Here is a 144,179-nt window from a genome sequence, read left to right as displayed (position 1 = left end):
TACCTTGCCTCTGCATGTGCTGTTGACTTTTGTGTTGCTAACGTCAGCTTATGTGTGTTGCCTTTTGAATTTCAAATTTTCATAACTTTTTTATATGATCTCTAAATTAAACAAATGATATATCCATTTTGACTATCTCAACGAGCTCTTTACAATGGTAAACTCTATTTTAGCATTTGAGATTGTTTTATAGTAATGAATATTTGAATTACTATTAGATCTTTTTTGTACTAATTAATAAGTGTTCCATATACTATGTTTCTATGGGTATATTTTGGCATATCCTATAAAAAAAACTCTATAATACCAAAAAATTTGTGGACTTGTGGCTAGATTTGTTGGAAGTTGGTTATATAATTGTGTTTTTATCATCTTATCGGTATATATGTGACCAACTATATATTGCTAATTATATGTTGTATATCATTATGTTGTACCGGTTCAAAGTATTTGTGGGCGGTCCAATTCATCCGGTCCAAAACAATTGAACCGGCGGTTCAACCGGTTCCTAACGGTTGGACCAGTGAACCAGTGAACCGACAGCCTCACCGGTTTGATGTCCGGTCCGGTCCTAATAACTGTGAATCAGACAAGAAATCACGAAGGCAATTAAAAGAAAAGAAAAGCTCAAAACAGCATCTCACCAAGCAAGCAGCAAAGCCGAGCAATGACAAAGAAAGCGGCGGCAATGTTTGTGGCGCCGGCCGGAGCAGAGAGCGACTAGATGCCGCCCGGAGCAGAGCTGCCTTTGGGTTGGCCTGATCGGCTGATCCGAGTTGACTGACATGCCGCTGGTGTGGCCGGCTAGAAGCGGCAGTGCGCCTTGCAGTTGGCGTCGCAGTCGTAGAAGCAGGGTCCGTCGCAGTGCATCGGGCACAGCAGCCGCATGCCACTGCACCGCGCGGGCGCCGTGCACCGCGCGTACTCCCCAACGCGGTACAGGGTCGAGCTGTAGCTCGGCCGGTGCCGACGCGCCATCCTTCCGCCGCGCGATGCCGTCGTCCCACGGCCGTCGTGTCCGTGCTGCTCTGCCCTTGTCCCACCGCCGCCCGCCGCTGCCGCCACGACTACCACCACCACCACCACCTCTCCCTCCTCCGCCACCACCACCTCCACCGCCGCCGCCGCCATCAGTGCCCCAGCCCCATCCCCACCCATAGCTCCACGAGGTGCCCCGCTGCTGCCCCATCCTCCTCCACCGCCACCGCCTCCATCCTTCCGGCCGGTGACGCTGCTGGCATTGTAGCTGCCTTTGTGGTTTGCCGCATCTACGCTCTGCACCTGAGCCACGGGCCCTGCTGCTTCGGGCAAGGCTCCACCTGCAGGCATGGGCACCGCCACCAACACAATGAACGCCAAGAAAAGCACACCCGCGCAGCCCATGGCAGGCACGCGCCGAGTACGCATCCCCTGTGAAATGAGCATGCCTATGCTGCCTCTGCGAAGCAAACCAACAAGCTGCTCGAGAGGAATGGATACACTGAGCTAGCTAGCTACCGTTTATATAGTATATATATGGCATTATGGCTACATGACAAAGTGGCATGGCCATATCCATGGTCCATGGAGTGGTGGCTAAATGATGCCGACAGTTAAGCATGGCACTACTACAAGAAAACGAGGTGGTCGAGAGAGAGAAGGGCCAGAGGGGCCAGTTGACAAAGACAGGAGATGACTTCATGTGCACTTCTTCTTCCACAACACCACCAAGGCCAACACATGCAGCTATCATGCTACAGCATATGTGAAGTGCGACGGCTCACCAGGAGAATGCGTGCTCGCTCTAAAGTCTCTATAGCTATATTCTAGTAGTACCACACATATGTGACCTACACATTGATCTCTGTCTTACTGCTGGGCCTGATAAATACGCCCATGCCGGCTTTTGTTCGTTATGGTGGCCAGCCAATCATATCATATCTTCTCCTCTTATAGTCTTCCTATACTACTATCAGTCATTCAGTCCCCACAGATCCACTAATTAAGGTGGGCACAGGGCACACACTACTGGAATCTCTCTTTTTTCTGTGTGTGCGAAAACCCACAGAAAAATTCGAATACCGTCAGAAAATAACCCACAGAAATAGAATGACAGAAAAATCGACTTTTTCTGTGGGTTCACCGTCAGAAATAATTTTTCTGTGGGTCTCACACGCACAGAAAAATTGTGTTCACCCAGATTAAAACTAATTTTTCTGTGTGTTAGTCCACACAGAAAAAAAGAAATAAACGCACAGAAAAACACATGTTTTTTTTCTGTCGGTCTAGTGAACTCACAGAAAAATTCATTTCGCCCAGATTAAAAATAATATTTCTGTGTAGCTAGCCTCATAGAAAAATACATACAGTAATGAAGTCTACAAGCACGGCTCATAACTAATGACTATCATCATATTTCATCATACATGAATAGTATCATTTAGCCATGCATCAACATGTTACATTCAGCAATCTCGATACATATAATCAGCATGAAAGTTGTTACATATCATTGTTGTTCATAACAATGCACTCAATGTTTCAATGTCATTATACAGTTACAAAACACAATGTTATTGAAACCATATTAACAAAGCACGGCTACTGATCAACATATCTACAATCTGTTCTCAAACTAAGAAATTTCCAAAGCCTCCTACAAAAGACCATTTTTCATTAATTAGAGTAATCTTTTGAATAGGAAAAAATATTTAGAGGTGAAGAGAAAACTAATTTCTAATAGACATTGAACTGAATTAACCATAACTCAAGATAGTGTTTAGACACTAGTCCACAAATTTCAGTAAGTTTATGAACTAGTTAATTTCAGTAAGATCTTATAGCTTAGATGATACTAGCTAATATTTGGTTTCATCAACAAAACTGAAAGACCTAATATTTTTCTCCACTAACTCTAATTAGAAAATCAGAGGCACATCATTTTGGAGATGAAATAAGAAATATGCCTATTGTCAACATCAAGAATAAATAAAAATAATTATAAAAAAACTAGTTCAAATGAGAATACCTAAAGACAGCCAGCCATCAGTATATTTGTCAGTCAAATTGTACGGATCATTGCAAACTAAGACTAAGTGAGAATACCTGAAGACAGCAGCAAAGCACTAGGAACAACCAGACATGAGAATGATGACACCCTGCAAATATGAGCACATAACACCATCAGCATCCGGAAAATTACAACTAACAGCAGTAGCAGTCGGGTAACAGACAGAGAGCTAGAATTACCAGGACGACGAGGGCAAAGGTGAGCACGGGAGGCGAGCGTGACTTGGGGAGGCTTTGCTTGGAATGCTGGAGATGGAATTGGAAGACCAAATGCCAAGTCTAATGCAGGATCTAGTTGGGGTGAGAAAGATAAGATGGAATGCTGTGCCTGCTGAGAACTCACAAGGTACTGCTCAATGGAAAGAGACAGCTGATTCTAGTAACAAGGACTGGAAAGCAGATGGATGGGGTGCCAAATCTGGTAACATGAGCAGCCAAAGAAAGTATTACCTAAGTTTCACCGGAGCAAAAGAATAAGAGCAAAAGAACTCGAGAAATGGCTCAGATTTACCCATTATCAGCATGACAACTGCAACTTAATTTCACCTAGAGCTTAATTTAATTCTCTCTCTCTAATGGGAATTGAACTGGCCACAGAATTGGTTGCTTGTACTGGTACAAGCCATCCTAGTTAAGCAGCAAACAGAACAAAATAGAGAGAATTATTTATTTGGCATCGAAACAAATCAGTGTTTCGTATTTGGCACTCAAAAATTTAAACTTTCTTATCTGGCATCAAGTTGAAATTTCCTTTCGTAAATGGCACTGCCATCCATTTAGGACCGTAACGGTGTCAAGTGGCTGATAAAAAGACATAAATACCCTTATTTTACAGCAGAAATCCACGGCGCCAAATAGGGAAGTTCAAGTATTTTAGTATGGACGATATTGACGGAGCTCTTGCGCAGCCCCGTGCCATCGCCCTGGCGACCCGACGCATAGACCCCGTAGCAACGTCCCCGCATCGCCGCCCTACCGACTGAAGGAGGCAGGACGATGGCGTGTCGCTGCCCCCACGGGAGCGCCTAGCTCGCTTTGCCGCAACCTCGCTAGTGCCGCGCGCTGGTCATCGCGGTCTCCGCGTGCCGCTCGCCGCTGTCCGTGCGAGGTCTGCCGGCACCACAGCGCCTCACCATGCACCGGCGCCGCTGTCGTGGCCCCACACGCGAGCTCCCAGCTCGCTGCCGACGTTACTTTCCAAGTTGCCGGCGAGTCATTCAGCGCTCACAGGTTTCTGCTTGCGGCCCGGTCGCGAGTCTTCAAAGCAGAGCTGTGGGGCGCCATGAAGGAGAGCACAGCCACAGAGGACTGCATCCGGATTGATGACATGTTACCTCAGGTGTTCAAGGCCCTGCTCCATTTCATCTACACTGACTCGCTGCCACAGATGGAGGAACAAGAGGAGGCCGCGATGGCCCAGCATCTGCTGGAAGCGACGGACAGGTATGACATGCAGAGGCTCAAGCTAATTTGTGAGGAGAAGCTATACAGGCACCTAGACGTCGGCACGGCCGCAACCACGTTGGTGTTGGCTGAACAGCACTCCTGCCGTGGTCTCAAGCAGGCTTGCATTGAGTTTCTCAAATCTCCTGATGCACTGGAAGCAGTCATGGAAACTGATGGCTTTGAGCATCTGACTAAAAGCTGCCCTGTTCTTGTGAAGGAGTTGATGTCCGAGCTTTACCTGTTCAAGCAATGCAAGAGAAGGAAATTGAAGACATGAGCCTAAGATTTCATCATTTGGTAATGACGATTGGGACTATCCTAGAAGAAATTAGTGGTTAAGCCCTCTGGAAACAATGAACAAAACGCAAAGCTACGCTTCAGCGGCATGAACAGGTGGTCGTAGCTCACCTTCAGCACCGGCAGTACCAGATTCTTCACCTCATTGTCAGCCCACAAGTCGTTATTCAGGACTTCATCCCAGTGCTTCCAGCTGGTTGAAGCACCCAGGGCACTACCAACTGCCTCTGCCGCCAATGGCAAGCCCTGACATTTCTTCGCGATCTTCTCACCGATCTCTACAAGTTCTTGGTCGACGTTGGCATCACTATTCGGCAGTGCCCGTCGCTGACATACACGCCATCAGTCTTTAGCTGACAAGCATTTGAGATGATACACCTTGGTGCTCACCATCCTGGTAACCTTGTTGCTCCTCGTCGTCACGGCAACCGCGCTCCCCGGAGCGCAGCGGCTCAGCGGGGCCGTCAGGCTGTTCCAGTGGCTGGGATTGTCATCCCACACGTCGTCGAGAACGATCAAGCACCTCATCCCCGCAAGGTGCTCGACTATGAGCTCATGAAGCATGCTCAGCTCACCGCACTCCGGGCGCGATCTGGTGACCGCCTCGACGATCTTGCGGGTCACGCTGACGACGTCAAACTCATAGGATACCCAAATCCAGTGTGTCAGTTCGAAGCACGACTTCATAGCCTCCATGCCACAGACGTGCTGCATCAGAGCTTTCTTGCCGACGCCGGCCATCCCGACGATGGGCACGACAGCGTAGGTCCTCCCGTCGTCCGGCTCCCCGCGTACCAACACGACGACCCTCTCGATGTCGCGCTGCCGCCCGTGGAGACGCTCGGGACGGGGAAGCGTGCTGCTTGGCACAAGCGGGCTCGCCGCCGGCCGGGGCGCGTCGTCGTCGGGCCGCAGCCAGAGCTTCTTCCTGTCCGACGCGATCTCCTCGTACCTCGCCCAGATGCCGTCGATCTTGCGGCGGAGCCGCCTCGCGATGTCCTCGTACCACGCCCCCCCCCCCCCCGCCCCACGAGATGGGGCCAACGTCGGCCGGTGAGCCCGCCCCACCGCCGCGTCCCCTGCCAGAAGCTCGGCCCGCCCCGCTTCCACGACCCTGCTGGACCCGCTCGTCGATCTGCCATCATGGGGAGACCTCGGCTGAGGGACCGGCGCCTCTAGCTGAAGGAAGGGCGCCGGTGGCCGACGGCTCCTCCGCCCCGTCCTCATCTCCTTCGGCTTCGGTTTTGTTTTTTTTTCACAGGAAGAGAAGACTGACGGGGAAGAAGGGACCGAGCAGGTGTGTGCGACCAAATTAAGAGGGCTATTTTGGTACTTATTAAAAAAACTGACATGGTCAACAAAGTCAACAAACGGTTGGATGGCCAAAATGGACGAAAGTGCCATATCCGGAAGAAATTTTCAAGTTGATGCTAGATAAGAAAGTTCAAAATTTCTAGTGCCAAATACGAAAGAGTGATTTGTTTCGGTGCCAAATACAGAATTCTCCCAACAAAATATCCCAAGTACTAGCTCATAAGGTGCTAAAGTGCAGAAGTTCTCTAATGGAAACTTGATTCATCACAGCCACTCAAGAGTAGTACAAAACAAAAAAAGTCACAAGGCATAGTTAGGAAAGGGAAGAGCAGCGCGGCACGAGACTGTCAAAATATCCCAAGTTACTTTCCCCACTCGCTTATCTGTTCGATGATTAAAGGACTGCATCAATCAGTGAAGCCTAACAGTTGTGCATACTTAACAAGAAATGTACACTACAAACAGTTTTCGAAGCCAGATTAGTATGGAACTTGAAATAAGCATACTCCTGAAACTCTAAAGCATATCTATAGTGTTGTGCAAACCACTAAAATGGTCCTAAAGACATGTGTAAACAATGAATTAAGATTCATGTGCAGCTCTAAAGACATGTGTAAACAATATGATGGGATAATTGCCAATTTTGACAGTGATCTTAGCCTTCAATACGAATTTGACACTAAAAAACTTCAAACTACATGGAGTCGATATCTTACCATTGGAGCACACAACAAGCCTATATCCAGAATGTGATCAACCGGATTGGAAATGAGTGTAATCAGATCTATAATAAGGATATTGCACTATAATCAGGTTAAAGGAACTAGACAAAACTGTAATAAGGAAAGAACTATATGACAATGACCAAACTGTAATTAGATAGATATTGCACTATAATTAGGTCAAAGGAAAGAACCATTGGAGCACATCAATTAAATCAGATAGATATTGCACTATAATCAGGTTAAAGGAACTAGACAAAACTGTAATAAGGAAAGAACTATGTGACAATGACCAAACTGTAATCAGATAGATATTGCACTATAATCAGGTTAAAGGAAAGAACCATTGGAGCACATCAATTAAATCAGATAGATATTGCATTATAATCAGGTTAAAGGAACTAGACAAAACTGTAATAAGGAAAGAACTATATGACAATGACCAAACTAAGACTAAGTGTCAGGCTTCATAGGCATAGGATTGCAATGAAGTGTACAAAATTATAGGCACAATACATTATCTTTTACACTTTCAGGAGTAGAGGACCTAAGTACATTACCTTCCATTTGGCCGTTGGCAATCCTATGTATTGGGTGCAGAAGCATGACTACTGAACAACGGCCTAGCTTTGCAGGTAAAAAAATCCTAGAGAAGCTAGGTGGCTATTATAGAAGCATGACTGAAATACGGCCTAGCTTTGAAAGTTGTCATAAAACATAGTTTTGCAATTCAGTTAACCAAATCAACTTGGATTATAATTCCTGGCCGATAAAAACATGCTTTAAAATGTTGGTATTTGGTAAAAAAAATGTATTAGTCAAATACTGAAAATAGGATAGTACAAATTTTTCAACATGTATTGCTCTGGTAAAAAAATCAGTACTAGTTATATTAACAAAATTCAATCCACATCCTACAGCATACACATGGGATTAGATCAGATTTGTTCTGAATATACATAACCAAATAGCTTAAATTAGGGTTCATTCTCAAATTTGCACAAAAGGGAAGAGAAGGAACATGCATACCTGGCTTGTGTTGTGGGTGCTTGTCATTGGCAAAGGGCTCACCTCGGCCACTGGAAGGAGGCTGCACTCGGAGCTGCAACTGCCCTGATGTGGTTGCGCTTGGAGCTGCAGATCTGGACGTCGGGCTGAGAAGGGGCTCCAGATCCACCATGCTCGGGAGGGCCCGCACGCCGTGAGGGCTATGCTCGGGAGGGGCGGCGCACCGTGAGGGATGCGCCCAGGAGAGCCGTGTCCGAGAGGGGCGGTGCGCTGGGGGGAGGCACCCAGAGAGCCATGCCTGGGAGGGGCCGCACGCTGAGAGAGCCACGCCTGGGAGAGGGACGGCGCGCCTGGATCCGGGAGAGGGAGGGCCGGATCCGGCCGGGTGAAGAAGGGGGAGGGGAGGGGCGCCGGCGGGGGAGAAGAAGGGGGAGGGCGCGGATCTGCTCGGTCGTCGGCGGCGGCGACGGATCCGGATGCGGCCCCGCCTCGTCCTCGCGCCACCGGTGACGTCGGATCTAGCCGCCCGGGGGCGCGCCTGCCATGGATTTGGCCGGATCCGAGGGTGAAGGAGAGGGGCTGCGCCGGCCGCGTCGATGAAGAGGGAGAGGGAGGAGAGGGAGTGGCGGCGCTGCTCGGGGAGGGGCGCGGCGCTGAGTCGCAGAGGGAGGGGCGCGTTGAAAGGAGAGAGTGAGGGAGGGGGCGCGGTCTAGTGCGTGAGAGGGTGTTTGGGGGTGCGGCGGCCGGTGGGTTAGGGTTAGGATTTTTCTGTGCGTGTACATATTTTTTCGTGTGTTTTTAAAGAACTGACAGAATAAATTGCATTTTTCTGTGAGTGCTGAATTTTTCCGTGTGTGTATTGTCACGCATAGAAAAATTATACGATTTTTCTGTGGGTTTTAGTATTTTTCTGTCGGGATATTTTGAAACCGACAGAAAAAATCGTAATTTTTCTGTGCGTACCGAAAAAAACGCACAGAAAAATTTATCACCCACAGAAAAATGCGAGATTCCAGTAGTGACACTACTAGTCCTTGAAGATGAAGTTAGCTTCTGCGATTAGCGGGTATTTTTTAGTCTTCTCAACCTCGGCCAAGATCTATTCATATGCCCGTATATATATCCATACATAGGCCTGTCAACCTGCGCTTTGTGGCTGAATACAGTTAACCAAGTTGAGTAGCATATGTATTTAGCCAGTAAAGTCGAGTAAACATATGTACTCGGCCAATCAAATTAAGTGAATTAAGCATTCAGCCACACCAACTAGAGTGACCATATGTATTCGAACAAACTGTAAAATAGAGAACCAAGCGCACTAACTCATCATCCTCATAAGACAGCCACGGACCAGTTGATACAGCACTTGGATTGGCAACACGTGCTAATTGATCGGCAGTCTGCTGATGATATATAGTCATTCAAGGAATGTAAATGGATTTTATTTTTACGGTCAGTAAAAGGGGATAGAAATTAAGTTTGTAGCAAGAGGCCATATTTCAATTAACCGATTTCACGGAACTGTGGATGCCAGTGTTTGCTACAGAGGTACCGACGTACACGTACCGTCTGCATACAAGTCTGCTACTAGTAATCGGTTCAGAGAGTCAGAAAAATCATGCAGCAACGAGTAATAAGCACGTAGGTTCTTCAGAACAGCTGCAGTGCGCGCGGCCTGCGCCTTCCCCAGGCCGCCTTGGACCTGGGCTTGCCCGTGGCCTGGCTGTCACGGGCCTGGGGCAGCTGTGCGGTGGCCGGCTAAGGCCTGGGAAGCCTGGATGGCACTATGGGTGCTTAGCTGCTGGTCGGCCGGGGCCTAGCCAGGGCACGGCATGTTTGGATAAAAGATCTAGACTGAAATGCCTGGACTGGACACCTGCCGGTAATCTCCCTGTGATTCATTTGGTGGCATCCTGAGAAATCTGCCTGCTACGAGTTGCCTGTGACAGTTGCATGTGAGCAGACGTAGGAAATCGACTGCCTGTGCTCCAATCCAACTTGCCGGGACCTAATCACCCTACAGGAAGCCATGTGAGACATCAACCAAATGCTGCCCCGTCCCTCTACCTACTTCCAGGACGTCAACCAAACAAGATATGAAAAACAGACTTGCCTGACCAGACAGTTTTGCTATTGGGTCACAGGCAAGTCACAGGCAGCTCAAAAGCCCAGGCAACACATCCAGGGTCCTATCCAAACATGCCTAGAGAGCGTGGCTATGTAGGGCGACCACTCAGCTAGGTCAGGCCATCTTTGGAGGGTGGACAATAATTACGACAACTGGGGACCCATGCCATGAAAGGGCCCATAAGTATATGTATATACATAGTATTTAGGGCCTCTTTGGCACGGCTTATGCCGGCTTCGGCTTCATCTATTTTGCGCAAATCGAGGCACTGTAGCGTGAAGCCATTTTGTAAGCCGGGGTTAAAATGAACTAGAAGCTAAGAAAAGCCAGTTTTTCTGACTTCACCGGCTTTGGCTTCACCGGTGAAGCCGTTTTGGATGAGCCGTGCCAAAGGGGGCTTTAGTATATGTATCTGGTCTATTGAAACGGAAATTTAAAGGCTATTAGCTTACCGTCGCTTCCTATTCCGATATTTGGCTATTTCCACTCGCTTCAACATATGCTGCAATTTAACGGTTATTTAGCAGTACTATGTACTCTATTTAATCATCATATTAAGGGCTTTTTCGCATAGCTTTGACTCCTTTACTGTTCATCAGAAAACAACTTCTCCTCCTAAAGTGTTTGGTATGGCTCCTCTGATTTCCCCGAGGAAACTGATGCCGAAGCCAGAGCCGAAACCGTAGCCATATCAAATAGGCGCTAAAAAAATTAGATTGCTAGGCCCTCACCGCTTCCGTGCCCAAGGGCCTTGAAATTTTTGAGACGGTCCTATAGGGGGAGCCCCAACCTTGGCAAAGGCGATGAACTTCCTCCATAAACCAAGGCGGCGATTTGAGCTTTGTTGGTAGACAAAAGGGAGCAGATTTTGGGGGTCAAAGTCTGATGAGGACATCCTAGCTCAACATGTGTTGAAACATGAAGAAAGCTCATTATCTAGCACAAGTGATTATATTCATGGGCCACCTACACGAAGTCGTGCCAAGAAACTACAAGAGCAGGTGAATTCATTCCTAACTAATTGTAATTTTGACACTTCTAAGAATGTTATACTACCTAAATGTTCTATTTTGATATTGCTTAGGTTTACACATGAAGACATGGAAGGCACATGGCCAAAGGATCAAGACACGGTGCTACCAAAATAGCTTCGCCAGAAAAGTAACACGGACGGACGACCGGACCCAGGAAAAAGTGACGCGGATGGCCGACCGAACCAGCTGAAAGAAACATTCATAAGTCTCGATTTCGTAAAGTTTTGGAGGCCCATGAGGACATTTTGGAAAGCTTATCAAGTCTAGTTTCCAATGGCGTAAGTTCCAAGTACTTTGGACTTCCCAATGTTGAGATATGAGTATATTAGTGAAGACTTCTTAGAAGGTCAACACTCTTCCCAGAGCAAAATATTGGTACAACTTCCCGTGCAAAACTGTACCAATCTACCAAGTTTCATGATGCATGATGCACATGGCTGGAAAACCCTTCGAGTCTAGTTTCACATCCAATAAACCATTCATCATTTGGACTTTCCAATAAGGAGTTATGGCCAGATTAGTGGAGACTGCTCTGAAGGCCAACAGTCACACGAGACCACTTCGGGGATCCATCTCGTGGTGACCTTTCACATAGCCTATCTTTAGAAACTCTATTTTGTTTTCACACCTAACCAGGAGGGTTGTTCCTAGTATAAATATCCCCTTCCTCTAAGCTATTAGGGACTTTTGATGATTTGATAAACTACATGATATTGCAGCTGAGCTACCGAGTGCCTTACTCAAACCTTTGTTCTTTCTTGTTCTTCTTGGACCAGTAAAGAGATCCCTCTGGGTTTCCCTAGTTTGTGCTCTATGGTTTTCAGTATGGCTACATTGTTTTCGTGAATTAGTTTTGGATTGTGGTTCTATGGTCGTTCGGAGATCGAGTCGAAGTCTTCGCGGTTTCGGTGCCTCTCTCCCCGTCGCTTGATGACATCCAACCTTTGTTAGGTATAAAGCTAGTTATCCCGCTATTCGCAGCAAGTTATCTTTGGTTCATCGACCTACTGTCGTGAAGATCGGGCTACCCTCAAGGATGTTCCTTATCAACTGGTATCAAAGCTTTCATTATCATGGTAGGTCTCACCATCATCCACATATTTATCTTTGATTTATCCACCATTTGTTACTGTTTTTGTTCATCTCCTAAGGTCCACTGAAAAAGCCATAAAAAATCCTATAGCCTTCTGGCGGTACTACTACCTTTGTGTTGTTTTTTTCATCAAGTTGCTAGTCACCATCTTCATATATATTGCGTTGTGTTTCATTTGTTATCCGCACCCCTGTTAGTATAAAAATCTCTGAAAAAAAGAGAGAAGAAAGAAGAAAGAAAGATTCAAAAAAACAGAAGTGAAAAGAATTGAAAGTAAGGGATGTGTTGCGGGTTGTTTAATTGCAAATTTCAGTTTACATATTCAAGTTGGTGGTAATCTTCATAGCAGCAACTTCATATCTTTTGAACACATCAAACCACTTGGGTTGCAGTACAGTAGCCTCCCTTGATTAGCCACTTATAGCTCCACCAAAATTTGAAACTGGGACGTTCGACTCGTAGTCCTTATGACCTCTCAATCACTTCCGTTGAATTGCTACACTAGCACACTCACTGTCCTTGAGAACAAGCAAGTGCATTGGTAAGTAAGAGGTGAGGTTGTGTGATTCCATAAATTTACCTATTCCAATTTTCTTGCATAAGTGCTAATATGACAGGATCTCATTCGAGTGTTCGTGGTGGTCAACATGGAAAAGAAGAACGATTGATATCATGAGCTGAGTTACGTCAATTCAAAAACTCACTGTTGCACGCCATGATGTTCAATGAACATCTTCCTACAGTGGGTGGTCGGGCTCCAAAACAACATAGCTCGACCAACTCTCGTGGTGGTCTCCTTGGCCATAGTGGACAGCATGGGGGAGGCGCCCGTGGGCGTAGTTTTCGCCCCCGTGTGCACATTGAAGATGAAGATTATTGTACGTCCACTAAAAGAAAAATTCAGCAAGTGGCACGTGGAAGGTCCTATGGACAGCAAAACCCATGTGAGAAAGAGTGCCACCAACCAAAATTGAGTGCGAGAGTTCAAAATGAAAAGATGAGAGATTCCACCATATGTGAGAAAGAGTGCTACCAACCAAAATTGAGTGTGGGAGTTTGAAATAAAAAGATGAGAGATTCCACCATATGTGAGGAGGAGAGCCACAAAATTATGTGTGAGAGAGATACACAAAAATTGAGCGAAAAAGAAGATGAATCATGTGAGGAATTATTTACTACTAACATGATAATACCTTCTTCTAGTCTTGTTCATTGTGTGACACAGGCTCATGAAGGAAAAGATGTGGTGGATTATGACCGGCCCCCAATATTCGATGAGGAAGATCAAGTGATGGCCATGGACAACGATACGTATGCATATGTTGCTTCACAAGATGTTGAAGTGACTGTGCATCAAAACCATGTGAGAATGAGAGCCACATAGCCCAATTGAGAGAGAGTGAAAACAAAAGTGAGTTGTGTGATTCCACCCACTGTGACGTTGAGAGTATCAACAATGCGAGTGTGAGGGATACAACAAACAAAAATAAAGAGTTAGAATGCAAGTCATGTGAGGATATTTTTGAAACTAACACTCTCATTTCTACTTCTAGTGTTGTCTTTCCAAATGTGCAGGTTTGTAATGAGAATCAAGAAGAGATGGCTGCTCATGACGACTCCATACTTGTTGAGAGAAGTGAGAAGGTTGCCATTCATCCGAACCAATTGTGTGCTGCCTAAAACATGAACCATGACGAGGAAAATGGTAAGATTTCAGAAGCGTCATCCATGATACTTGCACTGCCACAAAGTCTAAAAGGTAATAACAATAATTCAGATCTAAGTTTGAAAAATAAAATGGTGAGCAATTATGATGAAACACATGGTTCAAATATAATTGACCCAACACAAATTTTTCATGTTGATTTGTTAGATTCACAAGTTCATTCATGTGCTGAAATTTTGCAAGTTGATAAACAATGTTCAATCATACATGATCTTTTCTGCTTTGATATGGTTCATATACATGATACTTTGCACTCATATATATGATACTTTGTGTGTAAATAAATTTGATAATGTGCAAATGAACACTCATGACGAATTCTTTGCAAAAATATCCCATCCTTCATGTGTGCGCTATGTCATATTTGATAAATGTGTTGAGATCAATAATATACTTGAGAATGTTTTTCAAATATCATCCATGAAATATTTGAATACTACCTATAGTTGTAAGTTTACATTCGATTTGATTGGACATCAAGCTGCAAGTAAATTCTATATTTGTGCTATTTGTATAACATGTGACAAGCTTGCTGATTTGAAGTTAAAAAGACTTTGTTACAATTTTTGTGAGCCATATTTTTCTGAATTTGAGATAAAAAGATTGTTTAGTGATTTCTATTCAGAACCAAAAATGTTGTTCCCTTGTTCACATGTTCTATTGAAAGAAAGAAATCTTCTGAAAACATGCTCCATTAATTCACCCAAAACTTTTCCATCCTCATTTGGAACCACTGAGTTTGACAGGTACATCTCTGAATCATGCGATATAACTATCTCATTCATGTCTTTTGATATATTTGATCTTGTGAAAATAAAACACGATAATATGAATCAAATGATTGGTTTGAAAGAAATTTTTGTACTCCCATCTTCTAAGATATTTGCAGGTTCACCAAAGTTGATAGAATGTTTCTTACTTGGAAGAGGAAATAATGAGAATATGAATCATAAAGGAACAAATAAACAAATCAAAATAAAAGATTATTAGAATTGCCATGTACATCCACCCTCTATTTTGTTTAGACTATTTTCAGGTAAACAAAAGTCGTGGATGACTTTTCTTAAAGGGAGGGAGGAGGATGAGATCATGCCAAGGACATCAACACTCACCAACAGTTCTAAGCATCGATGCAAGGTGAAAGCTATACTTAATTTCAGATCATTTAGGTTTCTACCTACAAGGCTACTACTTGGTTTATATGATTATAGATTCAAACACCTTACTGTGATGGAAGAAGAAGATCGTGATGTTATCACAACACTACAAGTTGAATGTCTGGCACAGTTCTTTGGACCATAAGAGTCAGAGTCGAGGACTATCCTTTTCAAGAGGGGGAGGATGATGAGCACATCCTAGCTCAACATGTGTTGAAACATGAAGAAAGCTCACTATCTAGCACAAGTGATTATATTCATGGGCCACCTACACGAAATCGTGCCAAGAAACTACAAGAGCAGGTGAATTCATTCCTAACTGATTGTAATTTTGACACTTTAAAGAATGTTATAGTACCTAAATGTTCTATCTTGATGTTGCTTAGGTTTACACATGAAGACGTGGAAGGCACTTGGCCAAAGGGTCAAGACACGGTGCTACCAAAACCGCTTCACCGGAAAAGTAACACGGACGAACGACCGGACCCAGGAAAAAGTGACGCGGATGGCCGACCGGACCAACTGAAAGAAACATTCATAACTCTCGATTCCATGAAGCTTTGGAGGTCCATGAGGACATTTTGGAAATCTTATCAAGTCTAGTTTCCAATGGCGTAAGTTCCAAGTACTTTGGACTTCCCAATGTTGAGATATGAGTATATTAGTCAAGACTGCTTAGAAGGTCAACAGTCTTCCCAGAGCAGAATGTTAGTACAACTTCTCGTGCAAAACTGTACCAATCTACAAAGTTTCGTGGTGCATGATATACATGGGTGTAAAGCTCTTCGAATCTAGTTTCACACCCATCAAACCGTTCGTCATTTGGACCTCCCAATAAGGAGTTATGGCCAGATTAGTGGAGACTGCTCTGGAGGCCAACAGTCACATGAGACCACTTCATGAATCCATCTCATGGTGACCTTTCACATAGCCTATCTTCATAAACTCTATTTTGTTTTCACACCTAACTAGGAGAGTTGTTCCTAGTATAAATATCCCCTGCCTCTAAGCTATTAGAGACCTTTTGATGATTTGATAAACTACATAATATTGCAACCGAGCTGCCAAGTGCCTTACTCAAACCTTTGTTCTTCCTTGTTCTTCTTGGACCAGTGAAGAGATCCCTCTGGGTTCCCCTAGTTCTCTACGGTTTCTAGTACGGTTGCACCGTTTTGTGTGGATTAGTTATGGATTGTGGTTCTGCGGTCGTTTGGAGATCGAGTCGAAGTCTTTGCGGTTTCGGTGCCTCTCTCCCCGTCGCTTGGTCGCATCCAACCTTTATCAGGTATAAAGCTAGTTATCCCGCTGTTCATGGCAAGTTATCTTCGGTTCATCGACTTACTGTCGTGAAGATCGGGCCACCCTCAAAGATGTTCCTTATCAAAGTTAGCTTCATCCGGTAGAGCTCCATTAGATCTATCTATTCCATATATCATCTCGTGCGGAGTATAGTGCCTGTGGTGGTCAGAATTAGTGGCGGCAGCAATAGGGTTCTTTGAGTTGGGGTAGCAGCGCGCATCACAGGTCGAGGCTTGAGTGCTAATGTTTTTTGAAAGATCCGAGAACATATTGTTCCGACATATATTAATAAGAAGAAAATTGACCCATTTTATAAGGGAAACCAAGCCTAAAAACCATAAACATACAACCACTATTTAAAGACTGTGGCTACACCCTGCATACAACAATGACAAGCAACCTACCTCATCAAGCACTGAAAGTTAGGGCTACACCCTCCTAATGTTACGGAGAAACATAAAGAGAGTTGTATATGTGTAATTAGTGGTAGTAATGGGTAATTTTTCCATATTGGAAACTTCAGCTTCTATGATATCCTTTGAGAAGCTGCATAAAAAAACGTGAAGTTTGCCCCAACTTCATCTTTTCTTTTCTAGAGCCAAGTTTATGGAGCTGACCTATTTGATAAGTGAAATTGAGAACAGAGATACAATACAACAACTAGATTAGAGCAGTCCCAAACAAAAGCTATGTCCTTCCTCTATGTCTCGTATATGATCTGGTCTCATAACCCAAGCAGTTAGAACCCCGCACTAGCGATGGTACAGTATGATTTTTAATAAATTTTTTGAGCCACAAATATATTTATCTAATCATGCAAAAAGTTATATATCTTGTTGCAACATACAGATATGTTTGCTGGTTAGTATTATAAACACAGTAAATTGTTTGGATGACTGCTGCGCCAAAAGTAAATAAAATCCTATAAAATAATATTTTAGATATCTCCAGTAAGGAGGTAACCGGAAAAAAATGCGGTGGCCATGCTCGCGAATGCACAACCAAACAGCCAGCTAGGATGCATATATGTCTGCGCTGCGGCCACTACGAGCGAGGGGCGCACATTTTTAGATCAAAGGCATTGCCCGGCTTTATTGAAAGCTTAGCGAGCCCAAGATCCAACGCTGAGGATACCAGCTTTATAGACACGTCCCAGATGCAAAACGCTAGCCAGTTCCAAAACGTACCAGATTATCTCTACACCTCTACATAAAAGAGACCGAACTCGACAGATACATCAAAAAACAGAACCAATGGCCAAGGATATGCCCCTGCGCACAACAGCATTACATAGCAGACGCATTTGCAGCTAACAACTGAATCATCTCCTCAGCAACCAGCTTCAGTTTAGGCTTCAACAGCGGGCTCCACGTCTTAACCAGCGAGATCATCTTGTAACTTAGCGCCATCAGAGAAGAAAGTGTCTTCTTGTTGAACACAACGTCATTGCGAGTCTTCCAAATAGACCATAGAGCGCCTGCACATAAGACCATAGTCACCACTTGCTTCCTACCTCTACATTTCTCCACAATCTCAGAGAACAGGGAATAGCAACTGATGGGGGATGACAACCACCCCAAGCAGTCCCGCATGAAGGACTAGAGGAACACTGCTAAGGCGCATTGAAAAAGCACATGATTAGAAGTTTCAAGATGGCCACACACAAAGCATTCCTCTAGACCTGACCATTTTTTTCTTCTTTAACTAGACACCACATTGAATCCTATCACGTGTGGCCATCCACAAGAAGATTTTAACCTTCAAAGGGATAGGGCATTCCCAAATTATCATCATTTGGCGATCAATGACCCCCCTAAAAGTCAATAGTCTATATAGGGAACTTGTTGAATATTTCTTGGGCTTTTCTAAGAGCCAAAACACCTCATCATGGCCTTCAGTTAACTCAATAGTCGCCAACAAATCCTTGAGCTGTGACCATTCTCTAGCCAACCTCTCGTTAAGCTGTCTTCTGAACTCAATCCTCCACACACCATTTACAACAGCCTTAGTGTAAGGAAAATGGACCCTAGGCCCATATACTTTGGATTTTGGTGTTTGATGACCAACACAACCAAATTAGACTAATGAATTTGCAAGTAATTGTTTTGTAGTTCAATAGGGTGCAAGCCGTGACTTGGACGAAGGCGACATGATGATCCCATGATCAACACCATAAGTAAGACCCTAGAAGCACAAGAGAAGACCCAATATATCAAGCAAACTCCAAGCACGAAGATGGGAACCAAGACGAACGTAAGATCACGAAGAAACGAGCTCGACAGAGGTGACCGGACGCGGCCCTATGAGGACCGGATGCGTCTGATCAGTTACTCAGCAATAGTAGGCGTTAGCAGCTGTGACCGGACGCTAGGCGAAGCAGTGACCGGACGCACCGATGACACTATTCTTCATCACGTCAATGTTTTCAGCATGACCGGACGCAGTGGCACTGGATGACCAGACGCACAAAGTGCAGCGTCCGATCATGTCTAGAGAGGTCTAGAGCGGCGGAATTGCGATCGGACGTGTCCGTTTGATGATGACCGGACTCGGCAATGCGTCCGATCTCTACGCGTGCGCTCAACGGTCAGGACAACCGGACGCATCCGGTCAGGACAACAGCAGCGTCTGGTTAGTAGCAGAAAGCTAGATTTTCGCCCCCAAAGGCTACTTTCTCCATGGGGCTTATAAATAAACCCCCCCAATCGGCCATTTGAGTAGTGGAGAGCTGAGAAAACATACCAAGGGTGTTGATACACCATTTTAGTGATCTTCACTTGCATAGTGCTTAGTGATTCATTAGGTAATTAGCATAGGTGCTTTGCGAAGTGCTTAGGTTGATTACACCACCGCTTATGCGCTTGCTCTAGGTTTATGCCTAGTGTTTACTAAGGTTAGAATACCTCTCATATCTCGATGCTTGCGCGCACCAATGGTTGTACATTGGAGGGGCTTGTAGTCTTGTGAGACCACACCAACCGTGTTTGTGGTGTGGCCGGCACCATATACCAAAGGGAACAAGGCCCGTGGCGTTTTGGCCAAAAGCTTGATAGTGAAGACGGCGGGGAGCATCCGGGAGAGGCTTTGCCACGAGTGGCTTAATAGGAGACCCGCTTCCACGTGGGGATGGCCCAAAGCTATCCACAAAGTTACCCGACCGGAAGCTTGGCCCTTGCAAGGGATTCCTTGCGAGGGGCTCCAACGAGGACTAGGGGGAAGCTTGTGCGCTTCTCGAGACCTCGGTAAAAATACCAGAGTTGTCGATGGGAGTTTGCATATCTCTACCTTACTCTTTAGCTTCCACATTTACACTGTTTGCATAACTCCTTTTGTGGTAGAGATAGCAACACACTAGAAAAATCATAGTTGCACATTTAGATAGTTTATCTTTTGCATATGTTTTGCTAAGAATAGAAAAAGGGGTCATAGTTTAGAGTTAGAGTTTTAAGTTGCCTAATTCACCCCCCCCCCCTTAGGCATGACGGTCCTTTCAATTGGTATCAAAGCCAGTTGGCTCAATTTGGACCTTTGGCTTCACCGTCGTAGAGCTGATGCTATTTAGAGTGGTTGGGATGGATACCTCTAGACCTCCGCACTTTGATGGCACTAACTTTCCCTACTATAAAGCTAGAATGGTTTGTCACCTTGAGGTGGTAGATTTGGGTGTTTGGGGAGTCACTCGTGATGGGATGAAACCCATTAAGAATCCCGATAAACCCACAAAAAGTGAAGAAAAAGAAATTCATTTCAATGCAAGAGCTAAAAATTGCTTGTTTGAATCTTTTAGCATGGATGTGTTTAACCAAGTGTTCACTTTAAATACGGCACATGAAATTTGGTTAAAACTCCAAGAGCTCCATGACGGCACAACTAATGTCCGTGAGAAAAAATATTGTCTAGCTAAACAAAATTATGATTTCTTTAAAATAAATGATGATGAGCTTGTTCATGATATGTATTCTCGTTTGAATCTAATTATCAATGAGCTCCATTCAATAGGATTAACTAAGCTAGATGATGTGGACATTGTGAGGAAGATCATATCCGTGCTACCACAAAAGAAATATGCAAGCATCATCACCATCCTTCACAACATGGAGGACTTGAGCATCATGACCCCGGCCATAGTCATTGGCAAGATAGTGGCATTTGAAATGTCACAGAAGATGGGTCAAGAAGAAGCCTCGTCATCAAGCAAAGGCAAAGCTCTCGCATATAGTGAGAAAAAGAAGATGAAGGGCAAGCAAGTTGAGACAAGCTCAAGCTTAAGCTCCTCAAGTGAAGATGATGATGATGATGATGAAGAAGAAGAAGAAGAAGAAGAAGAAGACGACGACGACGACGATGATGATGATGATGATGATGATGATGATGATGATGAAGAAGAAGAATCAAGTGATGATGATTGTAACACCCTCGGTGTTACCTTGTACCATTTTTGCTAAAACACTGCATGAGCATCATACCTGTGTGTAAATGTGTCTATGATAGAGTATAAATCAATGTACGGAACTTGAAACGTTCATCTAAAACAAGAAACAAATGGTACATTTCATGTCGCTTTATATCATTTAGTATTCTAAGTGAATTTTTATCGAACAAAAATGCTATAGAATGCTTATGCGAAACTTTGATAAAGTCATAATATAAACTTCATAGGTGATGATAAAATACGTGCGGTCGAGGATGGGGTTCGCTAGCTAGTGTATCAAGTAGCTTGGAAAAGGAATTCGACGCGAAACCGTTTGAATCTTAGTCATTTTGCGTAAGTTTGAAAATAGGTCGACGAAGCCATGTTCGACAATTTTTGTAGAACGGTCGGGTTAAGAAGTGGCAAGATGTCTTGGCTTAGTTCTATAGCCCTATGTACCCTCTTGAGGATAGAATGACTAGTTTGGCTTTCGGATCATCGAATTGGTTGTTGTTGCAGCTTTAAAAAGCATGCATGACATGTTTTCCACCTCCGGGCGCGGTCACCGCCTCTGTTTAGCCTAGCACCACTGCTCTGGCTTGCCCAACGCACGCTACCATGCCAGTCATGTTGCCACCGCAGTGCCTGTGCAAGCGTCTGCGCATGTGGCCCCTACGCTGCTGGCCACGGCCTTCTACCGCCACGCTCTGGCGCAGCTCGCGCGCGCCTAGTCACGCTGGCCGCTTGGCCTTCACTGCCGCTCGGTCCACACGGCTATTGCACGCCTGGCTCACGACTCATGCACACACGTGCGCACTGGGGTCCAGCAGGCCTAGATGCTCTACCTCCTCCATCACGTCCACCTATGTCATGGCCGCCGTCATGTCTGTCTGCGTGTTTGGCTCATTCGAACCGATGTCGCTGCTTGCCCAAGCGCGCTCACATGCACCGCCTGCACAGCCACTGCTGCAATTGACATTACGGCTACACACGCATGGGTTGGTCCTGCCGGCCCTTGTCTTCATGATTGCGCACACGGACAGGCCATGTTTTCCCGCCGCATCGTCTGGAGAGTCACCGGCCAGCCACGCCATACCAAGGCCTAACTCACTGAGCCAGTCCCCTCTTGCTTTTGCCCACATTCGGAGGATGAGTGGGTGTACAGCGTCGGGCCTAGCGTGCCTTGGGCAGTACTATGTTGTCAGGCGCCAATTTAAGCTTTCGCCGTCGCTGTCGTCACCATTAAGCCGAACGTCATCGGCCTCAAATTGGACATGTGTAATCCCTCCCTTTCCAATTCACCGTGTGCCCAAATAGCTAGAGTAGTTAGCCTCCAATTGGAGTCAACTCGATGGGCTTCTTTCCTACAGTGAGGTAATGGGGAGAATTTTCCCCTCGACGGTCTGCAATGGCCGATGAGGCGAGCGCTCGGCCAGGGCGATGCTCCTTGCTCTTGTGTCTCATTCGAGCAGGGTTGTTGCCTATCCTTGACTCATTTGCCTCACCTGTACAGTGGTCCCCCCAACGGTGTAGCAGGACGCCAAGAATGCCTTCACCATGGTCGGTGCGAACCGAACCAACCCCGCACATGTGGCCAGCCCATTGCCGTTCCTCGTGTCTTCGCCCAGCCCATCCATCATGTCTTTGGTGAGGCCCTCTTGCTCCTAGGATAGGCGATTGAGCCAATTAGTGGCTAGGTAGCTCGGAGCGCGTTGGTGGCCACCGGTGACCTGGCTTAGATGTCGTTCCTGTGGCTAGCTCGGTTGGGCGCGGTAGTGATTCAATTAGGGCTTCAAGGTGGTTACTCTTGGCTTGTAGGTGGTTACCGGGTAGTAGTAGAGGCATGCGGTTAGGTCATTTTGCTGGCATCGGGCTACCGCGGCCAGACCCCACCACGGTGAGTTGCCACGTCTGTGTGGTGCGCCATTCTTGGCGTTTGTTACCTCAATCTATTGCATGTGGCATGTAGAAGCTCATGGGGGTGTAGGTGGGTAACGGAGAGGTCTATGCTCGCCGGTGAGGCCACGGCCCTTGTTAGTCCAGCCAGGGACTTTGTAAAGCGTGAATTAAAATGGAAGTAGGGTCCTAGGTGCGAAGCCAGTGACTCATTTAAATAGTGCTCGGGTTAGCTTCGCGAATAGGAGAAAGAATGAGGACTCGTTTGCAAAATATGCCAGCCGCGCATGGGTCTTCCCGCGCTGGGCCGCTGTCGTGGGCACGGGCCGCCACGTGGGCCACACTAGACGCACGCACGAGTCGCTGTGGTGGGCCGATCCGCATCACGAGTTGGGCCGCGCGGTAGAATTCATTTTCAATTCTCCAGCGAATTACAAACGTTTATTCAATATAATTTCTAGTTGAACTTTGATAAATTATAGTAAATTGTGTAGTTGTCCAAAAATAGTGAAACCAATTTGGTTAGGTTTACAAAAATACCATCCACCTATTAGTGTAGTTAGATTACAGTTAGCAGTGACAATGGTAGGTTCATAAATTCAAACTAGCGAGCTTAGTATTATGTGGATTAATAATTGTAGGAATTTTTGTGGTAAATTGGTGATAGCTATGGCTATGAAAATTTTACAGTAGGCTCACTAGATTATTATGTACTTGCTATAAATTTTGTAGCCCTAGAGTAGGTTGATAAATAGATTACCTATTATCCTTGCTTATTCATATATAGCGTAAATCAACATTAGGAGTAAGAATACCTGTAGTTGCTATAATAATATATGCCATACTTCATACTTGTTATTGGTAATAATAGATAACTTAGTACCTTGGTGGGTAGCACTAGCTTAGTAGTTAGACAGATGTACTTTTATTTTAAGAGTTGTTGTTGCTATATTACTAAGTATTGCATCATCATTTCATGCATGTAGATCACGAGTTGGTAGAGTTCATACCCGTCGACAAATAGGAGTACGAGGAAGTCATTGAGGAGTACGAGGAGAAGATCCTTGTGCAGGAGGGAGCCCTGAAGCCTTTTGGTGCTGACCTTACTGACCCGTCGCCTGCCCAAGGCAAGCCCCGGTGCATAACCCCTATTTTATGATCACTGAATATATATATGATGTGCATTTAAGTTATAGACATTTTATGGAAACTACATGCATAAGTATATCTACCCATGAGTCCTACTAGTATAGGCCGAGTAGTTGCTATGCTTAGGATATCGGTAGCGTGAGTAACCTGCTGTTACTCGCAAATAGGTGATAAATATGACCACTCATGATAAAATGGTGGAAAAGAAAAGGGTGACCGGGTGGGGATAAGGTTTGGGTACTAGTGGGTGTAAGGGGTTGTGTCCTGCGGCCAATAGGGCATAGCTCGGTTACACTTTTTCCCTATCTGTGTCGGTTAAGGACTAGTTGTTGCAACAGACGCTAGGCAAGTCACAGATCTATTGTCCCAAGATCATACTTCGGCATGGGTGTAGGGAAGATTTGTTGCTCTCTTATCATGGATCTGGCTCTTTCCGAACCGACTAATTGTAGGCAGGGATGGTGGAGGTCCTTGCACTGCACTGAGTCTGGGACTCAGGAGTGGGGGCTTGGAGTCCAAGTTTGGATGGGGACCTGGACACCTAGGACAGGAGGGTGATGGGTTGGTCCTGCTTGTGCCTAGGGTACAAGCGAGGCGTGTGTTTTTAGGGCACCCAACTAGGCACATTGGTTCAAGAATCACCGCCGAGTCGATACGGCTTGTCTTAACTCTAGCATTGTAGTAAGAACTAGAAGATGGAAGATGATGAAATGGAACTGATTGCTCAACTCTTGCCTAGAAGTAGAACATGTGCTGATATAGACTGGATAGATAATAACTTAATATGGCTGATAATAATAACATAAATAAGGACTCACTATTAGTATTGCTTTCTGCCAAAAGAAACCAGCAAACCTTAAAGCTTATCATATCCTTTAGAGTCGGGAAATTATTCTTAATAGTCGGATAAGTCTTGTGAGTACATTGTGTACTCAGAGTTTATTTACCCCTGTTGCAATTGATGCATGAGAAGTACCGTTGTGTGGAGGATTCTTCTGGTGGGCTCAGACAGATCCTCGTTCTTATCGCTAGATGTTTATTTTAAATTCCACTGTTTATCATTCCGCACTCTGACATTTGGTAATGTAATATTGTAATATTTTTAAGAAACTCTGATGTATGAAATGGACAAGTATTATAACTCATTCTCATTATTGGATCCTTGGGAAAAATGTGGATCTTCGGGTTCTCCCTTGGGGTGTGCCCGACGGATACCGCCCGCTATAGCCGCCTTCAGGGTGCTTAGTGTCTGGTGGAAGACGAGCACTCTGTAAGCATGTTATTTTGGGCGGTTCTACCACAGTTGGTACCAGAGCCAATAATGGTTACGAATTTCATCACTCTTTTTCGAAACTTAAAATTTGACCAACAAAAGTTTTGCGAAAAGTAGGATGCAATTAAGTTATGTAAGTAAGTATAAGCCCTAGCAATATACTCTATCTAAGATAGCGGCACTGATTTTATCTAATCAGTTTTCTATAGGTACACTGACTTACATTGCATAAGAAATCGTCTAGCATACAAAAAGTGAGTGTGATGTGCCAAAAATTTTGCGAATGCCGCTATATTTTGGCTTGAGTGAACGTATAGGATTATACATGCATCATGATGACAGCACCTTGCTTAACTAAAATCCCCCTACACGTATAATTGGATTAGTAAAGTGAGTGGATTAACTAAAAGAATGCTTTAATAAATGTGCTAACATTTCACTAATCACTTGCTTCTAATCGGGAAGGTTCTTCTAAATGGATAGTTCCTATCTCTTATAGATGAATCTAAGGTCCAGGCGTAGGAGCACCAGTGTTGGGGTGGCTCACGGTCTTGGCGAGGGCCAAGGCGAGAGTGGCCAGTCCAATGAGCACAACAGGGAGAGCCACGGGGCTCCACTTCTGGCTCCTCCTCCTCCGCCACCGCCGCCTCCGATGACTCACGCTGAGATGATGGCGGAACTGATGGCTGCTCGCCGTGAGTCAGCCCATGCCATGGAGCTAATGGCACAAGCTATCGCTGGCTTCGACCACGGAGGCCATGGGGCAATGGTGGGAATGGGGGTGGTGCCCGCCATCCTGAGGGACCCTCCTCTTACCAGGATTTCCTCAAGACCCACCCGCCCACTTTCACACCAACAGATGAGCCCCTAGATGCAGAGCACTGGCTTCGCATTCTGGAGCAGAAGTTCCTGTTGCTCAATGTGGCCAACGAGCAGAAAGTGCGCTTTGCAGCGCAACAACTATTGGGGTCCGTTAGTGCATGGTGGGATACTTTCCATGCCATGCAGCAGCCAGATCATCTAGCAACCTTGCAGGAGTTCACCATAGCATTCAGAGAGTTCTATATTCCTGCTGGTGTCATTATCCGGAAGGTGACTGAGTTCCTAGAGCTACGATAGGGGAGTATGACAGTGATGGACTATGTTAATAAGTTCAATCACTTGTCCTAGTATGTTGGCATTCATGTGGACACTGACGAGAAGAAGAAGGACCACTTCTTTTATGGCCTCTCTTATATCCTTTAGGACAAGCTATACACTATGAACTATCAAACTTTTGGGGCAATGATGAACGCTGCCATTACCGTGGAGGGCTTGCAGTGGGATTTCTAGGCAGAGTGGAAGAGGAAGCGGGTGGCTATGGGGTCTTCTAGCCACCCTCATACTCAGAAGGTACAGGTTGTTCGGCGAGGGCCCTATCAATCATCAAGCGGGCCTTCGTTTTGGTAGCCCTAGCAGACTTCTCAAACTCCTTCCACATAGTACCATGCACCCAATCAGCAGGTGCAGCCCTAGCAACCTCAGGGACAGTAGGTTCCACCTCGCTAAGGGTTTGGAAAAAAGCTGGGCACTTGCTACAAATGTGGCAAAGATAGCCACTATGCCCAAGCATGTCCCCAGAACCAGCCAGCTCAGTCTGCTCAACCATCGGTGAACTCAGGCTAGTCAAGCAGACCATGATCAAGAGGAAGGTGCCTACCAGCCGGTCTAGGTAGGTGAATTTCACAGATGCTGAGCAGATATTGCAACAGGAACTAGTGATGGCTAGAATGTTTACCATCGATTCCCATCCAGCTTATGTGTTGTTCGATTCTGGTGCATCACATTCCTTTATGAGCATGGGATTTGTAGACCGGCACAACTTACCGCTTATGGCTATACCGTATACTTATAGAATCCGTACTGTGGGTTCGCAAATGTTCATCAATACCCGAACAAACACAGTAAGCTTGGTATTAGCCACCCACACTTACCACCTACAGTTCATGGTAGTGCCTGGGCAAGGCATTGATTCTATTCTTGGAATGAACTGGTTGCGGGTGTATGGGGTAGTCTTGGATTTGAAGCGGAGAAGTGTTGAGTTACGGCTTCCTTCTTCTGATGATAGGATGTCTCTGCTTGTACCCTCAGATCTAGTCTCACCTGTTGCTACCCATGCTGAAGTCTCTCCTGATCTTACCCCCATCCCTATGGTATGTGAGTTCCCAGATGTTTTTCCTAAAGATCTTCCTAGATTGCCACCGGACAGAGAGGTAGAATTCTCCATTGAGCTAGAGCCTGGTACTGCTCCTATCTCCCGACGCCCGTACCGCATGGCTCCAAGGGAATTGGCAGAGATGAAGAAGCAGCTGGAAGAGTTGATGGAAAAAGGTTTCATCCATCCTAGTTCTTCACCATGGGGTTGCCTAGCCATTTTGTGAAGAAGAAGGATGGTACTCTGCGGATGTGTGTGGATTACTGCCCCCTTAATGCGGTGACCATTAAGAACAAGTATCCTTTGCCCCACATAGATACTTTGTTCAACCAATTAGCTGGTGCCAAGGTGTTCTCGAAGATTGATCTTCGATCAGGCTATCATCAGATCAAGATCAGACCACATGATGTACCAAAGACAACTTTTCTACTAGGTATGGGCTGTACGAGTACCTAGTGATGTCTTTTGGTCTCACCAACGCTCCTACATTCTTCATGTATTTGATGAATTTAGTCTTTACGCCAGAGCTGGATAAGTTTGTGGTGGTGTTCATTGATGATATCCTGATATATTCCAAGAATGATCAAGAGCATGCCCAACACCTTTGGATAGTACTGGCTCGACTAAGGGAGCACAAGTTGTATGCTAAATTCAGCAAGTGTGAATTTTGGTTAGATCGAGTGTAGTTTTTGGGGCATGTGTTGACACCTAACGGCGTTTCAGTAGATCACGGCAAAGTGCAAGATGTGTTGGATTGGATGTCTCCCAAGTCTGTGCACCAGATTCGTTAGTTCCTTCGTCTCACTGGGTACTATCGGTGTTTCATCTCGGATTTCTCCAAGATAGCCCAGCCAATGACCAAGCTGCTCCAAAAAGAAGCTAAGTTTGACTGGAGTCCAGCCTATGAAGAAGCCTTCCAAGCTTTGAAGACATTTCTGACCACTGCTCCTGTGTTGGCCCAACCAGATATTGATCGACCCTTTGATGTATATTGTGATGCCTCAAATACAGGGCTGGGGTGTGTGCTTATGCAAGATGGGCATGTGATAGGTTATGCTTCGCGCCAACTGAAAAAGCACGAGGTGAATTACCCCACTCATGACTTAGAGCTGGCTGCTGTGGTCCACGCTCTGAAGATTTGGAGGCACTATGTGTTGGGCAACAAGGTGCATATTTTTACAGATCACAAGAGCCTCAAGTATATTTTTACTCAGTCTGAGCTGAATATGAGGCAAAGGAGATGATAAGAATTGATAAAGGATTATAACTTGGAAGTCCGTTATCACCCAGGAAAGGCCAATGTAGTGGCTGATGCTTTGAGCCAAAAGTCACACCAGGTTGAGAAAACAGCTTTGTCTCTCAACCACACAGAGGTGTTGGCTCACATTGCATTGACCTCAGAATTGCTGGACTAGATTATTCAGGAGCAAAGGGAAGACCCCAAAGAAATTCCCGACATCAGAAAATTGATTGCCAAAGGGCATGACCCTCACTTTAGTATTGATGAGCATGGTGTAGTGAGATACAAGGATAGACTAGTGGTTCCATTCAGTGAGAAGCTGAGAAAGAAGATTTTGAGTGAAGCCCATCATTCAAAGCTATCTATTCATCTCAGCAGCAATAAGATGTATCATGATCTACGCCACTCGTACTGGTGGTCCAACATGAAGCAGGACATCACCCGGCACATCGCGGAGTGCGACACTTGTGGTAGGGTTAAAGCAGATCATATGCGTACCCTAGGATATTTGCAACCCTTGCCCATTCCTGTTTGGAAGTGGGAAGATATCTCCATGGACTTTGTTGTGGGTTTGCCCCGCACAACCAAGGGCTATAACTCTATCTGGGTCATTGTGGATCGCCTTACCATGTCAGGTCATTTCCTCCTAGTGAATTCTAAATATTCTGCCAGACGGTATGCTGAGTTGTACTTGGACCAAATTGTGACTCTACACAGAGTTCCCCTCACTATCATCTCTAATAGGGGATCAGTTTTTGTATCTCACTTCTGGGAGCAACTCTAGGAGTGTCTTGGAACTAGTCTTCTTCGTAGTTTAGCCTATCACCCCCAGACTGATGGCCAAACCGAAAGGGTGAACCAAGTGCTCAAAGACATGTTGAGAGCTTATGCCATTTCTTTTCCTAAGAAGTGGGATGGATGCCTGAAGTTAGCTGAATTTTCTTACAATAATAGCTACCAAGAGAGCATTTGCATGGCACCATTTGAAGCTCTATATGGAAAGAAATGTTGGACGCCACTCAACTAGGTTGAAGTGGGAGACCGTGGATACTTTGGGCCAGAATTCATCAAGGAGGCTCGTGAGCAAGTCGTCCTTATTTAGAGTCATTTGAAGGCAGCTCAGAGCCGATAGAAAGTCTATGCAGACAAGCAAAGAAGGCCTTTGGAGTTTGAAGTTGGGGATTATGTGTACCTCAAGGTGTCTCCTATGAGAGGGGTGGATCGATTTGGTATCCATGATAAGCTTGCTCCCTGATACGTGGGTCCTTACAAAGTTTTGAAGTAGTGTAGCCCAATTGCTTACCGTCTATAGCTTCCGATGTTTTATCTGCGGTACACAATGTGTTCCATGTATCACAATTGAAGAAATGTCTATGGGTTTTGGATGAAGCTATGGAGATTGAAGGGCTTTCCCTCTAGCCAGATTTGACTTATGTCGAGCATCCTATCAAAATCCTGGACAAGAAAGAAAGAGTGACTAGGAACAGTGTGGTAAAGTTCTACAAGGTGCAATGGCAAAACCATTCAGAGGATGAGGCCACATGGGAACAAGAGAGTTACCTATTGAAGCATTACCCCCACCTCCTCTCTGGTTCTGATAGTTAGTTGTTGTGTCAAAATGTATTTCCTATCTCCTTCTCACACTAGGCACATAAAATCTCGGGTCGAGATTTTGTTTTAGGGGGTAGGTTTGTAACACCCTCGGTGTTACCTTGTACCGTTTTTGCTAAAACACTGCATGAGCATCATACCTATGTGCAAATGTGTTTATTATAGAGTATAAATCAATGTGCGGAACTTGAAACGTTCATATGAAACAAGAAACAAATGCTACATTTCATGTCGCTTTATATCGTTTAGTATTCTAAGTGAATTTCTATCGAACAAAAATGCTATAGAATGCTTATGCGAAACTTTAATAAAGTCATAGTACAAACTTTGTAGGAGATGATAAAATACGTGCGGTCGAGGACGGGGTTCGCTGGCTAGTGTATCAAGTAGCTTGGAAAAGGAATTCGACGCAAAACCGTTTGAATCTTAGTCATTTCGTGTAAGTTTGAAAATGGGTCGACGAAGCCATGTTCAACAATTTTTGTAGAACGATTGGGTTAAGAAGTGGCGAGATGTCTTGGCTTAGTTCGATAGCCCTATGTACCCTCTTGAGGATAGAATGACTGGTTTGGCTTTCGGATCATCGAATTGGTTGTTGTTGCAGCTTTAAAAAGCATGCACGACGCGTTTTCCACCTCCGGGCGTGGTCACCGCCTCTGTTTGGCCTAGCACCGCTGCTCTAGATTACGCAGCGCGCGCTACCGCACCAGCCACATTGCCACCACCATGCCTGTGCAAGCGTCCACGCACATGGCCCCTAAGCTGCTGGCCACGGCCTTCTACTGCCACGCTCTAGCGCAGCTCGCGCACACCGCACGCGACCAGTCACGCTGGCCGCTCAGCCTTCACTGCTGCCCGGTCCACACCGCTATTGCGCGCCTAGCTCGCGACTCACGCACACACGCACGCATTGGGGTCCAGCGGGCCTAGATGCTCTGCCTCCTCCATCACGTCTGTCTACATCACGGACGCCGTCGCGTCTATCTACGTGTTTGGCTCGTCCGAACCATTGTTGCTGCTTGCCCAAGTACGCTCACGTGCACTGCCTGCATAGCCACTGCTCCCATTGATGTTGCGGCTACACACGCATGGGTTGGTCCCACCGGCCCTCGTCTTCACGATTGCACGTGCGGACATGCCACGTTTTCCCGCTGCATCATCTGGAGAGTCACCGGCCAGCCGCGCCACGTCAAGGCCTAACTCACTGAGCTAGTCCCCTCTTGCATTTGCCCACATTTGGAGGACAAGTGGGAGTATAGCGTCGGGCCTAGTGTGCCCTGGGAGGTAGTACATCGTCGGGCGCCAATTTAAGCTTTCGCCGTCGCCATCGTCACCATTAAGCCGAACACCGTCGCCCTCAAATTGGCCATGTGTAATCCCTCCCTTTCCAATTCACCGTGCGCCCAAATAGCTAGAGTAGTTAGCCTCCGATTGGAGTCGTCTCGATGGGCTTCTTTCCTATAGTAAGGTAATGGGGAGAATTTACCCCTCGGTGGTGTGCCATGGCCAGCGAGGCGAGCGCTGGGCTGGGGCGATGCGCCTTGCTCTTGTGTCTCATTCGAGCAGGGCCATTACCTCTCCTTGACTCATTTGCCTCGCCCATGCAGTGGTCTCGCCAACGGTGCAGCAGGACACTCGGAACGCCTTCACCATGGCTGACATGAATCGAACCAACCCCGCACATGTGGCCAGCCCTTTGTCGTTCCTCATGTCTTCGCCCAGCCCATCCGTCATGTCTCTAGTGAGGCCCTCTTGCTCCTAGGATAGGCGGTTGAGCCAATTAGTGGCTAGGTAGCTCAGAGCGCATTGGTGGCCGATGGCGAGCTGGCTTAGATGTCGTTCCTGTGGCCAGCTCGGTTGGGCGTGGTAGTGATTCAATTAGGGGTTCAAGGTGGTTACTCTTGGCCTGTAGATGGTTACCGGGTAGTAGTAGAGGTGTGCGGTTAGGTGATTTCGCTGGCGTCGGGCTGCCGTGGCCATACCTCGCCGCGGTGAGTGGCCACACCTACGTGGTGCGCCATTCTTGGCGTTTGTTACCTCAATCTTTTGCGTGTGGCACGTAGAAGCTCATGGGGGTGCTGGTGGGTGCCAGAGAGGTCTGTGCTCACTGGTGTTTTGGCCGGCGAGGCCACAGCCCCTGTTAGTCCGGCCAGGGACTTTGTAAAGCGTGAATTCGAATGGAAGTAGGGTCCTAGATGTGAAGCTAGTGACTCATTTAAATAGTGCTCAGGTTAGCTTCGCAAATAGGAGAAAGAACGGGAACTCGTTTGCAAAATACGCCAGCCGTGTGTGGGTCTTCCCACGCTGGGCCACTGTCACGGGCACGGGCCGCCACGAGGGCCGCACTGGACGCTTGCGCGAGTCGTTGTGGTGGGCCAAGCCGCGTCGTGAGTTGGGCCACACGGTAGAATTCATTTTCAGTTCTCCAGCGAATTACAAATGTTTATTCAATATAATTCCAAGATGAAATTTGATAAATTATAGTAAATTGTGTAGTTGTCCAAAAAATAGTGAAACTAATTTGGTTAGGTTCATAAAAATACCATCCACCTGTTAGTGTAGTTAGATTACAGTTAGCGGTGACAATGGTAGGTTCATAAATTCAAACTAGCAAGCTCAGTATTATGTGGATTAATAATTGTAGGAATTTTTGTGGTAAATTGGTGATAGCTATGGCTATGAAAATTTTACAGTAGGCTCACTAGATTATTATGTACTTGCTATAAATTTTGTAGCCCTAGAGTAGGTTGATAAACAGATTAGCTATGATCCTTGCTTATTCATATATAGTGTAAATCAACATTAGGAGTAAGAATACCTGTAGTTGCTATAATAATGTATGCCATACTTCATACTTGTTGTTGGTAACAATAGATAACTTAGTACTTTGGTGGGTAGCACTAGCTTAGTAGTTAGACAGATGTCCTTTTATTTTAAGAGTTGTTGTTGCTATATTACTAAGTATTGCATCATCATTTTATGCATGTAGATCATGAGTTGGTAGAGTTCTTGCCCATCGACGAACAGGAGTACAAGAAAGTCATTGAGGAGTACGAGGAGGATATCCTCGTGCAGGAGGGAGCCCCAAAGCCTTTTGGTGCTTACCATACTGACCCGTCGCCTTCCCAAGGCAAGCCTCGGTGCATAACCCCTATTTTATGATCACTGAATATATATATATATATATATATATATATATATATATATATATATATATATATGATGTGCATTTAAGTTACAGGCATTTTATGGAAACTACATGCATAAATATATCTACCCATGAGTCCTACTAGTATAGGGCGAGTGGTTCCTATGCTTAGGATATCAGTAGCGTGAGTAACCTGCTGTTACTCGCAAATAGGTGATAAATATGACCACTAATGATAAAATGGTGGAAAAGAAAAGGGTGACCGGGCAGGAATATGGTTTAGGTACTGGTGGGTGTAAGGGGTTCGGCCAACAGGGCATAGCTCGGTTACACTTTTTCCCAGTCTATGTCGGTTAAGGACCGATCGTTGCAACGGATGCTAGGGAAGTCACAGATCTATTGTCCCGAGCACATACTTGGGTATGGATGCAGGAAAGACTTGTTGCTCTCTTATCATGGATCCGGCTCTTTCCGGACCGACTAATTGGAGGCGGGGATGGTGGAGGTCCTTGCATCGCACTGAGTCTAGGACTTAGGAGTGGGGGCATAGAGTCCAAGTTTGGATGGGGACTAGACACCTAGGACAGGAGGGTGATGGGTTGGTCCTGCTTGTGACTGGGGTACAAGCAGGGCGTGTGTTTTTGGGGCACCCAGCTGGGCACATTGGTTCGTGAATCGCCGCCGAGTCGGTATGGCTTGTCTTAACTCTAGCATCATAGTAAGAACTGAAAGATGGAAGATGATGAAATGGAACTGATTGCTCAACTCTTGCTTGGAAGTAGAACAGGTGCTAATATAGACTGGATAGATAATAACTTAATACGACTGATAATAATAACATAAATAAGAACTCACTATTAGTATTGCTTTCTGCCAAAAGAAACCAGCAAACCATAAAGCTTATCATATCCTTTGGAGTCAGGAAATTATTCCCACTAGTCGGATAAGTCTTGCGAGTACATTATGTACTCAGGGTTTATTTACCCTTGTAGGTGATGCATGAGAAGTATCGTTGTGTGGAGGATTCTTCTGGTGAGCTCAGACGGATCCTCGTTCTTATCGCTAGATGTTTATTTTAAATTATGTTGTTTATCATTCTGCACTCTGACATTTGGTAATGTAATAATGTAATATTTTTAAGAAACTCTGATGTATGAAAATGGATAAGTATTGTAACTCGTTCTCATTATTGGATCCTTGGGAAAAATGTGGATCTTTAGGTTCTCCCTTGGGGTGTGCCCAACAAATACCGCCTACTGTAGCCGCCTTCGGGGTGCTTAGTGTCTGGTGGAAGACGAGCACTCCGTAAGCGTGTTATTTCAGGCAATTCTTCCACAATGATCAATCTTCCTCCTCCACCTCCAACCTTTATAAAGAATCAATCAAACTTATCAACAAGGTGGAGAAGATGATCCAAAGGCTCAATGTCAAGGGTGTGCCCATCTAAATTTAAGATTTCAGCTTCGCCAATCAAAGAAATGAGCAAAGAAAGAAAGGATGATATGGATGCGGCAAGTTGGAGCACTTTGTGGAAGTTTGTCCAAACAAGCCCACACCCAAGACAAAGAAGAAGGCGTGTAAGGACAAAGCCCTCACATCAACAAGGTCATAGGATGATTCTTTAAGTGAACAAGAAGACCATCACAAGAGGCGAGGCCACAAGCACTCATCATCAAGCTCTTCTCGTGTGTGTCTTATGGCACAAGGTTACGAAAGTTTATCTTCTAGTGAGTGATAGTGATGATGAAATGTCTTCTCTTAATGAAATTGTGCAAGAAAATCTTAAATATGCTAAGGCTTACACTAGCCAACAAAAGAAGCTAAAAATATTACAAGAAAAGCTATATAATTCACAAGAAGTAATGTAGACAGGGATCCCGATCTTCCGTCAGGTTCAAGATAAACAACGATTTGTTCGGAGAGCGACACATCGATCCGGCTTCAGATCACAAAGACCCAAACCCTGCAACCTTAGCACCACATCCCCTCTAGTTATCAACCATGTCACAATCCGGTTGACCTCACCAAGAAGGCTAATCCCTGCTACGAATTGAAGAACACAAGCAAGAACAAGATAAAAAGCAACTCAATTAAAGTGACAATTGCATATGAATGCTTAAGCACTCGAAGTTGGGGTCTTGCAAACCGATAATGGCGACAGTTCAATGACAGATTGATCTAAAACAAAACCCGAAACCTAAAGTACGTGGTGGCTACTGATTATATAGCCTAAGGGACGTCCAGGGATCCCTCTTCACATCCTAAAGGTGTCCCAACACGTTACAAGGCCCAACGGCCCAAAAGACGACGACGCAGCGCCGTGACAGATTCTGGATGTCAAGTTGTTTCGATGATTCCCATTGATTCTGATAGAATTTTGATGTGGGACCACTTCCATTGGTTTCCTTATGAAATTATCTTTCCATCCATATGTGGATCATTAAAAACGGAGTTCGGATGCGTCCTGGGCGTCCGTTTTATTGCAGACTGGTCCTGACGGCCGAGGCAGACTCGAACTCGGATTGGACTGGGCCTCTGGCTTGGCTTGGACGTCCTTGCTGGCCTCCTATGGTGGTGGCCAAGGAGGAGGACGTCCAAGGCCATCTCTTAGGCGTTCTCCATCTTCTTGGGGCGTGCTCCAACTTGGGCCTGGGTCCCAAGGATGTCTAACAAGCCCATGACGACAGTGTAGCTCCTGCCAGAAATAGCGACAGAATATATTGGTGATTTGGAGGCCTTGCCGACATGATATTGAGATGGAACTAGATAAATTTGAAAGCTTATCAAACAAGCTTTCCATCAAGTGCTCATTGACCTCGATCGCACTCCGGATGGATGAGTTATGGCCTTCCCAATGAGGCACTGTCGGGCTGCCGACGAACCAAAAGTTCAACTTTGACGAATTTCCATTATGAACACATTTGAACCTACAATCAAATAGTGACATGTACATGTGGAACCAAGTGAATTGTACCAAAAATCACTATGCAAATATAGGAACGAGCTCACCTTATAAACAATGGTCGTATCCGATGGTGTCATGTCCTCATCATCCTCCCCTTCTTGACAACAAACCGTCCTTGGTTTGGGATTAGCTGAAGGAAACGTTGTTGGTAGTAGCCAACATTGCTCCCCTTCTTGAAATTTATCATGTTTCTTTAAAACAAAACTAGGGAAACTCGACATGACAAGATTATAGCAATTGCAATCCTTTGGTTGATCATACTTTTGCGCAATATTAGGAGATTTCAGATTTGAACAAATATAGACACGATGCACCATATACTCTCCTTTACAATTATATTTTCCAACAAAATGATATGTACAAGTAGACAACCATGGCAATTCAACACATTTAAGTTTCTCTTCTAAACTACTAAGAGCATATAAAGTATCAAACTCAATATAACCCAAAGTATTTAAAGAATACAATAATTTCTTTTCTTTTTTTTCGGTAGCAATGGGAAGCAAATGTTTATGTTCAGCATAAGTAATTGGTTCCAAAATATGGAAAACTGAAGCATCATCAACTAATTCATCTTTATCACAAGGAACATCAAGCAAATTATCATGGGATAAAGATAAATCAATAGAGGGTTCCACTAACAATTGCTCTATGATAGCATGGTTTGTGAAAAAATTTAGTACATTAAGACAATTTTTACCTTCCGTGAGTGTAGCACCATGGGCATTACCTGTGTTCTCAGCAGGAGTAATAGGTGCATTGTGAAGCGATGGTTTCAAATTTGCATATGAGGTTGTGAGCTCCTCATTTTCTTCCATGTCATCCTCTTGCTTATATACATTATCCTGTAGAAGGTTAGTCATAGCAAGAGGAATAACAACAACCTCTTCTAAATGGTGCACCTCATCATATGAAGTCAAAACAGGAGGTGGATTAACAAAGGTTTCTCGCATAAGGAGTTTCATATCATTCCAAGTTTGAGGTTTATTAGAAGGATCTAAAGACTCCCACCAAGATAAAGCAAAATGTCGCAAAACACTAGCTGCATTTTTTACCTTCCTCCTTAGACACATAAAGCGAGTAGCAAATATGTTATCTATGGTAATTTCCCACTCCATGTACTCATCAGCACCTATACCATCATAAGTCAGTGGATACGAACAACCTGTCATTGTAAACACAAAAACAAGGAACAAACGGTGAAAGTTATCCCTATCAAATAACTACGTGGTTGTAGTGGTGTCACTTTTCACAGCAAGTGGAAACATCTTACCAAGCTCTTACAAAGTTCTTACCAACGCAAGCAGTGGCGGTACAACCGGCGGCTGGTTCGTGATACCTGTGAGGCAGTGGTATCGAGATTGAAAAGCCCTTTTTCTATACTGATCTGAAGAATTTGTGGAGCTTGGAAGGCAAATAAAGAGTAATATGTATATCTGGCACACAAGTCAGTAACAGACAGCAATATTGAATAAATGTCCAGAGCACTTGTCCTAGTTGCTGGCCTATACGTGTTCCTATCACCAGTTGTGATAAACAAGAGAGGAAACAAGGATGAAAGGAAACAAGTATCAAAGGTAGCAACGGATGTGAACAAGGCAAAAGGTATCACAAACAATAGAGCTATTGAGTGTTCCTTATGTGCTCCTTTTCGATATCTTATATTCTCTTTTACTATTTTTTTCTTTTATTTTTTTGTCTAATCTTTTTTTCTTGCTTTTGCTCTTTTGATATTTTTTTCTCAGCAAGGAACACACAAGAATAAACCACAAAAAATTTGAGCTCAATTGAATAAAAGATGTGGCCTATAGAAAATTAGGACTGTGCTCTAAAAAGCATACCAAAACTTGTGGGCTTAGAAACTCAATTTTCCTAATCGAATTTCGCAAATCTAATTTTTGCGAACCAAGCTATGCTGGGATGAAATAGATCTAAAATTTTCTGGCGTTCTCCGTAGATATAAAATTTTCCCCGTTTCGAGTTCAGATGCAAAAGTTATGACTGTTTTAAGGAAGCTGCTCGAATCAGGGTTTTAGTGGACACAAGATGCAAACCGATGATGATACGGAATAGCGGCGGGTGAAGGGATCAACACAAACTAGAAAAGAACACAATCTAAACCAGCAACAAGATTTTGACCTAGGACACAAACTCAATAAAGCGGACTCTAAAACTGAATCATGTAAAGGCTATGGCGCGGATGGTTATAGGACAGGAAACAAATATGGCATTGGACTATGGGATAAAAGCAAAAACACTCGAACTAAGGGTAAGATACGAACTTGACGGTATACCTGAAGCTCTGATTACCACTTAATGGAGACGGGGATTCCGATCTTCCATCAGGTTCAAGATAAACAATGATTTGTTCGGAGAGCGACACACCAATCCGGCTTCAGATCACAAAGACCCAAACCCTACAACCTTAGCACCACGTCCCCTCTGGTTATCAACCGTGTCACAATCCGGTTGACCTCGCCAAGAAGGCTAATCCCTGCTACGAATCGAAGAACACAAGCAAGAACAAGATAAAAAGCAACTCAATTAAAGTGACAATTGCAGATAAATGATTAAGCACTCGAAGTTGGGGTCTTGCAAACCGATAACGGCGACTGTTCAATGACAGATTGATCTAAAACAGAACCCAAAACCTAAAGTAGGTGATGGCTACTGATTATATAGCCTAAGGGACGTCCAAGGATCCCTCTTCACGTCCTAAAGGTGTCCCAACACGTTACAAGGCCCAACGGCCCAAAAGATGACGACGCAGCGTCGTGACAAATTCTGGACGTCAAGTTGTTTCGACGATTTCCATTGATTCTGATGGAATTTTGATGTGGGACTACTTCCATTGGTTTCCTTATGAAATTATCTTTCCATCCATATGTGGATCATCAAAAACGGAGTTCGGATGCGTCCTGGGCGTCCATTTTATTGCAGACTGGTCCTGACGGCCGAGGCAGACTCGAACTCGGATTGGATTGGGCCTCTGGCTTGGCTTGGACGTCCTTGCTGGCCTCCTAAGGTGGTGGCCAAGGAGGAGGACGTCCAAGGCCATCTCTTAGGCGTTCTCCATCTTCTTGGGGCGTGCTCCAACTTGGGCCTGGGTCCCAAGGATGTCTAACAAGCCTATGACGACAGTGTAGCTCCCGCCAGAAATAGCGACAGAATATATTGGTGATTTGGAGGCCTTGCCGACGTGATATTGAGATGGAACTAGATAAATTTGAAAGCTTATCAAACAAGCTTTCCATCAAGTGCTCATTGACCTCGATCGCACTCCGGATGGATGAGTTATGGCCTTCCCAATGAGGCACTGTCGGGCTGCCGACGAACCGAAAGTTCAACTTTGACGAATTTCCATTATGAACACATTTGAACCTACAATTAAATAGTGACATGTACATGTGGAACCAAGTGAATTGTACCAAAAATCACTATGCAAATATAGGAACGAGCTCACCTTATAAACAATGGTTGTATCCGATGGTGTCATGTCCTCATCAAGAAGCGTATAAAACCTTGCTTGAACAATATGATATATTTGCTAATCTCAATATTGAACTATCTACTAAAATTGAGCAACTTGAGGCTAGTGCAACAACAAATTCATGCACAATCAATGATGAGCAACTTGTAAAGAAAAATAAAAAATTAAAAAGAAAAGTTAGCTAGCTCACAAGATGCTTATAAAAGTTTGCTTGCTAAAATGAAAACCATGTGCAAACATTGTGATGAGCTAACTAATAAAGTTGTTAATCTTGAAGCCGTCGGTACAACCCTCACCAAGGCACCTAAAAAAAGTTCTATCTTTGACATGCCTAAAAAGGATGCTTCTACTTCTTACAATGATTTATGTTTAGACTCACCCTTGTGCAACCAAGTTTGTGTTGAGAAAGTTGTTGTAGATACATGCACACAAGAGGTTGCAATGGAGAATGAGCAACTCAAACAAGAAGTGGCTTACCTTACCAAGGACTTGGCTCAAGTAAAAGGCAAAATGGAGCAAGCCCAACTTCATCAAGATAACACCGTCAAGGGAGTGAAGAAGCTTGATGAAGGATAAATCATGGTTTGCTATGTATGCCACAAGGAAGGCCACAAGCCTATGAGTGCAAGGTGAAGAATGGGGGAGGAGCTAAGAAGAAAGATAAAAACAAAAAGGAAACAAGCAAGCTCTCCAACACCTACACCAACAAGGTGGACAAAAAGACCTCCACACCTTATCTCTTGAAGAAGAAGAAAAATAACAAGGTGGTGGCCATCAAGGTGAACAAGCAAGCCAACAATGGGGCCAAACGCATTTGGGTGCCAAAGGAGATCATTTCCAACATGAAAAGCACCAAGAAGGTTTGGATCCCGAAAGGGAAGTGAGAAGTCCGATGAACTTCGGAGAATTTGGAGACTTGGCAAAGTATGGGTGCATTTTATGGGGTGCATCATTATGGACAAGGTAATTGCCAAGTGGGTTAGTGAATACTATAGACCCAAATTCTCCTTCCCATGTTATGTAACTAGATTCAATTTCTTGCAATTTCAATTAGCATCTAATTCCTTTTCATATCTAGGTTTGTATTTGCATGTTTAATCTTTTGTCTTGAATACACTAGGTATATCTTATGGTAGGCTTGCTCGGTTTCACTCTTAACCCTTGGAGCAAACCTACATGGTTTAAATTGTTTAGGAGTACGGTACATAGCTTGTTTTACAATTGTTCATCTAATATGTGCCAAAGTCCAAATTGTAGATAATTTCTCCTGAATATCACTTTCGAAAATGATTCTCACATTCATGTGATGTTATCTTTCAAGTGGTATTTTTTATTCTAAAATCAATGTGCATGTCTCCTACAAGTATTACATACTTGTGTGCACAAATTTAGGGGGAGGTTACACTACAAGTTGGATGCTTTGAAACTAACACATTTTCAAGCTTATCATGTGTGTAGTAGTCTCATTGCAAGGAAAATGGAGTCCCCGAAGTTAAGCATCATACTTCAAATATCCATCACCTATTGCAAGTGGTATAAATCAAATTGGTTTCCACATGTGATATTTCTAAACCAATATCATCATGTTGATTTCACTTTGGTATTTATATGCTTTCTCCATGCATTATATAGATTAAACTGCCTTGAGCATTAATTTGCCAATTATGCATAAACTACATTCTCCATCATATGTATGCATATATTTAGGAGGAGCTTAGTCTATGTAATGGAAGAGTCAAATTTTGTGACCTATTCCACTACACATACAAAGGTGAAAGGTCCTAATGGCTAGAGGGGGGTGAATAGCCTAATAAAAATTTCTACAACGACACTTAACAAAATGGTTAGACAATTATGAGGTGATACAAGTGTTGCGCTAGCCTACTCAAAATGCAAGCCACCTACCACAATTCTAGTTTAGATGGTATCTATTCACACAATAGCTATGACACTACCCTATGTTAGTGTGCTCTCAAAGGCTAACTAAAGAGCCACACCAACCAACCAACCAAGCTCTCACAACTAGCTACACTAAAGAGCTTGATAACTAGTTTGCGGTAATGTAAAGAGAGTGATCAAGAAGGTTATACCTCCGTGTAGATGAAGGAACCAATCAATCATAAGAATGAATACCAATGAAGACCAATCACCTCGGAATCAAATGATGAAAATAATGATTTTTACCGAGGTTCACTTGCTAGCTGGCAAGCTACTCCTCATTGTGGCGATTCACTCACTTGGAGGTTCACGCGCTAATTGGCTTCACACGCCAAACCCTCAATAGGGTGCCGCACAACCAACACAAGATGAGGATCACACAAGCCACGAGCAATCTACTAGAGTACCTTTTGGCTCTCCGCCGGGGAAAGGTCAAGAACCCCTCACAATCACCACGATCGGAGCCGGAGACAATCACCACCCTCTACTCGATGATCCTCGCTGCTCCAAGCCGTCTAGGTGGCGGCAACCACCAAGAGTAACAAGCGAATCCTATAGCAAAACACGAACACCAAGTGCCTCTAGATGCAAACACTCAAGCAATGCACTTGGATTCACTCCTAATCTCACAAAGATGATGAATCAATGATGGAGATGAGTGGGAGGGCTTCGGCTAAGCTCATAAGGTTGCTATGTCAATGCAAATGGCCAAGAGGGTGAGCTTGAGCCGGCTATGGGGCTTAAATAGAAGTCCCCACGAAATAGAGCCGTTGCACCCCTTTACTAGACACAACATGGGCTGACCGGACGCTCCGGTCATGTTGACCGAAAGCTGGACCTCAGTGTCCGGTCGCCCGACAACAGCCACGTGTCCCGATCTCAATGGTCACTTGAGTTGACCAGACGCTGCACTATAACTAACTGGACGCTGAACCACCAGTGTCTGGTCGTTTCCAGTAAGATTCTAGAAATGCATTTTGCCCACCGGACACGTCCGGTCATGCACGACCGGACCCTGCCAGCATCCGGTCAGAGACCCTAGCCTCTGTGCACTGCCCGACAACAGGACCGGACCCTACCTCCAGCGTTCGGTCGCTGAGCAACCCAGCGTCTGGTCATGAGACCGAAACGCACGCCCTCTACTGCCACTAACCAGACGCGCCGGTCCAACCGAGACCAGTGTCCTGTCACTTACAGTGACCTCCGTCTTTTCTGTCTAGGGCGCCGGTGGCACCGTCGGACTGTCCGCACTCTACGAGCAGACACTCCACCGGTGAAGTTCCTAACCCTTGCTCAAATGTGCCAACCACCAAGTGTATCACCTTGTGCACATGTGTTAGCATATTTTCACAAACATTTTCAAGGGTGTTAGCACTCCACTAGATCCTAAATGCATATGCAATGAGTTAGAGCATCTAGTGGCACCTTGATAACCACATTTCGATACGAGTTTCACCCCTCTTAATAGTACGGCTATCAAACCTAAATGTGATCACACTCTCTAAGTGTCTTGATCACCAAAACAAAATAGCTCCTACCATTTATACCTTTGCCTTGAGCCTTTTGTTTGTCTCTTTCTTCTTTTCAAGTCCAAGCACTTGATCATCACTATGGCATCACCATCATCATGTCATGATCTTTATTTGCTTCACCACTTGGAATGTGCTACCTATGTCATGATCACTTGATAAACTAGGTTAGCACTTAGGGTTTCATTAATTCACCAAAATCAAACTAGAGCTTTCAATCTCCCCTTTTTGGTAATTGTTGACAACCCTTTTACAAAAATATGAATTAAAATTCAATTGAATCCATGTTGTTTGCCCAAGCATATTTACCATATGTAAAAGGATATGGACAAGTTTCATGAATCCCAAATGGTAGCAATTGCTCCCCCTACATATGTGCTAAGAGTTTGGATTGTAGCTTGCACATATGTTTAGATAGGAAATATAGGAGACAATGTCTACCAATTGATGCTAAGGTGTAAAAGATAGACCTTTGAAGCGTGATACCAATCGGAGTGCACTATTATACCATCCTTAGTACCATGGTTAGCTTGATACCACTTGGAAATACTTGGAAATGAAATCATTAGATATCCTATGCATGCTAGTTTTTCATTTTATCATTCAAACCTATAACTAGCATACACCACACAAGCATGGATATTGAAATCTAAAACTTATGCCATGCAAGCAAACATATGAAATGCACATTCAAATGCACCATACAAGTTCATGAGCTTGCTCCCTCTATTTGTGTGCTCAAAAATTTAATTGATCCCTTTCCTTTGTCATATTTCTCCCCTTATGTCAAGTTCTTCCATATCACTTGTATCTTTATTTCTCTTCCCCTTTGTGTTGTCTTTTCACTATCTTTGTGTACTATTTCTCCCCTTTTGTCATCAATGACCACAAAGGTTTAAAAATATAGATAGGTAGAGTTTATCAATGTCGATCAATGGGGTGAGGATCATTTTTCCAAATTTGGTCCAATCTAGATTATTTACCAAAGATATTTAACTCGGTTTGATCCAAGGACAAGCTTCTTCACACCTCCAAATAAGGGTTATCTTGTACCATGTTGAGTTAAACACTTAGAGTTTATTTTCTAGATCAAAACACTAGGTTTACAAGCCCATAAACATGTCATATGCTATCACCAGATCAAGACAAGCATAGAAGTAATAGTGATACCATATAATCATTAAATTCATTTGATTTTCATGAATGATCCTAATAAAATGGAGAGATGACTAGATGCACTAAACATGTCCTTAGCAAGGATGTATGTCATGCCAATCAACTTTTACCTTGGATTGCTCGAAGGAGAGGCATGTCATATAAGTGGGGGTGCATCAACACATATTTGGGAAATCCAATATGTTCAACTCATTCCTTAGCTTGCAAAACCTTTTCTCATCCAATGGCTTGGTGAATATATCGGCAAGTTGATCTTTGGTGCCTACACTCTCAATGCTAATATCCCCTTTTTGTTGGTGATCTCTTATGAAATGGTGGCGGACATCTATATGCTTTGTTCTTGCATGTTGAACCGGATTGTTGGTCAACTTGATTGCACTCTCATTGTCACATAGCAATGGCACTTTCTTGAACTTGATTTCAAAGTCACTCAAAGTGGCCTTCATCCAAAGTACTTGTGCACAACAACTACCGACGGATATGTATTTGGCTTCGGCGGTTGATAATGCAACACTATTTTGCTTCTTTGATGACCATGAGACAAGTGATCTTCCCAACAATTGACATGTGCCCGATGTGCTCTTCCTTTCAACCTTGCATCCCGCATAATCCGAGTTAGAGTAACCAACTAGCTCAAACTTTGCTCCTTTGGGATACCACAAACCAACATTTTGTGTATGCTTCAAGTACCTCAATATCCTCTTTGTAGCCTTCAAATGACTTTCTCTTGATGAGGCTTGAAATCTTGTACACATGCATACACTAAACATGACATCCGGCCTTGATGCGGTCACATAGAGTAGGCTTTTAATCATAGACCGATACAATTTTTGATCCACCATGTTGCCACTTGCATCACTATCCAAGTTGCCATTTGTTCCTATTGGTGTGCTAATGATTGTGCTATCACTCATGCCAAACTTCTTGATCATGTCCTTGATGTACTTGCCTTAACTCACAAATATACCATTCTTCAATTGCTTGATTTGAAGACCAAGGAAGTAACTCAACTCTACAATCATGTACATCTCAAACTCATTAGCCATCATATTTCTAAACTCATCACAAAAATCTTGATTGGTTGATCCAAATATGATGTCATCAACATATATTTGCAATACAAATAGATCTTTTCTAATCTTCTTGATGAAAAGAGTGGTGTCAACCTTGCCCATTGTGAACTGTTTAGAGAGTAGGAAATCCCTCAATCTCTCATACCATGCTCTAGGTGCTTGCTTCAAGCCATATAAAGCTTTCTTCAACTTGTATACCTGGTTGGGCTTCTTATCATCTTCAAAACCGGAAGGTTGCTCAACATATACTTCTTTATTGATGTAGCCATTGAGAAATGCACTCTTAACATCTATTTGATAGAGCTTGATGTTGTGGGCACAAGCATAGGCTAGCAAGATTCTAATTGCTTCAAATCTAGCAACCGGAGCATATGTTTCTCCAAAGTCAAGACCTTCAACTTGTGTATAGCCTTGTGCTACTAATCTTGCTTTGTTCCTTACTACTATCCCATCTTGATCTTGCTTGTTTCTAAAGATCCATTTGGTTCCAATCACATTGTGTCCCTTTGGTCTTTCTACCAACTCCCAAACTTGATTTCTTGTGAAGTTATTCAATTCTTCATGCATAGCATCTACCCAATCAACATTCTTCAATGCTTCATCTATCTTCTTTGGTTCAATGGATGACACAAATGAGAAATGCTCACAAAATGAAGCCAATCTTGATCTAGTTTGCACACCTCTTGAAATATCACCAATGATAGTGTACAATGGATGATCCCTTGCAATATTGGTTGGTTGGAGGATTGGAACTTGATTGCTTGCACTTGCTTGTTCATTGGGTTGAGATGATGTACTAGCCACTTGATCTTGTTCATTATCATGAGATCCACTTGCACTAACTTGATTTGTATCATCTTACACATTTGAGTTAGAGAGCACTTGCACTTGATCATCTTCATCATCATTCACTTGCCTAGGCCTCAATTCACCAATATCCATGTTCTTCATGGCATTTGAAAGTTGAATGCCTCTAACATATTCCAAGTTCTCATTCTCTACTTGTGAACCCTTGGTTTTATCAAATTCAACATCATGAACTTCCTCAAGAGTACCACTATCTAAATTCCAAACTATATATGCTTTGCTTATAGTGGAATAACCAAGTAGGAATCCTTCATCACATTTCTTGTCAAACTTGCCTAATCTTGTGCCTTTCTTCAAGATATAGCATTTGCAACCAACGATCCAAAAATATGCAATGTTAGTCTTTCTACCATTCAAGAGCTCATATGGTGTCTTCTCTTTCAATGGGTGACAATAGAGGCGGTTGCTACAATAGCAAGCCGTGTTGATAGCTTCGAACCAAAATGATTGACTCACATTGTACTCACTAAGCATAGACCTTGCCAAATCAATGAGTGTTCTATTCTTCCTCTCAACAAGGCTATTTGATTGAGGTGTGTACTTGGCCGAGAATTGATGTCTAATTCCAAATTCATCACACAACTCATCAATTCTAGTGTTCTTGAACTCACTATCATTGTCACTTCTAACTCTCCTGATGGTTGTTTCAAAATCATTGTGAATGCCCGTGACAAATGATTTGAATGTTGCAAACACATCACTTTTGTCTACTAGAAAGAATACCCATATGTATCTAGTGTAATCATCTACTATCACAAAGCCATATTTGTTACCACTGATGCTAGTGTATTGTGTTGGCCCAAACAAATCCATGTGCAATAACTCAAATGCTTTACTAGTGCTCATCATGCTTTTCTTAGGATGAGTGTTTCCAACTTGTTTGCCGGCTTGATAAGAGCTACAAAGCTTATCCTTTTCAAACACAACATCTTTCAAGCCTCTAACCAAGTCATGCTTAACCAATCTATTCAATTGTTTCATTCCAACATGACCAAGCCTTCTATGCCATAACCAACCCATGCTAGACTTAGTGAACAAGCACGTAGATAATCTAGCTTCACTAGCATTGAAATCAACCAAGTATAGATTCTCATATCTAAAGCCATTGAAGATCAAATTAGAGCCATCTACACTTATGATCTCTACATCATCTACCCCAAATATGCATTTGAATCCAAGATCACACAATTAAGCCACGGATAGCAAATTAAAATTTAAGTTCTCAACTAGCAACACATTGGATATGCTCATGTCATTGGATATTGCAATCTTACCAAGCCCTTTGACCTTGCCTTTGCCATTATCACCAAAAGTGATACTATCATAACCATCATTGCCATTGGTGTTGATTGAGTTGAACACTCTTGCATCACCGGTCATGTGTTGAGTGCACCCACTATCAAGAACCCAATGCCTTTCTCCGGTTTTGTAATTGACCTACAAAAGAAGATCAATTCTTTTTAGGTACCCAAACTTGCTTGGGTCCTTAAAGGTTAGTTACTAAGCTCTTTGATACCCAAATGACTTTCTTCTTTAAGCCCATCCATGGTTTACCAATGAACTTAGCCTTTACACTATTTGTACCCTTAGTAAGCATATAGCATGAATCAAGCTTTATGAAGGATATATTAGCATTTTTGCTCTTGTTGTTGCATTTTTGCTCTTTATGACCCACTTGCTTGCAACTAATGCAAAACCGATCATTGTTCTTTATAAAACTAGTCTTGTGAGGAGCAATGGCCGCCTTACCTTGCTTGGGGGTATAGCCCAATCCCTCTTTATAGAGAGAAGCTCTTTGGCTACCCAAGCACATAAGCAAGCGATCCTCACCACCATAAGCTTTAGTCAAGGTGTGAGTGAGCTTATTGACCTCCTTCTTGAGGTTCTCATTCTCATCCACTAGTGAGGTATCACAAGTGAGACCATCACTACTAAATGAGATGGAAGTAGTAGTACTACAAGAAGGGTTAGTGGGAGAAACAATGATAGGCATAGATAATGATTCATCAATTATATCACAAGTTAAGCCTATATTGCAAGTTTCAACATGCTTCTTTTTATTTTACTCATTAAGCAAAGAAGAATGAGCTTTTTCAAGCTTCTTGTGAGCCTTGCCTAGTTTCTCATGGGCTTCCTCTAGTCTCTCATGAGTTGCTTTGAGCTCATCAAGGGTTTGCTTAAGGGCTTTTACCTCCTTATTCAAGCTCTTGCATTCTCTTCTCTTAATGTCAAAATGTTCTTTAGCATCTTCTAGCATGTCAAACAATTCATCATTGGTAGGCACATCATCATCACTATCACTATCATTTTCATTTTCATGTTCATTTTCATCATCATGTTCTTCATTACTTTTATCATCACAAGATTGTACCTTAGTGGCCTTAGCCATGAAGCATGATGAAGATTCAAAGAGAGAAGGCTTCTCATTGATAGCAATGCTTGCAAGAACTTTCTTCTTGGTGGTCTTGACATCATCACTATCATCATCATCATCACTTGAGGAAGCATCACTATCCCAAGTGACTACATATGAACCACCCTTCTTCTTCTTGAAGGCCATCTTGTCCTTCTTCTCTTTCTTTTCCTTCTTGTCCTTATTCTTCTTGTTGTCGTCATCATTATCGCTATTGTATGGACATTGAGCAACAAGATGATCTTTTCTTCCACACTTGAAGCATCTTCTTGACCCTTCTTTGTTCTTGGATGAAGACTTCTTTCTCCTAGCACGATAGTTTTTCTTCACCATGAACTTGCCAAATCTCTTGATAAAGAGAGCCATCTTCTCATCATCATCATCATCATACCATGAATCATCATCTTCACTTGATGTTTCTTGCTTAGCTTTGCCCTTGGATGATGTGGCTTTGAATGCCATGCTCTTCTTCTTGTCATCCTTCTTGTCATCTTTCTTCTCCTTCTTTTCTTCCTTCTCATCATCATCTCTATATGTATCATCGGTCATTATATCCCCCAATACTTGGTTTGGTGTCATGGTGTCCAAACCGCTTCTCATTAGAATGGTGACCAATGTGCCAAATCTTGAAGGTAAGCATCTCAAGAACTTATGGGAGAAGTCCTTGTCCTTCACCTCTTCACCAAGTGCTTCAAGATCATTAACAAGCACTTAAAGCCTATAGAACATCTCAGGCATACTCTCATCCTCCTTCATCTTGAAGTTTGCAAACTTCTCTTTGAGGATGTATGCCTTTGCACCCTTCACGGCTTGAGTGCCCTCAAATGATTCTTCTAACTTCTTCCAAGCCTCATGAGCCATCTCAATATTCTTTATTTGCTCAAATGTTCTCTTATCAATTGCATCATGAATAGCACTTAGAGCAATGTCATTGTTTTGGAGAAGCACTTCTTTGGCGGCGGTGGAATTCTCCGGATAACCAATCTCAATTTTGGTTTCCACTACCTTCCACGCCTTTCTATTGATTGACTTAATGTGTGTGATCATCTTTGACTTCCAATAAGGATAATTTGTGCCATCAAATTGGGGTGGCTTCTTAGTGTTGTTGATTTGAGCCATTTTTACACCGAAGATGTTAAGCCTCAAATCACGGTGACCTCGGCTCCGATACCACTTGAAAGGTCCTAATGGCTAGACGGGGGTGAATAGCCTAATAAAAAATTTTACAACAATACTTAACAAAATGGTTAGACAATTATAAGGTGAAGCAAGTGTTGCGCTAGCCTACTCAAAATGCAAGCCACCTACCACAATTCTAGTTTAGATAGTATCTATTCACACAATAGTTATGACACTACCCTATGTTAGTGTGCTCTCAAAGGCTAACTAAAGAGCCACACCAACTAAGCAAGCAAGCTCTCACAACTAGCTACACTAAAGAGCTTAACTAGTTTGCGGTAATGTAAAGAGAGTGATCAAGAAGGTTATACCTCCGTGTAGATGAAGAAACCAATCAATCACAAGAATGAATACCAATGAAGACCAATCACCTCGGAATCAAATGATGAACACAATGATTTTTTACCGAGGTTCACTTGCTAGCCGGCAAGCTACTCCTCGTTGTGGTGATTCACTCACTTGGAGGTTCACGCGCTAATTGGCTTCACACATTAAACCCTCAAAAGGGTGCCGCACAACCAACACAAGATGAGGATCACACAAGCCACGAGCAATCCACTAAAGTACCTTTTGGCTCTCCGCCGGGGAAAGGTCAAGAACCCCTCACAATCACCATGATAGGAGCCAGAGACAATCACCACCCTCCGCTCGATGATCCTCGCTGCTCTAAGCCGTCTAGGTGGCAGCAACCACCAAGAGTAACAAGCAAATCCCGCAACGAAACATGAACACCAAGTGCCTCAAGATGCCAACACTCAAGCAATGCACTTGGATTCACTCTCAATCTCACAAAGATGATGAATCAATGATGGAGATGAGTGGGAGGGCTTTGGCTAAGCTCACAAGGTTGCTATGTCAATACAAATGGCCAAGAGGGTGAGCTTAAGCTGGCTATAGGGCTTAAATAGAAGCCCCCACGAAATAGAGCCGTTGTACCTCTTCACTAGATACAACACGGGCTGACCAGACGCTCCGGTCATGTTGACCGGACGTTGGACCTCAGCGTCCGGTCGCTCGACGACAACCACGTGTCCCAATCTCAACGGTCACTTGAGTTGACCGGATGCTGCACTATAACTGACTGAACGCTGAGCCACCAGCGTCCGGTCGTTTCTAGTAAGGTTCTAGAAAAGCATTTTGCCCAACGGACGTGTCCGGTCATGCACGATCGGACCCTACCAGCGTCTGGTCAGAGACCCTAGCCTCTGTGCGCTGCTCGACAACAGGACCGGACCCTGCCTCCAGCGTCCGGTCACTGAGCGACCTAGCGTCTAGTCATGACATCGGAACGCACGCCCTCTGCTGCCACTGACCGAACGCGCCGGTCCAACCGAGACCAGTGTCCGATCACTTACAGTGACCTCCGTCTTTTCTGTCTAGGGCGCCGGTGGCACCGTCGGACTGTCCGCACTCTACAAACAGACACTCCACCGGTGAAGTTCCTAACCCTTGCTCAAATGTGCCAACCACCAAGTGTATCACCTTGTGCACATGTGTTAGTATATTTTCATAAACATTTTCAAGGGTGTTAGCACTCCACTAGATCCTAAATGCATATGTAATGAGTTAGAGCATCTAGTGGCACCTTGATAACCACATTTCGATACAAGTTTCACCCCTCTTAATAGTACGGCTATCAAACCTAAATGTGATCACACTCTCTGAGTGTCTTGATCATTAAAACAAAATAGCTCCTACCATTTATACGTTTGCCTTGAGCCTTTTGTTTGTCTCTTTCTTCTTTTCAAGTTCAAGCACTTGATCATCACTATGGCATCACCATCATCATGTCATAATCTTTATTTACTTCACCACTTGAAATATGCTATCTATGTCATGATCACTTGATAAACTAGGTTAGCACTTAGGGTTTCATCAATTCACCAAAACTAAACTAGAGCTTCCAAAAGGATCACAAAGTTTGACCATCCCTTGTGCTAATAATGTCTTTCTTTTTGGTGTTTGATTTCAAAGGGAAAGAATTTCTAGGACCAAAAGCAAGCCCCATCATAATAATTTATAAGTAGTAATGGTACGAGAAAGGGAGGATAGTGTATTATGAAGTTAGGGGAGGCTTAAACTCATAATGCCACATGAGGACATTTGCAAGGGAAAAATAAGTTTCCAAAGATGTTTACATGTCGTATGCATTAGCTTACATGTGGTATCTTTAGCTTACATGTGGTATCTTTTTGCATCATATAACATTACCCTTTGCATTGCATCCTAGCGAGTAAATAGTTTTTAAATTCCAAAATTTTTATTATTTGCTTGTTTTGGTCGTGTTGTCACTGATGTAGACTAGGCCCGATCTTTAGAAAGGTATGATAGCATCGATTGGTGGAGACTCAACATTCACGATCTAGGCTTCGAACCAAGATTGATTCAGACCCCCTGCCACCGTTACACCACTGCTCCGTTGATTATCAACCACGCGAACACGATTGACCTTGCCGAGAAGGCTTTCCTACAAGCAAATCGAGAACACAAGCAAGAACAGGATGAACGCAATCAAAAATTACAAATAAAAATGAGGCTTAAGAAAACAAGAATGAGTTCAAGTCTTTATTCAAAAGGACTAATCGCCATAGACGAACAAGATCAAGAACAGGGGCCCTGATTCACAGCAAGCAGCCTTGGTGGCACAGTTGCAACAAAATGATGTCTGTTTCACGAGAAAATCAAGAACTAAACAAAATAGAAACCCTAAGGAGAGCGACTGCTGCTATTTATAGAGTCTTGGACGTCACCCCCCTAGACATGTCCCCTAATGGGCCCAAACACGATACACAGTCCAACGGACCAAAAGACAGTGTCGCAGTACCCTGGCAGATTCTGGACGCTGACTTGTTTCGATGATTCCTGTTGATTCCGAAGATCTTTTGATGTGAAACCACTTGGATTGGATTTCTTATCAAATTAGTTTTCCAATCATATGTTGATTGCCAAAAATAGAGTCTGGATGCGTCCTGGGTGACCAGTTTAAGATAGACTGGTCCTGGAACCCGAGATGAGCTCCAACTTCAGTTGGACTGGGCTTCCACCATGAAAAAGATGAATTGAACACCCATGCTAGACCTCCTCCTCTCCTTAGCTTGTATGCGACATAGTGATGTCCTCATCATTCTCCCTATCTTGAATTAAAGTCGTCCTCGACTGAAGTAGATCGTCTCCTCCATTGGATAACAGCAACGATGGTTCTGGAAGAAGACGTTCATCTTGGCGCCCCATCCTTCGCAAAGGCGGCTGCCATGATGGCTTTTCTGTTGGGAATTCATCCTCCTTCTCCTGCAAAAGGTTAGTACCAACAAGAGGCATAGCGCTAGGAGTAGGACCAAGTGGACATATAGACGATGTACAAGTTAGAGCATAACATGGTTCATCATGAACAGCAAGAACAGATTTTAAAGCAAATAAAACTTTTTTCATGTTACTTGAAGGTTCATTTAATGGTTTGCTAGAGTCATTATCAAGGCCTTTTTTTTCTTTTCAGCAAATTCCTTTTCATATTGCACAATTTCAGCAGGTGTTAAAAGAAGTAAAGCAATAGTCTTTCCTTTAAACATAAAAGTATATCTATTTTGCCTACCATGATGTATAATATTATTATCATATTGCCAAGGGCGGCCTAACAAAAGTGAACAAGCTTGCATAGGTACGACATCAAAATCAGCATAATCATGGTATGATCCGATAGAAAAATGCACACGAGCAGATTGCGTTACCTTTGCCTTACCACTATTGTTGAACCCCTGAACATGGTATGAATGTGGAAGAGCACGTATAGATAAACCAAGAGTTTTGACAAGCTTAGAACTTACCAAGTTATTGCTGCTCCCTCCATTAATTATAGCACGAACATGAAAATTATTGACAATCAGAAACATTTGAAACAAATTATGGCGTTGTAGCTTGTCTACTGGCTCAACTTATGTACTCAAAACACGCTAAACAAGAATTGATTTGTAGTCTGCAGTGCATGCCACACTATTAATTACCTCATCAGGATCTTCAGCACTATCCGTAAATTTATCTGCATAGAGATCAGTTGCAAGTGCAAATTCATTCTCTTCATCACTAACACTAGCATAGCCACCATCATCAGTAGCAATATATGCGCGTTTGCTGGTGCATTCTTTAGCAATATATCACATGCCCTTACAGCGGTGGCACACAACTTTAGAAGAGCTAATAGAGGAAGGTGTATCAGATCCACAGGAAGAAGGTGTGATAGGAGAACTCTTCTTTATAGACGCTGGTGGTGTCTGCACATTAAAAAATTTACTCACCTCGGTTAGACGTGGAGAAATGGAGTTGTGGATGGAGTCGTGGATCGCCTAGGTTGTCGTCCTATACTTTCCTTTCAGCTTTAATAGCATAATGATATAATTGGAAAAATCTAGTCAATTCTTTATAGTCAAGAACATCCTATATTTCACGACGCAAACCTCTAAAAAATCTAGAACACTTATCCATTTCATCCTCTTGTATGTTATACATGCTTAAAAGCTCCTGATAATATTTCTCAATAGTTTTACTACCTTGATTTAAACGTTGCAGTTTTAATCGTAGATCACGCTGATAGTATGGAAGAACAAATCTTGATTTCATTCATCGTTTAAGTACAATCTAAGTTTGAGGTATTTGAGCATTAACATTAGCATTATTGTAAATATCATTCCATCAGAAAAGAGCAAAACTAGTAAACTTACTAGTAGCAAGTCTAACTCTATATTCTTCAGGTACTTGATATGAGCTAAATTTTTTATCTACAGTCATCTCCCAATCTAAATATGCTTCAGGATCAGCAGAACCAAAAAAAGGAGGTATCTTAAACTTGGTTTTAGAGAAAGGGTCATTATTACCTTGGTTGTTACCTCCCATACCGCATCGGTTAAAGTTCAACCGATTACGATTACGTGCATCCTCAGCACGTCGTTGAGCTTCAGCTTCAGCCTCTGCATCGCCATCGTCCTCCTCAAAGAGATCATCTTCTTCTTCAGGACGTGGTTCAGGATATCATTGTTCAACATCTTCAATCCTCTTGGCCAAATTGGTGATTTGTTGAAGGATCTCATTGAACTTGCCATCAAGAACAACACGAAGCTCATTCTTAGAAACACAGTCATTGAAATCTATAGGTGCATCCTCGTTCCCTTGGCCGCTACCTCTGGCTTTTCCTGACATGGTTAGTAAAAAGGAAAAGACAACACAAATAGTATTATCCCTATCAACTACTTAGGTTGTGGATAAGAAAAAATAAGACACTCAACTCTCAAGCGTCTTACCACGGTCTCACAAGTGTTCTTACCAAATTAACAGGCGGTGCAATTGATTGATGACTGTGATACCATTGTAGCTTGAGTGTAACAGTTCCAAGGCAAACCTGTACTTGGTTAGAAGAAAGTGAAGCTTGGACAGACATAATATAGTAGCAAGGAATAGCAAAATTCACAACTAAATAGCAAAGCTAAATAAGTATCCCAAGTACTTGTCTTAGTTGCTAGCCTACTTATGTTTCAAGTACCAGATGTATCAAGTGATGTGAACAACAAGAATATGATTAGAAACAAGGTAGAAATCAGCACACGCAATCACAGCTCAAATGACGCTCTCTATGTGCTCCTCTAGATATTGTTCCTCTTTTGCCCCTCTTTTTTTCGATTTTTTAGACTGTCATTGTTTTTTTTAAGAAATTTCAACTTTTTCTTTTTATTTTTTTGATATTTTTCCTTCACTTAGGAGTACAAAAGAAGTAATCACAGAAAATATGAGCTTAGACAAGTGAAAGACGTGGTCTGTAGAATTTTCAGAAGACGTACTCGAAATCGACAAAAACCTTGTGACCATGAAAAGAGTATCTTGTGACCACTTTTTGACCAAAATAAAAATCTCCGACCCCAGCAAAGCTAGGGATGGACAGATCCAAAAAAAAATTTCTGATCGATTTTGATATATGGGACGTCGAAATCCAAGTTCGTATACGAAAACTAAACCAGTTTTAAGAACGGACTCCGAATTAAAGGACAAAACGGGAACAATGCGCGCAAAATTGATCATGGCAGCAAGGATTTAATAGAAAAAGTGAAGACAAGTGTAACAAATAAGATGGCGTGGACTAGGGTTTGATGAATACAAAGAAAACTCAACAAGACTTGGAGATGTTCACGGATTAAAATAAAAAACAAAGGAGAAAACACAAACTGGACTAAAAACGATCTAAAATCAGCAACAAGAACTTGACCTAGGGCACAAACTCAACAACGGAAACAGAGATAAAATTGCACGGCACAATGAGGCTATAGGACAGGAAATATGTGACGGTGTTTTTTTTTGCTTTTTGTGGACTATAGGTAATGCAAAAACAGTAATAATCTAAAGGGGGAAACAAAGTTATACCTAACGGGCAACAAGATCTCTGATACCACTTGATGTAGACTAGGCCCGATCTTCCGAAAGGTATGATATCGTCGATTGATGGAGACTCGACGTTCACGATCTAGGTTTCAAACCAAGATTGATTCGTACCCCCCACAACCGTTACACCACTGCTCTGTTGGTTATCAACCACGCGAACGCGATTGATCTCGCCGAGAAGACTTTCCTGCAAACGAATCGAGAACACAAGCAAGAACGGGATTAATGCAATCTAAAATTACAAATAAGTATGAGACTTATGAAAACAAGAATGAGTTCAACTCTTTATTCGAAAGGACTAATCGCCACGGGAGAACAAGATCAAGAACTGAGGCCCTAGTTCACAGCAAGCAGCCTTAGTGGCACAGTTGTAGCAAAACGATGTCTATTTCACGAGAAAATCAAGAACTAAACAAAACTCAAACCCTAAGAAGAGCGACAGCTGCTATTTATAGAGTCTTGGGCGTCACCCCCCTAGACGCGTCCCCTAATGGGCCCAAACATGATACACGATCCAATGGACCAAAAGACGGTGTCGCAGCACCCTGGCAGATTCTGGACGCTGACTTGTTTTAACGATTTCCATTGATTCCGAATGTCTTTTGACGTGAAACTACTTAGATTGGTTTCCTTATCAAATTAGCTTTCCAACCATATGTGGATCGTCGAAAACGGAGTCCGGAGCCTGGAGGTCTCAAGGAGGAGTCCAGTCGAGGGCTCGGTACTCCAGCGCTCGAAGAATCGAGGCAGAGCTGCGCCGCCGTCCGCTAGGATGCTAGGTTTTGCGACTTCACGTTCCCCTGTTGAGGACTCGAGGTCTCTCACGGGGAGTCGCGGTGAGGGTCTGGGGGATTTTTTGCGCTGGGACTGAGATGGGGCGTTGGGCTCTCCTTTGTTGGGCCGAATGAATTGGACTAAGTTGGGGCTGCTGGACATTCAGTTCATGTAGATATCGGGTATTTGGGTAATTCGGGTACCGTGACTTATTACCCGAATTACCCAAATTAATTTCAGATACCTCAAGCCACTATCCGAACTACCCAAAATAATTTTGGGTTTAGGTAATTTGGGTCCGGGTTCGGATAGTTCGGGTTCAGGTAATGGGTATCGGGTATTTTTTCTAGGCTTAGCCTAGTACAATAAAACTTCTTATTGTGCTACAGAGTTAAGTTATACAAATCACTATCGCTGCTACAATTTAATTTCAGCAGCCTAAATCAGAAGAGTACCGGTTCTAACAATCTAGCACTAGTAACTTAATGAACGAATGCAGGTTTTCAATGCCTTGAGATGGCTCCAGTGACCCCATCTCGACTGGCATCATTGGTATTTGTATATCCGCCTGAGCTGGCTGCTGGCCCTCCACAGAAGTGACTAGTCATAGTGAGTTGCTCCTAACAAGAGTTCAGGTGGAGGATACCAAAGCGTAATCACTTAGCTAGTCAGGGGCCGCACGTTCTCAGGATCATAAGAGGTGACCAGTCCAACGGCAAGTATTTTAAGAATTCCATTGTTGCTGACACTTGTTCATGCTCGAAGTACCATTGTTTTAGTACACGGAAGCTGAACCTTCGTTGTTGCATGTCACATAAACACAACAACAAACAGATAAAGCAAACAATCAGTTGAAGCTAAAAGTGTCAATAAATTGTCTGTAGCAGACATAATTCCTTTTTTTTTCCTAAACTGAGCTTGTCAACTAGTGTCCAGTGCTTATGCTAAAAATAACAATAAAAATAAGACAATCAAAGGATTAAAAACAAGTTGCATTATTCAGACATGATTTAAGTAATTCCGATCTGGAAACCCTAACTAACAATGTAAGAAATCTGCCAAAAAATTTGAACAACAGGGAGGTCGCTGGTATAGAAAAAAGAGTAGTAGGTACCAGATAACCTTGCGCACTAACTCAAATCGGCCGTCCCCAACAAATTTGAGTGGCACAATTCATGCCGACGGCGTAATAACTGGGTCGCTTCGAAGGAGAAGAACAGAGCGCGTGGTCGAGGCGTGTCGTCGATTCCCATCATGGTCACTAGAATCCGGCTAGGCGCATCGAGTAGATGCGCGGCGGGATCCGCGTGACGCTGGTGGGATCCGGGAGGCCTTCCTCCTCCACCTCGGAGAGGATGAACATAAGGGTGAGCGTACGATTCAGATGACTCACAAGTTCTCGAGCCGATTTAAATGCTTAAGGACGGAGGCTAGATGATGCACTTACCAATAGACGCAGGCAACGGCAAGAAGACCGGCGAGGCGACGAACCCATGACTGGAGCATGAGGATCTGGATGGGCGGCGGACACGCCGGGCCCCTCACTCCTCTGGAATCTGGACGGGCACCTGACTTCGACGACCCTCAGCCCGCTGGAATGTTCGTCCTTCGTCTTCACGTCGACGGAGAAGAGCAGTTGGTACCGCAAATCAAGTCGGCGGCGGCAGCGACGGAGCTTCCATCTCCGTCTCGAAGAAGAAACCCCCGTTGAGTGGAGAGAAAGGGGAAAGAGGCACGGTAAATTTGGGATATTTAACTTTCTACCGTTACAACCGGCTTCAGTATTTACCATAGGGAAACAACATTTGATATATTCTTCCCATTTTCGCTGACATGACATGCCAACTCGATCTGACAGCATATACCAGTCACAAAAAATAATATTTTTACTCCTCATCTATTTCTTCTATCTCTATCCCTTCTTTGCTCGAGCTTCAGCCATAGCCGATGATGGGGTCCACCGTAACCACATCCTTCATCGCCACCCAGTCCTCCTCCTCCGCCTAAGCCGCCTTCGGCTCCACCACCGAGACCGCCTCCACCGCCTGCGCCCCCACTGAAACCACCACCCTTCCCTCCTCCAAACCCAAACCCTACACCGTGCCCAAGCCTGCCACCAAGCTCGTCGCCAGCATACCCTCCCCCGCCACCATGCCCGCACCCACCGCACAGGTTCTGCTTCTCCAAGGACCTCGCCTAGGCGGTCGCACAGGTTCTGCTTCTCCAAGGACCTCGCCTAGGCGGTGGCTGCATCTGAGGCGAGCTCGTTGCGGGAGTGGGGAGGTGCTTGGGCTTCGCCTGACTCGGCAGGGCGGGGGCGGGATCAGCCGCCGCGGCCGAGGCGGGGACTATGAACCTCGAGGTGCTCAAGCAGGCCTAGCGCAATGAGAAGCCCGTACCGGAAATCATCCGCTTCGACTCGCCCCTGGTCTCCCGTGTCTACGAGCAAATGGGGTCCGCCGTCCGGGCACCTTGCGTGGCCGCACTACATCCCGGCGCCCCCTCCCTACGACGGCCCATGACAGCCCCTCCCCACCACGGTGCCAGATGTGTGGCCCCCGGTGTTGACACGGCCAGCCGCGCAGCCCCTAGCATTGGTGCGGCCAGATGCGCCAGCCAAAGCGGGTCGATGGTGCGGACCTCACTGGTCGTGCATCCAACGGGGCCCGCTCGGGGTGTTGTGGGGGTGTTGCAGCCGGTGGCGGCGCTAGGTGCCGCACGGCAGAGGTCCGCATGGTCCCGGCCCCAAGCAGCAGGAGATGGCTCTAGGTCACAGTGCCCATGACGCACTGCTGCTGCCTCGAGGTCTACCGGCGTGGCCCGCGGCGGTGGCGGGGAAGGGGATAGGGACGGGGGCGATGGGGACAAGAAGCTAATGGTGACCTCCATGGAGTGTTAGGATGAGAGGCGCGTAGGTGTCGGCGTGCTCAAACGGGGAGGCGGAGCTGAGAGGCGTGTAGGCCGAGATGTATCTTTACCATTGCCGCCCATGGTCAGAGCTCAAGCGAGAGGATGAGACGGACAAAGAAGAAATAGATGAGGGGTAACAAAGTCATTTCGCATCCCATAGACAAGCCGGCTTCCCTACGTGTCCTGCCACGTATGCAAAAATGGCTTAAAGTTATGAATTCTTCTCTCTCGATGGTAAATATGTAGGAGCAATTCTAAGAGTGTTATCTGAAGAGGTGACATCCGTTATAATGGTAAAAAGTTAAATATCCCAGTAAATTTTGATGTCTGGATAGGAACGGAAGGTGCTAGGTGGAACTGCCAAAAAGAGAAAGCGTGCGTCGCTAGCCGGCATGGCGCACGCACGCTAAGTAAGAATTTGGCTGGTTGGTGCCTGAAAGCCCTGCAGGCACGGCCACATGGCACGACCCTTGGCTCCCGGACCGATATATAAATGCCGCGGCCAAGGGCCGCCCCGCAATTTTAATTGCAAGCGATCGACCAGAACCTACCCCGTTGGGAGTGATCCACGCAACGAGATGGCCGGGGAGTGATCGACTGAGCCAGCGATGGGCAGCTTGGCGATGGACTCCGACTACGGCGCGTCGCGTGAGCTGTCGCCGCCCCAGAAGGCGCGCATGCTCTACCGTCCGGAGCCCCCACCGTGCCTCCACGTTCCATGCATCCATCTACTGCTCGTGTTACATGCCTACCGTCGGCTACCGCCGACCGCTGCCCTCCTGAAAGGTCCTAATGGTTAGAGAGGGTGAATAGCCTTTTAAAAATTTCTACAACAACACTTAACAAACCGATTAGACAATTATGAGGCGAAGTGAGTGTTACGTAGCCTACTAAAAATGCAAGCCACCTACCGTAATTCTAATTTATGTAGTTTCTATCCACACAATAACTATGTCACTTCACTAAGTTAGTATGCTCTCAAAGGCTAACTAAAGAGCCACACTAACCAAACTAACAAGCTCTCACAACTAGCTACACTAAAGAGCTTGACAACTAGTTTGCGGTAATGTAGAGAGAGTGAGCAAGATGGTTATACCGCCATGTCGAGGAATGAGCCAATCAATCACAAGAATGAATACCAATGAAGATCAATCACCCCAGAATCAAATGATGACACAATGATTTTTTACCGAGGTTCACATGCTTGCCGGTAAGCTAGTCCTCGTTGTGGCGATTCACTCACTTGGAGGTTCACGTGCTAATTGACATCACATGCCAAACCCTCAATAGGTGCCACACAATCAACACAAGATGAGGATCACACAAGCCACGAGCAATTCACTAGAGTACCTTTTGGCTCTCCGTCGGAGGAACCCCTTACAATCACCATGATCGAAGCTGAAAACAATCACCAACCTCCGCTCGACGATCCTTGCTGCTCCAAGTTGTCTAGGTGGCGGCAACCACCAAGAATAATAAGCGAATCCCGCAGCGAAACATGAACACCAAGTGTCTATAGATGCAAATACTCAAGCAATGCACTTGGATTCACTCCCAATCTCACAAAGATGTTGAATCAATGATGGAGATGAGTGGAAGGGCTTTGGTGTAACACCCCGGTGTTATGCCAGCATTTAGGCACTGCAAATCATGCATATCATGCATCATCAAGCATCCTAATCATGCATGCCTAATCATGTAAATAACAACTGAAACACTGTTTCGAAACATACGAAACATGTTCGTGAAACGTAAATGTTGCATACACTTGTTTAGAGTGGTTTTGCCCTGATTATGCTTGCTAGGTTAGTAGAACTTGTTTGGTTATGATTGTGAATCATCTAGAATTGTTTAGCACAATTTTTGGAGCAAGGTTTGTATTTAAATTATTGCCAAATTTTGCTTTTAAAAATAATTCTCCAAAATTAGGGTTTTGAGTTAAAATTGACTTTAATTTTATAATTCAAAATCTATCAAGAATTTGGCTTTGGTCATAAAATCAAAGTTGTAGATATTGAAAAATGGAACAAATTTCATTTTTACACCAATTTGTGAAAATGCTTTTAAATGGCTCAAAAATGGGAATTTAATTCTGTATATTTGAGAAATAAAAAGAAAAATTCTTTATTTTCGCTTAACAGGCCGCCGCTCCGCTTCCCGGCCCACGGCCGAAGCCGGCCCAGCAAGCCTCCCGCCACGCCGCGCGCCTCGCCTTGGCCTAGCCCAGCCCAGCGCCGCGCTGAAAGGTCCTAATATGGCTAGAGGGGGGTGAATAGCCTATTTAAAAATCTACAAATCAACTAGAGCAATTTGATTAGTATGACAAATAGCGTAATGCAAACTTGCTCTAGCTCTACAAGGGTTGCAAGCCACCTATCCAACAATTCTAGTTGCAATGAATACTTAGGCACACAAACTAGCTATGTAATTACTCACTAAGAGCTCTCAACCTTGCTACTCTAAAGAGCTCAACTAGATGAATGTAAATAATAAAGGAAGCTCTCAATTCTAATTACACTAAAGAGCTTGTATCAACTAGTTTGCAAGAATGTAAATGAGTGAGTAGAGTGATTATACCGACGTGTAGGGGATGAACCAATCACAAGATGAATATATAGCCAATCACCGGGAGAATAACAAAGAAGAGAGACAATCGGTTTTCTCCCGAGGTTCACGTGCTTGCCAACACGCTACGTCCCTGTTGTGTCGACCAACACTTGGTGGTTCAGCGGCTAAGAGGTGTTTCACAAACCTCGTCCACACGATTGGACACCGCAAGAACCGACCCACAAGTGAGGTAACTCAATGACACGAGCAATTTACTAGAGTTACCTTTCGGCGCTCCGCCGGGGAAGGTACAACTCCCCTCACAATCACCGAAGGCGGCCACGAACAATCACCAACTCGTGCTGATCCTTCACCACTGCTCCAACCGTCTAGGTGGTGGCAACCACCAAGAGAAACAAGCGAAATCCGCAGCGCAACACGAATACCAAGTGCCACTAGATGCAATCACTCAAGCAATGCACTTGGATTCTCTCCCAATCTCACAATGATGATGGATCAATGATGGAGATGAGTGGGAGGGCTTTGGCTAAGCTCATAAGGTTGCTATGTCAATGAAAATGTGCAAGAGTTGTCCCTTGAGCCGGCCATGGGGCTATAAATAGAGCCCCCATCAAATAGAGCCATTGTACCCCTTCACTGGGCAAAACACGCTCTGACCAGATGCTCCGGTCATACCGACCGGACGCTGGCCCTCAGCGTCCGGTCGCCCGATGGACGCCACGCGTCACCAGCTTCAAACGCTGTTCGTCAGATTTCAACGGCTACGAAGCTGACCGGACGCTCCGGTCAAAACTGACCGGACGCTGAAGCCCCAGCGTCCGGTCGTTTCCAGTAAGCTCCCCGAGGCATGTTTTTTCGACCGGACGCGTCCGGTCCACCTTGACCGGACGCAGACCAGCGTCCGGTGCTCAACCCTACCCACTGTGCCGTCTGACAGCTCAACCAGACGCAGCCTTTCAGCGTCCGGTCGCTGAGTGATCCAGCGTCCGGTCAGTAGACCGACGCCAGCATCATTTCGGCCAACTCCATTTCAACTCTAACTTCTTCACCCTTGCTCAAATGTGCCAACCACCAAGAATTTTACATCCGGCGCAATAGAAAATAGACATTTCATTTTTCCAAAAGCGCCGAATCCCACGCACCCGCCTACACCTGCCGACCGCGCTGCGCTCCTCTCCACTCCATCCCGCCCGCTCTCTCGCTCTCCCGTGCTCGCTTCTCCTCCCACGCGCAGCGAGCTCGCCACCGAGCGCCACCGCACCCGCCGGGCAAATTCGCCACCCCTCCTCCACCACGGCCAGCAATCGAGCACCAGTAGCTCCGCCTCGCTCTCTGGCACTTGGTGCTCGCGATTGTGCTGTCTTTTGAGCCCAGGTAGCGCGTTCTCGCGACTCACCGACGTCGGCCATGGCGCCGCCGTGCTCGGCCGCCGTGGAACTCCCCCTTCCTCCCCTTCTCCACCCTGCTTAGCTACCTGCCCGCATTCGCCTGCTCCTCGCGAACCGCATGCGCTCGCTCGTTTGCCCTGGCATGGCCAGTAATGGCTGCCGGCCCCATTGGCCGAGCCACACCGCCGCGACGTCTCGGCGCCGGCATGGCTTTCGCCTCGGCCGAGCTGGGCCCAGAGGCCATGGGCCGAAGCCCCTGCCAGGCCGCCGCTCTTTCCCTTTGCTCGGGCCACGCAGGCCAAGTGTGGCCGTGGGCTAGCTGATTCCCGCGGGCCGGCCCAGTAGCAATAGGATGTTTATTTTCAGTTTTTCTTTATTATTTGAAAAGAGAAATGATTTGGAAAATGTTTGGATACTCAAATTTGCTCCAAATCTGTTGAAATAAATTTTTGCTAGGTTCCTTATCACCAGATCTACTTAGGAAAATTATTGCATGTTATTTTTGAGATACTTTTCTGTAGAACTTTATTTAATTATGGATATTACTGATAACTTGAAAAATATGTAGAAAAACCTATAGGCTTCAGAAAAATATGATTCTAAGTTTGTTGATCTTCTTATGTAATGTACTTCCAAGGAAAAATATGTGTCATGCATGTGCTGAAGAAAAATTTTGAGGTGTAGTTCAAGTGCCTTTAATGGCTGATTTTTGTTTTTTTAGCTAGAGAGCAAACTTTGTATAAAACATGCATGTGATAATTTTTGTATAGTGATTGTATGCTATGAAGGTCATAGGAAAAATACTAACTCTATTGTTTGACACTTTTCACAGTACAAAGTATTTTCATATTCATAATCATGCCATAGCTTGTTATTTTTGTGTAGGCTAATCCCCCCCATTCAAATACCATGAAAATCTGATGGTAGACTACTTAGGGTAGTACTGTGCCATGGTAATTTTCTAAGATTTTTCTAAGCAATAAAAATAGATGTTACTATTCAAACCTATTATTAATTAGGGTTTAATCAAGTGTTGCTGAATGTGTGATTAAGAAATTAGTAAAGCTTTGGTGTATCTTTGAAGCATTTAATAAGATGTGTTGATTTAGCATATTAGTAGTAGAAGAGAATGCAGTAGATGACATGTGCTTGTAGTATATGTTCTTGGATGATGTTGACTACCCTGCATTCAAACATATCCATTGTATTCATCTCATTCGATGCACCGATTACATAGGCGCTTACGCACATTGCATCATACAGGATCGCAAACCGAGAACCCAGTCATCATACCCGAGGAGCCCAAGGAGCAGTTCGAGGTGCAGCCGTAGGAAGTGCCTGAAGCCGACGAGGAGGACGTTGAGGAACTTCTAGAGTGCCCCGATCATCGCCCGAGCTCCTTCGAGAGAGGCAAGTCCCGAAGCATTTTCTCCCGGTTTACAATTTTTAATTAAATACTTTACTTTAATTGACGCATTACGTTCAGGAGTTGTTTGCAACCGTTGCTGCATTATACCTTGTCTACCTTTGTTATACTATATCCTTGTTACCCTGGTATCCGCAGTCGAGTCAATGCTTAGCTGGCTTAGACTGGTAGAAGTCGGGTGATTTCCTGTCACCTGCGAGCTATAGGTGGTTACCTGGATCTGCTTGGATGACTATGAAGTCATGGTATAACTAAGTGTTAAATGAAGTTGAGACCGGACGGAGACTTACAGAGTTTTGGACTGTAGTGCTTTCCGTCTGTGTCGATTAAGGACCGACCGTTGTTGGGCCTCGAGTCATGTTGAACGCATGCCTTATATTTAGCTGGCCGGATAAACTACCTTCCAACCATAAAGCTGGAAGATTATTCGGGCCGAGTAGATTGCCCGCAGCGCACTGTGCCGGAGCAGGTGTGGTAGGACACGGGGGCGAGATGATAAGACCAAAGTGCAGTCGGTCGGCCCCTGGGTACATGTGGTTCCTGGCAAACTTGAGATTCCTGGATAGTTGACTCGGTGATCAATATCTCACTTTAGCGGGTGAGTGAGGTTTGTGTAAGGAATAAATCACCAGCTGGTTAGGAATCGATTCGAATCGCCATCGCTCCTAGATAGTGAACACTTGACTTGAGTGACTTCATCGTAGTAATGTTGATGGAACACTTGGATAGTTATAATGAATATGACATTATGGAAGTTGTTTAATGATCATTGGTTATGATTATTGGCTTAATCACCTGGTTGCTCTAGTATAGGTGCAAATCTAGTCGACAGGTTATACTTAATTAACTTCGCAATAATGTTTTTAGAAAGGTTCTTGGAATGCTAAAAATGCTTTCTTTGCAAATGAGTCAGCTACCCTACTATAAAGCCTTCATAATCCTTGGTGTCACTTATTTTCGGTTATGTCGGGTAAGTCTAGCTGAGTACCTTCTCGTACTCAGGGTTTTATTCCCACTTGTTGCAGATGGGTAGATGTATTACGGCTACTGTATCAACTGCCTTTATCCTACGATGGGTGATGCTTAGGACCATGGGCATGGGCATTCCTTACGTCTCGTCTGATGCTTTTGTTGGAGATGATCATTCGCTGGCACTATATTTGAACTCCGTGTGAGTGTGTGTGGTTTGAACAAATGGCTTCCGCTACTTTTATTCGAACTTGTTTTGTAATAACTATGTTTAAACTCTAATGTATCTGAGATGCAAACTTTTATGTAATATGTGATGGTGACCGCTAAACTTATTACGATCTTGGCTGGAATGGAAGTTGGTTTGAAATCCTTCGTGATTTCACGGACTACCGGGTTATACGGGCTTAAGTTTGCTAAATCGTCTGCTCTGGCGGATGATTTCCTTACTTAATTTCGTATAATTGGTCGGTTCTGTTATAGCTGGCATCAGAGCATGGTTTAGTGTGTTACTATTCACAAGTGTATTTAAAACAAAAAGGCATTTGGAAAACGTGATTTTCAAACTATAAAGTGTGCCAGTGGTCATATCCTTTATGCCCAGTTAAGGACTTTAGGTGGCTTAATTAAGTACTGACTTAGGGTTCTTGCATCATATTTCTCTTTCATCGCTCATACGGCGTGCTATTGTATGAGTGCCACTTGTTTGAGTGGTAATGTATGGATCAATTGCTTCTACGCCTTGGTAAGTGTGAGTTGTGAGAGCATGATTGGATACACCGCCGATCAAGGGTGAATGCTTATATGATGCTGGAGTAATTACATGTTCTACGCATGTTTTACAAAGGTATCTCATGTGTGGGTATTCCGTCTGTTGAGGCGATGCCGTCAATAGGACGATGGTTTGGGTAGTTACTACTGTTGTACACGTATCTGGGGATTCGTGTAGAGCGTGCAGATAAAATTTACTGCTTCTATGCATTCATTGGGAATTAGGCTGAAATGAATCTTCTGTAGGTACATAACAATGCTATCGTGTAGAACGTATTAGCTACGTATTTGAGAGATCGTTTGTATGCCACCGAATTCGTCGTTAGAAATTATTCATTTCATAAGTTTGTGAGAACGTACGACACGTACATACATCATATTACTTGTGCATTTCATTCATGTCATGCATTCCTCCCCTTATAAATTGATTATCTCATTTTGATAAAAGTTGTATCACCTAAAATATATTTCCCCGGGGTAATAAAAGAACTTTTGCTACAGATGGCCCGCACGAAGCAGACCGCCCGTAAGTCCACCGGAGGAAGAGCACCTCGATGTCCGTTGGCCCTGAGGGAGCACCGCACCACGGACACCTTCTTGAGCGAGTTTGGCATGCCGACCTTGCTTTGGAGAGTGCTCCATGATGTGGGGTACCCAGAGGGTCAAGAACCGGTGTACTCTTGGAATGAGAGCCAGTTAGCAGAGGATGGACTTGCAGTGGTAGAGATCACGGTCCCTGCTCTCGGTGATGCTCCAGATTGGGATGGTTGGCACTTAGAGTTTGAGGGTCGCACTCCCGCTGAGGGTGCAGAGGGAGCAGCCTTCCGTGTCATCAGGGATATTATGAGCAGATTTCCCAGTGAGCTTGCAGCAGCTCTAGCTGGCACTTTTCCTAGGGATGATCCTCGGATGCCATTTGGATTTAGCCTCAAGGAAGCACCTTGGTCAGAGGTCCAGCTGAGGGACAGGCTAGCGACAACCATTCTATGAGTGCTATGTTCGCTGCCATCAGAGCGTATGAGGGTCTCGAGAGTACCTACTGGACTTTGACTGGCTTGCGTGGTAAGGATAAGCTCAAGGGGAGAAAGCAGAAGAAGAGACAGGCACGTGCTATAGCTAGTTTGCAGGAGCAGTTGGCTGATATGAACTTACAGCGAGACCAGGCAGTTAAGAGAGATGATAGAGCTATGCAACAGGTGCATACGTTGACTCAAGCCAACAACAATGCAGACCGCATGATTGGACAGTTGGTTCAGGAAAGGAATGAAGCCTGGGACGAGAGGGACCTTCTGCTGCAGAGGGTCGATGAGCTAGAGGAGTACAACAGCAACCTGCACGAGGAGTTTCACGCGCTCTACAATGGGGTTGGCCCATATGCTCCACCAGACGCTGCTGGCATGGACATCGACGACGACAACGAGGATGAGCCTATAGTTTCACCTGGGGGCGATGGTGACGTCTCTGATCCCGACGATGGCCCCGAGGAGTAGGCTAGTTGCCTTGCGCTAGTATCTAGGTCCTGTCGCGATGACCTTTCTTTTGTTGGCATGTAACCTAATGTGTTTTGCTTTGAACTTATGAGACTTGGCATGTGGTTGGAACTTGATTAGGAATGCGATATCTGAACGCATAAAAGTCTAGTGTATGTATGCTGGCAATTTGGTTGTATGGACGCAATGTTTGCTGTTGAAGTAATTTGATTAAGTGATGTTGTTTTAATTGGGATGCAATTGTTGTGCCTCTGTTTTATTGTATGAATTTATCCTCTCCAGTAAATTCAGTGCGGCATAATTTTTCCTTCACTCGCAATTATTACAGCCTCACTCAATCATTACTTGTTGCTAAAATATGCAGATGACAAACACTTGCCGAACCACGTATGAGGCCGCTGAGACCGGTGCTAACGGTGCAGGGACCGGTGGTGGTGGTGGAAACCACGGCAACAACAATGAACCTCCCCATGAACCGAATTTGCCACCTCCTCCCCCGTTTACCCCCGAGATGTTCCTCGCACAGTTGCTCGGGAGTCAGCGCAACGCGGAACAATCCCAGAAGAACATGGAGGATTTTCTGCGTACCATCGCCAACAACGTTCAACGTGGTAACAATCAGGGTGGTGGCATTGGAGTGAACCAATATAGCAGCTTCAAAGATTTTATGGACACCAGGCCGCCAATATTCAAGGAAGCAACAGAGCCACTCGATGCTGAGGAATGGATCAACACTATGGAAGATAAATTCCGTGTGTTGAGGATGACTGAGGTGTTGAAAACGGAGTATGCTGCACTTCAGCTGCAAGGACCAGCGGGAATGTGGTGGAAGCACCATCGCACCACCTTCCCTCCAAATGCTCAGATTTCATGGAGAGAGTTTGCTGAGGCCTTCCGTGGAGTTTATATTCCACCCGGGCTGACCGAGATAAAGTTGGGAGAGTTCTTGGCGTTAAATCAGGGCACCAGGACCGTGACGCAATATCTGCATGCCTTCAACAACTTGTGTCATTATGCTCCCGACATGGTTGACATAGATGCTAAAAGAATAGCCAGTTTCAAGAGGGGACTCAATCCAAAAATGATGAAGCATGTTGGTACCAACAACCGCATCAGATTCAATGACTTCATCAGCGACTGTCTGAAGTAGGAGAAGAATAACAACGCCAGCACCGTAGCCAAGACACGCAAGAGAGCCCTTGAAGGTGGTCCGTCCCAAGCTAGAGCACCTACGGGAGGTCGTCCTCCATATCGCCCATCGGCACCTGGCGCAAGGTTCAGGCCACCTCAGTAGAGAAGTCAGAATTTCTGTGGACCCTAGAAGCCTTACAAGATGGCAGTACAATCCAACAAGGCAGCCACAACTGTGGTACAAGGCAGTTCTAAGGGAGCTGTGGGATCTGCTGGGATAGTGAGGGGACCCTGCTATAACTGTGATCAACCCGGCCACTTCTCGAGGTTTTGTCCGTATCCGCCCAAGAAGAAGCAGCAGACTTATAATGCTAGGGTGCATAGTACGACTATGGATGAAATTCTTGAGAGAGAGCCCGTCACTACTGGTAAGTTTCCTATCAACGAAAACCCTGCAGTTGTTCTATTTGATTCTGGATCATCGCATTCTTTTATGAGTCAAACATTTGCACAGAAACATGAACAACTATGCACAGAATTGGGTTATGGTTACCGTATAAGTTCAGCAGGGGCTGATGTTTTGACCAACCGAATGGTTCGAGGGGCAACCCTTGAATTAGGTAGCAGGAAGTTCCGAGTGAACTTGATAGTTATGCATGGACTAGTTTTGGATGTCATTATAGGGATGAATTGGATGAAGGATTGGGGAGCGGTCATAGATACTGGAAGTCGAGTACTTACCCTTAAGGATCCCCTGGGTGAGGGTACTTTCCAAGTACCATTGCCTCGAAGAACAGACCTTATAAGTGTTACATGTGCTACGGCAGTCATTCCTATTCATCAGATTCCGGTAGTGTGTGAGTTTCCGGATGTATTCCCGGACAAGCTACCTGGTCTTCCGCCGGATAGGGAGATTGAGTTTGGAATTGAGTTAATCCCCGGAACAGCCCCGATTTCAAGGAGACCCTATCGGATGCCTCTAGATGAACTAGCTAAGCTGAAGAAGCAATTAGAAGATTTATCAAAAAAGGGGTTTATTCGGCCAAGCAAATCTGAATGGGGATGTCCCGCCTTGTTTGTGAAGAAGAAGAAAGAGGGCACGTTGAGAATGTGCGTAGATTATAGGCCACTCAACGCTGTAACCATCAAGAATAAATATCCCTTGCCTCATATTGATGTTCTGTTTGACCAGTTAGCCAAGGCCAAGGTGTTCTCAAAAATAGATTTGAGATCCGGTTATCATCAGATAAAGATTAGGCCACAGGATATACCGAAAACTACATTTTCCACCAGATACGGGTTGTATGAGTATCTTGTCATGTCCTTTGGCTTGACAAATGCTACTGCATACTTTATGTTTTTGATGAAAACAGTTTTCATGCTAGAATTGGATAAGTTTGTGGTGGTGTTCATCGATGACATTCTGGTGTACTACGAGAACGAGAAGGATTATGAAGAGCATCTAAGAATTGTCTTGACTAGACTTAGGGATCATCAACTGTATGCTAAGTTTAGCAAATGCGAATTCTGGTTGAAGAAAGTTCCTTTCCTTGGTCACATTCTGTCAGAAAATGGAGTTTCAGTCGATCCAAGTAAGGTGCAAGAGGTTATGAATTGGAAAGCACCGACCACAGTTCCTGAGATTAGAAGTTTCTTAGGACTAGCCGGTTATTACCGTCGCTTTATACCAAACTTCTCGAAGATTGCCAAACTGATGATAAGTCTGCTACAGAAGGATCACAAGTTTGTGTGGACAGAGGAGTGTGAAGTAGCTTTCCACACTTTGTGGAAACTGTTGACCACTGCTCCTGTTCTAGCACAACCAGATATCGAGAAACCATTTGATGTGTTTTGCGACACATCGAAGACTGGATTGGGCTGTGTTCTTATGCAAGAAAGGAGAGTCATTGCCTATGCCTCACGTCAATTGAGGAAGCACGAGGTCAACTATCCAACACATGATCTTGAACTTGCTGTAGTTGTGCATGCCCTAAAAATTTGGAGACATTATCTACTTGGTAATGTGTGCAACATTTTCACAGATCACAAGAGTCTTAAGTACATCTTTACCCAACCAGAACTGAACATGAGATAGCGCAGATGGTTGGAATTGATCAAGGATTACAACTTGAATGTGTAATATCATCCTGGAAAAGCCAATGTAGTGGCAGATGCTTTGAGCAGAAAGTCACATTACTTGAATGTGCAGCCATTACTTGAAGATGGGTTCAATCTGATGCATCCTGCTGTGTTACATAGTATTAAGATTAGTTGCTCTTTGGAGAGTAAGATAATAGAAGGCCAGAAAACCGATAAGGGAATATTCCACATCAAAGAGAAAAGAAAAGAAAAGTCGTCTCAGCACTTTAAAGTGGATGAACAGGGCGTGTTGTGGTTTGACGACCGTCTTGTGATTCCCAAAGATCGAGAGCTTAGGAATAAACTCATGGATGAAGCTCACCTTTCTAAGCTATCTATCCATCCTAGAAGTAGTAAGATGTATCAAGAACTAAGGTCTCGTTATTGGTGGACCAAAATGAAGAAAGAAATTACAGCATATGTTGCTAGATGTGACATATGTTGTAGAGTGAAAGCTATTCATATGAAACCTACCGGCATGTTGCAACCCTTGTTAGTCCCTAGTTGGAAGTGGGATGATATCAGTATGGATTTTATCTCGGGTTTGCCCACTACTCAAAAAGGACATGATTTGATTTGGGTGATTGTGGATCATCTTACTAAGACCGCTCATTTCCTACCTGTCAAGACAACTTATCGACCACCTCAATATGCCGAGAAGTATATCGCAGAAATTGTGAGGTTGCATGGTATACCAAAGACCATAGTATCTGATAGAGGGCCCCAGTTCACGGCTCACTTTTGGGAACATTTACACAAAGGCTTAGGAACTAGTTTGATTCGTAGTACCGCTTATTATCCTCAGACAGATGGTCAGACTGAATGAGTGAATGCTATTTTGGAGGATATGTTAAGAGCCTACGTATTGTCTTCTAAGGGATCATGGGAGTCATGGTTACCATTAGCTGAGTTTTCTTATAATAATAGTTATCAAGAAAGCATCAAGATGGCTCCCTTCGAAGCTTTATATGGCAGAAAATGTAGAACACCATTGAATTGGGTCGAGCCTGGAGATAGAAGGTATTATGGCATTGACTTTGTAGAAGAAGCCGAGAAGAAAGTTCATATTATTCAGCAGAATATGAAGGCGGCCCAATCACGTCAGAAAAGTTATGCAGACAGAAGAAGGAGACCCCTTGTGTTTGAAGTTGGTGACTATGTTTATCTGAAGGTCACGCCAATGAAGAAGAAAAGGTTCGGAGTCCGAAGAAAGCTTGTCGCGAGATTCGTAGGACCATACAAGATCCTAGAATGAAGAGGTCTGGTAGCCTACAAGTTAGAGTTACCTGAGACAATGAGTACCGTTTTCCCAGTTTTCCATGTATCACATCTCAAGAAATGTTTGCGTGTTCTGGAGAAAAGAATAGAACCTCGAGGTATCCAACTCAAATCAGATTTGGTGTACCGTGAACAACCAGTCCGTGTGTTAGACACTAAAGAACATGCTACTCAGAATAGTGTGGTGAAAACATACAAGATACAGTGGGATCATCATGATGAGGGAGATGCAACTTGGGAAACGGGAGAATATCTACAAAAAGCTTATGAAGATTTTTATAACAAATGGTTCGTAACCCAAATCTCGGGACGAGATTTTTATAAGGGGGGAGGGCTGTAACACCCCGGTGTTATGCCAGCATTTAGGCACTGCAAATCATGCATATCATGCATCATCAAGCATCCTAATCATACATGCCTAATCATGTAAATAACAACTGAAACACTGCTTCGAAACATACGAAACACGTTCGTGAAACGTAAATGTTGCATACACTTGTTTAGAGTGGTTTTGACCTGATTATGCTTGCTAGGTTAGTAGAACTTGTTTGGTTATGATTGTGAATCATCTAGAATTGTTTAGCACAATTTTTGGAGCAAGGTTTGTATTTAAATTATTGCCAAATTTTGCTTTTAAAAATAATTCTCCAAAATTAGGGTTTTGAGTTAAAATTGACTTTAATTTTATAATTCAAAATCTATCAAGAATTTGGCTTTGGTCATAAAATCAAAGTTGTAGATATTGAAAAATGGAACAAATTTCATTTTTACACCAAATTGTGAAAATTCTTTTAAATGGCTCAAAAATGGGAATTTAATTCTGTATATTTGAGAAATAAAAAGAAAAATTCTTCATTTTCGCTTAACAGGCCGCCGCTCCGCTTCTCGGCCCACGGCCGAAGCCGGCCCAGCAAGCCTCCCGCCACGCTGCGCGCCTTGCCTTGGCCCAGCCCAGCCCAGCGCCGCGCCTGGCCTGCCTTCGCGCTCGCCCGCTCGCTGACGCGCCGCGCCGCGTCCCGACCACGGCAGAGCACGCCCGCCGCGTGGCGGCCATGCGCCGTCGACGCCGCCGCGCATTGCAGCCGGCCTGCGTCCACTCCCACGCGCCTGCCCACACCTACCGACCGTGCTGCGCTCCCCTCCACTCCATCCCGCCCGCTCTCTCGCTCTCCCGTGCTCGCTTCTCCTCCAGCGCGCAGCGAGCTCGCCACCAAGCGCCACCGCACCCGCCGGGCAAATTCACCGCCCCTCCTCCACCACGGCCAGCAATCGAGCACCAGCAGCTATGCCTCGCTCTCCAGCACATGGTGCTCGCGATTGTGCCGTCTTTTGAGCCCAGGTAGCGCGTTCTCGTGACTCGCCAACGTCGGCCATGGCGCCGCCGTGCTCGGCCGTTGTGGAACTCCCCCTTCCTCCCCTTCTCCACCTTGCCTAGCTACCTGCCCGCATTCGCCAGCTCCTTGTGAACCGCATGCGCTCGCTCGTTTGCCTTGGCACGGCCGGTAATGGCCGCCGGCCCCGTTGGCCGAGCCGCGCCGCTGCGATGTCTCGGCGCCGGCATGGCTTTCGCCTTGGCCGAGCTGGGCCAAGAGGCCATGGGCCAAAGCCCCTGCCAGGCCACCGCTCTTTCCCTTCGCTCGGGCCGCGCAGGCCAAGTGTGGCCGTGGGCCAGCTGATTCCCGCGGGCCGGCCTAGTAGCAATAGGATGTTTATTTTCAGTTTTTCTTTATTATTTGAAAAGAGAAATGATTTGGAAAATGTTTGGATACTCAAATTTGCTCCAAATCTGTTGAAATAAATTTTTGCTAGGTTCCTTATCACCAGATCTACTTGGGAAAATTATTGCATGTCATTTTTGAGATACTTTTCTGTAGAACTTTATTTAATCATGGATATTACTGATAACTTGAAAAATATGTAGAAAAACCTATAGGCTTCAGAAAAATATGATTCTAAGTTTGTTGATCTTCTTATGTAATGTACTTCCTAGGAAAAATATGTGTCATGCATGTGCTGAAGAAAAATTTTGAGGTGTAGTTCAAGTGCCTTTAATGGCTGATTTTTGTTTTTTTAGCTAGAGAGCAAACTTTGTATAAAACATGCATGTGATAATTTTTGTATAGTGATTGTATGCTATGAAGGTCATAGGAAAAATACTAACTCTGTTGTTTGACACTTTTCACAGTACAAAGTATTTTCATATTCATAATCATGCCATAGCTTGTTATTTTTGTGTAGGCTAATCCCCCCATTCAAATACCATGAAAATCTGATGGTAGACTACTTAGGGTAGTACTGTGCCATGGTAATTTTCTAAGATTTTTCTAAGCAACAAAAATAGATGTTACTATTCAAACCTATTATTAATTAGGGTTTAATCAAGTGTTGCTGAATGTGTGATTAAGAAATTAGTAAAGCTTTGGTGTATCTTTGAAGCATTTAATAAGATGTGTTGATTTAGCATATTAGTAGTAGAAGAGAATGCAGTAGATGACATGTGCTTGTAGTATATGTTCTTGGATGATGTTGACTACCCTGCATTCAAACATATCCATTGTATTCATCTCATTCGATGCACCGATTACATAGGCGCTTACGCACATTGCATCATACAGGATCGCAAACTGAGAACCCAGTCGTCATACCCGAGGAGCCCAAGGAGCAGTTCGAGGTGCAGCCGTAGGAAGTGCCTGAACCCGACGAGGAGGACGTTGAGGAACTTCTAGAGTGCCCCGATCATCGCCCGAGCTCCTTCGAGAGAGGCAAGTCCCGAAGCATTTTCTCCTGGTTTGCAATTTTTAATTAAATACTTTACTTTAATTGACGCATTACGTTCAGGAGTTGTTTGTAACCGTTGCTGCATTATACCTTGTCTACCTTTGTTATACTATATCCTTGTTACCCTGGTATCCGCAGTCGAGTCAATGCTTAGCTGGCTTAGACCGGTAGAAGTCGGGTGATTTCCTGTCACCTGCGAGTTATAGGTGGTTACCTGGATCTGCTTGGATGACTATGAAGTCATGGTATAACTAAGTGTTAAATGAAGTTGAGACCAGACAGAGACTTACAGAGTTTTGGACTGTAGTGCTTTCTGTCTATGTTGATTAAGGACCGACCGTTGTTGGGCCTCGAGTCATGTTGAACGCATGCCTTATATTTAGCTGGCCGGATAAACTACCTTCCAACCGTAAAGCTGGAAGATTATTCGGGCCGAGTAGATTGCCCGCAGCGCACTGTGCCGGAGCAGGTGTGGTAGGACACAGGGGCGAGATGATAAGACCAAAGTGCAGTCGGTCGGCCCCCGGGTACATGTGGTTCCTGGCAAACTTGAGATTCCTGGATAGTTGACTCGGTGATCAATATCTCACTTTAGCGGGTGAGTGAGGTTTGTGTAAGGAATAAATCACCAGCTGGTTAGGAATCGATTCGAATCGCCATCGCTCCTAGATAGTGAACACTTGACTTGAGTGACTTCATCATAGTAATGTTGATGGAACACTTGGATAGTTATAATGAATATGACATTATGGAAGTTGTTTAATGATCATTGGTTATGATTATTGGCTTAATCACCTGGTTGCTCTAGTATAGGTGCAAATCTAGTCGACAGGTTATACTTAATTAACTTCGCAATAATGTTTTTAGAAAGGTTCTTGGAATGCTAAAAATGCTTTCTTTGCAAATGAGTCAGCTACCCTACTATAAAGCCTTCATAATCCTTGGTGTCACTTATTTTCGGTTATATCGGGTAAGTCTAGCTGAGTACCTTCTCGTACTCAGGGTTTTATTCCCACTTGTTGCAGATGGGCAGATGTATTACAGCTACTGTATCAACTACCTTTATCCGGTGATGGGTGATGCTTAGGACCATGGGCATGGTCATTCCTTATGTCTTGCCTGATGCTTTTGTTGGAGATGATCATTCGCTGGCACTATATTTGAACTCCGTGTGAGTGTGTGTGGTTTGAACAAATGGCTTCCGCTACTTTTATTCGAACTTGTTTTGTAATAACTATGTTTAAACTCTGATGTATCTGAGATGCAAACTTTTATGTAATATGTGATGGTGACCGCTAAACTTATTACGATCTTGGCTGGAATGGAAGTTGGTTTGAAATCCTTCGTGATTTCACGGACTACCGGGTTATACGGGCTTAAGTTTGCTAAATCGTCTGCTCTGGCAGATGATTTTCTTACTTAATTTCGTATAATTAGTCAGTTCTGTTACATTTGGCTAAGCTCACAAGGTTGCTATGTCAATGTAAATGGCCAAGAGGGTGAATTAGAGCCGGCCATGGGGCTTAAATAGAAGCCCCCACGAAATAGAGCCATTGGCTCAATTATTGGGCTAACTGCGTATTGACTGGACGCGCTGCTCGAGTGCACTAGACGCTGCACCGGACGCACCGTTCGTGAATACCGGACGCATCTAGTAGGTCGACCGGACACGTTCGGTCGCTCCTAGACCGCCACGTGTATAGTTCAAATCATAGTAGCCGTTGCTGTCCACACTTGTTGATGACCGAACGCTGAGCCACAGTGTTCGGTCAAGTCCAAAGAGTTCCTAGGGCCGATCGGACGCGTCCGGTGACTCTAGACTAGACGCAGAAGACAGCGTCTGGTCGAGTCCAGCAAGCACCACGGTCTGACCGGACGTGTCCGGTCACTTCGGATCGGACGCTCCTAGCGTCTGGTTGACTTTTTACTAAACATCGACTTTGCAGATTCACACGGCGACTGGACACGTCCGGTCACCATATCGGACACGTCTGATCACTCTGTGACCAGCGCGACTAACTCCTTTTCAACTCTATCTTCTTCACCCTTGCTCAAACATGCCAACCTCCAAGTGTATGACCTTGTGCACATGTGTGTTAGCATATTTTCACAAATATTTTTAAGGATGTTAGCACTCCACTTGATCCTAAATGCATATGCAATGAGTTAGAGCATCTAGTGGCACTTTGATAACCGCATTTCGATACAAGTTTCACCCCTCTTAATAGTACATCAAACCTAAATGTGATCACACTCACTAAGTGTCTCGATCACTAAAACAAAATGACTTCTACCATTTATACCTTTGCCTTGAGCCTTTTGTTTTTCTCTTTCTTCTTTTTAAGTCCAAGCACTTGATCATCACCATTATCATGTCATGATCTTTATTTGCTTCATCACTTGGGGTAGTGCTACCTATCTCATAATCACTTTGATAAACTAGGTTAGCACTTAGGGTTTCATCAATTCACTAAAACCAAACTAGAGCTTTCAATCTCCCCCTTTTTGGTAATTGATGACAACCCTTACACAAAGATATGAATTGAAATTTATTTGAATCCATGTTGCTTGCCCAAGCATATTTACCATGTGTAAAAGGATATGGACAAGTTTCATGAATCCCATATGGTAGCAATTGCTTCCCCTACATATGTGCTAAGAGTTTGGATTGTAGCTTGCACATATGCTTAGATAGAAAATATAGAAGACAATGTCTACCAAATGATGCTAAGGTATAAAAATGGACCTTTGAAGTGTGATACCAATCGGAGTGCACTAATATACCATCCTTAGCACCATGGTTAGCTCGATACCACTTGGAAATGAAATCACTAGATAACCTATGCATGCTAGTTTTTCATTTCATCATTCAAACATACAACTAGCATACACCACACAAGCATGGATATTGAGATTTAAAACTTGTGCCATGCAAGCAAACATATGAAATGCACATTTAAATGCACCATACAAGTTCATGAACTTGCTCCCCCTACTTGTGTGATCAAAATTTTAATTTTGATCTCTTTCCTTTGTCATATCTCTCCCCCTATGTCAAATTCTCCCCCTATCACTTATATCTTTATTTCTTTCTCCTTTGTTGTCTTTTCACCATCTTAGTGCACTAATATCTTTGTTTTTCTCCCCATGTACTAATATCACTAATATCTTTGTTTTTCTCCCCCTTTGTCATCAATGACCACAAAGGTTCAAAATGTAGATAGGTTGAGATTATCAATGTCAATCAATGGGGTGAGGATCATATTCTCAAATTTGGTCCAATCTAGAATACTTGTCAAAGACATTTAACTTGGTTTGATCCAAGGACAAGCTTCTTCACATCTCCAAATAAGGGTTATCTTGTACCATGTTGAGTTAAACACTTAGAGCTTATTTTCTAGATCAAACACTAGGTTTACAAGACCATAAACATGTCATATGCTACCAGTAGATAAAAAATAAGCATAGAAGCAATAGTGGTACCATACAATCATCAAATTTATTTGATTTTCATGAATGAGCCTATTAAATGTGAAATATGTCTAGATGCACTAAACATATCCTTAGCAAGGATGTATGCCATGTCAATCAACTTTTACCTTGGATTGCTCGAAGGAGAGGCATGTCATATAAGTGGGGGTGCATCAACACATATTTGAGAAATCCAATATGTTCAACTCATTCCTTAGCTTGCAAAACATTTTCTCATCCAATGGCTTGGTGAATATATCGGCAAGTTGATCTTCGGTGCCTACACTCTCAATGCAAATGTCTCCTTTTTGTTGGTGATCTCTTATGAAATGGTGGCGGACATCAATGTGCTTTGTTCTTACATGTTGAACCAGATTGTTGGTTAACTTGATTGCACTCTCATTGTCACATAGCAATGGCACTTTCTTGAACTTGATTCCAAAATCACTCAAAGTGACCTTCATCCAAAGTATTTGTGCACAACAACTACAGGTGGATATGTATTTGGCTTCGGCGGTTGATAATGCAACACTATTTTACTTCTTTGATGACCATGAAACAAGTGATCTTCCCAACAATTGACATGTGCCCGAGGTGCTCTTTCTTTCAACCTTGCATCCCGCATAATCCGAGTCAGAGTAACCAACTAGCTCAAACTTTGCTCCTTTGGGATACCACAAACCAACATTTTGTGTATGCTTCAAATACCTCAATATTCTCTTTGTAGCCTTCAAATGACTTTCTCTTGGTGAAGCTTGAAATCTTGCACACACACATACACTAAACAATACATCTGGCCTTGATGCGGTCACATAGAGTAGGCTTCCAATCTTAGACCGATACAATTTTTGATCCACTATTTTTCCACTTGCATCACTATCTAAGTTGTCATTTGTTCCTATTGGTGTACTAATGGCTTTGCTATTACTCATGCCAAACTTCTTGATCATGTCCTTGATATACTTGCCTTGACTCATAAATGTATCATTCTTCAATTGCTTGATTTGAAGACCAAGGAAGTAACTTAACTGTTCGATCATGGACATCTCAAACTCATTAGCCATCATCTTTCCAAACTCTTCACAAAAGTCTTGATTGTTTGATCCAAATATGATGTCATCAACATAGATTTGCAACACAAATAAATCTTTTCCAATCTTCTTGATAAAAAGAGTGGTGTCAACCTTGCCCATCATGAACCCTTTAGAGACTAGGAAATCCCTCAATCTCTCATACCATGCTCTAGGTGCTTGCTTCAAACCATACAATGCCTTCTTCAACTTGTACACATGGTTGGGCTTCTTGTCATCTTCAAAACTAGGAGGTTGCTCAACATATACTTCTTCATTGATGTAACCATTGAGAAATGCACTCTTAACATCCATTTGATAGAGTTTGATGTTGTGGGCACAAGCATAGGCTAGCAAGATTCTAATTGCTTCCAATCCAGCAACTAGGGCATATGTTTCTCCAAAGTCAAGACCTTCAACTTGTGTATAGCCTTATGCTACCAATCTTGCTTTGTTCTTTACTACTATCACATCTTGATCTTGCTTATTTCTAAAGGCCCATTTGGTTCCAATCACATTGTGTCCCTTTGGTATCTCTATTAATTCCCACACTTGATTTCTTGTGAAGTTATTCCATTCTTCATGCATAGCATTCACCCAATCAACATCCTTTAATGCTTTATCTATCTTCTTTGGTTCAATGGATGACACAAATGAGAAATGCTCACAAAATGAAGCCAATCTTGATCTTGTTTGTACACCTCTAGAAATATCACCAATTATAGTTTTCAATAGATGATCCCTTGCAAAATTTGTTGGTTGGAGCATTGGAACTTGATTGCTTGTATTTATTTGATCATTGGGTTGAGATGATGTACTAGCCACTTGATCTTGTTCATTGCTAGGAGAGCCACTTGAACTAGCTTGATTTGTATCATCTTGCACATTTGAGTTAGAGAGCACTTGCACTTGATCATCTTCATCATCATTCACTTGCCTAGGCCTCAATTCACCAACATCCATGTTCTTCATGGCATTTGAAAGTTGAATGCCTCTAACATCTTCCAAGTTCTCATCCTCTTCTTGTGAACCCTTGGTTTCATCAAATTCAACATCATAAACTTCCTCAAGAGTACCACTTTCCAAATTCCAAACTCTATATGCTTTGCTAGTTGTTGAGTATCCAAGTAGGAATCATTCATCACATTTTTTGTCAAACTTACCCAATCTAGTGCCTTTTTTCAAAATATAGCATTTGCAGCCAAAGACCCAAAAGTATGCAATGTTGGGCTTTCTACCATTCAAGAGCTCATATGGTGTCTTCTCTTTCAATGGGTGACAATAGAGACAGTTGCTACAATAGTATGCCATGTTGATAGCTTCGGCCCAAAAAGATTGACTCACATTGTACTCACTAAGTATAGACCTTGCCATATCAATGAGTGTTCTATTCTTCCTCTCAACAAGGCCATTTGATCATGGAGTGTACTTGGCTGAGAATTAATGTCTAATTCCAAATTCATCACACAACTCATCAATTCTAGTGTTCTTGAACTCACTACCATTGTCACTTCTAACTCTCTTGATGGTTGTTTCAAACTCATTGTGAATGCCCTTGACAAATAATTTAAATATTACAAACACATCACTTTTGTTCACTAGAAAGAATACCCAAGTGTATCTAGTGTAATAATCCACTATCACAAAACCATATTTGTTACCACCAATGCTAGTGTATTGAGTTGGTCCAAATAAATTCGTGTGCAATAACTCAAATGCTTTACTAGTGCTCATCATGTTTTTCTTAGGATGGGTGTTTCCAACTTGTTTGCCGGCTTGACAAGAGCTATAAAGCTTATCCTTCTCAAACACAACATCTTTCAAGCCTCTAACCAAGTCATGCTTAACCAATCTAATCAATTGTTTCATTTCAACATGACCAAGCCTTATATGCCATAACCAACCCATGCTAGTCTTAGTAAACAAACATGTAGATAATTTAGCTTCACTAGTATTGAAATCAACCAAGTATAGATTCTCATATCTAAAGCCTTTGAAGATCAAATTAGAGCCATCTACACTTATGATCTCTATATCATCTACCCAAAATATGCATTTGAATCCAAGATCACACAATTGAGCCATAGATAGCAAGTTGAAGTTCAAACAATCTACTAGCAACACATTGGAAATGATCATGTTATTGGATATTGCAATCTTACCAAGCCCTTTGACCTTGCCTTTGCCATTGTCACCAAATGTGATACTATCATAACCATTATTGTCATTGGTGTTGATTGAGTTGAACATTCTTGCATCACCGGTCATGTGTTGAGTGCACCCACTATCAAGAACCCAATGTCTTCCTCCAGCTTTGTAATTGACCTACAAAAGAAGATCAATTCTTTTTAGGTACCCAAACTTGCTTGGGTCCTTGAAGGTTAGTGACCAAGCTCTTTGGCACCCAAATGGCTTTCTTCTTTAAGCCCATCCATGGTTTACCAATGAACTTAGCCTTTACACCATTTGCACCCTTGGTAAGCATATAGAAAGAATCAAGCTTAATGGAGGATACATTAGCATTTTTGCTCTTGTTGTTGCATTCATGCTCTTTATGACCAACTTGCTTGCAACTAGTGCAAAACCGACTATTGTTCTTCATAAAACTAGTCTTGTGAGGAGCAAAGGCCACCTTGCCTTTCTTAGGGATATAGCCTAATCTCTCTTTGTAGAGAGAGGCTCTTTGGCTACCCAAGCATAAAAGCAAGCGGTCCTCACCACCATAGGCCTTAGCCAAGGTGTGAGTGAGCTTATTGACCTCCTTCTTGAGGTTCTCATTCTCAACCATTAGTGAGGTATCACAAGTGAGACCATCACTACTAGATGAGGTAGAAGTAGAAGTACTACAAGAAGGGTTAGCGAGAGCAACAATGATAGGCATAGATAATGATTCATCAATTATATCACAAGTTAAGCCTACACTACAAGTCTCAACAAGCTTTTTTTTTATTTTGTTCATTAAGCAAAGAGGAATGAGCTTTTTTAAGCTTCTTGTGAGCCTTGCCAAGCTTCTCATGGGCTTCCTCTAGCCTCTCATGAGATGCATTTAGCTCATCGAAGGTTTGCTTAAGGGCTTTTAGTTCCTTACTCAAGCTTTTGCATTCCCTTCTCTTAATGGTAAAGTGTTCTTTAACATCTTCTAGCATGTCAAATAGTTCATCCTTAGTAGGTCCATCATCATCACTATCACTATCATTTTAATTTTCATTGTCATGTTCCTCATCACTTCCATCATCACAAATTTGTACCTTAGTGGCCTTAGCCATGAAGCATTATGGAGTGTCAAAGAGAGAAGGCTTCTCATTGATAGCAATGCTTGCAAGTGCCTTCTTCTTGGTGGTCTTGTCATCATCACTTGAGGAAGCATCACTATCCCAAGTGTCCACATATGAACCACCCTTCTTCTTCTTAAAGGTCATCTTGTCCTTCTTCTCATTCTTTTCCTTGTTGTCCTTCTTCTTGTTCTTCTTGTCATCATCTTTGTCACTATTGTATGGGCATTGAGCAACAAGATGATCTTTGCTTCCACAATTGAAGCACCTTCTTGACTCTTCCTTGTTCTTGGATGAAGATTTCTTCCTTCTAGCATGATATCCTTTCTTCATCATAAACTTCCCAAATCTCTTGACAAAGAGAGCCATCTTCTCATTATCATCATCATCATCATCATCATCATCCCATGAGCCATCATATTCACTTGATGTATCTTGCTTTGCCTTGCCCTTGGATGATATGGCTTTGAATGCCACGCTCTTCTTTTTCTCATCCTTCTTCTCATCTTTCTTCTCCTTCTTTTCTTTCTTCTCATCATCATCTCTATATGTATCATCGGTCATTATATCTCCCAACACTTGGTTTGGTGTCATGGTGTCCAAACCACTCCTCACTAGAATAGTGACCAATATGCCAAATCTTGAAGGCAAACATCTCAAGAACTTGTGGGAGAAGTCCTTGTCCTTCACCTCTTCTCCAAGTGCTTTGAGATCATTGACAAGCACTTGAAGCCTATGGAACATCTCCAGCACACTCTCATCATCCTTCATCTTGAAACTTATAAACTTTTCTTTGAGAATGTATGCCTTTGCACCCTTCATGGCTTGAGTGCCCTCAAATGATTCCTCTAATTTCTTCCATGCCTCATGAGCTCTCTCAATGTTCTTCATTTGCTCAAATGTTCTCTCATCCAAAGCATCATGGATGGCACTAAGAGCAATGTCATTATTTTGGAGTAGCATCTCTTCGGTGGCGGTTGGAGCCTCTTCATCCTCAATCTCAATTTTGGTCTCCACCACCTTTCAAACCTTCCAATTGATTGACTTGATATAAGTTGTCATCTTAGCTTTCTAATAGGGATATTTTGAACCATCAAATTAGGGTGGCTTCTTGGTGTTGTTGATTTGAGCCATTTTTACACTGAAGGTTGTTAAGCCTCAAATCATGGTGACCTCAGCTTTGATACCACTTGAAAGGTCCTAATGGCTAGAGGGGGTGAATAGTGAAATGACCTGATTTCCGCGAAGGGAAATCCATAGAGTCGAAGTGTATTATGACTGTTTTAGATCATATTACCCAAATTCTAGTCGAATACCACATTCATACAACGATAATATCAGAGTACATAAAGGGTGGAATTACATAAATTATTACATCGCCGCATCGGCGGAATCAAAAGTAGCATTCATCCAGAACAGCTTGGAGATAAGATCGCCAAAACTCGAGCGTAGGAACGAACCCCTCAACCGTCAAACTCCTCAGAGCTATACTCCTCAGCAGAACCTGTGTGCCAAAGTTTATTAGTACGATTTGTACTGGCCACTCCCACCCTATGAGCTATGCTTTGTGGAAATTGGATGCAAGTTGGATATAATCAAAAGGAACCTATAAGGCTAGGGTTTCCTATGTATTAGCATATCAAGTATATAATAGTATAGTCAAGTTTTAACACCATTCCCACACACATTCCACCCCATTTCCATCCAGAGCCAGGTTTTGATCCTAGGATCGATATACCACCATCTCCATATCATCACCATACCATCGCTCAGTCGATAGGCCAACTCCCTCTCGGCACTGTCTCATGGCCCGTAGCCCCTGGCTACGACCAACACTCTCCCATGGGGGAAGAAGAGAAGGACTCATCTCGCTATCTAGTTTAAGCGAAACCCAGGAAAGGTCTATAGCCAACTAGTCGGCATATGTATCGATCAATCAACCATACACTCTGTAGAGGTTTTACATAACCACAAGATCTGCCTTCTTCGCTGACCGTCGTCAACTGGGCTGATTTCGGCTGCTTGCTAGCCTAGGATAATGCCACTCTACCATTTAGCCCTGGTACACCCCAAGTCTAGTCTAGGGTGGCTAAAACTGTGAGTCATGAGCTGGGTCCACAAGGTCTCCATGAAGTCTCAGAAGGGTGTGGGGGAAATCCTCCGTGCCCCGTACCTCCTTGCACTGTCCGCTATCAACCTAGCAGTAGTGGCAATATCCTACCAAGTAGTCCGGTCATCCCGCACCATATAGGGCGAGTGGTACATAAGGCTTCCCGATGAGTCTGAGTACTAGGAAGTCCTTTGAGATGACCAAGCCAGAATGTCTTCATCAGGGTTTTACCGTGCCACCATAGCACCTCCACCCTGGGCTCCTCCCATCATAGGTTCACACCTAGGGCCACCTCATATCACCATTTACCCACCACAGGTATCCATTCTAGGGGTGCCCAGGTAGCACCTCACGGCAAGACTTGCCCAGGCTCGTCGTATACTCCAACTTGGTCGACACAACCCTTACCCTCCACGCACCCAAGTTACACATGCAGCACTCTCCCTATAGTCTAAATAACACCAGTTTCCACCATGCATCAATGTAGTACAAGCGTAGTAGAAGTAATAAGCAATGAAATATAGCAGCAAGTGTGTGTCTAGCCAAATAGCAGGGTAAGCAGGGGTAAGGTTGCATCAAGGTAAAGGCCATCGAGAAGCATACTACCATGCCAGTCCTATCATAGTGTGAATATAACAATAAAGTAAAGCAATAACAGTTCTATTTTAGCCATGCGTAATAGGTGCTATGAGTTTGGGTGGGATGTGGCACCTTCAGTGTAGTCGTCTCTGTACTCCTCACGGTACTCTTGATCCTCGTCCGTCTAGTTCTCCTCCGAGTCTGCAAACGATCGCATTATAGTCACGTTAGCGACGTCTATAGAATAGCATAAAAAGCAATGAAAATTCAAAAGAGCCAAATGCACTCAAACATGGGTTCATTGCGTAGAGCTCGATTTTAGATGAATTTTGGTCCTGGTCTTGTATTTTTCTGAGTTCGTATGAATTAGTTATGAATTTCCAAAGTTTCAATCATTTCTAAAAATGGGAAAAGGCTGAATTAATATCGTGCTGACACGTGTCACGCTCCTGTTGGTCCACGTGGAATGCTAACATCAGTCAGCATGACATCATCATCTCAGCTCTGGTACTGATAGGTGGGTCCAGAGCCGCTGACGTCAGCAGCTGACATCATCGTGACATCATCATGATGTCACCTCGGTTGTGTTTGTCACTGACAGGTGGGACCCACATGATGTCATCATGACATCAGCATGATGTCACCCACTGACAAGTGGGTCCAGCGGCTTTGTGTCGCTGACTTGTGGGCCCGGTCAACGGTCAGCTCAGGCCGGGTCCAAACTGGTCCGGTTGGGCCTAGATATGGGCTAGGCTTTAACCCGCCACGTGGCACGCGCTGGTGCGGCCACGTCGTCTTACTGGGCCACTAATGGGCCATGGTCCATGGGCGCAGGTGAGGCACGGTTTATGGTGAACCCACCTGCGTTGGTCCATAGACCGCAGAGCCGGTCTATGAAGGACTTGGTCCACTTACTCCTTCCCAGGGTTCGGTTCACGTGCACCAAGTGCATGGACGTGTGGTCGGCAAGGGGAAAATCCCCATCTTCTTCCTCGGCGTGCTCCCGCCGATGGTGAGCTCCCCGGCGAGCCTCACCCGTGGCGCTGGTGTTCAATTTAGGTGGGCAAAAGCATTGCCCCACTATGGCAAACATGATGGTGAGGTCGAAGCGACGAGTAGGGTTCCCCATGGGGCTAGCCACGGTGGCGGAGGTCCGGTTGTGGTGTGTCAATGGCGGCAGGGCAATGTGGTGGCTGGGAGCATGCTTGGCGGGGCGCGTGAGCTTCCCGTGGCTCCAGTGAACAGGGCGGGTGAGACAAGGAGGCGCCAGGCACTCCCAATGGTCCTGGCCACGATGGAGTCGAAGCGGTTGCGGCGGTGCTCCAGCCACGAGGCGGTGTGGTCAAACAGGGGTCCTCCTTCGGTGGCCTTCGTCTACCTCGATCGCAAGCGTGGCGTGTTCCACGGCGAGGAGGAGCCAGCCAAGGGGGTGGCGTCACCTCCACCGTGGTGATGCGGCCACGGTGGCTTCACCACGGCCATGTTCGTGGCTACGGTGTGCGCGCCCGTGCGTGCTCGTCTGCATGCTGCAACGTGTTCTCGTGCCGATTCGGCTCAACATTGCGCGCGGCGTGTGGCGGTGCAGGGCGTGTGCGTGCGTGTAGGGCATCGCGTGTGTGGCTTGGATTGGCGTGCTCGAGCCAGGATAGCTCAATGTCGCCGTGGCGTGCTTGGCGCGTGTGCGTGCGTCGGCATCCATGGGGCTAGGAGGAGGTCTTAGCAGCGAGAGGCTCACCATGCGGTGCTTGGCGGGTTAGGTGGTGGTGCGGTGGCGAGGGGCTGCCTAGTGGTGGAAGCCACGTCGTCGGAGTAGGCGCTCGGGGCGGCGCTTCGAGCTCCGGTGGTCGATGACTCCGAGCTCCCTACTCGCCTCCCTCCTCCGAGTCCTCCTCTCGGCCCTCTTCTCTCGGAGTGGTGTGGGCAATTGGGCCACCGAACGACGGCGGTGGGCTAAGGAACCTTAGGGCGCTCTAGGCGTTGTTTTATAGCCCCAAGCTCCAAAGCTCACCAATGGCGGACAGGATCGGATGGCGATCGTGGCTCGGCATGATCAAGTGGCCGAGGGTGCTCCTGCTGTCGTTATCGCCTGCAAGTGGGCTCCTCCTAGCAGCGAGGATGCGTCGCGGCCAAGGAAACGCGGGATGGGGCCACAGCGGTGATGGGCGGGGTGCACTTGAGGGGGGGTAGGGTCACGCCGCGGGCGTGGCCCTGTCAGACTTGGTCGGTCTGGCTGGCGTCCTCGAGCGCATCCGATCAGTTGGTGGTGCGATCGTGCGGCTGAGACGGGTTGCGTAGAGCTCCCGCTCCCAGCTCTGCCCTGTGGTCGGGAAAGCAGGGGGGACCGAGGTGGGTGATGACACCTGGGTCCCGCTTGGCAGCGGCTACGGCCAGGTGAAGGGCGTGCTGGCGTGGGCGTCCTGCTGGGCTGCCTTCGTGGGCCGGCTTGGTGGGCCGCAGCGCGTGCGCGGGGTGAAAGGCAGGCGCGAGTTGGGCCGAATAGGCTGGGCTACGAGGCCGAGCAGGCCTGGGTTGCTGCTGCTCCGTCTTCTTTCCTTTCTCTTTTTCTTATTCTTTTTCTATTTTGTTTTCCTTTTCTTTCTCTTGCTTCGATTCAAATTTAGTTAGAGTTTAAACTTGAGCTTTGAGTCATGTAGTAGGTCCCACAAGGTGTTTCAATTGGTGGTCAAAATACATCCCATATATTAGGGATTGTTGGCTATTTTTGTTATACAAAAATAGTTGAAGTTTTTATATAGGGGTGTTTTATTCTTCCAACAAATAATTCATTATTTAGGGTTTATCATAAATATTAAGTAAGTTAGTTAAACATCACATAAGGCAAGAGGATCCAAATCACAAGTGGGATTAAGGATGCATGCATGATTTATTTATTTAAGAATTTTAATTACACATGTGGCATAAAACCAAACTATGCTCATGATTTTAACCTAGTTGGGTCACATCCAATCCAAAACTAGGGTTTGGCTTCTACATGTGTCACTCAACATCACATAGGGCTTAAACAAAAATTTTGTAGTTGTGATTTTTGGTATGTGGATTTTTGGGTTGTTACAGTCCTACCCCCTTAACAGAATCTCGTCCCCGAGATTAAAGCATAACGTACTCTTTGAAAAGATAAGGATATTGTAGCTGGAGGTTAGACTCTTTCTCCCATGTTGCTTCCCTCTCAGTGTGATTGCTCCATTGGACCTTGCACATAGGAATAGTTTTGCTTCAGGTTTATTTGGTGTCTCTACCCAGAATTCTAATAGGATGCTCTTTATACTCAAGAGTGTTCTGAATGTCAAGTGTATCAATCGGGATTACTTCATCGGGCACTCTCAAACACTTGCGCAGCTATGAGACATGGAATATGGGATGTACACCCGCCAATTCCTCAGGTAGCTCAAGTTTGTAAGCGAGTTTTCCAATCCTCTTGCAAATCATGTATGGCCCAACAAATCTAGGGGCGAGCTTTCCTTTCACATGGAATCTGACAATTCCACGTAGCGGGGATACCTTGAGATAGATGAAATCTCCCACATTGTACTCAAGTTCTCTTCTTCTTTTGTCAGCATAGCTCTTGTATCGACTTTGAGCAATTCTCAAATTCTCCTTCACTTGAGCAATTCCTTCTTTGGCATCTTGAATCTTAGCAGAGTCAAAAAACGATCTTTCTCCCGGTTGGGACCACATCAAAGGTGTCTTACAAGGTCTGCCATATAGAGCTTCGAACGGCGACATCTTGATGCTGGCTTGGTAGCTATTGTTGTAAGAGAACTCTACATAGGGTAGGCATTTCTCCCAATCAGAGCCATAATTCAGTACACTAGCGCGAAGCATGTCTTCTAAGATCTGATTCACTCGTTCAGTCTGTCCATCTGTCTGTGGGTGATAAGCGGTACTAAAATCAAGTTTGGTTCCAATGGACTTGTGCAGGGCTTCCTAGAATCGGGACATAAACTGAGGACCATGATCAGATACAATACTAGAGGGAGCTCCATGCAATCTGAGAATATGCTCGACATATTGATCTACTAACTTTTTGGCATCGGTCTTGGTCTTAACTGGTACAAAGTGAGCAACCTTGGTCAAACGATCAACAATCACCCAAATGGAATCATTGCCTTTCTGTGAACGGGGCAATCCAACTATGAAATCCATGGATATGCTCTCCCATTTCCACTCGGGAACATCAAGAGGCTTTAACAATCCTGTAGGCCTTTGATGTTCAGCCTTGACTCTATTACAGGTGTCACATCATGCCACATGTCCCGCAATGTCTGTCTTCATGCCTTTCCACCAAAAGTGTTTCTTCAAGTCTTGATACATCTTTGAACCTCCAGGGTGAATACAGTACTTAGAATCATGAGCTTCTGATAGAACTTCCTCTCATAGCGCTGGATCATAAGGGACATAGATTCTGTCCTTGAACCAGATGGTTCCTTGTTCATCTTCATGGTGGTCGGTCTTGTAGCCCAATTTCATCAAACCACGGAGATATTCGATCTCTTCACAATTTTTCTGAGCTTGATGAATGCGATCTGTGAGATCATACTATATGCGAAGCTCATTCAACAAGCCATGCGGTAGCATCTCAAGTTGGAAATCATCAATCTCTTCCTTGAGTTCAGGTGGTATGGATTCTGTGATCAGAGTGTGACAGTAACTCTTATGACTGAGAGCATCTATGACTACATTAGCTTTTCCCGGATGATAGTGAATTTGTAGGTCATAGTCCTTGATCAATTCTAGCCATCGGCGTTGCCTCATATTCAGATCTTCCTGAGTAAAAAAGTACTTCAAGCTCTTGTGATCGGTATAGATATCACACTTGTTGCCTATCAAGTAGTGCCTCTAGATCTTCAAAGCATGCACAACTGCTGCTAACTCAAGATCATGAGTGGGGTAATGGTTCTCGTGTTCTTTCAACTGTCGAGAAGCATAAGCTTTCACTCTTCCACCTTGCATCAATACACAGCCAAGTCATTGATGGGATGCATCACAATAGACCACGAAATCTTTGCTGATATCAGGCAATGCTAGCACAGGAGTTGTGGTAAGCTTCTATTTCAATCCCCGGAAGCTTTGCTCGCACTTGGACATCCATTCAAACTCCTTAGTCTTCTTCAGAAGGTTTGTCAATGGACAGGCAATCTTGGAAAAGTTCTCGATGAATCGGTGGTAATATCCAGCCAATCCCAAGAAACTTCTGACTTCAGTCACGTTACGAGGTTGATCCCACTCTTTCATAGCTTCAATCTTGGCTGGGTCAACTACAACACCTTTAGTTGATAGTACATGGCCTAGGAAGGCAACTTTCTATAGCCAAAACTCGCATTTGCTAAACTTTGCGTAGAGCTGATGTTGGGCGAATTTCTCAAGCACAGTTCTCAGATGATGTTCATGTTCTTTGGTGGTGGGTGAATAAACAAGGATGTCATCAATGAATACTACCATGAACTTATCCAGATCATCCATGAAAACCTTATTCATCATGTTCATGAAGTAGGCGGGAGCATTCGTGAGTCCAAAGAACACCACAGTGAACTCAAACTGCCCATACCTAGTCACAAAAGCTGTCTTTGGGATGTCACTCTCTCGAATCTTCATATGATGATAGCTAGATCTGAGATCAATCTTGGAGAAATACTTGGCACCTCTGAGCTGGTCAAGCAGATCATCAATTCTTGGCAGAGGGTACTTGTTCTTGATGGTGACTGCGTTCAAGTTTTGGTAATCAATGCACATTCTCATCGAGCCATCCTTCTTCTTAACAAACAGAACAGGGGATCCCCAGGGTGAAGCACTGGGTCTGATATACCCCTTTGAGATGAGCTCATCAAGCTGTTTCTTGAGCTCGGCTAGTTCATCAACTGACATGCGATAGGGTCTCTTGGTAATGGGTCCTGTTCCTGGCAAAAGATCAATGATGAACTCTACATCATGGTCTGGTGGCATACCCGATAATTCTTCAGGGAATACATCGGGATACTCTCTGACCACAGGCACATCATGAACTATCTTCTCCTCTTTTTGTGATTATGAACTGGCTTTAAGGGCACATAGGATAGAAGTGGACTTTCCAGACTAGGGTTCACATCTAATAACTTAGCCTGATGGGTGGGTCACTTGGACGTATCTAGGTGAACATGATATGATACCTCAGTGAATGGTTAGCCAATCCATACCTAAGATGACATCTAGGCTCATGGAAGGTAACAGGGTTAGGTCGGCTTCAAAGATAAGACCCTCAATGGTAAGACTCACTCCCTTACAGATGTGGGTGCACTTTAGGTCTCCTAAAGGTGAGCTAGTGATGATAGGCTTTCCACGTGGGGTTACAAGCAGGTCATGCTCTCGTGCAATCTTGGATGACATGTAAGAACAAGTTGCTCCAGAGTCAAATAGAACTGATGCAATATTGCCATTAAGTAAAAACATACCATACACAACGTTAGAGGCAGCCTATGCTTCCTCAGTGTCCAGATGGTTGAGACGTCCACGAGTAGTAGATCCCTTGAACTAAGACTTCTGAGCGGCTGAGTTCTGAGGGCACTCAGCGGCTTTGCGACCCAGTTGGCCACAAGCGAAGTAGGTGAAAGGTGCACCACCTATAGGGGTTGGCGCAGGTGCCTTCCAGTTTCTAGTGCTTGGTGCAGAGCGGTTCTGTGCTGGGCGTTCATTCGCTGAGCGGGGATGGTTGGAACAGTCCTGAGTGTTGCGGTCCCGAGCATAACGGTCCTGGGTGTAAAGATCCTAAGTAGGGCGGGAGTATTTGGTGGTGTAGCATCTACCACCTCTGCTCGATCTAGGGTTGTCATCCCTATTGTGGTGAGAGCGTTCCCTAGATGGTGCATCTCTGCGGAACCTCTTGCAATCACGACCACAGAAGGACTCCTTAGGCTTACGCTTCCTTTCCTTGTACTCCTCTCTAGCTTCAGCACGATCCTTCTCGATCTGGATGCAGCGATCCACCAGAGCGCGCAGCGTGCGACTCTCAAAACCGCCAAACTTCAGCTTGATGTGCGGGTTAAGTCCCTTGCAGTAATAGTACAACTTCTCCTTCTCAGAGTTCACAACATAGGAAGGTGCATAGCGCAGAAGGTTGGTGAAACAAGTAGTGTACTCAGTCACCCTGTCCTTTCCCATCTTGATGTTGCGGAACTCCTCAGCTTTGGCCTCCATGATACCCTTGGGAATGTGATACTCAGTGAATGCTTTGGCGAACTCATCCCATGAGATGTTGATAGGGTCCTCATGGGAATCACTAAAACTATCCCACCAGGCGCGTGCTGCACCTGTGAGCTGGTGTGCGGCAGCTCCGACATACTCATCATCGATGAAAGTAGTGAGGTCAAGCTTCTTCTCCATCTCCTTGAGCCAGTCATCGGCTACAAGCAGGTCAGGGTCAGTGCCATCATAGGTGGGTGGCCTCAGCTTTAGAAATCCATCCAGCTTCCTTTGGAAGTCATTCTGCTGACCTCCCTGGCGACGGTTTGCTCTATCAACAAGAGCTACAAGAAGCTAGGTCTGTTGCGCCTTCACTTCCACCAGGTTCGGTGGTGGTGGTGGTGGAATGTTCTCCTCAATAGGTGGCGGGGTATTCTCTAGGTTGAAGGGTATCCCCCCACGTCCACGGCCACGGTTGTTGCCACCACGCCCCCCGTTTGGTTCGACTGGTTCGGGGGTGGGCACACGTCCACGGTTCATTAGGCGAGCAGATCGGCGGTTCGGCATCTGCAACACGGATCATAGGAATTTTAGTGTTTGTGCCATAAGTGCTTATAATTCAGTATGATTACATGATTTTGATGATTTAAAGAAAAACATTTATACTATCCAACACTCATTACAAAGAAGCAATAAGATCCATAAGATGCAATAAGATCCAAAACATTCATTACATGGGTTTTATTACATAGCATCATCTCCAGTAGCTACACTTGAAGACTCGTGAGAATCGTACTATGCATAGTGTCTCATATTACATCTCATAAGGGGTACATCATGGGGTACAACTTATGGAAGCCACTGACATGACTCATGACCATGTAGGGTCATCTACTCTAACTCGTACACCGCAGCTAGGATACGACTGTTCTCGATCTTGATCTCCTCATCAGACTTGTGAAGTCGGGACACGTACTTCAAGGCCTCAGCAAGCTCCTCAATAGGCTTGGCTCTAGGTAGGGTAGGGCAGGCGTCTAGGTTGAGGCGAGTCAGGGCTAACTCAAACTTTTCTATCCTAGGCTTCGTCTTGTTGCGAATCTCCTTGGGTAGCTGATCCCACATACCCTTCATCTCCCTGAGGCACTTCTTGTTAGACTTCTGCCAAGCCTGCCAAGTCCTCTCACACTTGTCTTGTAGGTACTCGTTCTGCCTGAGTGCCTCGATCAGGTGACCCTAGTTGCGAACGGCCTTCTTCCTAAACTCCTCTAGCTCCTGAGTCATGGTCTTGTTCCTAGATTGGATTTTTAGCATATAAATCCCCTTGGACCTCTCTCTGTCTCCTCTACGGTTGAACTCGGCCTTCTTGTCGTCCAACTCTCTCTGCAACTCCAAGACCTTGCTGTCGAGGTAGCAGTTCCTGTTGCCTAGGTCGGCGGCTTTGTCCTGTAAGTCAGCGACCTCGGCTCTGTGGACTTCTTCATGATGGTTGAGCTCGTCCTATAGCTTGGCAACTGTCTCAAGCAGACTAGCTCACTCCTGTGCTCCCTGCGAGTCTCGCTCCTAGTACTCCCATAGAAGGGCCTGGTCCTGACGTCTCCTCTACTCAAGCTGGGTCACGTACCTGTCCTACTCTAGTAGGTGGATAGCCGAGACGCGAAGGCATCTATCCTCCTCAGCAAAGATAACTCTACCGGCTGTGAAACTCTGCTCACTAGGGGTAAGGCTGAGGCCGAGGGCCTAGGGAAGTAGATGGAACTCTATCATCTTCGGGTGCTCATAGTGGTCCCTCATCACTCTATGAAGTGCCTTATGTCAGACAGCTCGCAGTCCCTCCTCAACTGTGTCCTCTATAGTCAACTCGGTGAAAGCTGGGACAGAAGGTAAGGTAGTGCTAGCTAGGAACTCGACTGAGGTGACAACCGGTCCTTTGATTCCTCCTTCCTGAGCTGACTTTCTAGTGTAGGTGACCTTGACAAGCTTGTTAGGGACTCCTAACATGACGAGAACTCAGCAGAGGGTCTGTGCAAAACCCCCAAGCTCACATAGGTCAAAGGTAAGCTTGGCGTGGTCTAGAGGTAGCGGTCCTACAGGCGGCCATTCGACGTTTGTTGCCATCTACATGTTTTAAGGAAACAGGTGTTAGCAGGTCAATAAATAGATAAGCCTTGCATAAAAGTAAATGCAGGGTCAGTATATAACCAAAAGAAGGGTTGTTCACGTCCTATTCTATCGTCCATTTCTGAGGGTTTCATCCTAGGGTTAAGTATGGCTCTGATACTATCGGTGTTTTGGACCAAGGGATCCTCAACCAACTAGTGAATTTGTGCTGCGTGTTCCCAATCCCGGATGGTGATGCAAAGAGACACAAGGCTTATACTGGTTCAGGTAATTGGTGCCCTATGTCTAGTCTGAGAGATCGATCTTGTATTCCTTGCACCGAAGTGCTTGTAGTAGGGGGTTACAAGCCAGGTGAGAGAGGGAGCTAGTCCCAGGTCTCGGCGGGGAGTGATGTGGGTTGCTTGAGACATTGCTCTCAGGCGGCGGGGAAGTGCGCGTGTTATAGGGTGTTGTTCTTCGTGAGTCCCCGTCCCCCTGAAATGGCCCAAGTCCTTTCCTTTTATAGTTTGAAGGGAGGACAAGGGTAGTACATGTGCTAACTATACGACGTCGTGTGAACAGAGGTGGTGTGTCCGAGCCCTGTAGACTATTCCTGTGGCAGTGTGGTCATCGGAGTGGTCCATCCTTGGAGCGCTGTGGCGACGTGCTGGTCACATCTGATCCTGTGCGTCATGGGAGCTCCAGGGCTGCCTCGGGGCGGGCGCGGTGGTCAGCGTGCAGATCGCTGTGGATTGACTGCGCGCGAGGTCAAGGCTTGGTTGGTGCCGAGGCCGAACTGCGGTGGGGGGGTCTCGGTAGACGTGAGTCTCGAGATAGCCAAGACCCTAGCGCAGAGTGCCGAGGCCTGGAGGGAGCGGTCGATCTGGTACACTGGTTCGGAGGCGATGATGACCCGGGCTAGATTTCCCATGCTGTGTTGTCCTCGGGGTGGGGTTTACGGGGCACAGTGTGGTGCGGGCGCTGATCGTGGGAACAGCGCTAGAATACAGTGGCTGGTAACCCCCGTCGTGCCCTGTCTCAACCGGTATGGCGCTGATGCAACTTCTTGTCCCATCGGCCACTCCGTGGTGTCGAACCGTCGTCCGACTGAGATTGCGGGAGTGGTTGACACATTAATAGGACGTGACATGCTATCGGGAAGACTGGTCGAGGCAGGAGCGACGGGTTGTTGTCAAGCTGGCCTCGAGCGAAACAGAGAATAGCTGTCTCATTCGAGGCTGTATGCATGGGGCCTCGGGCGAGACGGAGATTGGGCTCCTTGCCAAGGCCTTCCGCGAGAGGCCTCACGCGAGGCGGAGATTTCGTTAGGGCGTCGAGACCTCCCGTGCGAGGCCTCAGACGGGGCGGAGAGCCGGTGGGCTCGGACGGGGCCAGCGATGAACCCATGGCTTACCTTCTGGCTTCGTTGTTGATGGGATTTAAGTGACTCTTTTGGTGTACGCTCGGGGTACCCTGTTCTATGGTACCCGACATATACCAACTGAAACGACCAGATTTCTGCGAAGGGAATCCATAGAGTCGAAGTGTATTATGACCATTGTAGATCAGATTACCCAAATTCCAGTCGAATACCACATCCATACAACGATAATATCAGAGTACATAAAGGGCGAAATTACATAAATTATTACATCGCCGCATCGGTGGAATCAAAAGTAGCATTCGTCCAGAATAGCTTGGAGATAAGATCACCAAAACTCGAGCGTAGGAACAAACCCCTCAACCGTCAAACTCCTCAGAGCTATACACCTCAGCAGAACCTGTGTGCCAAAGTTTATTAGTACGATTTGTACTGGCCACTCCCACCCTATGAGCTATGCTTTGTGGAAATTGGATGCAAGTTGGATATAATCAAAAGGAACCTATAAGGCTGGGGTTTCCTATGTATTAGCATATCAAGTATATAATAGTATAGTCAAGTTTTAACACCATTCCCACACACATTCCACCCCATTTCCGTCCAGAGCCAGGTTTTGATCCTGGGATCGATATACCACCATCTCCATATCATCACCATACCATCGCTCAGTCGATAGGCCAACTCCCTCTCGGCACTTCTCATGGCCCGTAGCCCCTGGCTACGACCGACACTCTCTCATGGGGGAAGAAGAGAAGGACTCATCTCGCTATCTAGTTTAACCGAAACCCAGGAAAGGTCTATAGCCAACTAGTCGGCATATGTATCGATCAATCAACCATACACTCTGTAGAGGTTTTACATAACCACAAGATCTGCCTTCTTCGCTGACCGTCGTCAACTGGGCTGATTTCGGCTGCTTGCTAGCCTAGGATAATGCCACTCTACCATTTAGCCCTGGTACACCCCAAGTCTAGTCTAGGGTGGCTGAAACTGTGAGTCATGAGCTGGGTCCACAAGGTCTCCATGAAGTCTTGGAAAGGTGTGGGGGAAATCCTCCGTGCCCCGTACCTCCTTGCACTATCCGCTATCAACCTAGCAGTAGTGGCAATATCCTACCAAGTAGTCCGATCGTCCCGCACCATATAGGGCGAGTGGTACATAAGGCTTCTCGATGAGTCTGAGTACTAGGAAGTCCTTTGAGATGACTAAGCCAGAATGTCTTCATCAGGGTTTTACCGTGCCACCACAGCACCTCCACCCTGGGCTCCTCCCATCATAGGTTCACACCTAGGGCCACCTCATATCACCATTTACCCACCACAGGTATCCATTCCAGGGGTGCCCAGGTAGCACCTCACGGCAAGACTTGCCCAGGCTCGTCGTATACTCCAACTTGGTCGACACAACCCTTACCCTCCACGCACCCAAGTTACACATGCAGCACTCTCCCTATAGTCCAGATAACACCAGTTTCCACCACGCATCAATGTAGTACAAGCGTAGTAGAAGTAATAAGCAATGAAATATAGCAGCAAGCGTGTGTCTAGCCTAATAGCAGGGTAAGCAGGGGTAAGGTTGCATCAAGGTAAAGGCCATCGAGTAAGCATACTACCATGCCAGTCCTATCATAGTGTGAATATAACAATAAAGTAAAGCAATAGCAGTTCTATTTTAGCCATGCATAATAGGTGCTATGAGTTTGGGTGGGATGTGGCACCTTCAGTGTAGTCGTCTCCGTACTCCTCATGGTACTCTCGATCCTCGTCCGTCTAGTTCTCCTCCGAGTCTGCAAACGATCGCATTATAGTCGCGTTAGCGACGTCTATAGAATAGCACAAAAAGCAATGAAAATTCAAAAGAGCCAAATGCACTCAAACATGGGTTCATTGCGTAGAGCTCGATTTTAGATGAATTTTGGTCCTGGTCTTGTATTTTTCTGAGTTCGTATGAATTAGTTATGAATTTCCAAAGTTTCAATCATTTCTAAAAATGGGAAAAGGCTGAATTAATATCGTGCTGACACGTGTCACGCTCCTGTTGGTCCACGTGGCATGCTGACATCAGTCAGCATGACATCATCATCTTAGCTCTAGTACTGATAGGTGGGTCCAGAGCCGCTGATGTCAGCAGCTGACGTCATCGTGACATCATCATGATGTCACCTCGGTTGTGTTTGTCACTGACAGGTGGGACCCACATGACATCATCATGACATCAGCATGATGTCACCCACTGACAAGTGGGTCCAGCGGCTCTGTGTCGCTGACTTGTGGGCCCGGTCAACGGTCAGCTCAGGCTGGGTCCAAACTGGTCCGGTTGGGCCTGGATACGGGCTGGGCTTTGACCCGCCACGTGGCGCGCGCTGGTGCGGCCATGTCGTCTTACTGGGCCACTAATGGGCCGTGGTCCATGGGTGCAGGTGAGGCGGGTTTATGGTGAACCCGCCTGCGTTGGTCCATAGACCGCAGAGCCGGTCTATGAAGGACTTGGTCCACTTACTCCTTCCTAGGGTTCGGTTCACGTGCACCAAGTGCACGGACGTGTGGCCGGCGAGGGCAAAATCCCCATCTTCTTCCCTGGCGTGCTCCCGCCGGTGGTGAGCTCCTCGGTGAGCCTCAGCCGCGGCGCTGGTGTTCAATTTAGGTGGGCAAAAGCATTGCCCCGCTATGGCAAACATGATGGTGAGGTCGAAGCGACGAGTAGTGTTCCCCATGGGGCTAGCCACGGCGGCGGAGGTCCGACTGTGGCGTGTCGACGGCGGCAGGGTGATGTGGTGGCTGGGAGCATGCTTGGCGGGGCGCGTGAGCTTCTTGTGGCTCTAGTGAACAGGGCGGGCGAGACAAGGAGGCACTAGGCGCTCCCAATGGTCCTGGCCACGATGGAGTCGAAGCGGTTGCGGCGGCGCTCCGGCCATGGCGCGGTGTGGTCAAATGGGGGTCCTCCGGTGGCCTTCATCTACCTCAATTGTGAGCGTGGCATGTTCCATGGCGAGGAGGAGCCAGCCAAGGTGGTGGCGTCACCTCCACCGTGGTGATGCGGCCGCGGTGGCTTCGCCACGGCCGTGTTCGTGGCTGCGGTGTGCGCACCCGTGCGTGCTCGTGTGCGTGCTGCAACGTGTTCTCGTGTCGATTCGGCTCGACATTGCGCATGGCGTGTGGCGATGCAGGGCATGTGCGTGTGTGTAGGGCATCGTGTGTGTGGCTTGTGTTGGCGTGCTCGAGCCAGGACGGCTCGACGTCGCCGCGGCATGCTTGGCGCGTGTGCGTGCATCGGCGTCCATGGGGCCAGGAGGAGGTCTCAGCAGCGAGAGGCTCACCGTGCGGTGCTTAGCGGCGTTAGGTGGTGGTGCGGTGGCGAGGGGCTGCCTAGTGGTGGAAGCCACGTCGTCGGAGTAGGCGCTCGGGGTGGCGCTCAGAGCTCCGGTGGTCGATGACTCTGAGCTCCCTGCTCGCCTTCCTCCTCTGGGTCCTCCTCTCGGCCCTCTTCTCTCGGAGTGGTGCGGGCAATTGGGCCACCGAACGGTGGCGGTGGGCTGAGGAACCCTAGGGCGCTCTAGGCGTCGTTTTATAGCCCCAAGCTCCAAAGCTCACCAATGGCGGACGGGATCGGATGGCGATCGTGGCTCGGCGTGATCAAGTGGCCGAGGGTGCTCCTGCTGTCATTATCGCCTGCAAGTGGGCTCTGCCTGGCAGTGAGGATGCGTCACGGCCAAGGAAACGTGGGACGGGGCCATGGCGGTGATGGGCGGGGCGCGCACAAGGGGGGGCAGGGTCACGCCGCGGGCATGGCCCTATCAAACTTGGTTGGTCCGGCTAGCGTCCTCAAGCGCGTCCGATCGGTTGGTGGCACGATCATGCGGCCGAGGTAGGTTGCGTGGAGCTCTCGCTCCTAGCTTTGCCCTATGGTCGGGGAAAGCAGGGGGGACCGAGGTGGGTGATGACACCTGGGTCCCGCTTGGCAGCGGCTACAGCCGGGTGAAGGGCGTGCTTGCGTGGGTGTCCTGCTGGGCTACCTTCGTGGGCCGCAGTGCGTGCGTGGGGTGAAAGGCGGGCACGAGTTGGGCCGAATAGGCTGGGCTGCGAGGCCGAGTAGGCCTGGGTTGCTGCTGCTCCCTCTTCTTTCCTTTCTCTTTTTCTTATTCTTTTTCTATTTTGTTTTCCTTTTCTTTCTCTTGCTTCGATTCAAATTTAGTTAGAGTTTAAACTTGAGCTTTGAGTCATGTAGTGGGTCCCACAAGGTGTTTCAATTGGTGGTCAAAATACATCCCATATATTAGGGATTATTGGCTATTTTTGTTATACAAAAATAGTTGAAGTTTTTATATAGGGGTGTTTTATTCTTCCAACAAATAATTCATTATTTAGGGTTTATCATAAATATTAAGTAAGTTAGTTAAACATCACATAAGGCAAGAGGATCCAAATCACAAGTGGGATTAAGGATGCATGCATGATTTATTTATTTAGGAATTTTAATTACACATGTGGCATAAAACCAAACTATGCTCATGATTTTAACCTAGTTGGGTCACATCTAATCCAAAACTAGGGTTTGGCTTCTACATGTGTCACTCAACATCACATAGGGCTCAAACAAAAAATTTGTAGTTGTGATTTTTGGTATGTGGATTTTTGGGTTGTTACAAATAGCCTATTAAAAATTTCTACAACAACACTTAACAAACCGGTTAGACAATTATGAGGCAAAGCGAGTGTTGCGCTAGCATACTAAAAATGCAAGCCACCTACCGCAATTCTAGTTTATGTAGTTTCTATCCACACAATAACTATGTCACTTCACTAAGTTAGTGTGCTCTTAAAGGCTAACTAAAGAGCCATACTAACCAAACTAACAAGCTCTCACAACTAGCTACACTAAAGAGCTTGACAACTAGTTTGCGGTAATGTAGAGAGAGTGAGCAAGATGGTTATACCGCCGTGTCAAGGAATGAGCCAATCAATCACAAGAATGAATACCAATGAAGACCAATCATCTCAGAATCAAATGATGACACAATGATTTTTTATCGAGGTTCACTTGCTTGCCGGCAAGCTAGTCCTCGTTGTGGCGATTCACTCACTTGGAGGTTCACGCGTTATGGCATCACACGTCAAACCCTCAATAGGGTGCCGCACAACCAACACAAGATGAGGATCACACAAGCCACGAGCAATTCACTAGAGTACCTTTTGTCTCTCCACCGGGGAAGGTCAAGAACCCCTCACAATCACCACGATCGGAGCCGAAGACAATCACCAACCTCCGCTCGACGATCCTCGCTGCTCCAAGCCATCTAGGTGGCGGCAACCACCAAGAGTAACAAGTGAATCCCGCAGCGAAACACGAACACCAAGTGCCTCTAGATGCAAACACTCAAGCAATGCACTTGGATTCACTCCCAATCTCACAAAGATGTTGAATCAATGATGGGGATGAGTGGAAGGGCTTTGGCTAAGCTCACAAGGTTGCTATGTCAATGCAAATGGCCAAGAGGGTGAGCTAGAGCCAGCCATAGGGCTTAAATAGAAGCCCCACGAAATAGAGTTGTTGGCTCAATTATTGGGCTGACTGTGCATCAACCGGACGAGCTGCTCGAGTGCACCGGATGCACTGTTCGTGAATACTAGACGCGTTCGGTAGGTCGACCAGACGTGTCTGGTCACTCCTAGACCGCCACATGTCCAGTTCAAATCATAGTAGCCATTGCTACCCACCCTTGCTGACGACCGGGCGCTTAGACCAGACGCTGAAATAGAAATGACCGGTCGAGTCCAGAGAGTACCCGGGGCCGACCGGACGCGTCCGGTGACTCCGGACTGGACATAGAAGACACAGCGTCTAGTCAAGTCCAGTAAGCACCATGGTCTGACTGGACGTGTCTAGTCACTCTGGATCGGACGCTCCCAGCGTTCGGTCCACTTTTTACTGAACATCGACTTTGCAAATTCACACTGGACGCGTCCGGTCGCTGAGTTCATTGTTAATACCGGACATGTCCGGTTACCATACCAAATGCGTCCGATCACTCTATGACCAACACGACTAACTCCTTTTCAACTCTATCTTCTTCACCCTCACTCAAATGTGCCTACCTCCAAGTGTATGACCTTGTGCATATGTGTGTTAGCATATTTTCACAAATGTTTTCAAGAGTGTTAGCACTCCACTGGATCCTAAATACATATGCAATGAGTTAGAGCATCTAGTGGCACTTTGATAACCACATTTCAATACGAGTTTCATCCCTCTTAATAGTATGGCTATCAAACCTAAATGTGATCATACTCACTAAGTGTCTCGATCACTAAAATAAAATGGCTCCTACCATTTATACATTTGCCTTGAGCCTTTTATTTTTCTCTTTCTTCTTTTGAAGTCCAAGCACTTGATCATCACCATGACATCACCATTATCATGTCATGATCTTTATTTGCTTCATCACTTGGGGTAGTGCTACCTATCTCATAATCACTTTGATAAACTAGGTTAGCACTTAGGGTTTCATCAATTCACCAAAACCAAACTAGAGCTTTCACCTCCCTGGTTCGCAACGCCATTGCCACGATGATCCATCTACCTCGAGATCCGCATGCATGCGTCGATGCCATGTCCAGGGTTCCCCAGGCACACTTCTTATATCCCTTGTCTCCATCATCCAGATCGATTGATCGATCCCGTCGAGATGGGGGTAGGTCAGTTTGGTGCACCGATGCCCATCTGTTCTAAATATTTTCCCTCGCTTTTAGATGGGTTCGGGGTGGGGTACCATGATGCAGCACTATGTGTGGGGGAGGTGGGGGGTATGTGAACCAGTAATGGTCACTCTCCACTGTGGAGGCTTGGATCTGAGATTCCATGGCTCAACAAGCGACACATAAACAAGCAATAATTCACTGCTTCTTTCGCCTGGAGCAGAGGTTGTTGTGCCGTTTTCCTGCCACATAGCAGGGGGTGGGTTGCGACGAGCCAAAGGGAAAGCGAAAGCACACCAATCATTAACCACTAGTAATAACATTTAGAGAAGTCTCTTATTTATTGTCTTGTAAAATTCTCTAGGCCAACATTCACTTGCCTGGCTGGGTAGGCTAGCAGGGTTCTTGACCGGCTGACTTTATGGGTTTCTTCCTCTTCTAAACTCTACACTTGATGGAATTCAGGGCACCACAGTCACGGTGGAGTACGGTGATGCTGCAATCACGGCCGATATCGCAGATGCTCACGTCATTAGCCACGCCTTCCCCCACAGAATTTTTTTATTTTTAACACTTTTTATAAACTAATTTTAAATCTAACACTGTTTCATTTTTTTCAAAACTAACACTTTTGGTCGCGCCTATTTCCCTAGCGCGGTGAAACGCCTGTGCCGCGCCATGCATAGTGGAGTGGCGAGAGGGTTGACGTGGTGACGACCGAGGCACTGATCGGTGGCGCGATAGAGCCAGGTAAATACCGCCGCGCCCGCCCGTGCCTGCTGGCTTCCGCGCCTGGCCGCCTGCCTGCCACGCCCGCCGTGCCTGGCCGCCTGCCCGTCGTGCCTTCGCGCCTGCCCACCGCGCCTGCCGCTAGCCGCGCCCGCCTCACCACGCACTGTGGCACGCCACTCCCACCGCGCCCGCCGCACCATGGCCGCCGACCACCCGCTGCGCCCGCCGCGCCCGCGCGCCGGTTCGCCACCCCCTCCGGCCGCCCACCGCGCCCGCCACCGCCCTCACTGCCTCGCCCGCGCCTCCTGGTCCGGTCTAGCGTGCCGCCACCGTGAGGACGAGCGCCGCCGCCTCGAGGTACTCCCCTAGTATATTTGTTGATTGAATCGACATTGTTAGTAAAGTAAGTTAGTAAAATAAATGAAGTTAGTATAATTAGAAAGTATAGTTAGTATAATTAGTAAAGTTAGTTAGTTTAGTTAGTATAGGCAATATAGTAAGTTAGTATAGATAGTAAAGTTAGTTAGTTTAGTTAGTATAGTTAGTGAGTCTAGTTATACATTGTATTTAGTATAATTAGTTGTTGTAGTTAGCCTTGTATAGATGTTAATATTAGATTAGTTAGTATAGTTATAGTTAGAATAGGTATTGATATTACTATAGACATTACGTATGACGATTTCGATGACTTGATGAAGTTTCTTGAAATGCTTTTGTAGATGGATTGTTGTGTTAGAGTTTTTTACGGAGGAAGTGTTATGAGAGAAGATGGCATGTTTGAGGATATGGAAGAAGAATTAGAATGGTTTGATGAACCTCTAGCTTCAACGACCTTTGTGTCTGTTTGAATGCAAAGTTTGGCAGTGATTTCACACTGAAGGGGAGGTTTGATACTGGAAAGACTTGGGCACACTATGTCCTCATGCCCTTGCGCGACCCTGCTCACTGGCCCCACTACACTAGGGTGCTCCAAGGTTCCAATGTGCCCATGACTAAGGTGGTGGTGGAGAATGGGTGAAGGATGCAGGGTGTCCTGGATGGGTCGTCCATTGACGGTGTTGGAGGCAATGAGCAAGAATTGGGGGTCGAAGGGGAAGCAGCTCAGGGTAACATGGATTTGGACGGTCAGTTGATGCAGGAGCAGTTTCATTCAAGTCAAGTAGGTTGTATAAGCAATGATTTTGATGTGAATGAGTTCGAACTAGAAGAGGAGGAGCAGGAGGAGGAGGACAGGATCGGTGATGTAGTTAGCAGTGATTTGGACGATTCAGATGGTGACCAGGGAGATAGACATGCTATGCCCACACCGGTTGATGCCATGCCAGTACCTGTTCATGGTATGCCATTACCAGTACCAACTGAAGTTTTGCATGCTATCCAGGCTCAGGGTAGACTTGTCATAGATTTGCCAGCAGATGATACCCCCTATGATTCATGGGGTAGAATTAGCAAAGCGCGGCGGTATGTTCCACCACCAACTTACACAACAACTGAGCTTGAGCAACTAAGGTCTATGAACGTACCTTTCAGGGGCGTTCCGAACTTTAGGGATGTCAGCATGACGGATATGGCAGTTTGTGACACCGGTCTCCAGATGTGTAGAAAATCATTGTATGACCATGAGAAAGAAACTCTTAGGAAGGGGATGATATTCAATACGTGCCGCGCGTGGGCCTTGTTATTTTACATTGATCTGATGCTAATAACAAAATTACATGATACTATTTTAAAATACATGGTAAACATGCAAGATATATATATGCCAACCAACCGTATTTGAAATAATTTCACTCGATTTTGTTCATTTTAGAAATTCTCAACGCATTCGCTATTATTAAAAAAACTTGGATGCATCGGAGAGTGACAAACGGATGGATCGGAGGGTGACAAACGGATGGGATCACTTAAGATCAACCATGGGTAATCCGAGTACATGATACATGGGTACAATACATCAATAGTTCAAAAGGAAAACAAGACAACACAATGAAAGTTTTAGTACATAGCTACATTGATCATTAATAAAGCATGGAACTAACAGACGTCGCAATCAAAAACCCTCAGTCAGAAACATACTGAGTAAGTAACTCATCGTCCGAGTACCAATCCTCTACCACAACCCTGTTGCTGTGGCTAGGGTTACCTGCATTGCCCTGATCTGCCTTTCGTCTGTAGTAAGCGGCCTCCGCTTCATCTGTGGCCCCTGCAGCCTGAGTGAAGAACGCGTCGTCATCCTCCTCCGCCTACAAGTCCACCTCTGCTAGAGCGATGAGCTCGCTCAGTCTGCCATATGGCCGCAATAATGGCCTATTCCAAGCTCTGAAGGGACTAGGCCATAGTTGGATTTAACACCACATTCGCACATGACAGGAGGTGCTTTGTAAATTACCCTTTCTTTCTTCTTTTCCTTAACATTTGGCGGTTCTTCCGGCCATTGGTTCTTAGGACCATACAACCACTCCTTGAAACGATACTTCGCCATTGAAAACACCTAAATAAGGTGACATTAGTACATGAACACATATAGCTCAACATTTCAACATATACACTTTGCATTTACTTCATGCTTGTTTGGACACACAAACTCCAACGTATTATCAGGGTTTATCACAGCTCGATCTCCGTAATCGCATAGAGGAGGTTCTTCGAGTCGTCTAACTATAGCTAAGTGCTTCTCCTTAGCCGTCATTGGAGGGGGTTAGGGGGAGGTGGAACCCACCGCTCGAAGTGCTCTCGTGGATGTCGCCCTCTCCACCAATTGTCGAAAAGAGGTACCGGGGTCAAACTTATCTGCACCGTCGATCCACTGAAAGAAAAAACACCTCTTATGGGCCTACACAACAAAATTCCAACAAAATATTAGTAACCTAGTAATACAAATGAAGAAAAAAATATACAGAAACAATTACTTACATTAAAACGACTACATGTGTAGAAGCAACGAGCCGCTGTGTTCGGATGTCTCAATTAAAAGACGTCGGTCGGATGACCACAGTCACATTTAGGGACAGGGAGGTCAGGAGGGACGGGGGCATCTTTGCTAGACTCGTCAGGGTACAATTCTCTAGGACGACCCCATTTTCGCCACAACTGCTCCCGAAACACGTCTTCCATATAATAAAACGGCTTAAATTAAACATCAATCAAAACAACGTAAATTAATGTAAAATATAATCATTTGCATTGCAACTCAAATAATATAACCAACACTTATAGCAACAAAAATATACATGGTAAAAATACTTCTAACTAAATAATTAATCTTAACATCGACAAAATCAAACTAATATCTTCATCCAAACCATAGCCCATAGTTCCCAAACATAATTTCCTCCTAACCTTAACTCACATTCATAATATTTCAATCCACCATTCAAATGAAAATAGCGTCATTACCTTGAACGAGGCCGAGGAGGGAGGGAGGCGGCCAGAAAATGGAAGGGAAGGGAGGGAGGGAGGCGGCAACAGAGGGTCAGGCGCCAACAACACTTGGGAGTGGCGGGCAGGCAGACGGCCAGGTGGGCAGGCGCGGCAGGCAAGGGGGACTGGGCCGCGGGCCTTTATCCGGCTCTACCGCACCACCGGTCAGGGCCCCGGTCGTCGCCACGTCACCCCTCTCGCCGCGCCACCATGACGCGGCACAGGCGTTTCGCCGCATCAGGGAAATAGGCGCGGCCAAAAGTGTTAGTTTTAAAAAAAAATAAATAGTATTAGATTTAAAATTAGTTTACAAAAAAAGTGTTAAAAATAAAAAAAAAATCCCCACACCTATGGCCAGCCGCTGGCACACTTTCTCACGAAGACGGCCAATGTGCCCGACGCTAACATCATAACAGGGCACCCTGTAGTCAGGTACACTCAACTTCCAAGATCAGCCTTTTATTATCAGTGTCTTTGTGCAATTTTTTTTCCTTACAACTGAAGTTTGTAATTCCAAATGCCATATTTTCCCATCTATTTTTGCTCCAGCATGTGTACACTAATTTAGCTCATGAATTGTGACAAGCCTTGTATATCTCATATAAAGCAAAGATGGTTCTCTGCTCAGCGTTCTACCATTTCAATACTTTGCAGCAAAAACCAGCACTGCACGGTTCATCTTTAACCTATTTTAAATTTCTCTGTTATCTGTAAAACACAATCCTTTTTTTTCTCAGTATAGTATTTAGCTGGACCTTTAGTAACGACCACTACTCTAGTCAAATCGACTTTGTCCTTACAAGAAGGAGGGATAAACGAACATGCGTAGACTGTAAGGTGATATCTGGAGAATGTGTGGTCGCTCAACACAAGCTGATGGTGGCTGACTTTCGCTTTCTGGTGCAAGCTCGTGGAAACAAACAAGCTAGGGTTGCTAGAACGAAGTGGTGGAAATTAGAAGGGGATGCATCAAAGGTCTTTAAGAAAAAGGTCATTGAAGAGGGTCTTTGGAAGGATGAAGGCGATGCAAACAACATGTGGGAGAAGATGGCAACATGCGTTCGAAAGGTTGCTTTAGAGGTGCTTGGAGTGACCAAAGGGAGCGGATGCGACTCGAAAGACACTTGGTGGTGGAATGAAGATGTGCAAAAGGCTATTAAGGAAAAGAAGAAGTGCTATCATGATAGGTGTGCAGACAACATAGAGAAGTACAAGGTGGCAAAGAAGACTACTAAACGAGCGGTGCATAAGGCAAAGGGGCGGGCCTATGAGGACATTTACCAATGTTTAGTATGAAGGAAGGAGAGAAGGACATTTATATGATGGTTAGGGCTCACGATAGGAAGACAAGGGACTTCAACCATGTCAAGTGCATAAATGATGAGAGGGAGCAGCTCTTGATGAAGGAGGATGAGATCAGACATAGATGGAAAGAGTATTTTGATAAATTGTTCAATGGTGAGAATGAGAACACCACCGTTCAATTGGACGACTCGTTTGATGACACTAATAGGCGCTTTGTGCGGAGGATTCAAGAATTGAAGGTCAGAGAAGCCTTGAAAAGGATGAAAGGGGGGCAAAGCGATGGGCCCTGATGGTATCCCAATCAAGGTGTGGAGATGTCTCGGAGATATAGCTATAGTATGGCTAACCAAGATGTTCAACAATATCTTTCGATCGAATAAGATGCTTGAAGAGTGGAGAAGAAGCATATTGGTACCAATCTATAAGAACAAGGAAGATATCCAAAGTTATTCTAATTATTGGGGAATTAAGTTGATGAGCCACACTATAAAGTTATGGGAGAAGGTCATCGAGCAGCGCCTGCAAGGAACGATGCAGATATCAACAAACCAATTTGGTATCATGCCCGGAAGATCAACCACAGAAGCAATCTTCTTAATAAGACAAGTTATGGAGCGGTTTAGAGAGCAGAAGAAGGACCTCCACATGATTTTCATTGACTTGTAGAAGGCTTATGACAAGATACCAAGAAATGTTATGTGGTGGGCTTTGGACAAACATAAAGTCCCATCAAAGTATGTGACCCTTATCAAGGACATGTACAATAATGTTGTGACTAGTGTTCGAACAAACGATGGTAACACAAATTACTTCCCAATTAAAATTGGACTTTATCAAGGTTCAGCCTTAAGCTCATATCTCTTTGCCTTGGTAATGGATGAGGTTACCAGGAACATACATGGGGATATCCCTTGGTGTATGTTGTTCCCGCTGATGATGTAGTGTTAGTGGATGAAAGCTAGGCGAGAGTAAATAGGAAACTAGAGTTATAGCGACAGACCCTTGAGTCTAAAGATTTTAGATTGAACACAACTAAAACCGAATACATGAGATGCGACTTTGACGGAGCTGCACAGGAGGAGGGACATGTGAGTTTGGAAGGTTAAGTAATGCCTAAGAAGGATAACTTTCGGTATCTGGGATCGATGCTACAGAGGGATAGAGATATTGATGCGGACGTTAGCCATAGAATCAAACCAGGGTGGATCAAGTGGCGACAAGCTTCTGGCATTCTCTGTGACAAGAGGGTACCACAAAAGCTAAAAGGCAAGTTTTATAGAACGGCGATTAGACCGGCTATGTTGTATGGAGCAAAATGTTGGCCTACAAAGATTCAACATGTTCAACAACTGAGTGTTGCAGAAATGCGTATGTTGCGATGGATTTGTGGTCACACAAGAATGGACCGAGTTCGAAATGATGATATACGTGATCGCCAAGAGGTAGCACCAATTGAAGAAAAGCTTGTCTAACATCGGTTGAGGTGGTTTGGCCATATCCAAAGGAGACCTTCGAGGCACCAGTGCATTGTAGAGTCCTAAACCAAGCTAATAATATGAGGAGAGATAGAGGAAGACCGAAATTAACATGGGAGAGACAATAAAAAGAGATTTGAAAGCTTGGGATATATCTAGAGATCTATGTTTGAATAGAAGTGCTTGGAAAGCAGATATTGAAGTGCCTGAACTGTGACTTGGGACTCTTGGTGGGTTTCAACTCTAGCCTACCCCAACTTGCTTGGGACTAAAAGGCTATGTTGTTGTTGTTGTTGTTGTATAGTATTTAGCTGGACAATAGCTGCCTGAGTTCACAATTTGTCTGTGAAACTCAAGTTTTAGACACTCACAATTTTAATCTGCATTATTATTATTTATATTTTTATTTATTAAAAAGATAAAACATATCCGTGCATCATGTTTCTGAGAAATTGACGTCCGTGTATCTGTATCCTTCCGATATCGATACACTTATCCGTATCCATGCTGCTTAAGCTGCCTGAGTTCACAACACAAGTGTTTGATTCTGGGCAGCAAATCATTGATCCATTGCACAAAATTCATGTAATCTTCTTGATTGAAGCATATCTCTTTCTAATGTTTTTCCTTCTATAGTATTTAATGTGTGCATGGGATGCAGGGTTGGCGTTGTCTTCAGTGGGAGGCAATCCCCAGGAGGGCACAATGTTATATGGGGCCTCTATGATGCTGTAAAGGCTCACAACTCAAACAGCAAAATTATTGGTTTTCTTGGTAAGCAAATAGGGTTACTTAAGGTGAAAATTATGATTTAGCCAAGATAATAGATTGGCAACTTCTGTCACTTGCATCTCTTGTTGTTCGAGCAAACTGTGCAAGTTAACTAGGTTATAAGGGCGATGTATTCTGCTTTTGTATGATGCATTAACTGTTGGAAGTTTATAATTGCACTTCACAACACCTTTTTATCAACCAAATCATGAAAATTTCTCAATTTGGTGACAGGTAAAATTTTAAAACCATTATTGAGGTTGCCACATAGATTGTATTAGGTTTTCAGTGGTATCAACAATACCTAGCTACATTCTATTAAAATATATATAAGAAATAGATACATGCTTTGTGTCTTACTAGGTCCAATTGACATTTTACATGCATGGTTGATGGTGAACATAGAATGGATCCTTTATGTGCTCCACCTATGACTTATTTCTGTCTATGTGTTGATCCAGGAGGAACTGATGGATTATTTGCACAGAAAACTATGGAAATCACCGATGAAGCTCTTTCATCCTATAAGAATCAAGGTGGTTATGACATGCTTGGTCGGACAAGGGATCAGATCAGAACAACTGAGCAGGTAAAGGCAGCAATGGCTACTTGCCAGGCATTGAAGCTGGATGCTCTTGTTATAATTGGAGGTATTGTTTGTTTTGTTTGTTTTCTGAGTTTTATCTATGATTTAGATCAGATACAAGCTCATAATGTCTTTCTTTGATCTTTAATTAAAGGTGTCACATCCAACACGGATGCTTCTCAGCTTGCTGAGACATTTGCTGTGTTGAAATGCCCAACAAAGGTTGGATGATATTTGCTTTGCATTTTTAGTTCCTCGATCATTTCGAACAGAAACCTGTATTTTTCATATGTAAACAATCTGACAATAACTTTTCGAGCAGGTAGTTGGTGTTCCTGTAACTCTGAATGGAGATCTCAAGAACCAATTTGTTGAAACAACAGTTGGTTTTGATACCATATGCAAGGTAAAGAATTTCATAAATCAAACTATGGAGTTGAATCCTTCATCCTGCATGTATGCTGTAGCTCATTTGCCATTACATTTTCTTATTAATTCCCTAATACTTCTTGGTCACCTTTGCAACATCACAAGTGTGCTTACCAAGGTAGATAAGGAGTAATTTTGCCAATATTTTGTTGTAGTTTAACATATACAGAATTTAGTGCTACAGTTGTGTTGCGTTCTCTAATCTATTGTAGTATTTATTGTAATAAGTTTGAGTTTTGATGGTTTTATAATCTCTACCTTTCTGTCAGGTGAACTCGCAGTTAATAAGCAATGTATGCACAGATGCTCTTTCTGCTGAAAAGGTTAGATACACCAGATATCATCCTAACATACATTTGGTTATTGAGAACGCTTTATTGGTTCTATGGGCAGGAAAGAAGTACGATATTCCATTATAGATATTTACAAAATAAAAACTTATTTCTGCTCTTGAGAAGAAACAGTACAACCAACCTTTTCAATTTGAACTGTGATTGGAAGATGCCATTGCTGGATCACTGTTTTAACACTGCAGCATTCACTCTAATTGGGCGGTCACTTTCTGGGATCTATCAACTGAGCTTAGCTTATGGAACTTAAATTATTCTGTCGGAGCTTTAAATATCATAACTTAGAATTAGTGTACGCAAGTTATGATATTTAAAGCTATGACAGAATAATAGAATTAGTGTACACAGTTTATTTTGAATTTATTTTATTTTATCATATACCACATACTGACATCCCTACATAGGCTCCGTTCGCTGGTCTGAAACTTGGCTGAAACTAGCTGAAAAATACTGTTCCGGCTGAATTATTGTGAGAGAAAAACACTGTTCCGGCTGAAAAAAGAAGCCGAACAAGCCATTTTTAAGACAAGCGAACGGAGCCATAAAATTGATGATTTTCTGATACAAATAAAATTTGTGCCCATTATTTGTATTTCTTAGCCATCATAAATCTCATTTTGTTTCTTATTCTCAGTATTACTATTTTATTCGGCTGATGGGACGGAAAACATCTCATGTGGCATTGGAATGTGCTCTTCAATCACATCCAAATAGAGATAATTCCTTATTTAACACCAGACAAATCCCCGCCGCTGCGGCCAGAGCCCCCTCCCTCCTCCGACGAGCCGCGCCACCCTCCTCCTGCCTGCTCCGACGAAGAGGAGCGGTACCTGGAGGCGCCGCTGGCGGACATGGGCTTCCGGCGCGCGCGCGGTCGGGCCGCTGGCTCCCATGGCCGACGCCAAGGGCAACCACAGCAGGGAGGCGAACGTAGCCGCGGCCGAACTATGCGCGTGGCTCAACGGGTTCGCCGAAGCCTCCGTCGTGTACGTCTGCTTCGGGAGCATGGCGGTGCTGCAGGAGCCTCACGTGGCAGCGATGGCCGCCGCGTTGGAGCGGACGAGGGTGGCCTTTGTGTGGGCGGCCGGCCACGCGGCGCCGCTCCCGGCGGGTTCGGGAGCGCGTGGCGTGGCGGGCGGCAGGGGCATGGGGGTCCATGTGTGGTCACCGCAAGTGGCCGCGCGTGGCACCGCGCGGTGGGGTGGTTCGTCACGCACTGCGGGTGGAACTCCGTGCTCGAGGCCACGGCCGCAGAGGTGGCCATGCTAGCGTGGCCGATGACGGCCGACCCGGTTCGTGAACGTGCCGCTACTCGTGGATGAGGGTCGCGTGGGTGCTCGACGACGCGGTGAACGGTCGGCGGTGGGGCTAGGTTGGGCAGGTCAGGTGAAGGAGCTCGCGGATGAGGCGGCGGCGGCCGTGCGCCAGGCGACGACTCGTGGCGCGAGCTGGCGCGGGAGCTGCGGCCGTCCGTCCCCGCCGCTGCGGGTCGGCGGCGGAGGGAGGGGGCTCGCCGGTGGAGGGAGCGAGGGGAGGGCGCCGTGGGTCGTCGGAGTAGGCAGGAGGAGGGTGGCGCGGCTCGTCGGAGGAGGGAGGGGGTTCCGGCCGCAGCGGCGGGGACAGCCGGCGGCCTTCTCCTGAGGTGGCGCGGCCACGCGTATGCGGAGGCGGTGGCCGCGGGCTGGAGGAGGAGAGGAGGGAGATGGATGGTGGGGCCCACAGGGGCAAAATCGTCTTTTCAGAACGCATTTAACGGTTCTCGGATGGAAAATGCAACGGAGTGTCGTATAAGGAATGAAAGTTGAACTCAGTGTCAAATAGAGAATGAATTTTTTTTAATCACCAAGAAAGGAACGGGTCATTTGTCTGGTGTCAAATAAGGAATTATCTCGGGAATCCTGCTGTCCCATTGTATATGCCTGGTTAATTTATATACAAAAAAATTCATCTCAACTGAACTATGTTCAGGTTATCCTAGGCGAGGAGGTTGCTGCGTCAAAACTTACAATATTTGATATTACAAAACAGATATGTGATGCTGTGCAGGCAAGACCTGAAAAAGGTAGGAACTACTACTATGTGATCGTAACAGAGTCCCTGTAGTCATTATCAGGTGCACGTGCACCTAAGTACCATGTCGGGTGCAATTATTCCTGATGATGATATTTTCTTGCGCAGACAAATATCATGGAGTTGTACTTATTCCTGAGGGTCTTGTTGAGAGTATTCCCGAACTGTATGCTTTGCTCCAGGTTTGTTTCACCACCTTAATGATGAGTGCTGGTTTTATATTCTTTAAAAGCATTTCTGAGGTGACCTAATTCTTTCAGGAAATTCATGGACTACATAATAAAGGTGTTTCCGTTGAGAACATCTCTTCTCATCTTTCACCTTGGTCAGCTGCACTATTTGAATTTTTGCCTCCATTCATTAGAAAACAGGTACAATTTCTTTTTTCAGCGCTTATTTTCAGGAACCTGTAATTTAGCCAAGTTACTGCTGCTTCAATAATGTTGTTTACATCACGCAGCTGCTTCTCCATCCTGAATCTGACGATTCAGCTCAACTGTCTCAGGTACTATGGCATTCCCACATTTTAATGATGTTCACTAACAGCTCATTGCACATTCTTTTTGTACAGAAACTTTATCTGTCTATCTTTCAGATTGAGATGGAGAAGCTTCTAGCACAATTGGTTGAGACTGAAATGAACAAACGCCTGGTAAGCTATTTGCAGACTTGCACACAACTATTTCTCAATTTGATTTGTAAAACAAGCACTAAATTTGCCATTGCACATTGTTGGGCTTCTCTTACAGAAGGAAGGCACTTATAATGGAAAGAAGTTCAATGCTATTTGCCACTTTTTTGGATACCAGGCCAGGGGTGCCCTGCCTTCTAAATTTGACTGATTATGGCTACGTAGGTTTGCATTCACTTTCACTTTTTTTTCTCAGAAAATCGCTATGCTGTTAAATCTCCATTGAATTGTTTTGTTTTAGGTTCTTGGACATGTATGTTATCACTGAAGGGACCGTGACGCTTAAGAGGGAGGTTGAATTAGGCAACTTAAAAATCTAACTCTAAACTATGGCCATTTTTTCTAACCCTAGCAAAACCTATGCAATAGATAAACTATCTAAATGTGCAACTACGGTTTTGCTAATGCGTTGTTATCTCTACCGCAAACGAAGTAATGTAAACAAAGTAAATGCGGAAGCTAAAGAGCAAGGTAGAGATATGCAAACTCCCGTCGACGACTCCGGTATTTTTACCGAGGTATCGAGAAGCACGCAAGCTTCCCCCTAGTCCTCGTTGGAGCCCCTCGCAAGGAATCCCTCGCAAGGAATCCCTCGCAAGGGCCAAGCTCTCGGTCGGGTAACTCCGTAGATAGCCTCGGGCCTTCCCCACGCGCAAGTGGGTCTCCGACGTGTCTTCTGGCAAGCCTCTCCCAGATGCTCCCCGCCGTCTTCACTATCAAGCTTCCGACCAAAACGCCGCGGGCCTTGTTCCCTCTGGTACATGGTGGCGGCCACACCACAAACACGGTTGGTGTGATCTCGCAAGACTACAAGCCCTTCCGATGTACAACAATGGTGCTTGCAAGCACCGAGTGGTAAGAGGTATGCAAACCTCACTAAACACTAGGCCTAAACCTAGAGCAAGCGCATAAGCGGGGGTCTAATCAACCTAAGCACTTCGCAAAGCACCTACGCTAATCACCTAATAAAACACTAAGCACTATGCAAGTGGAGATCACTAAAATAGTGTATCAACACCCTTGGTATGTTTCCTCAGCTCCACACTACTCAAATGGCCGGTTTGGGGTCTATTTATAAGCCCTACTGAGAAAGTAGTCATTGGGGACGAAATCTCACTTTTCTCCTACTGACCAGACGCTGAACTCGTCCTGACCGGATGCGTCCGGTCGTCCTGACCGTTGGAGCCTCGAACACTTGATCGGACGCTGCCAGCGTTCGGTCACCTGACACCGGACGCGTCCGGTCGCTGCTGCCCTGCGTCCGATCGGTTGCCGCCAGCGTCCGGTCGCCTATCTACCAAGCCACAATCGGGGCGTCCGGTCCAGCATCCGGTCGTTACTGCCAGTGTCCGGTCCAGCGTCCGGTCACTTCTGTGAGCTCGTTTCTTCGCGATCCTGCGCATGGCTTGGTTCCTATCTTCATGCTTGGACTTTGCTTGATATCTTGGGTCTTCTCTTGTGCTCCTAAGGTCTTGCTTATGGTGTTGATCATCGGATCATCACGTCGTCTTTGTCCAAGTCACGTCTTGCACCCTATTGAACTATAAAACAATCACTTGCAAATTCATTAGTCCAATTTGGTTGTGTTGGTCATCAAACACCAAAATCCAAAGTAAATGGACCTAGGGTCCATTTTCCTTACAATCTCCCCCTTTTTGGTGATTGATGACAACACAACCAAAGCAAGCAAATAATAATTTTTTTGAAATTTAAAACTATCTACTTGCTAGGATGCAATGCAAGGGACAAGATTATATGATGCTAAAAGATACTCTATGTAAGATACTACATGCATACTTATCTTGCCCTTGCAAATGTCCCCATGTGCCATTATGAATTTAAGCCTTACTTTCTATAAATTCTCCCCATTACTTAGACTAATCCATAATCCACTGTCCTCCCTTTCTCGGACCATTACCATTTGTAGACCAATAGGTCCTATAAATGATGCTTGCTTTTGGTCCTCTAAATTCTCTCCCTTTGGAATCAAACACCGAAAAGGAAGACATTAGTAGCACAAGGGAGGGTCAAACTTTGTGATTCTTTGTATGTAGAGTGGAATAGATCATAAAATTTGACTCTCACATTATATAGACTAAGCTCCCCCTAAATATATGCATACATATGGTAAAAAAGCAAAGCATATGCATAATTGGCAAATTATTTCTCAAGGGAATTTAATCTATATAATGCATGGAGAAAGCATATAGATATCAAAAATGAAATCAATATGATGATATCGGTTTAGAAATACCACATGTGAAAACCAATTTGATTTCTACCACTTGCAATAGGTGGTGGATACATGAAGTATGATGCTTAACTTCCGGGACTCCATTTTCCTTGCAATGAGACTACTACACATATGATAAGTTTGAAAAGGTGTTAGTCTCAAAGCATCCAACTTGTAGAATAACCTTCCCCTAAATTTGTGCACACAGGTGTGGAATTCTTATAGGAATCATGCACATTGATTTTAGAATCAAAATACCACTTGAAAGATGACATCAAATGAATATGAGAATCATTTTTGAAGATGATATTCGGGAGAAATTATCTACAATTTGGACTTTGGCACATATTAGATGAACAATTAAGAGACAAGCTATGTGCTGTGCTCCTAAGCAATTTTAAACCATGTAGGTTTGCTCCAAGGGTTAAGAATGAAACCGAGCAAGCCTACTATAAGATATACCTAGTGTATGCATGACAAAAGATATAAGTATGCAAATGCAAATCTAGGCATTAAGAGTAACTAGATGCTTAAAGATCCAATTAAACAAAATATTACTAGAAGGAAGTACCAATTGAAAGTAATAACATCTAGTCACCTAACATGGGAAAAGGAATTTGGGTCCATAATATTCACTAACCCACTTGGCAATGACTTTGTCCATCATGATGCTCCCCATGAAATGCACCCAAACTTTGCCAAGTCTCCAAATTCCCCGAAAGTCTATTGGACTTCTCATTTTCCTTTTGGGATCCAAACCTTCTTGATGCTTTTCATGTTGGAGATGATTTCCTTTGGCACCCAAAAACATTTGACCCTATTATTGGCTTGCTTGTTCACCTTGATGGCCACCACCTTGTTATTTTTCTTTTTCTTCAAAAGATAGGGTGTGGAGGCCTTTTTGTCCACCTTGTTGGTGTAGGTGTTGGAGAGCTTGCTTGTTTGCTTTTTCTCCTTCTTCTTTGCTCCTCCCCCATTCTTCACCTTGTACTCATAGGACTTGTGACCTTTCTTGTGGCTCACGTAACAAACCACGGTTTGTCCTTCATCAAGCTTCTTCACTCCCTTGACGGTGTTATCTTGATGAAGTTGTGTTTGCTTCGCCTTGCCTTTCACTTGAGTCAAGTCCTTGGTGAGGCGAGCTACTTCTTGCTTGAGTTGCTCATTCTCCTTTGCAACCTCTTGTGTACATGTATCTACAATAACTTTCTCAACATAAACTTGGTTGCACAAAGGTGAGTCTAAACACAAATCATTACAAGAAGTAGAGGCATCCTTCTTAGATATGTTAACCATAGAACTTTTCTTGTTAGATGCCTTGGTGGGGATTGTACTAACACCTTCAAGATTAGCAACTCTATTAGTTAGCTCATCACAAAGTTTGCACATGGTTTCCATTTTTACAAGCAAACTTTTATAAGCATCTTGTGAGCTAGCTAACTTTTCTTTTAATTTTTCATTTTTCTTTGCAAGTTGCTCATTATTGATTGTGCATTCATTTGTTGTTGCACTAGCCTTAAGTTGCTTAATTTTAGTAGATAGTTCAACATTGAGATTAGCAAAGTTCTCATATTGTTCAAGCAAAGTTTTGTATGCTTCTTGTGAACTATTTATCTTTTCTTTTAAACTTTTGAGCTTCGTTTGTTGACTAGTATAAACTTTAGCATAATTAAGATTTTGTTGCACAATTTCATCATAAGAAGGCATATCATCATCACTATCACTCTCACTAGAGGATGAGCTTTCGTTACCTCGTGCCATAAGGCACACACGAGAAGAGGTTGATGATGAGTGCTTGCGGCCTCACCTCTTGTGATGGTGTTCTTCTTCACTTGAAGAATCATCCCATGATCTTATTGATATGAGGGCTTGGTTCTTGCATGCCTTCTTCTTTGTCTTGGGTGTGGGTTTATTTGGACAAACTTCCACAAAGTGCCCCAACTTGCCGCATTCATAGCATCCTCTCTTTCTTTGCTTATTTCTTTGATTGGTGAAAATGAGATCTTGAATTTAGATGGGCACACCCTTGACATTGAGCCTTTGGATCATCTTCTCTACCTTGTTAATTAATTTGATTGATTCTTCATCAAGGTTGGAGGTGGAGGAGGAAGATTGATCATCATCGCTTGAATCTTCATCATCATCATCATTCTCATCTTCTTCTTCATCTTCACTTGAGGAGCTTGAGCTTGAGCTTGTCTCAACTTGCTTGCCCTTCATCTTCTTTTTCTCGCTACATGCGAGAGCTTTGCCTTTGCTTGATGAAGAAGCTTCTTCTTGACCCATCTTGCGTGACATTTCAAATGCCACTATCTTGCCAACGACTATGCCCGAGGTCATGGTGCTCAAGTCCTCCATATTGTGAAGGATGGTGATGATGCTTGCATATTTCTTTTGTGGTAGCACGGAGATGATCTTCCTCACGATGTCCGCATCATCTAGCTTTATTAATCTTATTGAATGGAGCTCATTGATAATTAGATTCAACCGATAATACATATCACGAACAAGCTCATCATCATTCATTGTAAAGGAGTCATAATTTTGTTTAGCTAGAGAATGTTTTTGCTCACAGACATTACTTGTGTCGTCATGGAGCTCTTGGAGTTTTAACCAAATTTCATGTGCCGTATTTAAAGTGAACACTTGGTTAAACACATCCATGCTAAATGATTCAAACAAGTAATTTTTAGCTCTAGCATTGAAATGCATTTCTTTTTCATCACTCTTTGTAGGTTTTTTAGGATTCTTATGGGTTTCATCCCATCACGAGTAACTCTCCATACACCCAAATCAACCGCCTCAAGGTAGCACGCCATTCTAGCCTTATAGTAAGGGAAGTTAGTGCCGTCAAAATGCGGAGGCCTAGAGGTATCCATCCCAACCACTCTAAGTAGCGTCGACTCAACGGTGGTTAAGCCAAAGGTCCAAATTGAGCCAACCGGCTCTGATACTAATTGAAGGGACCATGACGCCTAAGAGGAGGGGGTGAATTAGGCAACTTAAAAATCTAACTCTAAACTATGGTCTCTTTTTCTAACCCTAGCAAAACCTATGCAATAGATAAACTATCTAAATGTGCAACTACGATTTTGCTAGTGTGTTGCTATCTCTACCGCAAATGAAGTAATGTAAACAAAGTAAATGCGGAAGCTAAAGAGCAAGGTAGAGATATGCAAACTCCCGTCGATGACTCCGGTATTTTTATCGAGGTATCGCGAAGCACACAAGCTTCTCCCTAGTCCTCGTTGGAGTCTCTCGCAAGGAATCCCTCGCAAGGGCCAAGCTCTCGGTCGGGTAACTCCGTGGATAGCCTCGAGCCTTTCCCACATGCAAGTGGGTCTCCGACGTGCCTTCCGGCAAGCTCTCCCAGATGCTCCCCGCCATCTTCACTATCAAGCTTCCGACCGAAACGCTGCGGGCCTTGTTCCCTCCGGTACACGGTGGCGGCCACATCACAAACGCGGTTGGTGTGATCTCGCAAGACTACAAGCCCCTTCGATGTACAACAATGGTGCTTGCAAGCACCAAGTGGTAAGAGGTATGCAAACCTCACTAAACACTAGGCCTAAATCTAGAGCAAGCGCATAAGCGATGGTCTAATCAACCTAAGCACTTCGTAAAGCACCTACACTAATCACCTAATAAAACACTAAGTACTATGCAAGTGGAGATCACTAAAATGGTGTATCAACACCATTGGTATGTTTCCTCAGCTCCACACTACTCAAATGACCGATTGGGGGTCTATTTATAAGCCTCACTGAGAAAGTAGCCGTTGGAGACGAAATCTCGCTTTTCTGCTACTGACCGGACGCTGAACTCATCCTGACCGGACGTGTTCGGTCGTCCCGACCGTTGGAGCCGCGAACACTTGATCGGACGCTGCCAGCGTCAGGTCACCTGCCACCAGACGCGTCCGGCTGCAGTTTCGCCGCTCTGGAACCTCTCTATACTCGATCGGACGCTGCTGCCCTGCGTCTGGTCGGTTGCCGCCAGCGTCCGGTCTAGCGTCCGGTTGCCTGTCTACCGAGCCATAATCGGAGCGTCCGGTCCAGCGTTCGGTCGCTACTGCCAGTGTTTGGTCCAGCGTTCGGTCACTTCTGTGAGCTCGTTTCTTCGCAATCCTGCGTATGACTTGGTTCCTATCTTCATGCTTGGACTTTGCTTGATATCTTGGGTCTTCTCTTGTGCTCCTAAGGTCTTGCTTATGGTGTTGATCATCGGATCATCACGTCGTCTTTGTCCAAGTCACGTCTTGCACCCTATTGAACTATAAAACAATCACTTACAAATTTATTAGTCCAATTTAATTGTGTTGGTCATCAAACATCAAAATCCAAAGTAAATAAGTCTAGGATCCATTTTTCTTACAATCACATCATAGCAGCTGGTTTGAACGGCTACATGGCCACTGTGACCAACCTTAAGAGTCCAGTAAACAAGTGGAAATGTGGCGCTGCTCCCATTACTGCAAGATTTTTGATAATTGAAGTCCTTTCTTAAATGAATCAGCTTTTCCTCGTTAACAGTCTAATGATGACCGTGAAGAGATGGTCACGTGGTCCTGCCACGTGTCAAATCGGTAAGCCTGCTGTCCACATGGCGAGTGTTGACTTGAAAGGAAAAGCATACGAGCAAGACCCTCTTTAGATTCTAAAAATTTTCACCATAAAGTATCACATTAAATTTTACGGTACATGCATGGAGTACTAAATGTAGATGAAAAACAAAACTAATTACACCGTTTGGTGAGAAATCGTGAGACGAAACTTTTAAACATAATTAGTCCATAATTAGACACTAATTGTCAAATACAAACGAAAGTACTACAGTAGCCAAAACCAAAAATTTTTGCCAACTAAACGTGTCCTAAGTACGAAAGTATATCTATTCTATTTAGCCATCACTTCTTTCTATGGGCTTTGGGATTTTGTCCTTTTCTTCTACATCTGTCGAATGTTGAATGCCGAATGCTCATCTGCTCTCGTTGTTTTTCACGGAGGCCGTATGGATCCTGAAATTGAATTCATTTTACTAATCATAATTTAGATACATGTTACTTAAGCTAATATGGATCTATATAGGTTATATTTGTATATTATTATTGGCTATAGAAGAGATACTTATATGTTGCATTTCTACCGTAGGGAAACGAGCGTGTTATAAGTTGTAAAGTAGAAACATAGCATGGTGATCTATAGAATCAATTTTTATCTTCCACCCTATGAATTTAAGATAGACTTATATGTGAACTTTGGAAAGCGATGGGATCTCAAATTCCATATCAAATAGCATAGTTTCTTTTCTCGAAAACGCAGCAGAAACCAAATAGCATAGTTTATTAAGTAGATTTTAATTTCTTTAAATAAAAAAAATCCAAACGGCCCTAAATTTTCTTTGTTTTCCAGGCTGTTTAGACAAAACTCTTCCAGCTTCGTGATGGAAGACATCTACCGAAACCCTGGGCCACTTCAGTTCGAAGGGCAGGGTGCTAATACAAAGCCGATTTCATTATGCGTTGAAGATCGGAACTACATGGGAAGAATCAAGCAGTTGCAGGAGTACTTGGAGAAGGTACTTTACTGACTTTGTTAATTGACTTTTCACCATTTCAAAACCGATACAGAGCGTTGGTTGACCATTTCTTTTTTTGCTTCTCCCTGTGTTTGCTTGTCCGCAATGAAGGTGAAAAGCATTGTGAAGCCCGGGTGCTCGCAGGATGTCCTTAAAGCAGCGCTAAGCGCCATGGCTTCTGTGACGGAAATGTCTTCCCCGTCTTTTAGTAGCCAGGCGACCATCTGAAGGCCAAACTGAAGATGTCATATGCTGGGCTCTCATGTCCCAGACATATTTCTGTTCTTATTACTGTATTGTCTGCCTTTCTGAAACTACCGTATGATAGGTCCCTTGCTCAATATCTGCTTAGGGTGTGTTTAGTTGTGGAGGTAAAAATTTTTGGGTGTCACATTGGATGTGTCGGAAGGATGTCGGGAGGGGTTTTTGGATACTAATAAAAAAACAAATTACAGAACCCATCAGAAAATTGCGAGACAAATCTAATGATACTAATTAATCGGTCATTAGCACATGTGGGTTACTGTAGCACTTAAGGCTTTTCATGGACTAATTAGGCTTAAAAATTCGTCTCGCGATTTTGCCGAGAACTGTGCAATTAGTTTTTTTTCTACATTTAGTACTCCATGCATGTGTCCAAACATGCTCTTTTACTGTAGGAGGCAAATTTTTTTGGAAACTAAACAGGCCCTTAGTTATCGGGTCTTTCTCATCTGAGTATGCTAGGCATGTTAGTGAGTTGATTGAGATTCATTAAAATAATCTGTGCATAATTCAAACCGGTTACAATTACAATATTGTAAGTGGTTAGAGCATCTCCAGCACTACTATCTAAAATAGGTCTCCGACTTTTATATTTTGGTATGATTGTTGTTGTCGTTGTTTCCTCTAGCAACACTATCTAAAACAAGCCCCCCCCCCCCCCCCCCCAAATTCATCATAATAGAGAATGACATGTGGAATCCGCATGTCGTCCTCTTCCTCCTCTCATCACTATAGAAAAACTCGGCCATCGGTGGGGGAAGGAGAATTGCTGACTCGGCCATCAGTGGGGGACACGGAACTGCTGACTCTGCCATCGGTGGGGGACGGAGAATGGCCGATTCGGCCATGGGCAGGCCACAGGGGACGGGGACGTCTAACTCAACCATCGGCGTGGCAGGGAAGGGCCGCATGCCACCTGCGGGGCAGGGACACTGGCCACCGTAGGGGACGGTCCGGTGCATCTGGAGAAGCCCACCGTCGGGGAGGTGCCACAGGCCGCAAGCCACCGTGGGGAACGGTCATGGAGGCGGTGGATCTGAAGTCGTGCACCGGCTGTGGTGTGTGAGCACGGGGAGGGAAAAACTGCCAACAGAAATTTAGGTGCCCATTTGTTGGGCCAACAGAAGTGGATAGTGGGAGGGTTGTGGATTTTTTTGCTCCACTAATAAAAATAGAGTAGGGGCCCTGTTTAGGTAGTCTGCTGAAAATGCTCTTAGGTATATATATGTTGACTTTTTCTCACTGTCATAGTGTTATTTTGAGATCTTTTTCAGGCATTAATAACATATATATAGGGTTATGATGATCCACTTTCAGTCGCTTGCCAGAGAATCAGTTCCTCTGAGTTTGATTGCATGGTGCATTTGTCATTGATAGGCGGGTCTGACGAGCATCAAGGCTACATGTAGGTGACCAAGACACAGGTAAATTGACTGGAGAGGATCTCATTCTGCTTACCATAGCCCTGTCTCTGCATACAGAATGATGAAAAAGAACGATTAAGCAAAACTGCTCTAACCATATTGCAGCTTTCCTTAGTTCCTTTTTTCGCAAACACACCTAGGCTTCATTAAGAGGAGAAGCAAAATGACTACAACTAAGTCATGGAGGGTTTAGCCGGCACAATTGACAATTTATAGAAAAGACTATTACATACAATCTACAACTAAGCAACCTAGGTGTACATACTGAGTTAGCCATTGTTTTTGAACCTAAAATGAGCGACCGAAGCCGATAAATCCCCGCCATAATCCAGACCTCTACCTCCTCCTTACTATAGCCTCCTCCTTAATCCAAATCGCAGGAGTAATATCATGATGTTGAAACCCATCAAAGACTTCCATTCCACTCCTCCCATAGCAACCAAACTACTAGCAGTACATGACAGTCGAAACCACTTCATCCAGACTTGTGCACGCGTTTCCTACTCGACACCCACCAGTCAACAAACTTGTTGTCCACAGTTGGGACAAGAGGCTGTAGTCATATGGCTCGTAATATCAGGAACCAAACTTCTGTAACACCCTCGGTGTTACGCCTTAAATAAACTATTAAATCATGTCATGAGCATCATGTTTATATAATAATGCATGTGATTGAATGTGTTGATAAATTTCTTATAGCCTAAAATAATCAATAAAAATGTTAAATAAAGATTTATTCAATAACTCATGTTATGTCAAGTAGGGTGGAAAACCAATTTTATTGAACAAAAGTATTATAGAACCAGTGTTATCCTAAACGTTAAATGGTAAACAGTCGGTCACCTACCGTTTAGCCCATTATTCGGACAAAACGGGTGTTTAAACGGAAAAAACGGCCGTTTAAACGGTCAAAACAACCGAGTAAACGGAAACGGTGTACCACCGTGTAGCGTTTAAACGGTGTGTAAACGGGCTAAACGGCCGTTTAGGTGAACAGTGTATAGAACATGTGTGTGACACCTAAATAAGGTTTGAAATACAAACTTTGTAGATGACAATGCAATTCTTGCTGTAGAAAAATAATATGACTAGCTAATATTTTTAATGGCTTGGAAATAAAACTTGAAGTCAAATTCAGCTCAAGACTTGGAAGAAATTTTAAGTTTGAAAGCAGTGTGACAATGCCATGTTGGTGAATTAATTCTAAAAAATCTAGCTAAAGGTCCATGTTGTGTTTTTGCTCCTTATGGTAAACTGATGTACCCTCGTTAGCATGGTCGAGGTAGTTTAGCTTCAACTGTGTTAGGTTAGTTTTTAGACACGCTTTAAAATTCGTGCTTAGCACGTGTCTGGTCGTTCAATCGGGAGTGCGTGGTCACCGCATTCGGTGCGCGCCGTGGCTGCCTCTGGCCGCATGCGTGCGTGGGCAGGCTGATGGTGGCCGCCCTCGGCCTAGCTGTGGTGTGGCCGTGGCTTCGCCACCTTCAGCTGCGATGCCTGCTGCTGGCCGATGGCCTCGGCACTCGCCCCTCGGCCGCCGCTGCTGCCCTGCTGTGTGGCTGCCCCACCCACGACCCTCCTTGTCTCGAGCTGCGCAGCTGCTCGTGGCGCTGTCCCACGGCCTCTGACTTACCCAGCACTGTAGCATTTGTTCCTAGGCGCACAACCCACCTACCAAGCCCGAGCTCGATGTCATACGTAGTCTACTGCATCGCGACGCCGTGCTGCTGCGTGCGCATGGCCGCACGCGGGCACACCTTCGATGGCTCCGTTCAAGCGCTAACCGACGCACCGCCTATCCCTCGCTCGTGCGGTCATATCTCCGCGCTGTCGTGCCTCATCGGGTTGTGGCCAGACCACCTCTGTCGGGGCCGCTTTTCGCGATGTGGCGGTGGCAGTGCACCACTCTCCTTTCCCCTTTCTTAATCACCAGCTCAAGGCTTCCTAGTCCAATTCCTCAAGTCAGCGAGTAGCAGAGGAAATTTGCTAGGTGCCCAGTTACACCGAGTCCAGTTGTTGTCTGTCGTGGGCGAATTTGGTTTCTCCCCACCGCCGGTCATGTGCGCCGCCGAACTGGTAGGTCGGGAGGTAAGGCATGTAGGAGTGGTAGCAGTTCAATTGCTCGTAACCCTGAGCAAGCCTTGACTCCCTCCATCCGGTGCTTGCGCTACTTTGGCCAGGATGCTCGACGATGGTGTGGGGACGCGTCGGTGCTGCGCTCAGAGCGTCGCCATGCACTTTGGGCGCGCATGGCTAGATCACCTCGGCACTCCCAAGTTTCAACCGTCACCGTAGAACGGTCCTCGGTGAGATCCTGATGCTTCCCCGCCGTCTCTACCCCTCTATTAGCGCTCTAGGTCATCGGAACGGCCGTGTCACCGCCGTGGATAACCGCTCGCCGCTATAGCTCGCGTTAGTACATCCCCGAGCCGCTAACCACCACCTAGTCGTGCGCGTTTAGCCGTAGGTGGTGGTCGACCCCTTACTCCCGTCTTAGCAAGCCTAGGTTGCTCGACGTAGCTACCCTATGCCGATGGCTGCCGCGCTGGCAAGCGCGGGGATTCTAGGGACCAGCCCATGGTGAGGACAAAAATAACCGAGGGCTTGGTCGCAAAGCCACTGCCGATAGGAACAGTACACATGGTAGTCGTACTATTACCTCAAAGCTCGGGGGCTTCTCTGCAAAACCATCGTAGCGCGCGGGCGCCCCCGTCCTTAGGCCGTACTAGGCTGCCATGACGCGCGCGTAGCCGCGCCGCACTGGGCTACCGGGCCTGAAGGGGTTGCTGCCGACCCTTTCCTTTTTCTAATGCATTTTCTAATTTAGTTTCGAAGGCAAATTTGTAAATTCAATAGAAATTTATGTAATTGGCCAACAATTGTGAAACTAATTTTGCTAGGTTTCAAAAATCATGATCTATCTTCTAGTATATTTTGTTCACATAGTTTTATAATATTTTCAGGAGTTATCTAATTAATTTGAGATACTTAATATTGTAAGGTATAAACTTATAGGAATTTTTGTGATAAATTGGTAATAATGTTGGCTCCGAAATGTTTACAGTAAATTCCTAACATTATTAGGTGCTCACTGTAATTTTTGTAGCTCCATAATAATTAGTTTGTTAGGGTAGCTAAATGAGCCCTAGTTCGAAAATATATGTTTAATCAATAAAATGTCGAATCACCTTGGGATTTTAGAACTAAAACATTTTTCTGGAGGCGAAGCCTTACTTGACGACGTGGATACGTAGACTAGTACGTTAGTCATTAAAGCTAGCGCGTTAGTTTGCGGAGCGTAATCGTATTTTAGAGTTGTAGTTGTCGTTGATTATTTACGTCTCTGCGTTGCATCCACGTATATCATAATAGAAATAATGATGGATCATGGAGTCGACCGAAGTAGCGGAAAAGATGGTGCCTTGATGATTGTGTCGCCTGATGGAATGCTAATCCTTAGTTATATCTTGCCCAGACATGCCCGGGTGCATAACCCCTATTATTCTGCACTTTATTTTATGCTTGTGCATTAAGTTTTAAGGAGTTGAATGACACCACTTGCATATATATATTATTATCCTATGAGTCCTACTAGTATGTTAGTATCATGTAGATTGCTATGCTATAGGATCCGATAGAAATTGAGTGATTACCTGTCACTCGCGAGAGATATGAAAGATATTATTATTGTTATTATATTACTATCACATGGAATATATATGAATGATAATTGGAGACATGGCGAAATGGTACTTTGGATCTAGACTTGGTTAAGCATTCGAGCGAGGCTTGTAATGCACTTGTTCAGCATATGTCAATTGAGGACCGTCCGTTGTTGTGGATGGTAGTCAGGTCATAGACTTATTATCATGAGCACATACTTGCTTATATGAGCAGGAAGGCTCGTTACGCTTTTGTCATGGGTTTTGGCTCTTTCCAGACCGACTGATTGGAGATAGGGAAAGGTGGAGGTCTAAGCACCATACTGAGACCGGGTCTCAAGTGTGGGGGCTTAGAGTCCAAGTTTGGATGGGGACCTAGACCCCTCGACAGGAGTGGAATGGGTTGGTCTTGTTTGTGCCTGGGGTACAAACGGAGCATGCATTTTGGGGTATCCAGCTGGTGTAAGGAAAATAGACCCTAGGCCTATTTACTTTGGATTTTGGTGTTTGATGACCAACACAACTAAATTAGACTAATGAATTTGCAAGTGATTGTTTTGTAGTTCAATAGGGTGCAAGACGTGACTTGAACGAATGCGATGTGATGATCTGATAATCAACACCATAAGCAAGACCCTAGGAGTACAAGAGAAGACCCAAGATATCAAGCAAAGTTCAAGCATGAAGATAGGAACCAAGCCGGACGCAAGATCGCGAAGATACAAGCTCACAGAGGCGACCGAACGCCGGAAGGCGATTGACCGAACGCTCTGATCAGTGGCTCGGCAACAGCAGGCGTCAGCAGCAGTGACCAAACGCTGACAGCAAATCGACTGGTCATAGAACTGCGGCGTCTGATCGAGTACAGAAATGATGAGCAACTTGAGGCTAGTGCAATAACAAATGCATGCACAATCAATGATGAGCAACTTGTAAAGAAAAATAAAAAATTAAAAGAAAAGTTAGCTAGCTCATAAGATGCTTATAAAAATTTGCTTGCTAAAATGGAAACCATGTGCAAATATTGTGATGAGCTAACTAATAAAGTTGCTAATCTTGAAGCCGTTAGTACAACCCCCACCAAGGCATCTAAAAAGAAAAGTTCTATCTTCAACATGTCTAAAAAGGATGCCTATACTTCTTGTAATGATTTATGTTTAGACTCATCTTTATGCAACCAAGTTTGTGTTGAGAAAGTTGTTGTAGATACATGCACACAAGAGGTTGCAGAGGAGAATGAGCAACTCAAGCAAGAAGTAGCTCGCCTCACTAAGGACTTGACTCAAGTGAAAGGCAAGGCGAAGCAAGCCCAACTTCATCAAGATAACACCGTCAAGGGAGTGAAGAAGCTTGATGAAGGACAAACGTGGTTTGCTACGTGTGCCACAAGGAAGGTCACAAGTCGTATGAGTGCAAGGTGAAGAATGGGGGAGGAGCAAAGAAGAAAGAGAAGAAGCAAACAAGCAAGCTCTCCAACACCTACACCAACAAAGTGGACAAGAAGGCCTCCACACCATACTTGTTAAAAGAAGAAGAAGAAAAATGACAAGGTGGTGGCCATCAAGGTGAACAGGCAAGCCAACAATGGGGTCAAACGCTTTTGAGTGCCAAAGGAAATCATTTCCAACATGAAGAGCACCAAGAAGGTTTGGATCCCGAAAGGGAAGTGAGAAGTTCGATGGACATCGGGGAATTTAGAGACTTAGCAAAGTATGAGTGCATTTCATGGGGTGCATCATGATGGACAAAATCATTGACAAGTGGGTTAGTGAATACTATGGACTCAAATTCCCCTTCCCATGTTAGGTAACTAGATTCAATTTCATTCAAGTAGTATCAATTTGCATTTCCTACAAATTGGTATCTTTAAGCATCTAGTTACTTTTCATGCCTATGTTTGTATTTGCATGGTTATATCTTTTGTCATGCATACAATAGGTATATATTATGGTAGGCTTGCTCGGTTTCATTCTTAACCCTTGGAACAAACCTACATGGTTTAAAATTGTTTAGGAGCACGGCACATAACTTGTCTTACAATTGTTCATCTAATATGTGCCAAAGTCCAAATTGTAGATAATTTCTTTCGAATATCGCCTTAAAAAATGACTCTCACATTCATGTGATGTCATCTTTCAAGTGGTATTTTTTATTCTAAAATCAATGTGCATGTTTCCTACAAGTATTCCATACTTGTGTGCACAAATTTAGGGGGAGGTTACTCTACAAGTTGGATGCTTTGAGACTAACACCTTTTCAAGCTTATCATGTGTGTAGTAGTCTCATTGCAAGAAAAATAAAGTCCTCGGAGTTAAGCATCATACTTCAAATATCCACCATTTATGGCAAGTGGTAGAAATCAAATTGGTTTCCACATGTGGTATTTCTAAATCAATATCATCATGTTGATTTCATTTTGATATTTTATGCTTTCTCCATGCATTGTATAGATTAAATTACCTTGAGCAATAATTTGCCAATTATGCATATGCTTTGCCTTCTACCACATGTATGCATATATTTAGGGGGAGCTTAATCTATATAATGTGAGAGTCAAATTTTGTGATCTATTCCACTCTACACACAAATGATCATAAAGTTTGACCCTCCCTTGTGCCACTAATGTCTTCCTTTTCGGTGTTTGATTCCAAAGGAGGAGAATTTAGAGGACCAAAAGCAAGCATTAATTTGTACGGCCAAAAGCTAGACCATAATAATTTACAAGTGGTAATGGTCTACAAGTGGTAATAGTCCGAGAAAGGGAGCATAGTGGATTATGGATTAGTCTATGCAATGGAGAGAATTTGTAGGAAGCAAGGCTTAAGTCCATAATACCACATGGGGACATTTACAAGGGCAAGATAAGTTTTTATGTGGTATTCTTTAGTTTTATAAGTAGTATCTTTTAGCATCATATAACCTTGCCCCTTGCATTGCATCCTAGCAAGTAGGTAGTTTTCAAATTTCAAAATCCTATTATTTGCTTGCTTTGGTCGTGTTGTCATCAATCACCAAAAAGGGGGAGATTGTAAGGAAAATGGACCCTAGGCCCATTTACTTTGGATTTTGGTGTTTGATGACCAACATAACCAAATTGGACTAATGAATTTGCAAGTGATTGTTTTGTAGTTCAATAGGGTGCAAGATGTGACTTGGACGAAGGCGACGTGATGATTCGATGATCAACACCATAAGCAAGACCCTAGGAGCACAAGAGAAGACCCAAGATATCAAGCAAAGTCCAAGCATGAAGATAGGAACCAAGCCGAACAAAAGATCGTGAAGATACGAGCTCACAGAGGTGACCGGATGCTGGACCGGACGCTCCGATCAGTGGCTTGGCAACAGCATGCGTCAGCGGCAGCGACCGGACGCTAGATCGGACACTGGCGGCAAATTGATCGGATGCAGAACTGCGGCGTTCGATCAAGTACAGAAAGGTTCTAGAGTTACGAAATTGCGACCGAACATGTTCGGTGGCATGTGACTCGACACTGGCAGCGTCCAATCAGTTGATCATGGCTCTAATGGTTGGGACGATCGGACGCATCCGGTCAGGACGTGATTAGCTTCCGGCCAGTAGCAGAAAAGCAGGAGTCCGTCCCCAACGACTACTTTCTCAGTGGGGCTTATAAATAGACCCCCCCAACCAGCCATTTGAAGTGTGTGGAGCTGAGGAAACATATCAAGGGTGTTGATACACCATTTTAGTGATCTCCACTTGCATATTGCTTAGTGATTCATCAAGTGATTAGCGTAGGTGCTTTGCGAAGTGCTTAGGTTGATTAGACCACCGCTTATGCGCTTGCTCTAGGTTTAGGCCTAGTGTTTAGTGAGGTTTGCATACCTCTTACCACTCGGTGCTTGCGCGCACCATTGTTGTATATCGGAGGGGCTTGTAGTCTTGGGAGATCACACCAACCACGATTGTGGTGTGGCCGCCACCATGTACTGGAGGGAACAAGGCCCGTGGCGTTTTGGCTGAAAGCTTGATAGTGAAGACGGCAAGGAGCATCCGGGAGAGGCTTGCCAGAAGGCACATCGGAGACCCACTTGCGCGTGGGGAAGGCCCGAGGCTATCCACGGAGTTACCTGACCGGGAGCTTGGCCCTTGCGAGGGATTCCTTGCGAGGGGCTCCAACAAGGACTAGGGGGAAGCTTGCGCACTTCTCGATACCTCGGTAAAAATACCGGAGTCGTCGACAGGAGTTTGCATATCTCTACCTTGCTCTTTAGCTTCCGCATTTATATTGATTGTATTACTCCTTTTGCGGTAGAGATAGCAACACACTAGCAAAACCGTAGTTGCACATTTAGATAGTTTATCTATTGCATAAGTTTTGCTAGGGTTAGAAAAAGAGGCCATAGTTTAGAGTTAGAATTTTAAGTTGCCTAATTCACCCCCCTCTTAGGCGTCACGGTCCCCTACAGCTGGGATACATTGATTCATGAATCACCGTTTCTATGAGACGGTACGACTTGGCTATGGTCTAGCACCATAGTAAGAACTAGAACTTGAAAGGTGATAAAATTGTTCTGATTGCTTACCACCTGCTTGAAAGTAGCATAGGTGCTTACATAGAATGGTTAGTTAAAGAACTAGTGATGACTACTAATAAAATTGAATATAAGGACGCACATTTAGTAATGCTTCCGTAGATGCAATAACCCACAAGCCAAATAAGCCTTGCATATCCTTGTAGTCTTTTATTTTCCTCCTGTCGGGTAAGTCTTGCTGAGTACAATTGAGTATTCAGAGTTTTATTCCCCCTATTGTAGGTGATCGGAGGATACTTAGAGCTGACTCTTGTGTGTGGAAATCTCCTGGTGGGCTTAGAGAGGATTCCTTCACGCTACAACCATAGTATTTATTTATAACCCTCACTAAAGGTTTTTATAAGAAAAGATGTAAAATCTGCTAGCATCTCTTGTATATAAATGTCCACTACGTTAATGCTCCACCATGTCATTAAATTAATATTTGCTTCCTCTGTAACTCTGATAACATTATTATATTCCACTGTTATAATCAATTAAGGTAATATTTTGTTACTGTAATAAAATGATATAAGAAATGACTTAAGAATATTGTAAGTTGTATTCTCTCATTTATGATCCTGATGGAAAAATATGGATTTTGAGTTCTCCCTTGTGTGCTCAACGGAACAACACAATTTAGTGCACTCTCTTGGATACTTAGTGTCTAATGGAAGACAAGTACTCTTGGGAGGGCATTAGATTAGGTTGTTCTGCCACAACTTCCCGACTATAGGAGCACCCTAAAAACACATGGTCGATAATCTCAACCTGATCACACAAGGCACAAGTATTGTTGCCCTCCATGTTCTGATAGTGCCTCATGTCTGTCGTCCAACACCTCCCATGCAGTGCTAGCGAACAGAACATTTTGCACTTCGTTGCTACCCTCATCATCCAAAGAACTCTTGCCCCCAGATGTGACCGTGAAAGAAGACCCTATACGTTGAGGCCATCGAGTAAATAAAAGGTAACAGAGGTCCACCCAAATAAAACGATCATCCTCAACTGGACAAAGTTGTATAGGTTTGGCCAAATCCCATGCCTGTAAGTATTCAACAAACACCTGAACAATCAAATGCACCCAAGATGTCGCGAACCCATCAACATCCCTACAAAGCATCATGCACCGTCCTAGAGGATATGATCCTCTTTAGAACTATCAATGCCAAGTTCGATGCAATTTCAGCTATGGACCTACATACCTTGCAGCCATTTGTCCATCCAAAAGAGTGCTTCATCCGTCCCTGAGTTCGATGTAAAGTCAAGCATCTAAGAAAGATGATGCGAGCTTTTTTGTTTTGTAGGGAGATCGACCCAAATCCTGGAGTCATCCGTTCATCTAATCCATTCCTGTCTCAAACGTAAGGCGAGGCCGATAATTTTAAGGTTTGGGATGACAAGGCCTCCCAAGTCTAATGGCGTGCAGACCCATGGTCAAGATAGGAAAAAGTGACCACCTAAGATCACCTCAGTATCGCGCCAATGGAAAGCTCATCACTTCTTGCCAATGAATTTGATTATACATGGAGAAATGTTAAGAGCGATGGAGGTATGGACCACCATGGCACCATGGATGAGAGGATGACCTTGGTGAGAGTAGAGAGACCCACCAGGTTTTCAGCAATCCTGACTTCCATATTGGCAACCTATCCAAAACTTGGTCCACCAACAACCTTACCCAATTTGAAGATCAATAGTGAAATTCCAAATATTTGAATGGGAAGTTGACCTGCTGACAAGGGAAGAACCAGTCCAAAAGTATCAACTCCTTTCCATATTCGATGGGCGCAGCTTGACATTTAGCCATGTTGGTGTGCAATCCAGATGTTTTGACAAACAATTTTAACATTTAACATTGCAAACACCACAGTCAGATCTAGTTGTATCGGCTTGACAAAGATCACAATGTTGTCTGCGTATATGGAAACTCGTCTTTTGATCGGCTTTGGTAGAGGGTTCAAGATAAGCCAATTCTCTGCATGTTGGATTACAACATTAAGGACTTCCACCACTAGGATGAAAAGTATAGATGATAGCGGGTCTCCCCTGCGGCAGCCCTTAGCATGGCAAAATCTACTGTCCATCTAGAAGTATGCTTGTGCTTGCTAAAAAGAGGATCAGGGAGATCCAATTCATCAAGCGTCGTGAGAAGCCAATGTGCGACATGAGTTTACTTTGCAAACTTCCACTTCCACCACTTGCAAGCATCTCCATGCATGCATTTTTTAGTCATCACATAACTAGGGCGAAACTAGGATAATTTGTCACTTGGTCGGCACAAACTTATGACCAAAACTTATAATAATCCAACACCATGCATAACATAGTCATAAGTTTTAATAACGATGACATATTACAAGAATCAAGCATCCATGGAGGGATGAAATTTAGCAATATCATAATTTAACAAAATAAACTCTTCACAGTAGTGATTACCTCTTATATAATTTAACTCTAAGGGTACGATCATCCATATTATGAAAGTAAACTATGATATCATCATTTGGAATTGCATCAAGAAATTCTTATTCCATGAAGAAAATGATACAATCACCCATAAACCTGTTTACACACCATTTAAATGCTACATAGTGGTTCATTGTTTCCGTTATTAGTCGTTTATCCTGTTAAAACGGCCGTTTTGCATATCTAAGTGGTTGTTTAGTCCAAGTAATGGCTAAACAACAAGTGATCGACTGTTTACTATTAAGCATTAGGATAACACTGATCCATCCATAATTCTACGACCGCAATATGCTTTCATAGTTCTATTCTATCTTCACAATTTTCACAGCTAAAAAACACCTTTCCACTTATGTTGTGGCGATATGAAGAACTAGCATAAGTTTGAGGAGTTAATATACCAAATGAAATTCAAGATGTTTTTTATCCACCATTGGACTACCAGGTTTATGAATGGAACGCCAGATAAGTTACTCAAACAATTGCAATTTTTTAGATTTGGTGTACCTTGTAGGCTCGAACAAATCCATGTACGGTTTAGTGAGATAAACGGCTAAGTATGCCTAATTCTCCTATACATGGGCTGGACACTAATTAAATTTAGTGGAGTCAAACGTTGATGAGCCTGAGCAGAGGTCCAGGGTCGCCAGGCCCTAGGTCCACTGGTGGACTCACGCCTACAGGATGTGCCAGACTATGAGGCGTGAACACGACACCATGATGCCACGACCATGAGAAGGATGAATTGAATGGGAAGTCCAGTAATGTGATAGGTGAGTCTACATGAATAGATCGTTCTACAAGGATGTGACTTATTAGCCTATGGACTTCTGGACTGTTGATGTTGTGTTGCACCATTGCTTGCTAGCTTTCTTGAGTCTATATCCATGTAGTAGGCTCACATCCTTGTGGGCTTATCTTATAAGTTATGAGCTAGGTTGTGGTCTACTAGGGCTAGGTTCTAATTTTATTAGGGTTATAGGGACCAAGAAACAAAGGGTCTAAAGGCTTCTTGGCAAGTCATCAGTGTTGGCTGACTAGAGTCACCCTGAACATAACATAATCAAATTTTACTAAAAACAAAGAAGAAAATAATACAAATATACAACAACACACAATGGATGATACCTCAAGATTTTTCAATATTCAAATAACACAAAACAGAATATGGAAACAAATTGAAATTAAAACAACGAAGGAAATCACTTAGATATTCAACGTCACACTAGAGAATGGTTTAAGGCATTCTCTTTTCAACCAGCAGAGAATGTATAGATATTTTTGTGAATTTTTGTTACAATAAGTAGATCCAAAATTGAAATCTCAAGTTTGCGTGGCAATAAGTGCATTTTTTGGTCTATATGGCTAACTAGACACGCCATAACTTGACAAAAAATGCTAAAGAAAATTTCCTATTTGATACTGAAAAGTTGTACTTCCCTTATTTGACCTCAAATTTTAGTCTTCTTTATTTGATATCAGTTTTATCTTTCTTGCCTTATGTTATTTGATATCAGTTTTTTTTATCTTTTGTGCCTTATTCGACACTCTCTTACTTCCATGAGCTTCTTTCGATAAATGACCCGGTGGACGCGATCCAAAGATGGGAATGCCTTTGACTATCTGAACATCCACTTTGGAATTAGCTTCTCCAGAGTTTCACAGGCTCTAGGTTAGAGTAGATGTTTTATACTTCTATTTCCTGTGATCACATTTTAAGGTCCTTTTGGAATCCAGGAATCATATAGGAATTTTATAGGAACCAGCTCATTTTCATAGGAAAACATAGAAGATAGGAAAAAAACTGAATTCCAAAGGGGGCCTAACTGTCCATACAAAATTAAGAGTTATGCAATCATAAACAACCCAATAAAACAATTAATTTTACTTAGGGTTGAGCCTTTTGCGGGCATTTTCATGTGGTATGATGACTATAAACCTTTACTAACTTTTGTTCATGGATTAAATTTTGGATTATTTGGTCACCATTTGACCTTTTTTTGGTTTTCATGTATTGTATTTTAACCAAAATCCTATTTTATGAAAATCAAAAGCACCATCACATGTGAATAATCAACTTAAAACGTTATGCAATGCACATGTATGAAGGAGATATGCTTATGCTCATGAGATGCACACGAAATGCTCGTGTTTAACCTAGGGTGTTACAACTTCTTTACTGGGACTGCCCTAATGGGCAGGGGAAAAAATAGATTTGTATAAAAGTGGATAAACTAAATACTGTAATCACCAAAGAGATTTAGAATTTTTTGTTTCTTTAAACTAGAGAAGCTAGCTAAAGAAGCCACACAAAGACAGAGCCTACAACCTCTCCTTGCTGATTTTTGCAGTGGATCATGTTTTGGCGTTGCCAGAAGAAAAAGAAAGTTATTTTTTACCTCCTCAAACTATTTTGAGTCTAAGTTTTCTCTTTGAACTCTAAAATCGGATAAATCGCCTTCTTCAACTTTCAAAACTATACAAATTATCTTCATGTCCTACTTAAAAGTGTTTTTAAGGCAGTTTTCATCATTTTTAATTATAAAAATGGTAAACATCAGAGAAGGTTTTTAATTAAGTTACAAAAAATTCTATAAGTTTTTTAAAAAAATGTAAGAAAACCTTATAGGGAGAGTTAGATATCAGAAACCCTAACTATATATTTATACCTTCTCCAAATATATCGAAAAGAATCTAGAAAATCAGATTTATCTATGGTGAAATGAAAAATTATCCAAGAAATCTAGAGAAGTTTCTAAAACATTTTAATCGATGCCTAATTATGTTTTATAAACTTTAAACAATAAAAACATGATATGCAGCCAGCATGAACACATTCAACATTAGTGTGTGTTTTGTTTATGCTATTTGCATCTCATATTTTTATTTTGAAAAGTTTTTAAAACACATTTAACATTGATCAGAATTTTTGAGTATTTTTGTATTTTTATATATGTCTCCATATATCTTTGGAATTTTTATAAAAATAATTTAGAGTCCTAAAAATATTTTTATGGTTTAAAAACCTTATTATCATTTATTTACCTATTTTTTAATTAAAAAGAACAAAACTGCCTTGACAACCACTTTAGGAGGTAATTTTAAATAGTTGAGTATGAAAGAAGACATTTTGCTAGATTTGGAGTTTGAGGAACAAAACTAAACTCCCACTGTATTTTAGAGAGGAAAAATGTACCTTTTTCTTAGAGTATCTTTAAGAGTCTTTCTTAAACACACTTGTTAAATCATCATTTGGAGAGCCATTTGAATAAAAATTACTTTCTACTTTTTTTTTTGCACTTTAACATTTTTTTTAATATCTTGTGAGTACTCTAAAGAGCTAATTTCGCTCTCTGTCTCTGGTTAACGAGAAATCCAGAGTAGAGTACGACTAATTACAAAGTATTTTTTCACTAAAATATCTATTCGTTACGTGTTCACTAGAGTGAGCTATATATATTATTTTACTTAGGCCTACACATGGGCTCAGATTTCTCAAAACTCTCTTAATAAACCCGTCCAAAACCCTACAGCCCGATGGGCTGAGGCTGACTGACTGGGCTGGCTAACCAGCCCCCTCACGTAAATACTATTTACATGAACCCCAGCGTTACTTCTTTCTCGTATACGAACCAGCCGACCAAACAGTCCGCTGGGCTCCGCAGCCCGCCGCCGTCCACCCCTAGAGCGGAATCACAGTCTCTAACCAGGCCATGTCGCCGGCGTCCCTCGCCGCTCGGCTCCTACGCCGCGCCGCTACCACCTCTTCCTCTCCTTTCTCCCCTCTTGCCCGCCGCGGACTCAATTCCTCGGCGCCCGTTCCCCTCCCCCGCCGTCTCCCTGCCGCCACCTCGTCGTCAGCTGGGACCACCGCCCGCCGCTTCCTGGCGTCGCAGTCCCCGGCGTCCTCCTCCTTCAAGTCCTCCGCGGACGAGAACCTGAGGCGCGTCATCGATTCTGAGATCGAGTGCGTTGTCCAGTCGGAGGAGAGCACCGCCGACAAGGTTCACTCTTCATCTTATTTGCTTGCTTCGCTGTAGTATTTCGATTCCATATCTGCGTTATTAGTTTAGCCTTGTTTCACCAAAGTCATGGTCAGAGTTCGAGTCTAAGGGTTGCTGATTTTATTGGAATGGGATTAGGAATCCGTAAATAGATAGAGGTGTTTCTGTTAGAGGCTGCAAGGAAATTGGCTTCCAATTGAACGGAGATGGCAGATGGTCCTTAGAAATTGCTTAATTGGATTGGCTCGTGGCACTGCAGTTCGGCATACTGGACCTACTTCATCTTAGAATTCACTGTATCTCTAGCTCAGACATGATGCTTAGGTGATTACCAGATGCTTCCATTGGATTCTTTGGTATTTATAAATTAGTCATTTTTAGTGTCAACAAAATGTTTAGATTTGTTTCAAAAGGTGAAATTCTGGAGTTTAAGTGCCTGTGGGTTAGAACTCACCATGCCGATTTGCAGAGTAGAGGTTTGGCTGTTCCTTGAATTTCTGTCAGGACTGTAGAAATACAGTAGCAGGCATGCTATTGGCCAACAACAACAACAACAAAGCCTTTAAGTCCCAAACAAGTTGGGGTAGGCTAGAGTTGAAACCCAGCATAAGCAATCAAGGTTCAGGCACGTGAATAGCTGCCTTCCAAGCACTCCTATCTAAGGCTAAGTCTTTGGGTATATTCCATCCTTTCAAGTCTCCTTTTATTGCCTCTACCCAAGTCAACTTCAGTCTTCCTCTGCCTCTCTTCACGTTACTATCCTGGCTTAGGATTCCACTACGCACCGGTGTTTCTGGAGGTCTCCGTTGGACATGTCCAAACCATCTCAACCGGTGTTGGACAAGCTTTTCTTCAATTGGTGCTACCCCTAATCTATCACGTATATCATCGTTCTGAACTCGATCCCTTCTTATATGACCACAAATCCAACGCAACATATGCATTTCTGCGACACTTATTTGTTGAACATGTCGCCTTTTCGTAGGCTAACATTTTGCACCATACAACATAGCAGGTCTAATCGCCATCCTATAAAACTTGCCTTTTAGCTTTTGTGGTACCCTTTTGTCACATAGGACACTAGATGCTTGGCGCCACTTCATCCACCCTGCTTTGATTCTATGGCTAACATTTTCATCAATATCCCCGTCTCTCTGTAGCACTGATCCTAAATATTGAAAGGTATCCTTCGTAGGCACTACTTGACCTTCCAAACTAATATCTTCCTCCTCCCGAGTAGTAGTGCCGAAGTCACATCTCATATACTTAGTTTTAGTTCTACTGAGTTTAAAACCTTTGGACTCCAAAGTCTCCCGTCATAACTCCAGTTTCTGATTCACTCCTGTCCGGCTTTCATCAACTAGCACTACATTGTCCGCGAAAAACATACACAAGGGATGTCAGGCATGCTATTGGCCATTGGATCTATTTGTCTGCTACCATTAGAAAACTTTGAATGTTGTGATCTGCCATATTTGATTACATAATGAAAAGGAAAACCTTATTTAGTGATAACACGATACTAAGAAAACACAAAACTTCATAAAACAGAGGGAAAGAAAGATATGGTTTTCTTGACTTGGCTGGAGATCATTTGGTTACTAGAATACCATGGTGACTGCACTTCCTTTGTTTTGAGAATCTTGGTTAGCATTGTATAGTTGAATTCTGATCTGCTATATTTTAGACAGTGAACTTTTAACATATCGATAATAAGATGGTTTTGCTATTCAGATATTCGATTTGCACTTTCTGAATCCTGTCGGAGTTTAAATGGAAAGCTACAGTCAAAGTTTGAGAATAATTGAAATGTACATGTTTCTTGTCAGGTGAAGGACCTAGTAATTTTATCTTGTGATATTAGTCATTGTGAGTGCCATAAAGTGATGCGTACAGGATTACATGTGGGTCCTGGATTGTAATATCTTGGAGATTGTACCTTGAGATGCAATCGGTTCTTTATGTTTGGTTCATTTTCCCCTGCTGATCTGTAGTTATCCCTTTTAGTTTGCTTTATTGTTTAATGCGTTACTAATGTTATAAATTTTGTGCTTGTTTCTATTTATTATAGCCAACAACACCTGGTTTCATTTTTATTTGGTTATTTTTATGCAGCACATTGATCTACCAGATGACTTCCCTTTTGAGATCATAGACAATCCTGGTGATCAGACAATAACCCTCCAAAGGGAGATTGCAGGGGAGACAATTAAAGCTGCTATATACACCAACTTTGATACAGAGGAAGATTTGGATGATGAGGATGATAAGAGTGACAAAGATGAGGAATCTTTCAAACCAGCAATTCAAATGGTTGTCAGTATTCAAAAACCAGAAGGTCCAATCCTAGAATTTGACTGCAACTTTAATGATGACGAACTAGCAATTGAAAATATGAGGGTGCTGAACCGTGATAACCCTGCTGAGAATGTGTATGAGGGGCCACGATTTCCGTAAGTTCTTTGTTTCTTATCTATTTGCTATTGTTTTATTCAGGACTAGAATATGCCCTACACAAGACATTTAATCGTTGAAAAATAATACTACCTATGTTCCTAATCGTAAGTCTTTCTAGCTTTTCTAGGTGCATAGTTTTTGCTATGCACCTATACGCTATGTCTAGATGCCTAGTAAAATCTATGTATCTGAAAAAGCCAAAACAACTTATAATTTGGAATGGAGGGAGTATTTCCATCAAGGATCCTTAGCCACGGACTACTTGCATGTTCAGGCTCATGTATATTGCTTTTGTCATGACTAGAGATGGTTTACCTTTTTATGTTTATCTTGCCATCTGGACTGGTTCCTGCTCATTAGCACTGTAAGGATGCATTCTCTGTTGTTGTTAGCACCTATCTTTGTTTTCTTGGTGCTCCCTTATTCCTTTTTATTTTGCAATCAGAGGAATGGAAACTAGATTCAAACAATGTATGTTCAATTGGAGTTGTGAACCAAATCTGACAGGAAATTTTGTTTGCCAAGCTATTAGATAATCAATGTAACAAAGACCTAAATATTTGTGCCTGGGTTTAATTGGCACGGTGGGTAAACACTAAACATTGCTTGACATGAGCCTGACATATAGCAGTTTAAGTATCTCAAAGAGCATCAACTCAGTATGCATGACAAAATGGATGCACACACTGCATTGCTTGACATGGTCATGCAAGTCATGCTATTAACACAAAACTTATAAGTGGGAAGGCCAGATGTGTTCACGTAGCCTAAGCATTGGATTCTACATTCAAGAAGGCCCCTTGTGCATGTAAACTATTTGCATAACTTAGACATTTTCTTTTGACAGAATAACTTCAACAGTGATCATGCATATTGATGCGACCTGCTATTAGTACAAGAACACCAGTAGCAGATTGGAAGATGCAATAGTTGGCAACTAAACATTTAATGAACAAAAACTTGATAAAATTCAATAGATATGCATGCAGTTTTCCTTCTATTTGTTGTGGCTGTAGATTGTGTGGTAAAACTACAACTAACATATTGCTAAGGATAAAGCATGTGAACCATGCTTGATGCCTTGATGCAAGATGATAGATGCTTTGAGCTATGTTTTGTCTTGTGCTGTTTTTATTTCCCCGTGGTTCATGTTATTCATTTCTTGCCATGCAGGGTCTTGGATGAGAGCTTGCAGAAGGCCTTGCACAGGTACCTTGAGGTCAGGGGGTTCAAACATTCGCTACATGACTGGCTGTACGAGTACATGATGAGAAAGGATGAGAAAGAGTATGTTGTTTGGTTGAAGAACATGAAGGAGTTCATGGGGGGAAATTGAGTGTTTGCGCTTAGCTTTATTTGTATTGTGAGAACTAGGCCTGTACTCATCATGAATTACTACCATCGTAATTGCGCAAAGATACCTGGCATGGTCATTTACATCCTGCTGGTGCAAGAGTTTTTCTTGGGAGCGCGTTATGCTGTGACCGGTCTTGCGTTTTGGAAAGAGCGTGACTGTTCTTCCTTGAACTGCACTAGCGCTCTTCCACCTCCGGTCTCCACTGCTGCCCGCCCCCGCCGCTCCATCCCGCCCACCCCTAACCCTAGCAGGAGGATAAGAGCTCGAGCATCTTGCCCTCACCGCTGGCCCCGTCCATGTGGTTGTCTTCCGCTGTTTGCTCGGTAGCGTCCCCACCGCCTTGCTGGCTGCCCCTTAACCTGCCACCGTTACCTGTCCGGCCACCTCCGAGGCCTCTTCTCCCTATAAGGCTGCTGGGCATAGAGTCCTGGCCTCTTCTCCCTATAAGGCTGATGGCCATAGAGTCCTGAACGGAGGAAGAAGACGATGTGGCAGGTTGCGCGCTCGTGCTTCCGAGTGACGTTGACGTGTCGTGCAATTGAATTTGTGTTTTTGCTGACCTGGTAGTCTCTTCCGCCCGCCCTTAATTTCTGTGAGGAATGGATTATGTTGTCATCTTTTATCAGGCTCTCTGAGCCTGGATAGTTCATAAGTGCCATGTT

The 144,179-nt window shown here is 44.4% G+C and overlaps 2 protein-coding genes, 1 long non-coding RNA gene and 2 pseudogenes across 4 annotated transcripts; 3 read left to right on the top strand and 2 right to left on the bottom strand.

Annotated features, from left to right (window-relative positions):
- The first annotated feature begins 4,330 nt into the window (after window positions 1-4,330).
- Window positions 4,331-4,771, top strand: LOC136526028 (BTB/POZ and MATH domain-containing protein 1-like). The gene has a single exon (XM_066518821.1). It carries the CDS (start codon window positions 4,331-4,333, stop codon window positions 4,769-4,771), a length of 441 nt encoding a protein of 146 aa, XP_066374918.1.
- Window positions 4,772-4,812: 41 nt separating this feature from the next.
- Window positions 4,813-6,018, bottom strand: LOC136526027 (putative disease resistance RPP13-like protein 1; annotated as a pseudogene).
- A 46,388-nt stretch (window positions 6,019-52,406) lies between these two features.
- LOC136526729 (uncharacterized) lies at window positions 52,407-58,742 on the bottom strand. Of its 2 annotated transcripts, XR_010776566.1 has the most exons (4): window positions 58,463-58,742; window positions 58,130-58,360; window positions 54,690-56,428; window positions 52,407-54,191 (listed from the first exon to the last, which is right to left on the bottom strand). It is a non-coding gene; the product is annotated as an uncharacterized lncRNA (long non-coding RNA). The 2 variants fall into 2 exon arrangements; XR_010776565.1 differs by having other exon boundaries at window positions 52,407-56,428.
- A 1,791-nt stretch (window positions 58,743-60,533) lies between these two features.
- Window positions 60,534-123,644, top strand: LOC136526728 (pyrophosphate--fructose 6-phosphate 1-phosphotransferase subunit alpha-like; annotated as a pseudogene).
- A 15,698-nt stretch (window positions 123,645-139,342) lies between these two features.
- LOC136529205 (uncharacterized protein At2g39795, mitochondrial-like) lies at window positions 139,343-143,615 on the top strand. Its single transcript, XM_066522297.1, has 3 exons — window positions 139,343-139,703; window positions 141,819-142,156; window positions 143,334-143,615. The coding sequence occupies exons 1-3, from the start codon at window positions 139,413-139,415 to the stop codon at window positions 143,494-143,496; spliced, it is 792 nt and encodes a 263-aa protein (XP_066378394.1). The 5' UTR covers window positions 139,343-139,412; the 3' UTR covers window positions 143,497-143,615.
- Window positions 143,616-144,179: the final 564 nt, after the last annotated feature.

This window comes from Miscanthus floridulus, chromosome 19, assembly GCF_019320115.1.
Source record: "Miscanthus floridulus cultivar M001 chromosome 19, ASM1932011v1, whole genome shotgun sequence".
NCBI classification, from domain to species: Eukaryota; Viridiplantae; Streptophyta; class Magnoliopsida; order Poales; family Poaceae; genus Miscanthus; species Miscanthus floridulus.
The sequence above is the reverse complement of the archived record's forward strand: the minus strand, read 5'-3'. Positions and strand labels throughout refer to the sequence as shown.

Excerpts from the sequence above, each read along its gene's own strand:
- LOC136526028 (XM_066518821.1), top strand. The coding sequence starts at position 4,331 with ATGAAGGAGAGCACAGCCACAGAGGACTGCATCCGGATTGATGACATG.
- LOC136529205 (XM_066522297.1), top strand. The coding sequence starts at position 139,413 with ATGTCGCCGGCGTCCCTCGCCGCTCGGCTCCTACGCCGCGCCGCTACC. Across the intron at positions 139,704-141,818 it reads AGGAGAGCACCGCCGACAAG|CACATTGATCTACCAGATGA; the intron begins GTTCACTCTTCA and ends ATTTTTATGCAG. Across the intron at positions 142,157-143,333 it reads TATGAGGGGCCACGATTTCC|GGTCTTGGATGAGAGCTTGC; the intron begins GTAAGTTCTTTG and ends CTTGCCATGCAG.